Source organism: Lepidochelys olivacea (assembly GCF_965140295.1).
Source record: "Lepidochelys olivacea isolate rLepOli2 genome assembly, chromosome: 1".
NCBI classification, from domain to species: domain Eukaryota; kingdom Metazoa; phylum Chordata; order Testudines; family Cheloniidae; genus Lepidochelys; species Lepidochelys olivacea.
Window position 1 is genome coordinate 350,105,217 of NC_140411.1, and position 134,210 is coordinate 350,239,426.

Sequence of the window (134,210 nt, forward strand, 5' to 3'; positions counted from 1 at the left end):
ACATCCACAGGCAAATCTCTCCCTGCCCCGCATGCCTCAGGTGCCCTCTGTAAACTGGGGGTGATGAAATGTCCCGCCCCCAGAGAGGGGCTTGGGGCTTCACTCAGGATGGCGACGCGCTTTGGGATCTTCCCCTGGAAGATGGTACAAGTCGGGCCGAGGGTTACTGGGGCGGCCCCAGTTGTGACTTTGCTCCTGCTTCTTAAAGCCTGAAACTTCCACTCCACCACTGAGAGAGACACAGAAGGAAAGAACTAGCAATGGTTTGTGTAGGTCCTACCAAAACCCCACCCAGGAGCTCCCCCTCCTGGCTTCACAAGGGTGCTGGTGTGGCAGAGGCTGCTCCCCGGGTGCCGCTGAAGAGCCGGGGCCGCCCCGCGAGCCAGGAGCCCAGCGGAGTCCCGGCGGGTTTACTCCTCCTTGCCCGCTGCGGGGGGACCTGTGCAGAGCCTGGCCCCTTCAAGGAGCCGTTCCTGGGGCGCAGGGTCCCCTGAGACCCACAGGTCTGGGGGACAATAACTTCTGCAAAAGATGGCCCAGCCCTGCCCCCACAAAGGATCTCAGGAAACCTCAGGGGGAACTGCGTGGTGTTTCTCTCCCCACCCCCGCTGGTAGTTCTGGGGGCGGGGGGTGGGGCCCGGGGCCCGCGCTGTGTTTGCAAATGCCCGGTTTTACTCAAATCTTCTTCCACGTTTCCTGCTGCTGCTCGAAATGCCGGCAACAGCCCCAGTCCCCCGGGGCTGCCCTGCCTGGCGTCTCCTGGGCCACTCCCACCCTGGGTACAGCTCAGCGTTCACCCCCGCTGGGCCCCCTGGGGCAAACGGCGACAGGTGGTCCCCGCAGGGGGGCTCCATGCTGGGATGGCAACCCCAACGCCCCAAATCTACGGCTTGGCTTCACCTACCTTGTCCTTAGCTGGCCCACCAACACCTTTCATGGCCACCTGCTGCAGGCCCCCAAAGGCCAGTGAGTCCCCGTAGCCAAGAAGCCTCCTGCAGTAGCCATGGGCCATTCTGGAGCCCCAGCAAATTTTGCTAGGGTCAGGGCAAGTTTTGAAGCAAAGCCCCGTCAATCGGGCTCCCCAGGTGGCCATGCTCAGAGGGGGCCCCTGTGTCTGGGCATCAACAGGCACAAGGAAACCTGCCCCCAGGAGCGGGTGCTCTCCCCCAGGGTTGCCCCCTCTGAACCCACTGGACCCGGGCCCTGGATCACCGGAGCTGGGGTCGGGGGGAGAGCGGCACAGGCCCATAATAAGACACTTGGCGCAGGCACTGGGAGACCCCACCTGGGGCTACGGGGCAGCCCGGGCTGGGTGAGCCTAGAGAGAACCCCAGGGTGGGTCCGTGCCCAGCCGCCTCAGGAGATATTCCTGGGGGAGCAGGGGAGGGGGGCGCACGCCCCGGCAGCGGGACTAGACCCACACGGGGGCTATGTGTGCCAAGCTGGGAGCGATTCTACGCAGCAGCTGCTTCGGGCGGGCTCGTCCCACAGCCAGAGACGTAGTCGGCAGGAAACAGACAAACCGGCTTCAACTTCCCTTGGCCTCCCCGGGGGTGAGGTTCAGCTCTTCCGTCCCGCTGCAGCCCGCGGGGGCTGGGCCTGCTCCCTCCTCCCCAGCCTGGACCTAGCCCATGGGCTTGGAGAAGCCAGAGTCAAGTGAGAAAAACAACAGCCGTGCACGACAAGTTCCACCTACGCAGGCCTGCAGGAGCCTGGTCTGGGACCCCGGCCCCAAGCTCCCCGGCAGGACAGAGCCATGCTACAGCCAGGGCGCGCCAAGCTCAGGGGCACCAGGCCCTTCGCAGACGGTCGTGCAGGATCATGGCCCCCTGGCGGGACCGTTCCTGCAGCCCCCCGGGCAGTACCCTCGCCCGGCCGCGGGGCCCTCTGCGTCGCCCTCAGCACCCGCTCCTGCAGCCCCCCGGGCAGTACCCTCGCCCGGCCGCGGGGCCCTCTGCATCACCCTCAGCGCCCGCTCCTGCAGCCCCCCGGGGCAGTACCCTCGCCCGGCTGCGGGGCCCTCTGCGTCGCCCTCAGCGCCCGCTCCTGTAGCCCCCCGGGGCAGTACCCTCGCCCGGCCGCGGGGCTCTCTGCGTCGCCCTCAGCACCCGCTCCTGCAGCCCCCCGGGCAGTACCCTCGCCCGGCCGCGGGGCCCTCTGCGTCGCCCTCAGCGCCCGCTCCTGCAGCCCCCCGGGGCAATACCCTCGCCCAGCCGCGGGGCCCTCTGCGTCGCCCTCAGCGCCCGCTCCTGCAGCCCCCCGGGGCAATACCCTCGCCCGGCCGCGGGGCCCTCTGCGTCGCCCTCAGCGCCCGCTCCTGCAGCCCCCCGGGGCAATACCCTCGCCCGGCCGCGGGGCCCTCTGCGTCGCCCTCAGCGCCCGCTCCTGCAGCCCCCCGGGCAGTACCCTCGCCCGGCCGCGGGGCCCTCTGCGTCGCCCTCAGCACCCGCTCCTGCAGCCCCCCGGGGCAATACCCTCGCCCGGCCGCGGGGCCCTCTGCGTCGCCCTCAGCTCCACGCTGCGATGCGGGGAGCACCCACAAACCAACCCCCACAGCTCCACGCCACTTGACGAGGCCGAGGAGGGGGGAGGAGAAACACCGGTGGAGTTACAGCAGGGATGAGTTTGGCCCGATGAGCCCAGAGCTTCGGGAAGTTGGCCCGGCGGGAGCCCTGGCACTGCAGCTGGTCTGTGTCTGGGCCGGTTTGACTGTATAGGCGGTGGGTCCCATTCAGTACCTGCCCCCAATGCCGAGGGGAGGTCCCCTGGGGAAGGTCAGCACGGGAGGTGCTGGACTGGTGCCAGTTACAGTGCCCAGTGGGGCCGGCACAGGGGACGAGCCCGACGCTGAATAATCCCCAAGCTCCCGCCGGGGCACCGCCAGCCGCGGGTACCTCCTGGCACTCCGGGGGAGCGGCACCCGTCAGGCCCAGACAGTTTTGGAGCATCTCAGGTCTGAATCTCCTGCCAGGCGCCCAGAGCTGTTACCCTGTAGCAAAGCAGAGCTGTCTCCAGGGTCCCGGGTGCGAGTGCCCCCCAGCCTGGCTGATCCGGGGGGCGGGCTCCGCTGACGGCACAAACAGAGGTGTGTCCTGTTCCCAGAGTCTTTGACTTTTCCCACCCCCTGGGAGGCTCAGTCAGCTGGGCTGGCTGTCTCGCCCTGCTGCTACGGGACCCCTCACCGTGGTACCTGGCCTCTTATCCCACCTCCTGCCAGACGGGCTCGAACCCTCTGTTCAGTTAGGGGCAGGGGAGCTCAGCTCCCAATGGGGCGGGGGGTGACGGGGACACTTTGGAACTCCTGCCCCCTCGGCTTGGCCCGACCATCCAGCCCCTCCCTGCTGACTCCAGGCCCCTTGACCCTGGGCGGGGGGCGTCCTGCAGCGGGTGAAGAGCATTATTAGTAGCTGTGTCCATTCTGACCAGCCCTGATCTCTCGCTAATGAGCTTTGAGGACAAAGAGGATTAGGGCTCCAGCAGCTGGAGGGCCGGCGGGGTGGGACACGTCCCCGGGATAAAGGGGGCCAGCGGGGGGTTAGTGGGCGAGCCCGGCGGGGAGGTGAGCAGGTGAACACTCGCCTGGCTCCTGCATGGCCGGTGGAAGAGGGACGGAGCCAGGTCTCGAACCAGCCCCGGGGGGCCACAGGGCACGGGGGGGCTCATGGCGGGAGCTGCAGCGTCTGGACACAGAGGGGTGACCCCGCACAGACCGAAGGGGGCTCTGCTACCGGCCGCACTGGGGTGCACCCCGCGGGGAGAGCGGATCCCAGCAGACACCCCTCCACTGGGGCCCTCAGCCCTTCCCCCACTCCATCCTCCCTGCCCTTGGACCAGCCGCACCCCCATCTCCTCCGGACCCCTCCTTCCAGCCTGCTTCGCCCACGGCGGTGCCCGGCACCCACCTTCCCCTATCCCTGCTGTGTCGGCCCTGCGACCTGGGGTGAGTGGGAGCGGGAGGTGGGCGTGAGTTCGCTGGCCCCGTCTTTGCCCGACAGCGACTGATCCATGGGCAAACTGAGCTCACAAGAGTCAGTCAGCAACACCCCTGAGCCCCTGGCCATGCCGGTGCGGGTAGGACCCCTGAGCCCCCTCTCCCTTGAGCTGCAGGAGAATCTCCGCTAGCAGGATGGGGCCTATGACACGCAGCTACAGGGTTCTGTATCCGACCAGCACAGGTCTGCCAGCTGCCCCAGATGTTCCCCCGAATGGATCCCTTCAGGATCCCAGCCTGCCCCTGATTCCCAGGACATTCCCTGGTCCCGCAGAGATGGGGACACGCTCTGTGTAACTGCTGGGCGCACCAAGCAGGGGTGTCAGGCTCTTCTGCTGCTAAGCTGCCCCCTGCCCCTGCCCCCTGAAGGGGGAGAGAAATGTCCCCAGTGGGTAGTGAGAGGTCCTGATTGTCATATCCCAGCCCCCACCACACCCCACGCATGGTGATCCCAGCCCCCACGACAGCCCCAGCCCCATGCAGGGCAATCCCAGCCCCCACCACGCACGGCGATCCTAGCCCCCACAATGGCCCCAGCCCCACGGAGGGCGATCCCAGCCCCCACGATTGCCCCAGCCCAATGCAGGGTGATCCCAGTCCCCGCCACGCCCCTGGCCCCATGCACATCGACCCCAGCCCCCACCATGTCCCAGTCCCATGCACGGTGATCCCAGCCCCCGCCACACCCGACACACAGCCTTCCCAGGCCCCAGAGGAAGAGCAGCATGATCCCAACTCCGATTCTCCTCCCCTGTGTGATGAAGTGGAGGAGTTTCTTGTTTTTCCTTCTTTCCTATGGGGGATTTTCTTGGTTTTCCTATGGTTTGCATGCAGAGGGGGTGGGACTCAGTTTCCCTAGGTGCTACGGGTTTAACAAGGTGATGGGAGAGGGAGTTTGTTGTTACAGAGGACCGGCGAGGGAACTTGGGACCCCAGCCACTGGCTGGAGAATGGAGACCCCAAAACTGGTGACCTGGTGACCCGGAGCTCAGCTCAGGAGTCCCAGCCGGGTTTGGCCAGTGGGAGGACAATGGGCTGCGAAGAGAGGAGGGGGGCCCAGGCGACTCTGTTTACCTGTCAGAATTCAATGGACAGAGGTGGGGCTTGGGGCCATGATCTCAGATGCCCAGCGGGGAAGCAGGGGGGCTCTGGGCTGGAGGGAGGGAGCAGGCAGAGCCCACCTGGATGCAGGGGAGACTTGGATGTGCTGTGCTGGGGGAGGCCAGGCCTGAGGCCCTGAGAGTTTCCCGTGCTGTGTTCAACGCTCAATAAACCCTCCTGTTTTATGCTGGCTGAGGGTCACTCTGGGCTAGAGAACAGGGGGGTGGAGGCCCCGGGGGTCCAGAGCAAGTGGACTCTCTGAGGGGGCCCACAGCGGGAAACAGGTGTGCTAAGGCTCAGAGAGGTGCGGCTCCAGGAGTTGGAGGGGCTTAACCCCCGAGAGAGAGTGGACCCCCGGGAGAAGGGCTGTCTCACTGAAAGGGGTACCCCCTATGACGGTGCTTCCTGTGGGAGCCAGCGGAGGTCGCTCAATCAGGGTGAACTGGAAACAGAACGGGGCAGACAAACCCCAAAGCTGGGGGATATTCCAATACTTAGATGTACCAAACCAGCTTCTTTCACACCTCACTGGTTACTCAGAAGTCCAAACAAGGAAGTTCCCTTCAAGTGCCCAGCCTCTGGCCTCCCTCCAGACACACACGTCAGATATGATGGCGGTTACTGGAAATCTGATTTCATCATATAAAAGAAAAGGTCCTTCCAACCCCAAAGGAGCAAGCCCCAGACCCAGGTCAAATAATAACTTAGATCTTACCCCAAATTCACAATTACAGCCAATTCTTACTAACTCAACTAACATTTATTAAAAAAGAAAAGAGAGCGTGTTGGTTAAAAGCTCAAGATACATAAATACTTGAGTTCAATTCTTGAGGTCCAGATACAGAGCAGAGATGAGCTCGTAGTTGCCAAAAGTCCTTTTAGAAATAGGCCAGAGGTTAGAGCCCAATGTCCATATTCAGGGTGACTCTGGTCAGTGACTAGGGATCTCCATCCTTATGGCTCAGGGTTTCCCCCTCTTGAACCCAAAGCAGATCTGAGATGAAGAAGGATCCTGTCCCAGGGTTTTTATACATTTCCTGCAACCATTTGGCCTGAGAAAACAATACACTTAACTTTCCTTCTCCCAAACATCCTGGCAATTAGCACAGGGTCATTTATCCATTAAATCGTTCAGACACAGGCTATCCCAACCTTCAAAGACACATACAGACAACAATCCTATTTCACTCAAGTGTCTTCCTAAATGTTAATATTCCTTTTTTGATCTTTGAATCAAAGCCATAGCAATAGACAAGACTCGTTTGCTGACATCACAAGACCTGAGCCAACATCTCCCCTTCTACCGCTAACAATGCCGGCTGCATTTCACAGCTCGGTTCATGTCCAGATCTCCCTAACTTGTCTTTAAAGTTCGGCCCTGTGTCCGGTCAGTCTGTGAGTTAATTAACTCTTTCTGCCCCTGTCACCTTTCAATGAGATATAATAATTTTATTAAGATGATGTTGAAGTAAAAAGAAAACGGTACAGAGTTTAAGCATAGAAGTTTCTGGTTATCAGGGAATAAGGTACAGATTATCAAGGGGTGCGAAATTCGGTTTAGGAGTGGGTGGCGTTATTACACACATAACGTCACACCCCCCATAGACCGCATGGGGCCAAGAGTGGGCACAATCTGTGAGTCCATGACACCCCTCACCACACGCAGCCATTCAGGCCTGGGCAGAGTGGAGAGATCCTGAGTCCTGTCTGTGCCCATGTGCCAAGCTCATGGCACGACTCCGTGCGAGGCGGTCAGCTCAGAAGGTTTCTATGACACCACGCCGGGTGCTTTCCGGGGCTCCCACCAAGGCCTGTCATTGAAGGGGTCCCAACGGGTTACCCTGGCCTCAGTGCAACATGGACTCTTTGCCAGGCTGCCTGCGGGGCACCGCGTGGATACAGCACGCAGGGCCAGAGCTGAGCGGGCCAGCAGTGGACTGGGCTGAGCAAACAGCTAAACAGAGAGCTGAGAATTGAGGCATATGGGCTTGCACGAGAGCCAAGCCGCCGGCTCCTTCTCAGCTCTCCGCTCCACCAGCCAAGCCAGGGCCGGCAGTCAGGGCACCTCGACACCCCATCGTCCGAGGTCTGATGGTTTCTCAGGAGTCACCGAAGTTGCCAGGTGGCTCGACACCATGCTGAGCACAGCTGCAGAGGGGAGACCATCCTCCAGAGCAAATCAGCTCCCACAACGGGCCTCAGTTTCCCCCGAGACCTTTCAGAGGTTTGTGGATACCTGCGGCATCACTCACGTCACAGCCAGCACCCTGTTCCCCCCAGTAAGGGTGAACCAGAACATGCAGAAAAGTTAATCAAACCCCTTCAGATTCTCCTCTGGACCCCCTGTCCCGGAGCCATCCCACCTGCCAGGAGACATTGGATCCAGGTCTGTTGGTGGGAGGGGAGTCCAGGCCCACTACCCAGGTAGACCCTGGGGGACCTGACTGCCAGGGGAGTCCAGGCCCACTACCCAGGTAGACCCTGGGGGACCTGACTGCCCGAGATTACAGCAGAAGGAAGATCAACATAAAACCCATCAGAAGAGGTGCCATAGGGTGGGGGATCCCGAATCACATCTGGGGGCAAGATTCTCAAGAAAGGGGGACAAAGCAGGGATGTGCCGGGACCCCTCGATCCTGCTGTTAGGGGGCCAGTGGGATCCACCCATCAGAACAGGTCCTATCTTGTAGCAAATACACCCTGATCGCTACCCCAGACTGACTCTGTGGGCAAGCCCCAGCCTGTTTCCTTCAGACCCCGCCAGGAGATACCCAGCCAGAGCCAGGTGCCGCCTGCATTCCCGGAGGGTTATGTCAGAGGCGAGAGGTTCAGGCAAGCTCCCCGCCCTCTGTAGGGCAGCTTGGCTTTGCTCTGCTGTTTCACAGCTGCTGAAGGCTGTGGCTTCGTGCAGAGTTCGGATCGAGGTCTCAGTCCTGGGGCCTTCGGTGGGAAGGGTTAGTGCGGCCACTCGGGGGCACAATCGAGCCAGGCAGGAAGGGTTAGAGTGGCAGGCACGCCTGGGTTCGGGCTCGGGGAGGGGCGGAGAGTGGGTTGGGGACGTGAGGCATTTATATCCAGCTCTGGGCGGGAATTGGGGTCTAGTGGCTAGAGCAGAGGTGCTGACCCTGATACATTCTCCCAATGTCCTGCCACTGTTAATAATTTACACCTTATTTCCTGTCTGAATTTGCCTAGCTTCAGCGTCCAGCCATGGGATCGCCTTAGACCTTCCTCTGTTAGGCTGCAGAGCCCATTCATAGATACTCACAGACTGGGGTCAAGCCACCCTGGCCCTTCTCTTGGTTCAGCTAACAAGATATGGAGCTGCCTGTCCTGTAGCGAGGCCCCGAGAGCTTCAACCACTTTGCAAAGCTTCATTCGTCATCCCAGCCCCGCTGGGCAGCAGCCAAGGATTGCTGCCAACTGGCTGGTGTACATGTGCCCTACTGCCCTCGAGTGGCTGCAATCAGAACAGCTCAGCTGTGTCCCAAGCCCTATACTGCTTATGGAGATTCTCCTTTAGCTCAGTAGCAGGGGCTCTGGAACGGGAGAACACCAAGCTCTACCCCCCACTGTCCTCATGCAGCTCTGCGAGGCCCAGCTGGGCAGCACAGTGACCACCATCGCTTTGTTACAGCTTTGCTAGCCCCATTGTATAGGTGGGGAAACTGAGTCACAGACCAGCTTAGCACCTGCCCTCCAGCCCCCTGTTCTCACCATGGGATCAGAGTGTCTTTTGCACTGCTGGAGTGACTTTTGAGGGCTGGGGCGGGGCACGGGGGGAGGGGTATTAGCCACAGAGAACTCAATAGTGGGGTGCAGTGACTACTGACCACCCCTCAATCTGTATCTCTATGCCGTGGCTATTTCACTCAAGTGTCTTCCCACACTACCAGAGGCTCGTTCACCTGCATGTCTACCAATGTGATCTATGCCATCATGTGCCAGCAATGCCCCTCTGCCATGTACATTGGCCAAAACAGACAGTCTCTACGTAAAAGAATAAATGGACACAAATCAGACGTCAAGAACTGTAACATTCAAAAACCATCCGGAGAACACTTCAATCTCCCTGGTCACTCGATTACAGACCTCAAAGTGGCAATTCTTCAACAAAAAAACTTCAGAAACAGACTCCAACGAGAGACTGCTGAATTGGAATTAATTTGCAAACTGGATACAATTAACTTAGGCTGAATAGAGACTGGGAGTGGATGGGTCATTACACAAAGTAAAACTATTTTCCCATGTTTATTCCCCCCCACCCCACCCCCCACTCTTCCTCACACATTCTTGTCAACTGCTGGAAATGGCCCACCTTGATTATCGCTACAAAAGGTCCCCACCCCCACCCCCCTCTCCTGCTGGTAATAGCTCACCTGACCTGATCTCTCTCGTTACAGTGTGTACGGTAATACCCATTGTTTTATGTTCTCTGTGTATATATATATATATCTTCCTACTGTATTTTCCACTGAATGCATCCGATGAAGTGAGCTGTAGCTCACGAAAGCTCATGCTCAAATAAATTTGTTAGTCTCTAAGGTGCCAACAAGTCCTCCTGTTCTTTTTGCGGATACAGACGAACACGGCTGCTACCCTGAAACCTATTCCTAAATGTTAATACTCCTGTTTTGATCTTTGACTCAAAGCCATAGTATAGACAAGACTCGTTTGCTGACATCCCAAGCCCTGAGCACACAGCTCCCCTTCTCTCTCTCACAATGCCCCGCATGTCACAGCGCTGTTTGTGATGAAGTGGGACTGTTCTTAATGTTTCCTCCGAATATTGTGGGGGTGCCTCAGTTTCCCCTATGTCGTTCTTAAGTATCTAGGTGGTGGGGTAAGGGTGTATGATCATTGCAGAGCCCTAGAGGGCAGGTGTGTACAGGGGTCTGGACACAGAGAATGGCCAACCCCCTGTTTCCTGGCCACTGATGGCCTGGCCCTTCCGCCCTGCAAGGTGAGAGCTAAAGGGTTGGAGAACAAAGGGATCAGGTGACCTCCTGGCCCGGGAAAGGGACAAAGCCCAGGGGAGGAGAGGCTGTAGGGAGTTTCAGTTTGGGGCTGGCTGGGACATGGAGTGAAGGGCAGACTTGGTTGTCTGGCTCACTGCCCCCCCCAAAAAATGGACCCAGCTGAGGGGTCCTGTTCTCTGCACCTGCAAGCTCTGTGTTAGACCATGTTCCTGTCGTCTAATAAACTTCTGTTTTACTGGCTGGCTGAGAGTCCCGTCTGACTGCGGAGTTGGGGGGCAGGACCCTCTGGCTTCCCCAGGACCCCGCCTGAGCGGACTCGCTGGGGGAAGCGCACGGAGGGGCAGAGGATGCTGAATGCTCCGAGGTCAGACCCAGGAAGGTGGAAGCCGGGGGAGCTGTGTGTCCTGAAGACAGGCTGCTCACAGAAAGGCGACTGCCCCAGAGTCCTGCCTGGCTTCATGGGGAGCAGTTCCAGAGCATCGCCCAGGGACTCCATGACACTGTTCATTTCCAGATCTGCCAAGCCAGTCAGGTCAGGCTGGAGGTAATTAACTCTTTCCGGCCCTGTCACCTTTCAATGGGACATTAATAATTTTATTAAGATGATGTTGAAGTAAAAAGAAAACGGTACAGAGTTTAAGCATAGAAGTTTCTGGTTATCAGGGAATAAGGTACAGATTATCAAGGGGTGCGAAATTCGGTGTAGGAGTGGGTGGCGTAAGGGATACATCATCTGCAATCTCCCCGATTGGGGGTAAAAGTTTAGCGGGTCAAAGTACAGACATTGAGCTATGGGGGTGTGTTGTCCACATCATGGCTATGTTCAGGTGTGGAGTATAATGAGTGGATAGGATGATGAGGATGGATCTACCCTCATTTGGTGGGCTTTAATGTTCCGTGAGTTTATGGTTCCAGTTCATATGGTCCAATGGGAAAGTCTCTCGGTCCCTTTCCCGTAGTGGATGCAGGATGTTGTACCGACTCATAGTACACTCAGGACCTCACACAGGGCACGGTGGGCAAAGGTTATTGACTCTCTGCAGAGACCCAGGTGTGACTGACACCACCTGCCTGGGCCCTGGGCCCCGGGCCCCGTGGAGAGTCCGAGAAGACAGTGGCCACTCCAAGGGAACATTTGGCCCCTGGCAACTAACGCCTGTGGAGCCCTTCCCCCCCCCCCAGGAAGCCAGTGGGGTGCGACCAGCTGGGGACCAAGGGGCTGGAAGGAGGAGACGCTCCTGGCCTGGGACTAAGGCAGGCTCAGGGGGCTCGGGGCCGAGCCAGGGGGCAACTGCCCGTTCTCTTGGCTAACCAAGGGCTTTCCAGGCGGTGTCCAGACATCTAATAACCCGACTGCCTGTCCCCGCTGGCTGAGTCCCAGCAGGCGCGGGGGGGGGGGGTGTCCTCCCCGGGTGTCCAAGCCAGGAGGACTCGCTGCAGGGAGCTCCCGGGGGACGCAGGGGGGCTGGGGGCGCCGAGGATGGGACCCAGGAGGCGGTGAAGCCAGGGGAGCGTGTGCCCCTGCGGGGACTGGCGACTGAAGGGGTCCGGGGCCTGTCCCAGAGCACCGGGCTGGGGATCCCTGACACCCCATCTCACACCCAGAACCGAAGCAGGGAAGCCAGGGGTCAGATTTTCAAAAGAGCCGGCGCTTGGCCCGCAGGGTTCTGGACCCTGCCCGGGCAGGCTCGGGCCCTCAGCCCGGGGCTGGGCTGAGTCGGAGCCCGGTGCGGTGCCGCGTTCCGGGCCCAGCTGTCCCCGGCCCCCTCTGGGGGCGAGACACCCCCTTTGCCCAGCTCTGAGCGGGTCCCTTCCGCGCTGCCTCTCGCCCGGCTCCGCTCCGGGTTTTCGCTCCGGCCCCCAGAGGGTCCCGGCGCCGGCCCCCTTCCCCGCAAGGGGATCCCGCCGCTGCATTGCACCGAGGGGCGCACGGAGTCCGGAGCGCGCCCGGCTGCTGCTCCCCCCGCCGCCGCCCCGCCAGCTCCGCTCCCCCGCGGGCCGCCCCGGCTGTGCCCCCAGAGGGGACGGGCGCGGTCCCCGGCACCTCCGGCTCCGGGCCAAGGCAGAGCCCGGCTGCGCTGCGGGGTGTGGCGCGGGGCCCCCCATCCCCGTGCGCCCTGCGCCTTGGCCGGTGCTGCGGCCTGGCTCTGCCCCGGGGGCTCCCCGAGCTAAACTGTACAGGGCGGGACCCCCGGCCCCGATCCGGCCGCCCTTCTCCCCGCGCTCCGTGCGCCTGGCCCCGGGCGCTCGGCCCATGGCGCGGCTGCCCCTGGCCCTTTGGCTCGGGCTGGCGGCGCTGTCCCTGCAGGCCCCGCCGGGCGGCGAGCCGGGCCCCGAGCTGCCCCCGCTCCACTACGGCGACAACGGTGAGTGAGCCCCGCTCCGACGGCCGGGCCGAGGGGACCCACGTGCCCCGCCCGGCTCCGCGCAGATTCCTTCCCGGCGTCGGGAATCCCCTGCCCCGCGGCGGCCCCAGCCCTGGCCCCGCCGGCGAGGCGCGGAGCCCCCCTGCTCCATGGGGGCCCCCTGGGCTCGGGCTTCCGCTGCTGGAGCGGGCCCGGGGCCAGGCACAGCCTGGGTTGCTGGACCTGCCCGGAGGGTTCTCGGTTTGGGGGGCCCAGGGCTGGCCTTGGGGGCACCTAGGGGGGTTCCCTGTTGGAGGGCCTGGGGCTGGCACTGGAATGGAGTTGGCACTGGCCCAGGAGGGGATGAGCCACCCCTGGGCGCTGCGTGTTTCCTTGGGGCGCCCGGCAGCACTTTGGGCCTAGTCACGGTTCTTCTTCCCCTTGGGGTCAGGCTGGGCCCCTTCTTTCCCCCCCTCCACGTGCTGGTTTGGTGTGGGGACGGGGCAGGGAGAGGGGTGACATGAACCAGGGCCGAGAGCCCCAGGGCCTGCCGCCTGTCCTGGGCTGGATTCCCAGGTGATGATTCTCCTGGGGCCTGTTCACTCCAGAGGGCCTGCAGGCTGGGCCCCCGGCGTCCGGGTGCCCCCGGCGATATGTGGCTGAGAATGCGGGCACTCTCTGCAGCTGGGCCTCCCACGCCCTCCCGGGGTCATCTCCAGATGTTCCTAACTCTGGGATCTCACCAGATGTGGGGTCACTAAAGATACAAGGGCCAAACCCAGCTGTGGTGGGAGTGGTAGAATCCCTGTCTCTGACACCGGGATCCAGCTGGCCCGTTCCCTTTATCGTACTAAAGGAGGCCTGTCTCTCTGGCCCCCTTGTTGATCTGGGTCAGTTTCAGCCAGTTTCTTAAGAACTCTTCATTCCAGCCCAACAGGGAGGTGACCCCCACCCCATCCTGCCCTGCAACCATAGCCCGTTTCCCATGCTGGGGAACCACGCAACGGATAAGGGGAAACCGAGGCACACTCAGGCATCGTAAAAATATTCCAGAAAATTCCCACTGTATCACGTTTCTTCCAACTGGAGCAGGGTCACTTTAACCAGTGGCCTGGGGAAGTTTGGCCCCACCGGTGCCCCAGCGTCTCTCCCGGCCCCAGGGGTCTCACAGCACCTGGCTCACCAGGTCCGGCCTCTTCCGTGGCACATGAGGAGCTGCTGTGTGGCCCTGCCCTCCCAGACCCTTTGGGTTTGAAACGGGGCTGGGGTCCTGCTACTGCCTCGTCCCCCTCGTCTGCAGGGAGCGAGGAGGGCCATGAATCCACCTTCCTCCGAGTCTCCACCCCACCAATGTCTCCCCATTAACCTTCTGCTCCCTCTGGGGGTCAGATGGGTCTGAGCCCAGGTGGGTCCAAGAGGACATGGGTACTGATACCGGGAGTGGGAGCCCGTCTGTCCCCACCCTCTGTGCCCCCGAGGCTGGGTGGATGCTTCCCTCCAAAGGATCAGCCCTAGCTGGACACTCCCCTGCCCTGGGCAAACCCTGTGCCATCCAGCCTGGGGCAGCCTGCCCGCTGATGGCCTGATTCCCTACAGGTGTTGCACCCCCAGTCCTGGTGATCCCGCGGTGGGGGTCTGCCGGGCCGGCTGCTCACCCCACTTTGGGTTTACCCGAGTCCCACTCCTGGGGCCCCTCCGCTGGTTCCTGGGCCCAGCACCCAGCTTGGTGTGCCTGGTACTGCCTAGGGAAGGCAGAGAGAGACTGGGGCAGAAACGGGGGGGGTTCTCCAAGAGTCTGTATGAAGTTGGGGTGCAGCCCCCACCCTGTGGCGCCGGGACATGCCCTTTTGGGGGGAACGCCCCCAAACCAGTAGACGCACCCCCTGCTGGCTCATATGCTCTGGCAGAACCAGGAGTGTTGCATGCAGGAGAAAACACTCCTTGCAGGCATCGCAGCGCCCCCTACAGACAGGCTGCACCGCGGCGCCCATCCACGCCGCCCTGCTCTGCCTGCTCCTTGGCGCTGGTTGGTAACCGCCCGGGGTGGGGTGCGGGCGTCATGTGTGTCACAGCCCCTCCCCTCTGGGGTTTGGGATCAGCCCGCTTGGGAGCCAGGAGGGTGCCATGGGGAGCCCCACAGGAAACCGAAATGAGGGGGGCTGTCAGGAGGGGAATTTCCCCGCCCCTCAGCTCCATCCAGGCAGGCGTGGGGCAGAGCCCCTGCCCGGCGTATCAGGGAATGCTGCCGGCCTGCCATGGGCCGCACTGCCCATGGGCCTGTGGCAGCAGCCCGGGCAGAGCCGAGGACACCAAAGGCCATGAAGCCGCGCCAGCTGCCCCATCAGCCAGGGCTTGGGGTGCAGCCCGCGGGGCTGCAGCTTCCCGCTCGCAAAGCCTGGGCGGGCTCGGCCCGGTCTCCCCGCGCTGCCAGAGCAGGATGGAGCCGCCCGGAGCCGGCGACCGCTCCCTGCCCCGTGGGGCCGCGTGGCGGAGGGGAGCTGGTGGCAGCCGTCTGGGGCATGTGGGCAGCGAGGCCTCGGCTCTGGGCACCTCGTGTGGCTGACGCTGTCGCTGGCCTCGGCACCGGGGGGAAGGCAACTGGGACCGAGCTGTGGAGGGGGCCGTGTGGCGAACGCGGCTGGGCAGCAGGGGGCTGCAGGCCGGAGGCCCAGGCTGAGAGAGGTTGGGGTGCGGGGACCCCCTGTACGAGGAGCAGGAGACCAGGCCTGGCGCCTGGGGGCGGCACTCGAGAGGGGCTGAACGGCTGCATGGCTCAGGCTGCCCATAGCCACTACCCGGTCTCTAGAGCCGCAGGCCTGGCAGGAGGAGATGGACGTGCTGCGGGGGATCCTGCCGCTGGTGCCCCCGGGCACAGACCCCGCTGGGCTGGGGGGGCTGAGTGAATCCCAGTGAGATCCAAGGTCTCTCTCTCTCTCTGCCTCTCCTCCCCTTGCCCCCCAGGCAGCCCCCCCGATTCCCTCTGCCCCCCTCCACCTTCTTCAGCAGGGCTCCCATGCACCAGGCTCCTGCCGGCTGCATGTGAACACAGCCCCTGGCTGGGCCGTGGGCCAGTACCTGGCATGCCATCCGCAGCACAGCTGCACAGAGCTGTCAGGGACAGCCGGGGAGAATCCTCAGGCGACCCCCCGGCTATCCACCCCCCAGCCCATGACGGTCTGTGCCCAGGGCACCAGCACCAGGATCCACCCCCCAGCCCAGTGGGATCTGTGCTCAGGGGCACCAGCACCAGGATCCAGATCCCCAGGCTTTTAGAGCTGCAGGTTCCAGACCCCCCCAAGTCCCGCGCTGGGGTGAGGGGATGGGGCAGGGGGTGGCTCTTCCTTCCCATTTCTTCCACTTCTCGGCTCCCACTGGGTCTCTGTGCACAGGGCCAGTGGCCCATGGCTGGCTGGGGGCAAGTTTCGTGTGGGTCCCCAGCTCCCCTTTGCTCAGGGTCAGGATCGGGGGCCCCTTGGGGTTCGGCATCGGTCCAGCCAGGGACTCAGCATGAAAGTGGGGACCGGGGGGTCCCAGCAGAGATCCCCGCGTCCCGCCTGGGATGACGGCTCTGCAGACGGAGATGGAGCGGGGGAGAACCCGGGGGGCGGGAGAGATGCGCGTTGCTAAATCCCCCCCCCGACCCCTGCTTGCTTCGCAGTCATTGACCTGCTGGAGGCGCTGAACGTCACCCGCTCCGTCCAGGGCGTCAGCAGGGCCCCGGGCCCCGAGCCGGGCGCCCCGGCCTGGAAGTTCCGCCAGCGGGTGCCCCACCTGACGCTGCCCTGGGACTACGCCGTCTACCTGCTGGCCAGCTCGCAGGGCGCCCTGGGCTTCCACTTCGTGGCCAGGCAGAGCCAGGGCTCGGCGGGCACGCTCATCTCCCTGGTGTCGCCGGCTGCTGCCGCGCGGGACGGGCGCCCGCTGCTGCAGCTGGCATCCAGCACCCGCGCCAACCAGCTGCGTCTGGACTACCGCGCCGGGCCCGGCATGGAGCCCGCCTCGCTGCTCTTCCCCGGCGGCAGCCCCTTCGCCCGGGGCCGCTGGGCCCGGCTGGCCCTCGACCTGCAGCCCCACCGCCTGGCGCTCTTCGTGGACTGCCGCCCGGCCGTGCTCCTGGAGAGGGGTGGCCTGCGGGACGCGCTCAGCCTGCTGCTGCCCCTTGACCTGCAGATCACCTTCGCCAGCCTGCCCGGGGACCCCGCCAGCAAGTTCCTGGTGAGCCCTGCGCCCACAGGCAGCTGCCCCCTGCCTGCCCCGGCTCCGGACCCGGGCAGCCCTCCGTGGGGCTCTGCCAGTGTCCTCCCCAAGCTAGGGCCTAGCAGCAGCGGGAGGGTCCCGTCCCCCCCACTGCCTTCTCCCCCCTAAGCTCAGGACTGTCTCCCTTCCCAGCTCTGCCAGGGCCCTTTACTCCCGAACCGCAGCCTGCTGCCATCCCAGCCCTGGGGGTCCCCCATACACAGCTCTGCCAGGGCCCCTCACTCCCGAACCGCAGCCCCCTTCCATCCCAGCCCTGGGGGTCCCCCATACACAGCTCTGCCAGGGCTCCTCACTCCTGAACCGCAGCCTGCTGCCATCCCGGCCCTGGGGGTCCCCCATACACAGCTCTGCCAGGGCCCCTCACTCCCGAACCGCAGCCCCCTTCCATCCCAGCCCTGGGGGTCCCCCATACACAGCTCTGCCAGGGCTCCTCACTCCTGAACCGCAGCCTGCTGCCATCCCGGCCCTGGGGGTCCCCCATACACAGTTCTGCCAGGGCCCCTCACTCCCGAACCGCAGCCCCCTTCCATCCCAGCCCTGGGGGTCCCCCATACACAGCTCTGCCGGGGCCCCTCACTCCCGAACCGCAGCCCGCTGCCATCCCAGCCCTGGGTGCCCCCCATACACAGCTCTGCCGGTGCCCCTCAGTGCCGACCTGCAGCCCCCTGCTATCCCCACCCTGGGCTTCCACCCCACAGCCCTGCCGGTGCCCCTCCCTCCCAACCCGCAGCCCCCTACTACCCCAGCTCTGAGCACCCCACACAGCAGCCGAGAGACACACGTGCACACCCCAGTTTCGTGGGTGCAGTGACGTTGGGCTCTCGCCCCTGGTGCTGGCGGGCGACCCGGAGCCTGACAGGCTTCGCTCTCGCTGCAGGGTTATTGGCAGACGGCTGAGATCTCCCCCAGCGGATTCCCACGCCGGCCGTGGCATTGTGAGAACCTGGCAGGTAGGAGCCAGCCACGGCCATGGGGCTGGGATGGGGCTGGGATGGGGCTGGGATGGGGGGTGCATCTCCAGACCACCCCGCACATCCAGCTCCACCCCGAGCTGGGTGGGGTCCCACAAGGGAGAGATCTGAATAAATCAGCATTGCCCCTGCTTAGCAGAGTGCCAGGCACCGCAGAATCCTGCTTCCCCCTCCTCCTCCTGTGGGGCGCTTGGCAGGTCTTGGGGGGGGACACGTGGGGAAGCTGAGAATGGGGGGCGATTAGGGTGAGGAAGGGGACTTGCCCCTGGGTTGGGACAGAGCCGGGCAGACCCGGCGCTCTCCTCTGGGAATCCTGGATCGGCCGGTCACCGGGGCTGGGGCCTGGCCATGTGATGGCCCCCCAAGCCCTTCCCCGGGGGCCTGGCTGCTCCGGGCCCTTGGACCCTTCCCCCCCACTCTAATCACTAGAGCCCACTCCCCTCTCAGAGCTGGGGATAGAACCCAGAAATCCTGGCTCCCAGCCCCCCTGCTCTAACCACTAGACCCCACTCCGCTCCCAGAGCTGGGATAGATCCAGGTCTCTGTTCTCAGCGTTGCAGCTGCAGTCAGTCCTGGCCCTGTCCCCCGGCCTTTCCTCCCCCCACCAACCCCCTCCCTGGGCTCCTCTCCTCTCCCGCCCCCCCGTCTCTCCCCACTGGCCTCAATTCCGGCCCTGGCAGCCATAACAACAGCTGCCCCCGCGGCTGCCCCCGGCCTCATCCGCTAACGAGCAGGGCCTCGGGCAGCCTCCAGCGCTAATTGCTGGGGCTGGCTCCGCTCCACCGCCCCCATTGAGGCTGGGGGGATGGGCCCTCAGCTGCGCCGGGTGCAGGCTCCTGGCCACCGCATGTGGGCTAACCCCCCACCGGCGCCCCCCTCCCTGGGCAGTCAGTCTGGGATGGAATCGGGCCCCCAGCCATAGATGCAGGCTTGAGGCCAGCCCCCAGGAGCCGGAGGACAAGGAGGATCTGGGGAGATACAGCGGGTGGGGAGCGGAGAGTTTGGGACCTGGCTGGATGTGGGACAGACGGGCAGGGCCCGGCTCTGAACGCTGCCCCTCAGGCACTGCCCATGTGCTCAAGTCCCCGGGCCAGGCAGCCGCGTAGTGCTCCAGGCGCCGGGGGACCCTGGGCAGCTCCCCATCCTCCCCTGCCCCCTCTGGTCTGCAGCACATCCCCCCTCCCCCATATGAGCCCAGCAAGGTGCAGAGACCAGCCTGGAACCAGCTATCGGCCGGGCACATGGGGCCAAGCTGTGCTCGCCGTGGCCGGTGCCAGTTCGGGGCTGGCCAACCGGCTGCCCTTGGCACTGGCTGCTGGGCCAGGGGGAATCAGCTGTTTCCTCTGGCTACGCTCTGGGTGCTGGGCCCACCCTCGGCTCGGCTGGCTGGCGCTGGGTGCAGGGTGGGATTCGGTGCCCCAGGTTGATGGGCATGAGTGTGCATAACACATGTGAGCTGAGCATGGATGGGGTATATCGGGGGGAGGGGCCCCCATGTATCAAACTCCCCGCCGCAGCATGGAGGTGAGGTGGGCTTGGCCGGCTGAGGTGTCTGGGGAAGGTCTCTGTACCGTCTCCCGGCCTGTCCCCGCTGCAGTCACCAAAGGCCCCGTGGATATTGCCCGCCCTGGCCAGGGCTTTGCCCAGCTTCCTGGCAGGTGCAGGTCCTGGCTCCCAGACAACAGGCCTCCTTTGGAAGGGGAATCCCCACTATTAGCAGTCTTGAGCTCATGACACACATCAAGGCAGCTCTGCATCTGTCCAGCAGAGGGCGGCGCTGTGCACCAGCCATCTAACTGGCACCCTGGTGGCTGCTGGGAACTGGCTTTGAGATGTCTTGGGGGGGGGGCGAGTAGGGGAGGGGTTACCCAGGGGAGCAGCAAGGGCTGGGGTACATGGGGTTCCCATTTATCCCTTCCCCCCTCCCCACTGCTCCAGGTACCCCCAGGATCCCAGGGGCTGGAGTCATTGGGCTCCAGAGCAGGTGCCGGGGGTGCGCAGTGCCAGGCCATCAACGGAGCCAGGGGAGAAGTGGCACCAGTTGGGGGGTGGTTCGCAGAGTTCCCTGGGACTCAGGCTTCCCCCCAGCTTTTCCCCCCCTCGTATCCAGCCCCCAGGCATCCATGGGTAGCACAAGATCCCCGTTCCCACGGGGACGGGCACATGCCAGCCCTGGCGGGATTGGAACCAGCGCTGCGGAACCATCTCCCCCGTTCACGCCCTGCCTGCGGTGTGTTGCAGACCCCTTCCCCGTGCCGTACACCCTGGCGGAGGAGGGGTACCTGGCCGAGCCCCCCTTTGATCAAGGATCCCCCCTAGCCCCGGAGCCGCCGGCCCTCGCCGACATCCGCAACTACCAGCAGCAGCCCGGCGAGCCTGAGTTCCCCCTGGGGCTGGCGCGGCCCCACCCGGACGCCCTGGAGGACAGAATGCAGCGGCTGGAGGAGCTGGTGGATGGATTTGGGGCCATGCTGGACATGGTCAAAGCGCAGGTAGGACCCGGGGACGCGGCCCAGCGGGAGGCAAAGCTCTGGGGAAAAGGCACTCCGGAGAGCGGGCAGTTCCTCCGAGACAATAAGGGGCCACTGCAGACTGCCCCCGTGGGAAGGAGCCGGGCCGGGGAGCTGCTAACGGCCGGCACCAGGAAGGCTGACGGGTTTCACCCATGGTTTGTTTCACTAAGGCAGTAAATGGTGAGCGGATACTTCACACGGGTCATATGAACCACCGGGGCAAGGAATGCCGGCCCCGACAGGCCAGGCCCAGGGGAAAGCTCGTCTAGAGAGGTGAGATGTGTTCAAGTCGGTAGGGCCTGATGAAATTCACCCTCTGATGCTTAACGAAGTAGCTGAAGCCATCCCAGACCCGGTAGCGATTATCTTTGAGACCTGGCCACCGGGTGAGGGACCAGAGGGCGAGAGAGGGCAGACGCAGCACCTTTCTTGAGAAAAGGGATCAAACAGGACTTGGGGGATTAGAGACCCCTCAGCCTGGAAGCTAGGGAAGGATCGGCTTGTGAGCACATAGGGGAGAGCAGGGACAGCCAGCATGGATTGCCTCGACCAAAGCATGCCAAAGCAACCTAATTGCCTTCTGGGACGGGGTTGCTGGCCGAGTGGGCGCGATTGGGGGGTGGGGGAGAAGCTGTAGGTCTGATGTAGCTTGATTTTTAATAAGGCTTTGGACACGGTCCCGTGTGACATTCCCTCGAGAGATGTGGTCGCAATGAAATTACTATAGGATGGGCGTGAAACTCATTAAAAGACGGTTCTCTGAGAGTCGTTACCCAGGTTCACTGGCCAGTGGGGCGGCCGTGTCTGGTGGGGTCCCGCAAGGGTCAGGGCTGGGTCCAGGACGAGTCAATACTTGGATTACTGACTTGGTTCCCGGCGTGGAGAATACGCTGCTAAAGGTTGCAAGTGACACCCGGCTGGGGGGGTTGCCAGCCCTTGGCGGGGTGGGGTTAGAATTCAGCGTGAGCTGGGCAAACGGGGGAATTGGTCTGAATTCAACACGCTGAGATTCAATACAGACGGAGGCAGGAGAAATCAAAGGCAAAGCTGCAAACCGGGGAGCGGCCGGCGAGGGGGTGGCGCTGGTGAAAAGGAGCTGGGGGCTACAGCAGATTGGACGTTGAGTGTGGGTCAGCCGTGTCTGGCAGGTGTGAAGAAGGCTACGCTCCTTCTGGGGCGCATTTAGAAAACCTGACCTCGGAGGAGAGGTTAAAAAACGGGACCTGCTTAGTTTTGAGAGAAGGCGACTGAGGGGGGACCTGAGAACAGTCTTCACATCTCACGGGTTGTTCTCCAGAGGACGGGGATCCGGTTTTCTCCGCAGAAGGCAGGACAGGCAGGAATGGGCATAATCCGCAGCAGGGCCCGTTTTGGTTGGATAGGAGGGGAAACGTTATTGCTCTCAGGGTCGATCAGCTTTGGACCAGGCTTCCGGGGGATCATGGGATCCCTGACACTGAGGGGTCTGGCAGGGCTGGTCCAGGTCCATATGGTCCTGCCTCAGCGCAGGGGTCTGTACGTGACGTCTCAAGGTCCCTTCCAGCCCTGATTCTATGAGACTCAGCCCCCTTCCGGCTCCCAGTCAGGAATAGTCCTGGTTCCCAGCCCCCTGCTCTGACCACTGGACCCCACTCCCCTCCCAGAGCCAGGGATAGAACCCAGGAGTCCTGCCCCACCTCTCACCCACTAGACACCACTGCTCCCCCAGAGCTGGGATAGAACCCAGGAGTCCTGCCCCCCTGCTCTAACCGCTGGACCCCACTGCCCTCCCAGAGATGGGATAGAACCCAGGAGTCCTGGCTCCCAGGACCCCCCCGCCCACTAGACCCCCAGCCCATGCTCACGGCTCGCCCGCTGTCTCCTGCAGAACTGGGAGCTGCTGGCCCGCGTGAAGTCCCTGGAGCGCTGTGAGTGCCGGAGGCCGGCGTGCGTGTGGGAGGGGACGCGGCACGAGGACGGAGCCACCTGGGACAAGGACGCCTGCACCGCCTGCACCTGCCTGCAGGGGGAGGTGCGGTGCTCGGCGCGCCAGGACCGGCCCCAGTGCCTCGGTGAGCAGGGGTCCGGGGCCCTGGCTCCTGTAGGGGGCGCTGTGCCATTCAGCCATCACGGCCATGCCGAGGGCTGGCCTGGCTGCCGGTGCTCCGGGGGCATCGTGCCCAGCCTGCCCTCTGCTGCGCGGGGCAGGGCTGGGTGCGGCTGTGCCAGGCGCTGAGCTCTCACCCCAGCGTCTGGCTGGCACCGACCTTTGCCCCTCTGCTGCCGTCAGGGCAGCTCAGCCGTCTGCGGCTCTCGTCCCTCTGCCTGAGCGACTGCCGCGGGGTAACAGCTCTCGTACTGCTGGTGGGGGGAGCTCCCCCTTCAGCGCCAGTGGGCACGCGGCTGCCGGGGCGGGGCACACAGGGAGGAGGGCGCGGGGCTGCCCGGGGCGGGGCACACAGGGAGAAGGGCACGCGGCTGCCGGGGCGGGGCACACGGGGAGGAGGGCGCGGGGCTGCCGGGGCGGGGCACACGGGGAGGAGGGCGCGGGGCTGCCCGGGGCGGGGCACACGGGGAGGAGGGCACGCGGCTGCCGGGGCGGGGCACACGGGGAGAAGGGCACGCGGCTGCCGGGGCGGGGCACACGGGGAGGAGGGCGTGGGGCTGCTGGGGAGGGGCACGCGGGGAGGAGGGCGCGGGGCTGGCCGGGGAGGAGGGCGCGGGGCTGCCGGGGAGGGGCACACGGGGAGGAGGGCGTGGGGCTGCTGGGGCGGGGCACACGGGGAGGAGGGCGCGGGGCTGCCCGGGGCGGGGCACGCGGGGAGGAGGGCGCGGGGCTGCCGGGGAGGGGCACGCGGGGAGGAGGGCGCGGGGCTGCCGGGGAGGGGCACGCGGGGAGGAGGGCGCGGGGCTGCCGGGGAGGGGCACAGGGGGAGGAGGGCGCGGGGCTGCCGGGGCGGGGCACAGGGGGAGGAGGGCGCGGGGCTGCCCGGGGCGGGGCACGCGGGGAGGAGGGCGCGGGGCTGCCCGGGGCGGGGCACGCGGGGAGGAGGGCGCGGGGCTGCCCGGGGCGGGGCACGCGGGGAGGAGGGCGCGGGGCTGGCCGGGGCGGGGCACGCGGGGAGGAGGGCGCGGGGCTGGCCGGGGCGGGGCTCACGGGGAGGAGGGCGCGGGGCTGCCCGGGGAGGGGCACAGGGGGAGGAGGGCGCGGGGCTGCCCGGGGCGGGGCACGCGGGGAGGAGGGCGCGGGGCTGCCCGGGGCGGGGCACGCGGGGAGGAGGGCGCGGGGCTGCCCGGGGCGGGGCACGCGGGGAGGAGGGCGCGGGGCTGGCCGGGGCGGGGCACGCGGGGAGGAGGGCGCGGGGCTGGCCGGGGCGGGGCACGCGGGGAGGAGGGCGCGGGGCTGGCCGGGGCGGGGCTCACGGGGAGGAGGGCGCGGGGCTGCCCGGGGAGGGGCACAGGGGGAGGAGGGCGCGGGGCTGCCGGGGCGGGGCACGCGGGGAGAAGGGCGCGGGGCAGGGCACGCGGGGAGGAGGGCGCGGGGCTGGCCGGGGCGGGGCACGCGGGGAGGAGGGCGCGGGGCTGGCCGGGGCGGGGCACGCGGGGAGGAGGGCGCGGGGCTGGCCGGGGCGGGGCTCACGGGGAGGAGGGCGCGGGGCTGCCCGGGGAGGGGCACAGGGGGAGGAGGGCTCGGGGCTGCCGGGGCGGGGCACGCGGGGAGGTGGCCGGGCCCAGAGATCTGACCAAATGCCGCAGGGAGGGGCACCGGGCTGGCCTGTGGGTGCTGCCACGTCCCTGTGGGTGGTGTGAACGGTCTGGTTTTGTTTTAGAGCCCTGTGCCCCCAGCCTGTGTTCAAATGGGGGCTGTGCCAGGCCTTGAGCACTGAGCCCTCTGGATTCCTCTGCCAGTGCCTGGACCAGGGGCACTTCACCCACACGTACCCCCCAGCGGGCCCACAGCCCTGCTCTGGGCTCCCAGCAGCTTGCCCCGTGCCTCACCCCTCCCGGCCCGCGCTGCCCCCTGCCAGCCTGGAGCCAGACGGCGTTTGGGGAGGGTGAGCTCTCCTGGGCCGTGCCGCTGCATGGGAATGAGGGTCGTGTGCGTGCCTACGTGTCTTCTCTTGGCGTCCTGCGGGCCAGTTCCCTGCCCCCGGGCGCAGGGCTGGTCTGCACTCCTACCGCCCCAGGCAGGGGGTCCTGACGTGGGGGTGGGGAGGTTTGGGGCCGTGGGTTTCAGCCGGGGCAGCGCGGTGCAGTCGGCAGAGGGAGCAGCCGTGGCTGGGGCCTGTGCATCTCCCGGCTCCGGCTCCGTGCCCCCCCCCGGCTGCCCAGTTCACCCACCACCTCCAGCTGCCCCAGGGCGACTCCAACACCATCAGGCGCCCGGTGGGTCAGAAGAGCTGTGGGGCAGTGTCCTGGCGTCCCCGGGGTGCTGCTCTGGGACTGCTCCCGAGGAAGCCAGGCAGGACCCTGGGGGAGTCTCCTCTCCGGGAGCAGCCTGTCTGCAGGACACACAGCTCCCCCGGCTTCCACCTTCCTGGGTCTGACCTCGGAGCCTTCAGCCTCCTCTGCCCTCCGTGTGCTTCCCCCAGTGAGTCCCCCAGGCGGGGTCCTGGGGGGGCCAGAGGGTCCTGCCCCCCGACTCCGCAGTCAGACGGGACTCTCAGCCAGCCAGTGTGACGATGTGACTCAGCAGGGAGGGGGGCGTGTTGACCTGGGAATGTGCCCTGGGGATGGGAGACCTGAGAGCCTGTCACCTGAGCCAGGAGGGGGACGGGGAGGTGACACCTCTGCCCAGGAATGTGGACGGAGGCTGCAGCAGGGAACCTGCTGGGTGGGTTTAGTTTCAGTTTGGGGCTGGGTGGAGGAACACAGGGAACCCCAGGGCTGGGGTCTAAGCTCCCTGCTCCCCCAGAAGGACTTGACTGAGGGGTCCTGGGGGTACCCACAAGCTCTGTTGTGGACTGTGTTCCTGTTGTCCAATAAACCTTCTGTTTTACTGGCTGGCTGAGAGTCTCAGTGGATCCCAGGAAGAGGGGTGCAGCGCCTGGACTCCCCCACACTCCGTGACAGCCAGTAACACAGAAAGTTTATTAGACGACAGGAACATGGTCTAACACAGAGCTTGTAGGTACAGAGAACAGGACCCCTCAGCTGGGTCCATTTTGGGGGGCCGTGAGCCAGACAACCCCGTCTGCACTTCACTCCTCGTCCCCAGCCAGCCCCAAACTGAAACTCCCTCCAGCCCCTCCTCCTCTGGGCTTTGTCCCTTTCCCGGACCAGGAGGGCACCTGATTCCTTTGTTCTCCAACCCTTCAGCTTTCACCTTGCAGGGGGGAAGGGCCCAGGCCATCAGTTGCCAGGAAACAGGGTGTCGGCCATTTTCTGCATCCAGACCCCTGCACACACCTGCCCTCTAGGGCTCTGCAATGATCATACACCCTTACCTCACCACCTAGATACTTAAGACTGCATAGGGGAAACTGAGGCATCCCCACAATATTCAGAGGAAACATTAACAACAGTCCCGCTTCATCACAGGGGGTTGCCGAGGGCTGCTGTGTCCACAGGCTGGAGGTCACGGTTTGAACCCTGCCCCGGTGAGCCCAGCTGGACTGGTGGAGCTCCCGGGGACTACAGGTCCCAGCATGCATTGGTGCCCCATGCCCTGAGCATGGATCAGCTAGCACACCGGTGCATGCAGGGAGCTGGAGTCTCCCTTGGCTGCAGCTCGGCACCTGCCCCGCTCATTCCCCTGGCTGGCTGTGAGGTGGGGCCCTTGCAGGGCTCTGGGCAGGGGCGGGGATCTCCCACCTACCATGCTAATGCTGTGCCCGTGTCCCTCCCAGGCTGCAGCTATGCAGGGCAGCTCTACAGCAACGGGGACGCCTTCGCCAGGGATGCCTGCACCACCTGCCGCTGCCGGGTGAGCGCCCGCAGCCCTGCCAGGCCCCCAGACATGGGCACTGGAGGGGCTGGGCAAACGGACACTGGGGGGGTGGGCACATGGGCACTAGGGGGGCAGGCTCATGGGCATGGGCACCAGGGGGGGCCTGGACATAGACACGGGCACTGGGGGGCTGGGCACACGGACACGGGCACTGGGAGGTGGGGTTGGACACATGGACCCAGGCACTTTGGGGGCTGACACCCCGACGTGGGCTTTGAAGGGAGTTTGGGTGCAGGAGGGGGCTCAGGGCTGGGGCAGGGGGTTGGGGGGCAGAGGGGAAAGCGGGGGGGCGCTGTGCTGGGGGGAGCAGGACAGGGGCTCAGTAGGGGACACTCTCCCTGGCAGTCGGGAAGTGTCTCTCAGGGGCCTGGCCCCCGTGTGGTCCCAGCACTGTTTTGCAGAGCTGGGGATGGACCCCGGAGTCTGGGCCGGCGCTACATCCAGGAGAGTGCCCCTGCCTCCTTTGCTGCCCCTCTTCAGCTCCCGTTGGGGGCCCGATTCTTCGTCCCATCCTGTCCTTGGCACTGGCTGGTCGGGGGCTGCTGCCCTTTGCCCCAGAGGCAGCTGCATTTCAGTGCTGGGGGGGACCCCTGCGGGGACACAAAGTGCCCTGTGGAAATGCCAGAGAGGAAGGAGGCTAATGTGGGTGAAGGGGATCCCAGGCTGAGCCCGCGTGCTTTGGGGTTCAGGGTGCCAGGTGGTCAGCTCTAACCTGCCAGAGTCCACTCCCCTCCCAGAGTCGGGATAGAACCCAGGAGTCCTGGCTCCCAGCCCCGCCTGCTCTAACCCGCCAGAGCCCACTCCCCTCCCAGGGCTGGGATAGAACCCAGGAGTCCTGGCCCCCCCATATGTCTCACTGCCCGAGCGAGTGCAGCAGATGTTGGTGTGTGCCCATGTGGAGGCGTGTGCCCGTGTGGAGCCGTCTCCCTGTGCTGAGGCGTGTGCCGTGTGCCCAGGAGGGGGAAGCCCGCTGCGTGACGGAGCAGTGCCCGCCGCCCGCCTGCCAGCACCCGCTCCCCTCGCAGGGGAAGTGCTGCCCCGAGTGCGTGGGCTGGCTGTACAGCGGGCACCGGCTGAGGGACGGGCAGAGCTACCAGGAGGGGCCCTGCAGCACCCTGCACCTGCAGGGTGAGTCCTGGGCACCAGGAGGGGAAGGGGGGCAAGTGGGTCCCACTGCCTGAGGTTCAAACCCAGAACCACTGCCCCCGGCTCAGGGCTGGGCTAGCAGGGGCTGCGGGGCACCGGCAGAGCTCAGGGGGTGGGGGGATCCCAGGGCTGGGCCGGCAGGGGGCTGCGGGTCAGGGCTGAATAGCAGGGCACAGTAGATTTGGGGAGTTGGGGGTGCCAGTCGCTGGGGCATGGGCTCCTTGTACCTGGGGAGAGGGACTCACAGGGCGCAGCGCCCCCCGCTGGCCATACAGGGCTGATCCCGCAGTCTGGCTGCCCCTGCCAACTGTATTTGCTCCCTGTCAGGCTGGGACCGTGCGGTGCCAGGAGACCGTGTGCCCGGAGCTCTCCTGCCTGGAGCGCGAGACCCTGCCTGGGCAGTGCTGCCCCACCTGTCTGCCAGGTGAGGTGCTGCTGGGGCGGGCACATGGGTCAGGCTGGCTCTGGGGTGCCCCTGTTCCCACCCCTTGGCAGAGGCCCAGTGGCGTGTCCCAAGACCTGCTGTGTCTGCAGGGGAGGGGAGGCAGTGGGCATGGACCCTGGGGTTCGCTGTCCCACCAGGCTGCGTGGGGCGGTGCTGGAGGAGTGCAGCCAGCTCTGGGGGGGACCGTGACGGTGGGAGGGGTCTTTGTTAAAACTAACAATGGGCATTTGTCACATGGCTGCCAGAGCCGGGTACAGGGCAGCACAACCGGGGCACCCGAGCCCAGGTCATCCGAATCCAGGGCAGCCCCTCAGATGCTAAAGGAGTTGGCGGCTGTGATTGCAGAGCCATTGGCCATTATCTTTGAAAACTCGTGGCGAACGGGGGAAGTCCCGGATGACTGGAAAAAGGCTAATGTAGTGCCCATCTTTAAAAAAGGGAAGAAGGAGGATCCTGGGAACTACAGGCCAGTCAGCCTCACCTCAGTCCCTGGAAAAATCATGGAGCAGGTCCTCCAGGAATCAATCCTGAAGCACTTACATGAGAGGAAAGTGATCAGGAACAGTCAGCATGGATTCACCAAGGGCAAGTCATGCCTGACTAATTTAATGATGAGATAACTGTGGATGAGGAGAAAGCAGCGGACGTGTTGTTCCTTGACTTTTGCAAAGCTTTTGACACGGTCTCCCACAGTATTCTTGCCAGCAAGTTAAAGAAGTATGGGTTTGATGAATGGACGATAAGGTGGATAGAAAGCTGGCTAGATTGTCGGGCTCAACAGGTAGTGATCAATGGCTCCATGTCTAGTTGGCAGCCGGTGTCAAGTGGAGTGCCCCAGGGGTCGGTCCTGGGGCCGGTTTTGTTCAATATCTTCATAAATGATCTGGAGGATGGTGTGGATTGCACTCTCAGCAAATTTGCATATGATACTAAACTGGGAGGAGAGGTAGATACGCTGGAGGGCAGGGATAGGATACAGAGGGCCCTAGACAAATTAGAGGATTGGGCCAAAAGAAATCTGATGAGGTTCAATAAGGATAAGTGCAGGGTCCTGCACTTAGGACGGAAGAACCCAATGCACTGCTACAGACTAGGGACCGAATGGCTCGGCAGCAGTTCTGCAGAAAGGACCGAGCGGTTACAGTGGACGAAAAGCTGGATATGAGTCAACAAGAAGGCCAGTGGCATTTGGGGATGTATAAGTAGGATCACTGCCAGCAGATCGGGGGACGTGATTGTTCCCCTCTATTCAACATTGCTGAGGCCTCATCTGGAGGACTGTGTCCAGTTTTGGGCCCCCCACTACAAGAAGGATGTGGAAAAATTGGAAAGAGTCTAGCGGAGGGCAACAAAAATGATTAGGGGACTGAACATATGACTTCTGAGGAGAGGCTGAGGGAGCTGGGATTGTTTAGTCTGTGGAAGAGAAGAATGAGGGGGGATTTGATAGCTGCTTTCAACTACCTGAAAGGTGGATCCAAAGAGGATGGATCTAGACTGTTCTCAGTGGTAGCAGATGACAGAACGAGGAGTAATGGTCTCAAGTTGCAGTGGGGGAGGTTTAGATTGGATATTAGGAAAAGCTTTTTCCCTAGGAGGGTGGTGAAACACTGGAATGCGTTACCTAGGGAGGTGGTAGAATCTCCTTAGAGGTTTTTAAGGTCAGGCTTGACAAAGCCCTGGCTGGGATGATTTAGTTGGGGATTGGTCCTGCTTTGAGCAGGGGGTTGGACTAGATGACCTCCTGAGGTCCCTTCCAACCCTGATACTCTATGATTCTATGGATTCGGGCCAGGAACTTGGATCCAGGACCCCAGGAGCTACGTCTCAGGGACTGCAGAGGAGCCGACATTAAAAGGGGAGAGCCCCCTGCTGAGAGCCCATCCTGCTCCACCCAGCACAACAACCCCCGTTGAGCCCCTGCCCCGCTCCCCCCAGCGCAGCACCTGCTGCCCCACTCACCCCCCAGCACAGCGCCCTGAGCCCCTGGCTCCCTGCAGCCCAGGGAAAGGAGGGTGTCACGGAGTGTGGGGGAGTCCAGGCCCTGCACCCCTCTTCCTGGGATCCACTGAGACTCTCAGCCAGCCAGTAAAACAGAAGGTTTATTGGACAACAGGAACACAGTCCACAACAGAGCTTGTGGGTACCCCCAGGACCCCTCAGTCAAGTCCTTCTGGGGGAGCAGGGAGCTTAGACCCCAGCCCTGGGGTTCCCTGTGTTCCTCTCCCCAGCCCCAAACTGAAACTAACCCCCCCAGCCGGTTCCCTGCTGCAGCCTGTCTTCACATTCCTGGGCAGAGGTGTCACCTCCCCCTCCCCCTCCTGGCTCAGGTGACAGGCTCTCAGGTCTCCCATCCCCAGGGCACATTCCCAGGTCAACACTTCCCCCTCCCTGCTGAGTCACATCGTCACATCTCTCCCCCCTTCGAGACTGAACTGAGCGGGGTCACGCTGACCAGTGACCTGGGGAAGTTCGGGGCCCCCTCTCCGGGACAGCGCATCCGCTATCAGGTTGGCACTTCCCTTCACGTGGACCACGTCCATGTCGTAATCCTGCAGGAGCAGGCTCCATCTCAGGAGCTTGGCGTTGGCTCCTTTCATCTGGTGCAGCCAGGTCAGGGGAGAGTGGTCGGTGTAGACGGTGAAGTGTCGCCTGAAGAGATAGGGCTCTAGTTTCTTGAGGGCCCACACCATGGCCAGGCACTCCTTCTCGATGGCCGTGTAGTGTTGCTCCCGGGGTAGCAACTTCTTGCTCAGGTACACGATGGGGTGTCTCTCCCCCTTTTCATCCTCCTGCATTAACACCGCCCCCAGTCCCGTGTCTGAGGCGTCGGTGAACACCACAAAGGGCTTGTCAAAGTCTGGGTTTGCCAGAACTGGGCCACTGACCAGAGCCTTCTTCAGCGCCCAGAAAGCCACCTGGCACTGCTCGGTCCAGACCACCTTGTCTGGCTTCCCCTTCTTGCATAGCTCCGTGATGGGGGTGGCGATGGCGCTAAAGTGGGGCACAAATCTTCGGTAGTATCCTGCCATCCCAATAAAGGCTTGGACCTGCTTTTTGGTGTGGGGAGCGGGCCAGTCTCTGATCACCTCCACCTTGGCTGGTTCCGGCTTTAGGCGGCCGCTCCCCACCCGATGGCCCAGGTAAGATACTTCCGCCATCCCCACCTTGCACTTCTCCGCTTTTACAGTCAGCCCAGCCCCCTGGAGTCGGTCCAGCACTTGTCTAACCTGGGACACGTGGTCCTCCCAGGTCTGGCTAAAGACACAGATGTCATCAATATACGCCACGGCAAAACTCTCCATCCCCCTCAGGAGCTGATCCACTAGGCGCTGGAAGGTGGCCGGCGCTCCCTTGAGGCCGAAAGGCAGGGTCAGGAACTCATAGAGCCCCAGAGGGGTGATAAAGGCCGATTTCAGTCGGGCATCTGCATCCAGCAGCACTTGCCAGTAGCCCTTTGTAAGGTCCATGGTGGTAAGGTACCGAGCTCCTCCCAGCTTGTCTAGGAGCTCATCCGGCCTGGGCATGGGGTAGGCATCAGATACAGTGATGGCATTGAGCTTCCGATAGTCCACACAGAACCGGACCGACCCGTCCTTTTTGGGGATCCGCACCACCGGCGAGGCCCAAGGGCTGGCAGATGGCTGGATCACCCCCAAAGCCAGCATGTCCCGGACCTCTCTTTCCAGGTCCTGAGCAGTTTTCCCTGTGACTCGGAAGGGGGAGCATCTTATCGGCGGGTTTGACCCTGTCTGCACCCTGTGGACAGTCAGATTAGTGCGTCCAGGCTGGTTGGAAAACAGCTGTCGGTACGGATGCAGCACCTCCCTGACCTCAGCTTGCTGGGCAGGGGTTAGCTGATCCGAGAGGGGAATTGTTTCCAGCGGGGAACCAGCTCTGGTCCCAGGGAATAGATCTACTAAAGGATCATCTCCCTGCTCTTCCCACTGTCCACACACGGCCAACACCACATTCCCCCTGGCATAATATGGCTTCATCATATTCACATGGTACACCCGGCGATGGTGCGCCCGGTTCGACAGCTCCACCACATAGTTTACCTCGTTGAGCTGCTTGACAACCTTGAAAGGGCCCTCCCAGGCGGCCTGTAGTTTGTTCTTTCTCACTGGGATGAGAACCATCACCTGATCCCCAGTGGCGTAGGCACGGGCCCGTGCCGTGCGGTCATACCAGACCTTCTGCTTCCTCTGGGCTCTGGCCAGATTCTCCCTGGCCAGGCCCATGAGTTCAGCCAGTCTCTCTCGGAAGATCAGGACATACTCCACCACTGACTCTCCATCGGGAGTGGCCTTCCCCTCCCACTCGTCTCTCATCAGGTCCAGGGGGCCCCTCACCCTCCTGCCATATAACAGTTCGAAAGGCGAAAATCCGGTAGACTCCTGGGGCACCTCCCTGTACGCGAACAGCAGGTGCGGTAAGTACTTGTCCCAGTCCTGCGGGTGCTGGTTCATAAAGGTTTTCAGCATCATCTTTAGCGTCCCGTTAAACCTCTCCACCAGCCCATTGGACTGGGGGTGATAAGCTGAGGCCCAGTCGTGCCGGACCCCACATTTCTCCCACAAGCACCGGAGCAGGGCCGACATGAAGTTGGAGCCTTGGTCTGTCAAGACTTCCTTGGGGAACCCCACTCGGCTGAAAATGGTCAGGAGCGCATCGGCCACGGTGTCGGCTTCAATGGAAGCTAAGGGCACTGCCTCGGGGTAGCGGGTGGCAAAATCTACCACCACCAGAATGTATTTCTTCCCCGACCGGGTTGTCCTGCTGAGAGGCCCCACGATGTCCATGGCCACCTTCTGGAAAGGCTCCTCTATGATGGGCAAAGGTCTCAAAGCCGCTTTCCCCTTGTCCCGGGCCTTCCCCACCCTCTGACAGGGGTCGCAGGATCAGCAATACTGCCGGACCGTGGTAAAGACCCCGGGCCAGTAAAAGTTCTGTAGCAACCTCTGCCGGGTGCGCCGGATTCCCTGGTGCCCTGCGAGGGGGATGTCATGGGCCAGGGACAGGAGCCTGCGGCGATACTTCTGGGGGACCACCAGCTGCCTCCTGATCCCACAGGACTCTACTTCCCTTGTGGGAGCCCATTCTCGGTACAGGAACCCCTTCTCCCACAGGAACCTCTCCTGGCAGCCTCTCCTCATGGTCCGTACCACACTGAGGTCAGCCAGGTCCCTGAGCTTCCGCAAGGAGGGATCTTTCCTCAACTCGGCCTGGAACTCAGCGGCTGGGGAAGGGATGGGGCCCGGTTCCCTCTCGCTGGCCAGGTCTGAGGCCTCCGCCTCTCTGAGCCGTGCCCCTCGGCGCTCCCTCCCCACCAGGGTAGGGTCCTGCACCTCCGGTGTGATACCCTCCCCGAGATCAGGGCGCAGTGCCCCTCGCCGGCTCTGGCTACGCGTCACAACCAGGGCGGTCTGGGGCTTGCTTGGCCAGTCCTCTAGGTCTCCCCCCATCAAAACTTCAGTGGGCAAATGGTGGTGTACCCCCACATCCTTGGGGCCCTCCTTGGCCCCCCATTTCAGGTGTACCCTTGCCACGGGCACCTTAAATGGGGTCCCGCCCACCCCTGTCAGGGTCAGATAGGTGTTGGGCACCACCCGATCTGGGGCCACCACCTCGGGCCGGGCCAGCGTCACCTCCGCGCCCGTATCCCAGTATCCATTGACCTTCCTTCTTTACTATACGAAAGAATAGTAAATATGGCAGGCGACCAGCTTGGCTTAACGGTGAAATCCTAGCGGATCTTAAACATAAAAAAGAAGCTTACAAGAAGTGGAAGGTTGGACATATGACCAGGGAAGAGTATAAAAATATTGCTCGGGCACGTAGGAATGTTATCAGGAGGGCCAAATCGCACCTGGAGCTGCAGCTAGCTAGAGATGTCAAGAGTAACAAGAAGGGTTTCTTCAGGTATGTTGGCAACAAGAAGAAAGCCAAGGAATGTGTGGGCCCCTTACTGAATGAGGGAGGCAACCTAGTGACAGAGGATGTGGAAAAAGCTAATGTACTCAATGCTTTTTTTGCCTCTGTTTTCACTAACAAGGTCAGCTCCCAGACTGCTGCGCTGGGCATCACAAAATGGGGAAGAGATGGCCAGCCCTCTGTGGAGATAGAGGTGGTTAGGGACTATTTAGAAAAGCTGGACGTGCACAAGTCCATGGGGCCGGACGAGTTGCATCCGAGAGTGCTGAAGGAATTGGCGGCTGTGATTGCAGAGCCACTGGCCATTATCTTTGAAAACTCGTGGCGAACCGGGGAAGTCCCGGATGACTGGAAAAAGGCTAATGTAGTGCCAATCTTTAAAAAAGGGAAGAAGGAAGATCCTGGGAACTACAGGCCAGTCAGCCTCACCTCAGTCCCTGGAAAAATCATGGAGCAGGTCCTCAAAGAATCAATCCTGAAGCACTTGCATGAGAGGAAAGTGATCAGGAACAGCCAGCATGGATTCACCAAGGGAAGGTCATGCCTGACTAATCTAATCGCCTTTTATGATGAGATTACTGGTTCTGTGGATGAAGGGAAAGCAGTGGATGTATTGTTTCTTGACTTTAGCAAAGCTTTTGACACGGTCTCCCATAGTATTCTTGTCAGCAAGTTAAGGAAGTATGGGCTGGATGAATGCACTATAAGGTGGGTAGAAAGCTGGCTAAATTGTCGGGCTCAACGGGTAGTGATCAATGGCTCCATGTCTAGTTGGCAGCCGGTATCAAGTGGAGTGCCCCAAGGGTCGGTCCTGGGGCCGGTTTTATTCAATATCTTCATAAATGATCTGGAGGATGGTGTGGATTGCACACTCAGCAAATTTGCGGATGATACTAAACTGGGAGGAGTGGTAGATACGCTGGAGGGGAGGGATAGGATACAGAAGGACCTAGACCAATTGGAAGATTGGGCCAAAAGGAATCTGATGAGGTTCAATAAGGATAAGTGCAGGGTCCTGCACTTAGGACGGAAGAACCCAATGCACAGCTACAGACTAGGGACCGAATGGCTAGGCAGCAGTTCTGCGGAAAAGGACCTAGGGGTGACAGTGGACGAGAAGCTGGATATGAGTCAGCAGTGTGCCCTTGTTGCCAAGAAGGCCAATGGCATTTTGGAATGTATAAGTAGGGGCATAGCGAGCAGATCGAGAGACGTGATCGTTCCCCTCTATTCGACATTGGTGAGGCCTCATCTGGAGTACTGTGTCCAGTTTTGGGCCCCACACTTCAAGAAGGATGTGGATAAATTGGAGAGAGTCCAGCGAAGGGCAACAAAAATGATTAGGGGACTGGAACACATGAGTTATGAGGAGAGGCTGAGGAAGCTGGGATTGTTTAGCCTGCTGAAGAGAAGAATGAGGGGGGATTTGATAGCTGCTTTCAACTACCTGAAAGGGGGTTCCAAAGAGGATGGCTCTAGACTGTTCTCAATGGTAGCAGATGACAGAACGAGGAGTAATGGTCTCAAGTTGCAGTGGGGGAGGTTTAGATTGGATATTAGGAAAAACTTTTTCACTAAGAGGGTGGTGAAACACTGGAATGCGTTACCTAGGGAGGTGGTAGAATCTCCTTCCTTAGAGGTTTTTAAGGTCAGGCTTGACAAAGCCCTGGCTGGGATGATTTAACTGGGAATTGGTCCTGCTTTGAGCAGGGGGTTGGACTAGATGACCTTCTGGGGTCCCTTCCAACCCTGATATTCTATGATTCTATGATTCTATGATTCCTCCCATCCACCTCCAGGGGAACAAGGCACTCTCTCCGGAGGGACAGCCCCGCGCCCACCCTGTAAACTGAGCACCCTGAGTCCAGAGCCTCCAGCCCTCTGGTGGAGCTGGCCTGGGGTACTCTTCCCTCCGGGGCAGGTGGTAAACTGGCAGCCCCCCTTTCCTGGGTCGTCTGCCCCTCGTCCAGCTGGGTCCCTACCCAGTTAACCCTGGGTAGGTTGGGTCTGCTCAGTTTGTCCCTGAGCCCGGGGCACTGGGACCGTATGTGGCCTCTCTGGCCACAGTGATAGCAGCTCAGGTCACGTTGGTCCCCTCGAGCGGGTCGGAGGGGCCCGACGCCAGGCGTTCCCCTTCGGAGGGGGTTCTCCCTATTTCCCCGCTGGGAGGCCCCATGGTGACTCTCGGGCCTGTTCTTTTGGGGCTCCTCCCGGCTACCCCCTGACCGACTGTTCACAAATTCGTCGGCCAGCTGCCCTGCGTGCTGGGGGTTCTCGAGCTTTTTGTCCACCAGCCACAGCCTCAGGTCGGACGGGCACTGATCATACAGTTGCTCCAGTACGATTAGGTCCAGCAGGTCCTCTTTAGCTCGGGCCCCAGCTGTCCACTTGCGGGCATATCCCTGCATTCGGTTGGCCAGTTGTAGGTAGGTGACCTCAGGCGTTTTACGCTGACTCCGGAACCTTCTCCGGTACATCTCGGGGGTCAGCCCAAACTCACGGAGCAGGGCCTGCTTGAACAGTTCATAGTCCCCTGCCTCCGCCCCTGTCATCCGGCTGTACACCTCCACGGCTTTGGGGTCCAGTAAGGGGGTGAGGAACTGGAGCCTGTCTGCAGGGTCAACCCTGTGCAGCTCACAGGCATTCTCAAAGGCCGTCAGGAAGCTATCTATGTCCTCCCCCTCCTTCCGCTGGGCCAGGAAGCACTTATCAAAGTTCCTTGCAGTCTTGGGTCCCCCCGCACTCACCGCAGCCGCAGCCGGGGCCCCACTGCTCCTCAGCCTGGCCAGCTCCAGTTCATGCTGTCTTTGTTTCTCCTTCTCCTGACGCTCCCTCTCCTTCTCCTGACGCTCATGTTGACGTTGTTTCTCCTTCTCCTCCTGCTCATGTGGACGTTGTTTCTCCTTCTCCTCCTGCTCATGTGGACGTTGTTTCTCCTTCTCCTCCTGCTCATGTTGACGTTGTTTCTCCTCATGTTGACGTTGTTTTTCATGATCCTCCAGCTCCCTCATTTTCATCTCCCTCTCCCATTCCAGCCGCCTCCGCTCCAGGGATGGGGAGCTCCGCCGGGAGGATCCCCTGCTGGGTGCCGGGGTCAGGGTGCCCTCGGTATTCGCTGGGCTTCCCCCAACCCCTCCCCCGGACATAGGTAGGAAGGGTCTCGGGATGTCCTCAGCAGCAGTCTGACCCCTCCCAGCCCGGTCAGGCCCCAGGGCCCACGCTGCGTCCTCCGGGCAGCTTCCCTCAGGGACAGGGATCGGGTCATCCAAGCGATCCCTCTCCTCCAGCTGGGCAATCAGCTGTTCCTTGGTGGACCTCCCGATGCGCAGCCCCCTCTGCCTGCACAGCTCCACCAGGTCGCTCTTCAGGCGTTTAGCGTACATCTCCCTGCTGGCCACTCGCAGGCCGGGCAGCTTCCCACGGTTTCCAGGAAAAGCCCCTCGTGTGCCAGTCCTTCTTGAGGTCACCGACTCTTTGCCAGGGTCGAGCTGCAGACTCCTCCGCCCCTGGGACCGCTCGCTGCAATCCCCCGGGGGACCCTGTTACTGCAAAAGTCTTTTCTCTTTGGTCACACATTCCCAGGGGTTAACCGCCCCCCGAAACCGTCTCTCTCTGAATCTTCAGCACGCCTGGTCCCCGTCAATTCCCCTTCGTTTTACTGCTCCCCAGTCACTTACTGCAGGAAGCGCCGTTCACGGGGTGCAGTAGATCCCACCGCTGCCACCAGTTGTCACGGAGTGTGGGGGAGTCCAGGCCCTGCACCCCTCTTCCTGGGATCCACTGAGACTCTCAGCCAGCCAGTAAAACAGAAGGTTTATTGGACAACAGGAACACAGTCCAAAACAGAGCTTGTGGGTACAACCAGGACCCCTCAATCACGTCCTTCTGGGGGAGGAGGGAGCTTAGACCCCAGCCCTGGGGTTCCCTGTGTTCCTCCACCCAGCCCCAAACTGAAAACTAAACCCACCAGCAGGTTCCCTGCTGCAGCCCCTGTTCACATTCCTGGGCAGAGGTGTCACCTCCCCCTCCCCCTCCTGGCTCAGGTGACAGGCTCTCAGGTCTCCCCTCCCCAGGGCACATTCCCAGGTCAACACTCCCCCCTCCCTGCTGAGTCACACCGTCACAGAGGGGTGTCCATGTGACCCGACCGCTCTCCTGTGCCCAGGCTGTGAGTACGACGGGCAAAGGCACCAGGACGGAGACGTCTTCCTGGCCACATCCAACCCCTGCATGAACTGCTCTTGCCTGGTGAGACCCTGCACTCCAGGGGCAGGGGTTTGTCCAGGGCCCCCACAGGGCAAACCGGGGGGGGGGGGCAGGGCGGGGGTCACAAGGGCTGTGGGTCAGTTCTGAGGGGCACCAGCAGAGCTGGGCGAGGGGAGCCTGGGGCAGGGCTAACGGGGCTGCGGGTTGGGAGTGAGAGGCACTGGCGGAGCTGGGGTCCCCAGGATTTGGGCTCCCCCAGCTCCAGAACAGCCCCTTGGAGGGGCCCCTCTGTGGGCCAGACCCCCAGGGGGTCCCACTCTCCTGTCAGGGCGGCCATGTGGCCTTGCCACCCCGTATCCTGATCCTCTGGGGCTGCAGCGCCAGGCACCGTCCAGGCCACAGCGACCCCCAGGGTCGGGCTCTGCGTCTCTGGCATCCTTAGCCCCCAAGAGAGTCCCCCTCCCCCGTCCAGGTCCCTGGGGTGCCGGGTTTGTAGGGCCAGGATCCCCCCAGGGGACGGGATCCCCCCAGGGGATGGGATGGGGTCGGGATCCCCCCCCAGGGGACGGGATCGGGACAGGACCCCCCAGGGGATGGATTGGGGCGGGAACCCCTGGGAACCCCCAAGGGCTGGGACCCCCCCAGGGGACGGGACCCCCCAGGGGACGGGGTGGGGTCGGACACCGGCTGCGTCTCTCCTGCCCAGGATGGGAACGTCCAGTGCCTCCGACTCGTCTGCCCGCAGCTCCACTGCGCCACCCAGGAGGAGCTGCCCGGGGCCTGCTGCCCCCACTGCCAGGGTGAGCCTGGGGGGGCACTGCTGGGTGAGTGGAGGGAGGGGAGGCAGGGGACAATGTGGGGGAAAGGGGGTGCTGGGGGGGCAGGATCAGGCCCTTTTAACAGGAGACAAGAACCTTCCACTGCAGGAGACGTCCCAGCCCTGCCGGTGCCCCTCACTCCCGACCTGCAGCCCCCTGCTATCCCCATCCTGGGCTCCCACAGCCCCCCGCAGCCCTGCCGGTGCCCCTCACTCCTGACCCGCAGCCCCCTGGTATCCCCATCCTGGGCTCACCCCCCCCCGCCCCGCAGCCCTGCCGGTGACCCACACTCCTGACCCGCAGCCCCCTGGTATCCCCATCCTGGGCTCACCCCCCCCCGCCCCGCAGCCCTGCCGGTGCCCCTCACTCCTGACCCGCAGCCCCCTGGTATCCCCATCCTGGGCTCACCCCCCCCGCCCCGCAGCCCTGCCGGTGCCCCTCACTCCTGACCCACAGCCCCCTGCTATCCCCATCCTGGGCTCCGCCCCCGCAGCTCTGCTGGTGCCCCTCACTCCCGACCTGCAGCCCCCTGCTATCCCCATCCTGGGCTCCCCCAGCCCCCCGCAGCTCTGCTGGTGCCCCTCACTCCCGACCTGCAGCCCCCTGCTATCCCCATCCTGGGCTCCCCCAGCCCCCCGCAGCTCTGCTGGTGCCCCTCACTCCCGACCTGCAGCCCCCTGCTATCCCCATCCTGGGCTCCCCCAGCCCCCCGCAGCCCTGCTGGTGCCCCTCACTCCCGACCTGCAGCCCCCTGCTATCCCCATCCTGGGCTCCCCCCCCACCCCCCGCAGCCCTGCTGGTGCCCCTCACTCCCGACCTGCAGCCCCGCTCTCCCTGCCCCTACTAGCCGTGGCCTGGGCTCAGTGATAGCCGGGGGGCCAGGGGCCCGATTGATGCTGGTTCTCTCCCACCCAGGCTGTGTGGACGGAGCCGCCCAGCGGGCGCACGGTGAGGAGTGGGTGCCGCGCGCAGACCCCTGCCAGAGCTGCCGCTGCTTGGTAAGGCCACGCCCCCCCCCGTGTCGCTGGGCAGGGCCTGGGGGCCCCCATCCCCACTGGCCCCAGGCCTGAGGGCACCCCCTGCCGGTGCTCCCCGCTGCCCAGGGCAGAGCTCTATTCCCAGGCTCCGCCCCCAGCCCAGCCCAGACTCCGCCCCGCCCCGCCCGTTATTTGGCTGGACCCTTTCCAGGGGGGCCCTGGGTCTGTCTGGGGGTCTGGGTGGGGTGGGAACGCCCTGGGATGGGAGCTGCTGGCCTGTGAGTGGCCCCCGGAGGCCCTGACATCTCTGGCTTCAAGACTAAGCTCGTTAAGTTTGTGGAGGGGATGGTACGATGGGCAAGTCACTGATCTTCGACTACTAGCGTAGACGTGCCCAATGGCCTGTGGTGGGGTGCCAGATGGGGTGGGATCTGGGTTACGACGGCGAATCCTTTCCTGGGGGTCTGGCTGGGGAGTCTTGCCCACGTGCTCAGGGATCAGCTGATGGCCATATTTGGGGTCGGGAAGGCATTTTCCTCCAGGGCAGACGGGCAGCGGCCCTGGGGGTTTTCGCCTTCCCCTGCAGCGTGGGGCGCGGGATTCTCTGCACCCCGAAGTCTTTAAACCCCGAGTTGAGGACTGGGACAGCTCAGACGTGGGTCCGGGGTCTGTGACAGGAGGGGGCGGGTGAGGTTCCATGGCCTGCGATGTGCAGGACGTCGGACGAGACGATCCTAATGGTCCCTTAAAATCTGTGAGTCTATGACCCCCCCCGCCCCCCCCACAGGAGGGCCGCGCCGTGTGCAGGAAGAGGCAATGTGCCAGGCTGTGCCGCCACCCTGCCAGCCCCCGGCCGGGCACCTGCTGCCCCGTCTGCGACGGTGAGTGAGGGGCTTCTCGCGGGGGGTGGGGGCTGTGCTCCCTGGGGTCGGGGGGGGGCGGGGCGGGGTCGATGGGGAAGTGGGTCTGGGCCCCCCTCGTTGCTGGATGGCTGGTCTTATTGGGCCCAGGCCAGGTAATGCCAGGGTCAGTGCCCCCCTCCCAACCCTGGGGCGCGGGCTCCGTGGTCCCTGCATGGGGCCTGCCAGTGAGGGGCCCAGCTGGTGCCAGGCGGGACGGGGGGTGAGGTGGGCACTGGGCTGAGGCCCAGAAAACTTATTGCATGCTCTGGCTGTGCGGCTGGCCCAGTGCCCTCGGGAGGAGGCCCCCTGGGTGCCAGTCCCACCCTGCCAGGGGGCTGGTGCTGGGCTGGGGGCTGCGGCTGTGTCCGGGGGTGGGGAACTGGGGGGGGCGCCCTCAGGATGCATTGCCTTCTCTCCCTGCAGGCTGCTCGTTGGATGGCCGGGAGTTTGCCAGCGGGGAGCCGGTGCCCAGCGGGGAGCCCTGCACCCAGTGTGCCTGCACGGTGCGTGCTCCAGACGGGGGCAGCCTGGCACTGCCCGTCTGCACACCAGAGGGGCTGGGGCCTGCCTCCCCCAGGCACCCCCGGGGAGGGGCTGGCCGGTGTCCCGGCGTCCCCGGGGCGATGCTCTGGGGCTGCTCCCTACGACCCAGCCAGGACTCTGGGGAAGCCTCCTCTGGGGAGCAGCCTGTCTGCAGGGCAAGAAGTTTCCCCAGCTTCCCCCTTCCTGGGCCTGACCCCGGGGCATTCAGTCTCCTCTGCCCCACTGTGCGCTTCCCGCAGCAAGTCCGGGCCCCAGGGGCAGCCAGAGGGCCCTGCCCCCCAACCCCGCAGTCAGCCGGGTTATTAGTCGACGGGAACATGGCGCAGGGCAAAGCCAGGGCTCTGGTCCTCCCCTTGCGCCCCAAGCCAGCCGAGACTCACTCGCTTCCAGCCCCCCGGCCCCTGCCCTGCCCGTTGCTCCTCCTCCGGCCTTTGTCTCACTTCCCGGGCCAAGCCCCCTCCTGGGTCTCCAGTTAGGAAGAGGCGGCCAGAGCATCCCTGCAGGCAGCTGAAGCAACCCCCGCAAAGGTCACACACCCTTATTCCCACCACCTAGACACTGGTGCGACACACGGGGAAACTGAGGCACGCCCAGCATTCATGCAAAACAGTAAGACTCACATACAACATAACAAGGGAAAATCCCCACTTTGTACATCGGGGGCCCCAGAGGGCTGGGGGCCCCTGCTGCTCCGTTGGGTCGGGGGCTGGGCCGGGGCTGGCAGGGGCTCCTGGGTGGCAGGGCTGGGAGGGTCTCAAGGCAGCATATGGGGCTGGGCCCTGGGGCTCCCCCAGACCAGGGCGGGTGGGGGGGCAGGCTGGGGCAGCGACTGCTAAAGTGGGGGGCACATGTGTCGTGCAGAGAGGGAATGTGTTGTGCAAACCCACCGCCTGCCCGCCTGCCCCCTGCCCGGAGCCCGTCCTGAGACCCGGCGAGTGCTGCCCGCGGTGAGTGGGGCTGGGGGGGGGCGCTGCCCACCGTGAGTGGGGCTGGGGGGGGCACTGCTCACGGTGACTGGGGCGGGGGGCTGGTAAGGGGGAACACTGCTTGGAGCGAATGGGGGGCCGGGGCAGGTAGCCAGGGGGAGGGGAGGGGGAGGGGAGTTCAGGGGGCCTGTTTGCAGCGGGGGGCTGGGGGGCGCCCGTGGCGTCGCTGCCCTACGGCCGCGATGCCAGGGGCCGGGTGCCCTGGCTGCACCCCCACCGCCCGCCTCGCCCTAGGTGCCAGGACTGCCTCTACGATGCCCAGCCCTTCCCGGACGGCGCCACCTTCACCCCCCCACAGCAGCCCTGCTTGAGCTGCCGCTGCCAGGTGAGCCGGGCACAGGGGCAGGTGCCCGTGGGGTTAGCGCCCCCGGGAGCCCTCTCCATGGGCCATGCAGACGGCACAGCCCCTGCCCAAGGGATGCCAGTGCCCCGGGTGGGCCGCTGGCCTGGCAGCCTCACCACGAGCAGCCCCTGCTCTTGCCCCGCTCTCCCCATGCTGCAGAGCACCGGAGGCCTGGCAGTGCCAGGCCTGCCCTGGCCAGGGCCGGCAGCAGGCGGGGCAGCAAGCACGGGCTGCGGGGGGGCCGGGGCACGGGCTGCGGGGGGGGCGGGGCACGGGCTGCGGGGGGGCCGGGGCACGGGCTGCGGGGGGGGCCGGGCGGCTGGGCATGGGGCTGTGCCATGCTGGCGGAGGCTCTGTGCCAGCGGGCGGGAGCGGGGGCCCCTCGCCGATGCCCGCTTATGCTCTGGCTCGTGCCCGCAGGCCGGGGAGGTGTCGTGTGAGCGCCTGGAGAAGAGCTGCCCACCCGTGCCCTGCAGCCACCCTGGCACCGCCCAGGGCCAGTGCTGCCCAGCCTGCCATGGTGAGTAGCTGGCGGGGCGAGGGGAGGGCTGGGGGGAGGGACCAGCAAGGGGCCTCCGGAGCTGCTGGCCCCACGGAGAGCCCCTAGCCCTGGCAGCAGGGCATGGGGGCGGGAGGGTGCCCCCAGGGCCTCCAGCAGAGCCAGCTCCTCCCCTGCATCCCCTGGCACAGGGCCTGGCGCCACGGGGCACAAGAACCCCCCAGGTTACGGGCTGGGCCGGCCTCCAGCGTTGCCCAAGCAGGTCTGGGCGTCCCTCCTGCTGGGTTCTGGGCAGGGCTGGTGCTTCCCTGTGCCCGTCCCGCTCGGCTGCGCTGGGAGGGGGGCCCATGGGGCCCGACCCATCCAGACCCTGCCAGACCCCCCCGGGCCACTGGGCGGTCAGAGCCAGGACTCTGAGCAGGTGGGGGGAGTTTGAGGAGCTGGGGTCTCTGAAAGGGGGGGTCTCCGGGGTCTCTGAGCAGGGTGGGGGGCGGTAGAGGCTCTCTGGGGGCGCTGGGGTCTCTGAGCCGGCCTGGGGGTTTCCGGGGGTTCAGCTGGCGGCTGGGGCTGGCAGGCTGCCCCCCGTGCGGGGCTGTTCACCCCTCTCTCTCCGCGGGCAGCGTGTGAGTACGAGGGGCGCCCCTACCGCCACGGAGAGACCTTCACGCCCCCGGGCCGCGGGCCCTGCATGCAGTGCGTCTGTGCGGTGAGTGACCCGGGGGACTCCTGGGACGGTCACAGGTGGTTTCGGGGGGCCGGGGGGGCTCACCGCCACGTAACCAGCCCCTTCCTGTGCCCAGGGGTGCCCAGCCATGTGGGCACAGGGAGAAGGGGACGTGGGTCCCTGGCACCGAGCTAGGGCAGAGCAACGGAGGCCTGGGGGGTTGCTGGGCTGGGGGCGGGGGGCACTGGGGCGGGGCAGCCCCGCCGAGGGGTGCCAGGGCTGGGCTGTGCGGGGACACCGGCGTGCCCGGGTCTGTGCCCGCCCATCACTGACACCGGCTCTCTCCCGCAGGCTGGGCACGTGCAGTGCCAGGAAGAGAGGTGCCCCCCCCTGTCCTGCGCCCAGCCCGTCCGGGACCCCCAGCGCTGCTGCCCCCTCTGCAAAGGTTGAGTAACGCCCGGTTCTGGGCCAGCCCCGGCCCGACGGCGCCCGCGTGCGGCACCGATGCCCTCTGCGCGGGCCGGGGACGTCGCCGGGGCGGGGCGCTGGGTGCTGCTGGCCCGTGGGCATTGACTGGGCTCGCCAGCCCTGGGGCAGCCCCCGGCTGGGTGGGGAAGGCTGCTCGCTCCCTGAGAACAGACCCGCCCCACACCTGAGAGCAGGGCCCGGAGCTGGGGGCTGGGAGGGCAGGGCCCCGGGCGGGGGAGCTGGGGGCTGGGAGGGCAGGGCCCGGGGGGGGAGCTGGGGGGCTGGGAGGGCAGGGCCCCGGGCGGGGGAGCTGGGGGGCTGGGAGGGCAGGGCCCAGGGGGGGAGCTGGGGGGCTGGGAGGGCTCAGGGGAAGGAGGGGTGAGCGGTCTGGGGGTCCCCAGGGGCTGTGGCAGGGAGGCCCCCCCTCACGGCCTGCATCCCCCAGTGTGTGTGCTGGCCGAGGAGGAGTTCGAGGAGGGGGCGCAGTGGAAGCCGGACGGGGACCCCTGCACGACCTGCACCTGCCTCGCCGGAGAGCCCATCTGCGGGGCCCTGCCGTGCCCGCCCCTCGCCTGCCAGCACCCCGCCCGGCTGAGCGGTGAGTGCCCCCCCCGACCCACCCCCACACACTGCCCCCTGCTCCCGCCCCTCGCCTGCCAGCACCCCGCCTGGCCGAGCGGTGAGTGCCCCTCCCCCCCTGACCCCCCCCACACACTGCCCCCTGCTCCCGCCCCTCGCCTGCCAGACCCCGCCCGGCCGAGCGGTGAATGCCCCTCCCCCCCTGACCCCCCCCCCACACTGCCCCCTGCTCCCGCCCCTCGCCTGCCAGCACCCCGCCCGGCCGAGCAGTGAGTGCCCCTCCCCCCCGACCCCCCCCCCACACTGCCCCCTGCTCCCGCCCCTCGCCTGCCAGCACCCCATCCGGCTGAGCGGTCAGTGCCCCTCCCCCCCGACTCCCCCCCACACAGTGCCCCCTGCTCCCGCCCCTCGCCTGCCAGCACCCCGCCCGGCCGAGCGGTGAGTGCCCCTCCCCCCCGACCCCCCCACACACTGCCCCCTGCTCCCGCCCCTCGCCTGCCAGCACCCCATCCGGCTGAGCGGTCAGTGCCCCTCCCCCCCGACTCCCCCCCACACAGTGCCCCCTGCTCCCGCCCCTCGCCTGCCAGCACCCCGCCCGGCTGAGCGGTGAGTGCCCTCCCCCGACCCCCCCCACACTGCCCCCTGCTCCCGCCCCTCGCCTGCCAGCACCCCACCCGGCTGAGCGGTGAGTGCCCCTCCCCCCCGGCCCCCCCCCACACTGCCCCCTGCTCCCGCCCCTCGCCTGCCAGCACCCCGCCCGGCCGAACAGTGAGTGCCCCTCCCCCCCGACCCCCCCACACACTGCCCCCTGCTCCCGCCCCTCGCCTGCCAGCACCCCGCCCGGCCGAGCAGTGAGTGCCCCTCCCCCCCTGACCACCCCCCCACACTGCCCCCCTGCTCCCGCCCTCCTGAGCGGTGAGTTCCCTTCCCCGCACTGCCCCTCCCCCACTGCCCCCATCCCTCACTTCCCCCCACTCCACCCAGCTCAATTGTGGGTGCCCACCTGGCCCCACCCCCTCCGTTCTGTGGTCCCCCCCGGCCCTGGCTCCGCACCCCTGAGCTCCGGGGCTCTGCGTGGCACCGGGCCCATGGCAGACACCAGGCGCCGTGGGTCCATCCAGCGGGGGCAGCCCGTAGGGCCGGCCGGGCACCGGGAGTGACCCCTCAGTGCCTCCTGCTGGCCCAGGCCCCGCCTGCCGTGGGGCTGGGCCGTAGGGCGGGTGGCCCCGGGCCGATCGGGGCGCCCCGCTGTGCTAACCCGCCTGCTGTCTCCTCGGCCAGGGGACTGCTGCCCGACCTGTGCCCAGTGCTCCTACAACCAGCACCTCTACGCCAACGGGCAGGCCTTCGCCCACCCGCACAGCCCCTGCCAGCGCTGCCAGTGTTTGGTGAGGGGGCCGGCCCGCGGGGCACCGCGGCGGGCGGCCAACCGGGGCCTCTGTGCCCCCGGAGCCGCCCCTCCCCGCTGGGGGGCAGTGGGGACGCCCTCCCCGGTTGCCAGGGTTGTGGTGCCGGACCTCCCAGTCCTCTAGGGTCGGGGGCAGAGCAGGGTGGGGGTGGGCCCGGAGGCCCCGCGGGGTGGGTCGGGGGGGGGCTGGGCGCGCAGGCCTTGGGGGGATCCGGGGTCGGGGGCAGAGCAGGGTGGGGGTGGGCCCGGAGGCCCCGCGGGGTGGGTCGAGGGGGGGGCTGGGCGCGCAGGCCCTGGGGGGATCCGGGGTCGGGGGCAGAGCAGGGTGGGGGTGGGCCCGGAGGCCCCGTGGGGTGGGTCGGGGGGGGCTGGGCGCGCAGGCCCTGGGGGGATCCGGGGTCGGGGGCAGAGCAGGGTGGGGGTGGGCCCGGAGGCCCCGCGGGGTGGGTCGGGGGGGGGCTGGGCGCGCGGGCCCTGCGGGGATCCGGGGTCGGAGGCAGAGCAGGGTGGGGGTGGGCCCGGAGGCCCCGCGGGGTGGGTCGGGGGGGGGCTGAGCGCGCGGGCCCTGCGGGGATCCGGGGTCGGGGGCAGAGCAGGGTGGGGGTGGGCCCGGAGGCCCCGCGGGGTGGGTCGGGGGCGGGGCTGGGCGCGCAGGCCCTGCGGGGATCCGGGGTCGGAGGCAGAGCAGGGTGGGGGTGGGCCCGGAGGCCCCGCGGGGTGGGTCGGGGGGGGGCTGAGCGCGCAGGCCCTGCGGGGATCCGGGGTCGGGGGCAGAGCAGGGTGGGGGTGGGCCCGGAGGCACAACGGGGTGGGTCGGGGGGGGGCTGGGAGCGCAGGCCCTGCGGGGGGTCGGGGGCAGAGCAGGGTGGGGGTGGGCCCGGAGGCCCCGCGGGGTGGGTCGGGGGGGGGCTGGGCGCGCAGGCCCTGGGGGGATCCGGGGTCGGGGGCAGAGCAGGGTGGGGGTGGGCCCGGAGGCCCCGTGGGGTGGGTCGGGGGGGGTGCTGGGCGCGCAGGCCCTGGGGGGATCCGGGGTCGAGGGCAGAGCAGGGTGGGGGTGGGCCCGGAGGCCCCGTGGGGTGGGTCGGGGGGGCTCTCGGGAGCGGCCGGTGACCTGCCCCCTGCCCGCAGGACGGGACCGTGCAGTGCTCGCCCGTCGCCTGCCCCCCGCCCAGCTGCCCCCGCCCGGAGAGCCAGCCTGGCCAGTGCTGCCCCACATGTCGGGGTGAGTGTGCCGCTGAGGGGCTGGGCGCCCCTGGGTTCCCCACCGAGCTCTGCCGGTGAGGCCCTGCCCCAAACTGAGCCCCCCCGCCCCGCCTCCCCATATCCCCCCATGGGACTCGGCTGCCCCTTGCAGAGGCAGTGAGTGGCCCCCAGAGGCACTGTGACCCCGGGGCGCTGCCCTGGGGCAGACGTGCGATGCCCCCGATGCCCCCGTCCATCGCCCGACCGGCCAAGCGGACCTGGGGGGAGGGGCCCGGGGCTGGCGGCCCCCTCGGGGCTCCCTGGGGGCACGGGGGGCAGGGGCACCTCCGCAGGGGCTGCAAACGGGGTGGGCTGGGGTGAGGGAGCCAACCCTGGGGGGCTGGGCCTGAGGCCCCGTCACACTGAGCAGCTGGCTGATCCCAGCCGGGGGGAGAGGGGGCACAGGGCAGGGCTAGGGGGCAGGACAGGTTAGGCTGGGGGGCAGGGCTGGGGGGCAGGATGCGAGGGAGGGCATAGGGCAGGGCTGGGGGGCAGGATGGGAGGGAGGGCCTAGGGCGGGAGGCAGGACAGGGTGGGGGTCGGTGGTCGCTGACATCTGCCCCCCCCCAGGCTGCAGCGTGGAGGGGGGCGCGGTGGAGGCGGGCGAGCGGTTCCCCAGCCCGCGGGACCCCTGCCAGCTCTGCGTCTGCACCCACGGGATCGTCAGCTGCTCGGCGCGGGATTGCCCTGGTGCCCTGTGCGCCCACCCGCTGCCCGGCTCCTGCTGCCCGAACAACTGCAATGGTGACCCCCGACCCCTGCCCACGGGGGCCACGAGCCGGTCCCCCTCCCCCCTGCCCGTGCCCGGTCTCCCACTCCCCCTCCCCCCTGCCCATGCCCGGTCTCCCACTACCCCGACCCCTGCCCGCGGGGGCCACGAGCCGGTCCCCCTGCCCCCTGCCCGTGCCCGGTCTCCCACTACCCCGACCCCCTGCCCACGGGGGCCACGAGCCGGTCCCCCTCCCCCGTGCCCGTGCCCAGTCTCCCACTACCCCGACCCCCTGCCCACGGGGGCCACGAGCCGGTCCCCCTCCCCCGTGCCCGTGCCCAGTCTCCCACTACCCCGACCCCCTGCCCACGGGGGCCACGAGCCGGTCCCCCTCCCCCCTGCCCGTGCCCAGTCTCCCACTACCCTGACCCCCTGCCCACGGGGGCCACGAGCCGGTCCCCCTCCCCCCTGCCCGTGCCCAGTCTCCCACTACCCTGACCCCCTGCCCACGGGGGCCACGAGCCGGTCCCCCTCCCCCCTGCCCGTGCCCAGTCTCCCACTACCCCGACCCTCTGCCTGTGGGGGCCACAGGCCAGTCCCCCCAACCCCGATCCCCCGACCACGGGGGACCCCACTGGGCTAGTTTCCCCAGCCCCAGTGGACACGGCTCTGCGGGGCTGGGGGCGGATCGGGCGCTGCTGCACTGGGCCCCGACCCACTGGACGGGGCCTGGGCGGCACCTCAGGGGCCCTCGCTGTCTGCCCCATCCTCCCAGCATGCATTGCAGAGGCGGGGTCCCCTCGGTTAGCCCCCCCGTGTCCCCTCTCCGTCTGCCCTAGGCTGCAGCTACGGGGGGAAAGAGTACCCCAACGGAGCCGAGTTCCCGCACCCCACGGACCACTGCAAGCAATGCCACTGCCTCGTAAGTGCCGGGGGGCGAGCGGGGCCCCGGGCCCGAGGGTGGTTCAGCGTGGCCTACTGGACACCTGGGTCCCAGCCCGGGCTCTGCTGCTGCCTTGCTGGGGGAAGCTGGGCCGGTTGCGTCCCGTTAGCCCATGGCAGGGGGAGCGATCGTGCAGCCAGCGCCCCCGCCGGCCCTGCTCTGCCTGCTCCCCGCGTTACAAGTGGGGAAACTGAGGCACAGAGCAGGCAAGCACTGGCAGAGCTGAGACTAGAGCCCAGGGCTCCAGTCCAATGGCTGAGCCACTGCCCCCGAGGGAGGGACCCATTTAACCCCGTCCCGGCCACAGCGAGGGGCCGGGGCGTCGCAGTGGACGGTGGTTTTCACGCTGTGCTGGGTGGGGGCTGGGTGGGGTTGAGGGCGGGGCTGGAGGGCGGAGGCTGGGGGCACAGTCTGGGGCGGGGGTCACGGGATGGGTGGGATGCTGAGCTGGGGCACAGGGTGGGGTGGGGGCTGGGAGGCAGGACTCCTGGGTTCTCTCCCCGGCAGTGCCCGGCTGGCTCTGACCTGCCTCTCCCCCCTGCAGAACGGCCATGTGCACTGTCTGTTGCGACGCTGCCCGCCCCTGCCCTGCGTGGAGCCCTTCCTGGTGCCCGGCGGGTGCTGTCCCCAGTGCCCAGGTAGGCCGGCGCGCGGGGCAGTGGTCTGGGGGGGTCACGGCCCCTTCGCAGCTGCCCCCCATCTGTCTGGGGGCCGGGGGGGGGGGCTGGGAGGCACCATGGGGCTGTTTGCTGGCAGGGCCGAGCTGAGCCCAGCCCATCTGGGCTCCCGGGAGGTGCCCCCCAGCACTGACCCCACAAGCTAAACCCTCTGCCGCCTTGAAACCCGCCCCTGCCATGGCCAAGGGCAGGGAGCGCCTGGGGGAGTCGGGCGCTCTGTCCCCGGCGCCCCCCTCAACCGCCCCTGTCTCCTCCCAGAGCCCCCGGCGGGCTGCCTCTCCGCGGGCGTCTCCTACCAGCCCATGCAGCGATTCTACGACCCCTCGGACGCCTGCCGCCTCTGCATCTGTGCCAACGGGACCGTCACCTGCCAGCACCAGCCTTGCGCCCCCGCCCTCTGCGCCCACCCCCTGCGGCGGGACTGCTGCCACTCCTGTGACGGTACCCCCCAACCCCCTGAGCCCCCCACTGGGCCTCACTGGGCTCCCCGGTCCCGCTGAGCCCCCCACTGGGCATCCCGCGGGCCACACTGGGCTCCCCGGTCCCGCTGAGCCCCCCACTGGGCACCCCGCGGGCCTCACTGGGCCCCCCGGTCCCGCTGAGCCCCCTACTGGGCACCCTGCGGGCCACACTGGGCTCCCCGGTCCCGCTGAGCCCCGCACTGGGCACCCCGCGGGCCACACTGGGCCTCCTGGTCCCGCTGAGCCCCCTACTGGGCACCCCGCGGGCCACACTGGGCTCCCCGGTCCCGCTGAGCCCCGCACTGGGCACCCCGCGGGCCACACTGGGCCTCCCGGTCCCGCTGAGCCCCCCACTGGGCACCCCGCGGGCCACACTGGGCCTCCCGGTCCCGCTGAGCCCCCCACTGGGCACCCCGCGGGCCACACTGGGCTCCCCGGTCCCGCTGAGCCCCGCACTGGGCACCCCGCGGGCCACACTCGGCCTCCCGGTCCCGCTGAGCCCCCCACTGGGCACCCCGCGGGCTACACTGGGCCCCCCAGTCCCGCTGAGCCCCCCACTGGGCACCCCGCGGGCCTCACTGGGCCTCCTGAGGCCCCTGATGGACTCCCGAGCCCCTATGTTCTGCACCCACCCCCTGCTGCCGCTCTTGTGATGGTACCCCCTTTTGGGTCCCCAGAACCCCCTCCCTGGGCCTCCCCAGCCCCCCTCGGCCCCTCGAATCCCACCTGGGTCCACTAAGCATTCCCCCCCAGTACTCCTGGGCTTTGCACGTACCCTCACAGCAGGGCTGCTGCCATTTCTGTGACGATACCCCTTGGGCCCCCCAGCCCCCCGCTGGGTCCCCTGAAACCACCCAGTGACCTGGGCCCCCAAACTCCCCGCTGCACCCCCAGCCCCTGTGCTCTGCTCCCCCCTGCAGCAGGAACACTTCCCCCCAGCCCCCGGCTCTGCTCCTGCCCCACTCTTGTGCCCAGTGCCATCACCCGCTCTGCCCCCAGGCTGCCTGTACCAGGGGAAGGAGCTGCCCAACGGGGAGCAGTTCCCGGACCCCGCGGAGCCGTGCCACGTCTGCACCTGCTGGGAGGGCAGCGTCTCCTGCCAGCCCAGGGCCTGCCCGCTGCTCCAGTGCCCCTTCCCTGCCCGGGGGCCGTGCTGCCAGGTCTGCGAAGGTGGGTTGGGCATGGGGTGCAGGCGCAGGCCGGGCTGGGCTAGCCCAGGGGGCTGCTGGGCTCCACCAGTTGGGGCGCCAGGGTTGGGGGGTGGGTCAGCCCATGGGGGGTGTCTTGGGCCCTGGCCTCCTCTGCAGTGCCTGGCACTGGGCTCACTCTGTCCGGCCCCCACAGGCTGCGAGTACTTGGGCGAGGGTTACCTCGATGGCCAGGAGTTCCCGGACCCCCAGGACGCCTGCGGCCGCTGTGACTGCCTCCACGGCTTCGTCACCTGCACCAAAACGCCCTGCGACCCGCCAGGCTGCCGCCACCCCGCCAGCCCCCCAGGCCGGTGCTGCCCCGTGTGCCAGGGTAAGTGGGGCTCAGGGGAGGGTGGGCACCGCGTGGCATGGCCACTCTCCGCCACCACCAGGCATGGCTGGGGAACCTCAGGCCTTGTTAAAGTGAAGGGGTATGGCCAGTGCCCCCCAGCCCCGCTGGTGCCCCTCATCCCTGACCCACAGCCCCCTGCTAGCCCAGCCCTGGGCTCCCCCTGGTGCCCCTCAATCTCAATCTGCAGCCCCCTGCTGTCCTAGCTCTGCCCCTCCCAGCCCCACTGGTGCCCCTGACCCACAGCTCCCTGCTAGCCCAACCCAGCTCTGTCCCTCCCCAACCCCACTGGTGCCCCTCACACCCGACCTGCAGCCCCCTTCTAGCCCAGCTCTGGGCAGAACCAGGGGGCAGGGTGGAGCCAATCGATGGCTCCAGCATTTCTGTTCCTCATGGGCACCGCAGGCAGGCCTGGGCGGGTACCGATGGGCTGAGCTGGTTTGGCCATTCCCAGTGCCCATGACAGGCCCAGGTGCCAGGGGAGGGGAGGGTGGTCCAGTGGTTAGGGCGCTCGCGTGGGGAGGAGGAGGCAGGTTTTGCTGCCAACGCCCTGCTTGACCCTGGGCAGGTTCTGGGCCTCAACCTCCGTCTGGCCTGGCCAGCGTGATGCCAGCCCAGCCTGCCCCACCCGGAGCGGAGCCTGAGGCCATGCCAGCCTGGCCTGGCCCCCGGAGTGGTGGCTGTGGCGAGAGCCACAGGCGAGAGGCCACCCAGGCCTGGTCTGGGGGCGTTGCTGGCTCCACGGCGGGACGGTGCTGGGCGTGGGGCTGGGCGCAGGATCGGGGCCAGATCTCCCAAGTGCTGGAGGGGGCTTGGGATTGGCGGGTGCTGGAGGGGGGACACCTGGGATGTGGGGGGCTGGTTCTCCCCTGCTCTCAATGTCTTTCCTCCCCTCTGGTGCCAGGCTGCCACTTCCAGGGCCAGGACCTCGCGGACGGAGAGACCTTCCCGGCCCCCGGCGGGCGCTGCGAGCAGTGTCGCTGCCTGGTACGTGCCCGGGGGGGCATGGCCGGCCCTGTGGGGAGAGGGCTGGGCACAGCCCCAGGGGGCACAGGGAGCCGAGCTGGCACAGGGCTGGGGTTGTGCCAGGGGGATGGAGCCCAAGGGGAGTGGGGGCGCTGGGGGGCTCAGCATGGCTGGGGGCCTGCCCTGCTCACCCCCGTTCCCTGCCCTCTTGCAGCGGGGAGAGGTGTCCTGCGGGCCCCTGCCCTGCCCTGGGGTGACGTGTCCCCACCCGGCCGTGGGCCCCTGCGACTGCCCCGTGTGCGACGGCTGCAGCTTCCATGGGCGAGCGTGCAGCAACGGGGAGCGCTTCCCCGACCCTCACGACGCCTGCCAGCTCTGCTCCTGCCTGGTGAGTGTCCACCCCCGAAAAGCAGCCAGCTCTGGGGAGGGGCCCCGCTGCAAACAGCACCCCACGGTGCTGGGGACGGGGGTCACAGTCCTGGGGCCAGCTGCCTCTGCAGGGGACACCCCGGGGCCTGGCCCGGGACAGCGGGCAGGGCCTGGGCCAGGAGCCAGCAGGCCGGGAACAGCTGCAGATGGGGAGAACCGTGGGCTTAGCTAAAGCAGTTTCTCCCACGGGACCGTGCCCAGTCGTGCCGCCCTGGGGCCAGCGCTGAGTGCCAGGGGAGGTGCCCCTGCAGATCTAGCCCCCCCCCCCCCGCAGATTTCCCAGTGCTGGCCTGGCCCTGCCTCCGGGCACCGCGGGGGCTGGCGGCCCCAGGGACGGGGTGCAGGCTCTTGGGGGGGCTTTCGGTCCCTTGCCTGCCCAGGGCAGGAGCCCGGCCAGGTGTGATGCCAGCGGCTCTTGCCCCGCAGGATGGCAGCGTGACGTGTGTGCCCGCGCCGTGCTCCCCCGCCCCCTGCCGGAACCCGGTCGCCCTGCCCGGCCAATGCTGCCCACAGTGCTCCGATGCCTGCCGCTACCAGGGCCACCTCTACGAGAGCGGGGCCCCCTTCCGCCCCCCGGGGGGGGACCCCTGCTCCACTTGCACCTGCCTGGTGAGTGAGCCGGCCCGCAGTGCCCCCCGGCTCCGCCCGAGCCCCCCAACCTCCACCCCCTTCCCCCTCTGACCCCCACCCTGCTCCGCCCAGGTCCCCCCGACCCCCACCCCCTTCCCCCTCTGACCCCCTCTGCTCCCTTCCCCCTCTGACCCCCACCGTGCTGGGCCCAGGTCCCCCCGACTCCACCCCCTTCCCCCTCTGACCCCCACCCTGCTCCGCCCGAGCCCCCCGACCTCCACCCCCTTTCCCCTCTGACCCCCACCCTGCTCCGCCCGAGCCCCCCGACCTCCACCCTCTTCCCCCTCTGACCCCCACCGTGCTGGGGCCAGGTCCCCCCGACCTCCACCCCCTTCCCGCTCTGATGGCTTCCCTTCCTTCCAGGGTGGAGGGGGCGTATCCCAAGCCAGGGGTCCCCCCACACTGACGGCTTTGCCTTTCCCCTCTCAGGGCGGGGACGTGCTCTGCGTGATGGCCCCGTGCCCCCCGCTGACGTGCACCCATCAGGTGATAGAGCCCGGGGACTGCTGCCCCCGCTGCAAAGGTACGACCCACCCTGGCCGCTGCCCGCCCAATATCCCCCAGGGGACAGAGGGCCTATCCCTTTAAGAGAGGCGGGCCATCTACATAACTCCGCCCCAAACAAGTGGTCCATGTCAGTCAATAGTGACTCATTAGCATGTGGGGTCTGTGACCTCTGTTGGTCTATATTGGGCCGATAGTGCCCCCCCGAGTCAGGCAGCTGCAGGCTGTGGCCTAGCGTAGTGGGCACCCACGGGTCCATATCGACCTGTATGATGGACCGTGCAGAGAGCACAGGCATGACATTGGTGTGAGTCTGACCCGCTGCTCTCCCGCAGGCTGCATGTACGATGGGCAGGAGCACGCCGATGGCACCAGCTGGTTCTCCTCCCCCTGCGTGTCCTGCCTGTGCACCCACGGCATCGCCACCTGCGCCCAGATCCGCTGCCTCGGCTCCTGCCTCCAGCCTGTCCAGGTGCCCGGGGAATGCTGCCCACTGTGCGCAGGTACGAGGGCGGGTGCGGCTCTGCCAGGCCCACACGGGGGCGGGGAAGGGAGCGGGCACAGGGGGCTCAGAGGTGGGCAGCTGCTGCAGAAGAGGGCACGGGGCTGAGCCGTAGGGTTGTAGGGTCAAAGGCTGGACGGGACTGTCTGACCCCCCCAGCCTGGCACAGGCCAGAGAACTGCCCCTGTTACCCCCGTATCGAGCCCAGAGACCTGCGACCCAAGCGCCTCCCAGACAGGCCCCGGGGGCCGGAGCTCCGACGGGAGTGTCCGGCCGTGCACCCGTTAGTGTCTGAGGGACGTCCTCACGCCCGGTGGCCCTGTGTGTGCCCAAGGATCACAGCCTGGCACTGGACGTGTGGAGTCGCTTATCGACTGCGAGCCCTGGATCCCACCCAGCGTCTCTGCTCTGCGGGGGACAGGCCCCTGCTCTGTGCACCTGTGTCCCTCGGTCCTGCATGGGGGACTTTGCATTCGGCTGCACTGAACCCTTTTGGTTGAATGGGCCCAGCATGCCAGGCAAGGCAGATGGCACCATGGGACGGCCCCTCCTCAGCATTATTTACCTCCCCGCCCCCAGGCTTTGCGTCGGCTGCAGGTGTTATCAACAGTGATTCTACATTTACTGTTTCTATGACTAGTGGCTGATCTGGGAGCCAGGACTCCTGGGTTCTTCCGCGGCTCTGGGAGGGGAGTGGGGTTTCGTGGTTAGAGTGGGCAGGGCTGGGAGCCAGGACTCCTGGGTTTGTCCCCGGCTCTGGGAGAGGAATGGGGACTCCCCCCACTGCCCTGACAGGTTTCTCCCCAGATTGCATGTTCGAGGGCCAGCCGTACAGCCCCGGGGAGAGCTTCCAGCCGTCACTGGACCCCTGTGAGATCTGCACCTGTGAGGTAAGGGGACAGGGAGCAAACACTGCTCCCCCTCCTCCCAGGCGGCGGGCTGGGGACACCCCCAGGCCTCCCACACTGTGCACTCGTCCTGGGGCTGCCGCAGCTTTGGGGGTCTGCTCTCCCATCTGGAGTCTTGTGGGAGACTCATCAGGGAGGGGGGCTATTCTGACCCCTGCCCCTGGATTGGCAGGGTGTAACAATGCTGGATCTGGCGGGACCCAACGGAGAGTGTCAATTCAGGACAAATTGCTGAAAACAGGGCAGTTACAGTCCCAGGCTGGGGTTTTTCCACCTGTAAGGCACCAAACCAGCCAGACAGAGAGGACTTCGGTCTCACCCACTGGCTGACCACAAGTCACACAAGCAATTCCCTCAGACACTCCAGTTCCCCAGTATCACCACCAGGCCACTGGTTATGGGACAAATGGTTATGAAAACCAAGACCCCAGTGAAAGAAAAAGGAAAACGGTTCTCCTGATCCCAAAGGACCCAAACCCCAGACCCAGGTTAATATACAAATCAGATCTTACCCACAAATCTCGCTGTTGCCAATCCTTTAGAATCTAAAATCTAAAGGTTTATTCATAAAAGGAAAAAGATACAGACGAGAGCTAGAATCAGTGAGATAGAATCAATGACAGCCAGTGATGGCCAAGTTCTTGGTTCAGGCTTGTGGCAGTGATGGAATAAACGGCAGGTTCAAATCCAGTCTCTGGAGAACATCCCCAGCTGGGAGGGGTCGTTCAGTCCTTGGTTCAGAGCTTCAGTTTGTAGCAAGGTCCCTCCAGAGGCAGGAAGCAGGACTGAAGACCACGTGGAGATGAGGCATCAGCCTTTTATAGTCTCCTCCAGGTGGCAGGTCCCCTCTTTGTTCGTACTGTGGAAAATTACAGCAAAATGGAGTTTGGAGTCATATGGGCAGGTCCCTGCGTGCCTGGCTGAGTCGCAAGGTGTATCCGCCTTCTCTCAGTGGCTCAGGTGTGTCGCTGATGGTCCTTCATGGGCCATCCGGCCGGCTAGGCAGAGCTGACACCAACGTGTCCGGGGTGTCCCCCAGAAGCAGAGCACAAGTTTGAGCTGCAGACAGTAGAGAGCCAATACTTATAACTTTACATACAACAACGATTCACACATGCAGACAGCGTAATCCTACCCAGCCAATCACAGCCTTGTCTGAGACACCCCACGTGACCTCCTTTGTACCAGATTTGGTGCCACTTTAGGACCTTGGTTGCACCAATGATCTGTACGGTCCCAGATTCTGTCAATAACGTGACACAGGGTCTGTGCTGTGAGGGGTCGGGGGGACGGGGCAGTAACCAGCCTGGCCTCTGCCTTTCGTTCCAGCGGCTGGCGGTCGGGGGGCCTCATGTGCACTGCTACCGCAGGCAGTGCCCCAGCCTGGTCGGCTGCCCCAGGAGCCAGATCCAGCCGCCCGGGCCACAGCACTGCTGCCCCACCTGTGCCCGTGAGTACCCTGCGGGCACACGCCAGGGCTGCTCAGCCAGGGCCTGGCACGGGGCGGCCATTGCTCTGGAATGCCCTGTGCCTACCCCACACACCCCACAGTGCCCCCTGCTGGGCAAGGCCGGGCTGGAGTCTCCAGGAACTCCCCCCACGGCCAGTGCCCGCACCTCACTCCCCACAGCACCCCCTGCTGGGCAAGGCCGGGCTGGAGTCTCCAGAAACTCCCCCCCCCGGCCAGTGCCCGCACCTCACTCCCCACAGCGCCCCCTGCTGGGCAAGGCCGGGCTGGAGTCTCCAGGAACTCCCCCCACGGCCAGTGCCCGCACCTCACTCCCCACAGTGCCCCCTGCTGGGCAAGGCCGGGCTGGAGTCTCCAGGAACTCCCCCCACGGCCAGTGCCCGCACCTCACTCCCCACAGTGCCCCCTGCTGGGCAAGGCCGGGCTGGAGTCTCCAGGAACTCCCCCCACGGCCAGTGCCCGCACCTCACTCCCCACAGCTCCCCCTGCTGGGCAAGGCCGGGCTGGAGTCTCCAGGAACTCCCCCCACGGCCAGTGCCCGCACCTCACTCCCCACAGCACCCCCTGCTGGGCAAGGCCGGTGCTGAAGTCGCTGCGAGTGCCCCCACGGCCAGTTCTCCCACTGCGCTCCCCACAGCAGCCCCTGCTGGGCCAGACCGGGGCTAGAGCAGCTGGGAGCTCCCCCATGGCCAGCGCCCGCTCCCCATAGTGCCCCCTTCCAGGCAAGGCCGGAGCTGGGCTGTTTCACTGGTCAGTCCGTTCCCGTCACACAGGTGTCTGGCCCTGGCTCCCCCCGGCAGGGCGGGGTGGGGCTGTCCCTTGTGCCTTGGCCCCTCTCCCCGCCCCTCACCCCACTGCCTTTGTGGCTTGCAGAGGCCTTGAGTAACTGCACGGCCGAGCTGGCCGGGAACGAGCTCCAGGCGGCTGGCGACCCGTGTTACACCTGCCAGTGCAAGGTACGAGCCCCGGGGCCGGCTCTGTCCCTCCGCTGGGCCTGCCGGGCTGAGCTGAGCCTGACCCCGCTGCGCGATCAGACCCCCATGCCGGCGCCTGCTCCAGGGGAGTGCGGACGCCTCCTGCCCTCAGCCCTTCGCGTCCCAAGATTGCGCCCCCGGGCCGTGCCGTGCAGCCCCCTCTGTGGTGGGGCGGGGCAGCCGTGGAACGGCGCAGTCATTCCGGGAAGGAAGAGTCTCGTCTCTGACGCACACGGCGCCTTGGGGTGTGCCCACGGCCTGCCCCCCATGGCCCACGTTTAAGGTCACCCCCACCACCGCCCTGGGGCATCGGGCCAGCGCAGAGTGCAGGGGAGAGCGCCCCCTGCTGGGCCCCTGCCCCATTCCTTGCAGCACAGCGCCCCCTAGTGCCGCACTGGCAGGCACTGACGCCGGGCGCTGACTGCCAGGGGAGAGCCCCCCCTGCTGAGCCCCCGCCCCGCTCCCTGCAGCACCCTGGGCCTCCCTTGGAGGTCTCCCATCCAAAGAGTGACCAGGGCCAGCCCCGCGTGGTGTGAAGTGGGGCCAGAGCCCAGCAGGGAGAAGTGGGGAGTCCATGACCCTTGATTTTCAGGGTGCCCCCCATAGTGGGAAGGCTCCAGCTCTCCCTCCAGTGACCCTCTAGGGGCTGGCCCCTCGGAGCCATGGAGAGCACGCTGGGTGTGGCCTGTCCGCCCCATGGCTCCCCTGCTGGACCCCTCTCCGGGCCCCCCAGGTTCCTCTCATCCCATTAGCAGCAGGCCTGTCCGAGAGAGAATCGTGAGGGGCGCCCAGCTCCGGGCACTGGCCTCCATACCCACAGCTGACCCTGGTGTGTGTGTGGGGGAGGGGGGGGCGTGCCACCGCCCCGTCCCATGTGTCTGTGCCCAAGTCGCGGCCCCGTCCCATGGGTCTCTGTGCGCCCATGTTGCCATCCCGGGTTGCCCCCTGTGCCCTGGCTGCATCCCGGCCCCCGCTCTTCTCATTGCAGGATCTCACCTGGGTGTGCGTGCACCAGGGCTGCCCGCTGCTCAGCTGCCCTCCCGCCGAGCAGTTCACCCCCCAGGGCGCCTGCTGCCCCGTCTGTGACGGTGACGTATGGCCAGCGCCTGCTCGCACCCGGAGGCCTCGCCGAGGGGCCCCTTGGAGCACGCTTCATTGTGGGGGGGAGGGGGAGCGGCATGGCACCAAGAAGCGGGGGGCTGGGATCTGGGGATCCCTGCGTTCCAGGCAGCAAGTCCCCCCCTACCCAGCTGGGCACGGAGCCCTGTGGCTGGGGTGCTCGGAGCTGGCCACGCACAGAGGCCACAGGGCAGTTGTCCCTTCAGTGGCAGCAGAGGCCAAGCGGGCAAGGGGGACCCCGAGGCGGTGACGCTGGGTTAGCTTCCCCCAGGTCTGTCTGTCTGTCAAGCACCCGTCCCTGCAGACAGACAGCACAGTGCTAGATCAGAGCTAATAACTCTGAAGCCTAGTGATGGCAAACTGCCGGTCAGCACAGGGCTGACTGTGTGAGAATCCCCCCCGTCCCATCATGTGGCCCCCCCAGGAACTGTCTTGCGCCATCAGTGGCATTGCTGGTCACAGGGCGGCTGTCTGCCCACGCAGTTCCCAGCGCCCATCCCCATAGGTCTGGGGCAGCGGCTGACCCCCCACCCTCCCTTGCAGAGTGCGTGACAGAGGCTGGAGAGCGCCGGGTGCCGGACGGTGAGAGCTGGGTGGAGAGCGAGGACGACTGTGTCAGCTGCACCTGTCATGTAAGCCCCAGCGGGGGCAGCCCCCACCCCAGTCTGGCGCTGTGCCCTGGGGCATCCCCTCCCCCACACCTGGTGTGTCTGTGCCCTGGGGGCTCCGTTCCCACCCCCAGCCTGGCGTGACTGTGTCCCTACCCCTCTCCCTCCAGCCAGCGCTTCCCAAACAACTGGCGATTCCCCAGGCGCCGGGCAGGGAGGGGCTTCGCCTGGGGCCCCACAGCAGGGCCTGGAGGGGAACCCAGGAGTCCGGGCTCTGTGGCAGGGATCCCTGGACAGGCCATATGGCACCTTGCTTGGGCTGCCCCCTCCCGGGCCAGCGGGCGCGGGGTACGGAACAGGGGGGCGGGGGGCAGGCCCACCTGTGTGCCAACGAGGCCAAGGGCTGCATTTGGGGGGCAGAGGGCAGGGCTCTCCGTGTGGAAAGGATGGAGCAGTCCCCCTGCGCCAGGCGTGCCCTGTGCAGACTGGCTACCGGTGCCCTCTGTGCCTGGGGCTGCCCGGCTGGGGGGAGAGGGGCGGAGGGCTGTCGGGTGGAGCCGGGCTCCCACTCCTCTCCGTTGTCTCTGCCACGCAGCGCGGCCACGTGGAGTGCCACGTCACGGCGTGCGAGCCCGTCGAGTGCCAGGGCAGCCTGCGGAGGGTGCGGATGCCCGGCTCCTGCTGCTACGAGTGCCAAGGTAGGCGCTGCTCCTGGCGGGCTGGCCGGGTGCAGGGCCCACGCCACAGGAGGGGAGGGGTGGCAGGCCAGTGACTCTGCAATGGCAGGCTCCCTAGGGGCGTGCTGCTCCCCCGGGCGGGTGCCCAGTACGGTGCCAGCCCCTCGCTGACAGATCCTGGAAGGTGGCACGGAAGAGGTTAAAGGGGCTGCACACAGATGGTGCCAGTCTGCGCGGGGCAAACTTCACAGCCTGTGCGGTGAGGCTGATCAGTGTCAGCCCTCCGTCCCAGGTGGGGAAACTGAGGCACCGAGCAGGGGAAGGGGGCCCTCTGCACGCTGCACAGAGACCAGTGCTGGGAGTAAGACCCAGGAGTCCTGGCTCCCCTGATTCTCCCTGCTCGAATCACCAGCCACGCTGCCTTCCGCCTTCCCGCACCGTCTGGCAGGCGGCACACCGGCCCCGCGCTGGGTGGGGCCAGACCTGGCGCCCCTGCCTGCGCCATGCCAGTCCTGCCACCTTGCCAGGACCCGGCGCCTGCCCCCAGGCCGCTGTCTTCTGGGCCTGGGGGATCCCCACAATGCTGGCTCCATCCTCTGCCCTCAGACCCAGAGGGCTCCTGCTCCTACCAGGGCCAGCGGTACCCGGCCAGCGAGCGCTGGCAGGTGGACACCTGTACGACCTGCACCTGCGTCTCCGGGGAGGTGCACTGCCAGATCCAGCCCTGCCCCCCGGCCGCCTGCGCCGCGGTGAGTGGGGGCTCAGCTAGGCCCCTGCCCTCCCTCTCCCCGCTGGTCGAGCTCCTTGGCTGAGCCATGGGGGGGCAGGTCAGGGGCCCCCCTGAGGACTTGACTTGGCCACTGGGGGGGGTGAGTACTGTCCCATTGCCAGGATCCATTGCGCCCACCCCGTTACCCTGGGAGGTGTCCCATAGCCATGCGGGGGGGGATGGCAGCCAGCGCCGGGCGTTACAGGGTGGGAAGGGTGGAAGCCGGGAGGGGGATGGGAGAGGGGCAGCCAGCCGTGGGCATTACGGGGGCAGAGGCTGGCATCCGCATCCCCGTAACGGCCCCTGTGTGCCCAGGATGAGACACCTGCCCTGGCGCCAGGCACCTGCTGCCCTCGCTGCCTGCCCCGCCCCGCCACCTGCCTGGCCTTCGGCGACCCACACTACCGCACCTTCGACGGACGCACCCTGCACTTCCAGGGCACCTGCACCTACGTCCTGGCCCAGGACTGCCAGCGGGAGGACTTCAGGTGAGAGGGGGCGCAGCAGACATGGGCAGCAGCCCCAGGGAGGGGAGCCTGGGGGGAAGGGAAAGGCTGCCTAGTAGTGAGAGCAGGGGGCTGGGGGCCAGAACTCCTGGGTTCTATCCCAGCTCTGGGAGGGGAGTGGGATCTAGTGGGTTAGAGCAGGGGGCTGGGGGCCAGGACTCCTGGGTTCTATCCCAGCTCTGGGAGGGGAGTGGGATCTAGTGGGTTAGAGCAGGGGGCTGGGGCCCAGGACTCCTGGGTTCTATCCCAGCTCTGGGAGGGGAGTGGGATCTAGTGGGTTAGAGCAGGGGGCTGGGGTCCAGGACTCCTGGGTTCTATCCCAGCTCTGGGAGGGGAGTGGGATCTAGTGGGTTAGAGCAGGGGGCTGGGGGCCAGGACTCCTGGGTTCTATCCCAGCTCTGGGAGGGGAGTGGGATCTAGTGGGTTAGAGCAGGGGGCTGGGGGCCAGGACTCCTGGGTTCTATCCCAGCTCTGGGAGGGAAGTGGGGGCTAGTGGTTGGCAGTTTGGAGCCCGGACTCCTGGGTTCTGTTCCCAGCTTTGTCCCTAGCCCACCGAGGAAAGCCCTCCCCACACACACAAACCCTGTGCCCGTCTCCTGCCCGCAGCATCCACGTGACCAACGACGACCGGGGGCGCCCGGGTGTGGCCTGGACCAAGGAGGTGACGGTGCGAGTCGGGGACACCGTGGTGCAGCTGCTGCAGGACTGGCTGGTCAGGGTGAGACGGGCGACAGTGCCAGGCTGGACGCCCACTGCACCCCGAGCCTCTGCCCATGGCGGAGCCGGGTCTGGAGCCTGCACTGGGCAGGGCCCTGGTGCGGTTATGGGAGGTCACCTGGAGGCAGGAGGGAACCAGGCTGCACAGGTGGGACCCCGGTGTCCTCCGGTGCCCGCTGAACCCCTGCCCTTCCCTCCCAGGTGGACGGCCAGGTGGTGACCTTGCCCTTCCTCAAGGAGCCCCACCTCTACGTCGAGCGCCAAACCAACACCGTCCTGCTCAACACCAACATCGGGGTGAAGGTAACCGCCGGGCATGGGGGTCCTCTGCCCTGCCGCTGCCCGCTGGGGTGCCGCCCCCAGGCCTCCGATCCAGGCTGCGCCAGCGGGAGGGCATTGTCACGCAGGTGATCCAGCCCGGGGCCTGGCAGGCAGAGCAGCACCTGTGACCGGCGGCTGGCTGGGCCCTGTGCCCCGCGTTCGGGGGGTGCTGCCCATCTCCCCTCTCCCCCCAGGTCCTGTGGAGCGGGCGCTCGCAGCTGGAGGTCAGCGTGCCCGGCACCTACAAGGGGCACATGTGCGGCCTGTGTGGCAACTTCAACGGCCACCCGCAGGACGACACCCGCCTGCGCTCGGGGCAGCTGGCCCGCTCCGAGGCCGCCTTCGGCAACAGCTGGAGGGTGAGCGGGGGCCGCCCCAGGGACAGCAAGCCAGGTCCTCCGGCTGCCCACAGCCCAGCCCCCTTCCCCACCATAACTCCCCCCCGCCCGGCTCCCTTCTCCACCATCACGCCCCCCAGCCGGCTCCCTTCCCCCTCGGTATCCCTCTGGGGTGCCCATCATGACCCCCGAGTGCCCTGGAGTGAGGGCTGCGACCCCCAACTAGGGGGAATTGTATGCGGAAGGGAGACAGCCATGGGGAGGAGGTAGCCAGGACATGGGCAGCCCCCCTTGCCCTACTCCCTGCAGCGCCCCCCAGTGCCACACCAGGGCATTAGGGCCAGCACTGACTGCCAGGGGAGAACGCCCCCTGTTGAACCCCCCCCTTACTGCAGGACAGCACGCCCTAGCACCGCCATAGGGCGCTGGCCCCCCAGCCCCTGCCCTCCCTCCCTCCCTGCAGCCCCCGGGCTCTGCTGGGTCTCCAGGCTGGGTGGGTGCTGGGGGCGATCCCCCCTCCCCGCGCTGACGGCGTCTCTGGGGCAGGTGCTGAGCGGTAACGGCACGGGCGGGCCCTGTGCCGACGGGCGGGATGTGGATCCCTGCAAGGAGGCCGGCTACCGCGCCCGCAAGGAGGCCAACGCCCGCTGCAAGGTGCTGAAGTCGGGGGCGTTCAAGCCCTGCCACCCCCTGGTGCCCCCGGAGCCCTTTTTCGCCGCCTGCGTCTACGACCTGTGTGGGGCCGGGGCCGGGGCCGGGGCCGAGCCCTGCCTGTGCGACGCGCTGGAGGCCTACGCCGCCCTGTGCCGCCGGGCCGGCTTGGCATTGAGCTGGCGCTCCCCCACGCTCTGTGGTGAGGGGGGGCGGGGGCCAGGGCTTCCCACTCCTCCCACCCGGACCCTCGCAGCCCCAGGCCCGGCCGTGACCCCCACCGGTCGGGGGGCGGGCCCTGGGCTGGCTCAGATCGGGGTAGGGGGGGAGCCCCGGGGAGGGGGAAGGTCCCGGGCTGGCTCAGATCAGTGGGGGGAGTCCCTGGGGGGCAGGTTCTGGGCTGGCTCAGATTGGGGGGGGCAGGACCTGGGGGGGGCAGGCCCTGTGCTGGCTCAGATTGGGGGGGAGCCCTGCAGGGGGGCAGGCCCTATGCTAGCCCAGATGCAGGGGTGCAGAAGGGGCAGGTGGTGGGCACAGCCCCAACCCCCTGGGGAGATTCAGGCTGGCCCCATGGCCACAGGGGCAGTTCTGGCTTCTCACCCTCGGGGCTGAGCCTGGGCTGATGGGGGAGGCAGGTCCCAGGACTGCCTCTTCCCCCCCCGAGCCCTGGCACTGACCCCTCCATCTCCCTCCAGCCGTCGGCTGCCCCAAGGACCAGGGCTACGTGTTCGACGAGTGCGGCCCGCCCTGCCCCAAGACGTGTTACAACAAGGATGCACCGCTGGGGGCCATCGAGTCTCGCTGCTTCACGCCCTGCGTGCCCGGGTGCCAGTGCCCTGCCGGGCTGGTCGAGCACGAGGCCCACTGTGTCCTGCCTGAGGCCTGTCCCCGGGTCATCTACGACAGCCTCTGAGCCCTGGGACGCCCGCGTCCTCCGCCATGGCCCCGGGGCCGGCCACGCTGCCTCCCACAGCCCCTGGGACGCCCGCGTCCTCAACCATGGCCCCGGGGCCGGCCACGCTCCCTCCCACAGCCCCTGGGACGCCCGCGTCCTCCGCCATGGCCCCGGGGCCGGCCACGCTGCCTCCCACAGCCCCTGGGTCGCCCGCGTCCTCCGCCATGGCCCCGGGGCCAGCCACGCTCCCTCCCACAGCCCCTGGGTCGCCCGCGTCCTCCGCCATGGCCCCGGGGCCGGCCACGCTCCCTCCCACAGCCCCTGGGACGCCCGCGTCCTCTGCCATGGCCCCGGGGCCGGCCACGCTCCCTCCCACAGCCCCTGGGACGCCCGCGTCCTCCGCCATGGCCCCGGGGCCGGCCACGCTGCCTCCCACAGCCCCTGGGACGCCCGCGTCCTCCGCCATGGCCCCGGGGCCGGCCACGCTGCCTCCCACAGCCCCTGGGACGCCCGCGTCCTCCGCCATGGCCCCGGGGCCAGCCACGCTCCCTCCCACAGCCCCTGGGACGCCCACTGTAACGATGCTGGTTCTGGCAGGATCCAACTGAGAGTGCCAGTTCAGGACACATTGCTGAAAACAGGGCAGTTACAGCCCAAGGCTGGGATTTCTGTGCACCCCACTGGCTAACCACAAGTCACACAAGCAATTCCCTCAGACACTTCAGTTTCCCAGTATCACCACCAGGGCCACTCGTTATGGGGACGACTGGTTATGAAAACCAATATCCCAGTAGCAGAAAAACAGTTCTCTCGATCCCAAAGGACCAAGCCCCAGACCCAGGTCAATATACAAGTCAGATCTTACCCACAAATCACACTGTTGCCAATCCTCTAGCATCTAAAATCTAAAGGTTTATTCATAAAAGGAAAAGATACAGATGAGAGCTAGAATCGGTGAAATGGAATCAATGACATCCAGTGATGGCCAAGTTCTTGGTTCAGGCTTGCAGCAGTGATGGAATAAACGACTGGTTCAAATCCAGTCTCTGGAGAACGTCCCCAGCTGGGAGGGGTCGTTCAGTCCTTGGTTCAGAGCTTCCGTGTAGCCAAGTCCCTCCAGAGGGCAGAAGCAGGATTGAAGACCAGGTGGAGGAGCTGCCGCAGCTTTTCTCAGTCTCCTGCCAGGTGGTCTCTGCTTTCCTTGTCCCAGAGACAAGCTGCCCCTCACACGGCCTGGAAAACCCTCAGAGGTCTGTCCATAGGCAGGTCCCTGCGTACCTGGCTGAGTCGCAAGGTGTATCTGCCTTCTCTCAGTGGGTCAGGTGTGTCGCTGATGGTCCTTCATGAGCCAGCCGGCCGGCTAGGCAGAGCTGACACCAACGTGTCTGGGGGTGTCCCCCAGAAGCATAGAACAAGTTTGAACTACAGACAGTAGAGAGCCAATATTCATAATTTCAACTACAAAAACAATACACACAAGCAGACAGCAGAATCATAACCAGCAAACCCCAACCTTGTCTTAGACACCTCATTTGACCCCCTTTATACAAGATTTGGTGCCACTTCAGGACAGTTGCAATGATGATCTATACGGTCCCAGTTCACGCCAGTAACCTCACACCTGCGTCCTCCGCCATGGCCCCGGGGCTGGCCACACTCCCAGTTGGTGCCCCAGATATGACCCCTGCAGCACCCATGGGGGACCCACAGGGAGCCTGGCAGCTCCAATACTCCTCCCCCACCCACAGGGAGGAGGCAAGGGTCTGCCACCCCCTTGTCCCCACTTTTTCCCCTTGGATCCCCCCAGGTTGCCCCAGCCAGGGCATGCAGCCATGGGGGTGCAGGGAGGGGCAGGGTGCCAGGCTGGCCGTGGCTCCCACACGCCCAGCTGCAATGGCTTGAGGACCATTTCCTGAACACCAGCCCCGGCAGCACAGAGTGGGGAGAACGGACGCCTGGGTTCTATCCCCAGTACCCCCTAGGTCTCGGAGTCCCATCCATGCCCTTAGCATCAAGTCCTGCAGGCCCCCTGGGGGTAACGGTGCCCTGGCACTAGTATTGCTGGGCACACAGGCTGGCATGGAGCCCCCCCCCCGGTCTGGATCCACCCCTGTCCGTACTCCGCCCTGCCCAGCACCCAGTGGCATCGTCAGCCAGCAGGTGCCATCAGCCAGTCACACGGGGTGCTGTGTCCTGGCACAGATGGGCTGGCCAGTCCCCCTGGCCTTGGGGAAAGATGCCAGGTGCAGATTGTGCCACCCCTGTGCCCCTTTGGCTGGACAGGGGCAAGGGTATTTATCAGTGTGGTGGGGCTAGGCCAGACCTCACCCCCTATGCCCACAGCAATAAACGTGGTAACCATGGGCAAGCGTCTGGTCCTTGGGCAGCGGCCTCTGGCCAGTGGGGGCCTGTGGCCCATCACCCGGGCATCTGCTGCTCAGGCAGCCCTGCGACGTTGCCCACGACCCAGTGTGGCCCGTGGAGTCAGGGCCGCAACCAGCCCAGCCCCTCCTGTGCCTGGCTCGCCCCATGGGGCCCAGTTGCACCAGCTGTGGGGGCAGTTAAGTGGCAGGGTTCAGCTGGCTCAGAGTCCCTGGGTAGCCCTGCCCAGGAGCCTGCCAGGGGTGCATTGGCAGCAGTGGCTCCCCACTGCCCACCTGGCCCCCAAGGCTTGGGGTGCAGCTCCCTGGCCAGGTGCCAGCGATGCCCATCTGTATCGCGGCAGGTGCTCTCTGTGGGCAGAAATCCCCCCCACCCCCGCAGTACTCTGGGCACCTGGGGCCATGTCTTCCCAGGTGCCCTCCAGATCCTCACCAGGAGCCAGCGTGTCGTCCCCCAGGGCACTCGGCCCTGCCCTGCCCACGCCCCTGGCCCTGCTGCTGTGGAATCACTAGTGCTGCCCGCGAGCTGCATGTCTCCGGATGCCGCCTGGCGCCCTGCGGAGCTCCCTCTCCCTGGGGTGGGGGCTGGTCACTGGCTCTGTGACCTCCCCCCATTTCTCTCCATCCCCCCCCGGGTTCCATTGATGCTTTGGGGGGAGGCTGCCTGCAGCTGGCACAGACGGAGCCCAGCCCCTCGGAGCAACGCTGCCGTCAGCCCAGTGCCCCGTGATGGCAAAGGAGAGTCCACCGGGGGGGGGGGGGGGGGGACGGGACGACTGATCTCACCTGAGCCTCCCGCAGTGTGGGCCACCGGGAGCCGAGCTGGAGCCAGGACTCCTGGGTTCTCTGCTCAGCTCTGGGAGGGCAGTGGGGCTGGCTGCTGCTATAGACCTGCTCAGGATTGTTGTTCCTACACCACCCCCCCACCTCCCCGGAGGGTCCTTGACAAAATACCCTGAGGGTCGGGTTGCGGGGGGGGGGTGGTTCCCTTCATCCCCCCAGCCCTATGGGCCATTCTGCCCCAGGGACAGGCACCAGCCAGAAGCTCAGCCAGGGACCCAAAGCCCTGGAGCCAGGGGGCAGTGGCCGTGTGCCAGGAGGCAGGGGGAGAGCCGTGCCAGGCTCAGAGCCCAGTGCCAAGACCCCCTGGCAGGTGCCCAGCTGTGCCCATTGCAGTGGATCAGACAGGCCATCACAGCACCCAGCCCGAGACACTCACCGGGTGGCCACGTCCTGCCCCAGGGCCTGGCACCCCCCAGCACCACAGGCTGCAAACTGGGGTGGGGCACCTCTTTGCCAGGATAGGGGCAGGAGGGCACCTGCCCCAAAGAGCGTAGCCATGGGCAGGGGAGGGAGATGGGCCCCCTTGCCCAACCCCCACACTGCAGCTCAGATGTCCCGAACCTGACACCTGGTGCCCCTGCATAATTGAGGAGCTGCCAGCAGCCAGGGAGCCGGGCGCCTGACACAGCCACCACCAGGTACGATTCCCCCCACACACATACACGGGGCACCAGCTGCCCCCCGGCATGGTGCAGAGGCTGGGGTGATGGGCACAGGACAGCGTGGCAGGGCCCTGCATCTGCTCAGGGCTGATTCCTTGGCTGCCCCTTGTGAGCATCTGCAGGCTGGGGACATGGGCACTGCCCACTTGGGGGGCATCCTTAGCCCATTGCCAGCCCGGGCCAGCTCCCAGCCTTGGCACACTGCGGACCCTCCCTGGGTCGGTCCGGCCCCTCCCAACCTACCCGTCTGTGGGATGCCCAGCCACCCCCTCCAGGCTTCGAGCCCCCGGGGGCCATGGTGCCGGGGGGACCCCATCACCGGGGCCAGTAGTGCCAGACATGGGGGGGAGTCCTGGGGCCTGGCGCAGGGGAGCTGTGGGGGGTGCCCTGGGGTAGGTGCATGGGGGGGGGCAGGTCCTGGCTCCAAGCCGTAGGGGAGCTGATCACCACCTCCTCCGCAGGCCACCAGCTGCCTGAGATGGACCCATTGCCCCAGGAGGCCCCGAGCCTGTGGGAGCTGTGTGGGCTCCACCCGCAGGGGGCCCAGAGGCCAGGGGCCACGCACCAGGTGAGACGGGCCCCACACAGCCTCTCTGGGCAGCTGCCACGTGGGGGGGGGCTGGTGACCCCCTCGCCCCCAGGGGCCAGACCACAGCCCCATTGCCAGCTTGGTGGGACAGGGCTGGGGACACCCCGGGGTGCTGCGCTGGCAGGAAGCCTTGCAGGGGCTGGACCCGGTTGGGTCAGGAGGGTCCAGTGTGGGGCAGCTTGGCCCATGGCTCCTGTGGGGGGTGGGCAGGTGCTGAGGGCAGCTGGCATGAGCTGGGCACATGGGCTATGAATGCCAGAGAGATGGTGTGAGCTGGACAGCACCCTGCAACCTTCTCCCCTGCCCTCCAGCTCCGCCAGGGCCCCTCAGTCCTGACCCGCAGCCCCCTGTTACCCCAGCCCCCTCCCCACTCAGTCCCCCTGGGGCTGACCCTGCCTTCCAGTGCCCAGTTTGCACATTGCTGTGATGCCCCCCTCCCGGTGCCCCCCTGTGCTCTCCTGCAGCAGCTGCTGGGGAGCAGGCTGGGGCTGCTGGCACCGTCCCCACCCCTCTGAGCCCTTCTCCCCCCAGGGCTGTGGGGCTGGGCCCCAGGGAAGCTTCTGCACCGAGATGCTGCTGGAGACGCTGCTGGCGGCTGGATGGTGGCACCACCTACTGGCACAGGTGCGCTGGGCTGGGTCAGACCCTGCGGAGTGGGGCAGGGATCTAGGCAGGGCTGTGGCCCATGGGGCAGCCAGACCCCGGGGAAGGGGCAGCCCCTGGCTCTCTAGTGCCCCCCTGTGGCAGGCTGAGGAGCTGCTGTGCCCCGCCATGCCCAGAGGGGGGCAGCGTCCGTCACTGTGTGACCTGTCCAGGTCCTAGCCAGCGCCTGCCCCACCAGTGGCTGGGGGGAAGTGCCCCCAGCACAGGGCCCACCCTGTGTGGCAGAGGGGCCAAGGCCTGGGGTCCCTTAGCCCTGAGGGTCCATGCCAGGGCCCAGCCGTGTTCGCCCCCTGGCTCCGGCCCTGCGCTCGCTCGGTGGCTCCCAGAGCTGAGCTGTAGCATCTCTTCCCCCTCCCCTCTGCCCCATCTGCCTCCTGCCCCCCTGCGCTCCTCCTGGCTCCGCTCCCCAGAGACTCCCCAGCCGTCAGCCTCCTGCCCCCCTGCGCTCCTCCTGGCTCCGCTCCCCAGAGACTCCCCAGCCGTCTGCCTCCTGCCCCCCTGCGCTCCTCCTGGCTCCGCTCCCCAGAGACTCCCCAGCTGTCTGCCTCCTGCCCCCCTGCGCTCCTCCTGGCTCCGCTCCCCAGAGACTCCCCAGCTGTCTGCCTCCTGCCCCCCTGCGCTCCTCCTGGCTCCGCTCCCCAGAGACTCCCCAGCTGTCTGCCTCCTGCCCCCCTGCGCTCCTCCTGGCTCCGCTCCCCAGCCGTCTGCCTCCTGCCCCCCTGCGCTCCTCCTGGCTCCGCTCCCCAGAGACTCCCCAGCCGTCTGCCTCCTGCCCCCCTGCGATCCTCCCCCGCCCGCTCGGCTCCCCGGCTCCGCAGCATCTCCCCACCTATCTGCTCCTGTCCCCCGGCGCTCCTCCCCCGCCCTGGTCCCCAGATCTGCAGCATCTCCCCACCTGTCTGCCCCCTGGTGCAGACACCCCCCGGGCCCATCTGCAGCTGATGTGGCCCTTGGATCCGGGCTGGCACAACCCCTTGGCCTCATCTACTCCGGGGCCCCACATGCCCCCCCCCAGATTGCCCAGCTTGGCACAGGGGTGAGGGGGAGCGAGTGTTGATGTGACCTGGGGCAGAGCCCATCACTCCCCAGGCTGGGATAACAGCTCACTACTGCTGATGGCTGGCACTGAGCCAGCAAGCCGTGGGGAGGGGGAGGGGGCCTTTGACTTCAGCCTTGTCCCTCGTTCCCCACCCACACCCCCTGCCCTGCAGCTTTACTGGGACTTCCAGCTGCTGGACTCCGACGGCGACGGCCGCCTGCCCCCCCGCGACGCGGAGCTGCTGCTCCGGGAGGTGCCGGGAATGGGCGCCAGCGGGCCAGCCTGGCACAGCTTCCTGCAGGAGCACAGGCATGGCCTGGCCTGGCGAGACATAGAGGTACCCAAGCAACTGCCCAAAGACCAAGGCTGTGGGGAAGGGGAGTCTAGTCTCTAGTCCAGTCAGCCTCACTTCAGTCCCTGGAAAAATCATGGAGCAGGTCCTCAAAGAATCAATCCTGAAGCACTTGCATGAGAGGAAAGTGATCAGGAACAGCCAGCATGGATTCACCAAGGGAAGGTCATGCCTGACTAATCTAATCGCCTTTTATGATGAGATTACTGGTTCTGTGGATGAAGGGAAAGCAGTGGATGTATTGTTTCTTGACTTTAGCAAAGCTTTTGACATGGTCTCCCACAGTATTCTTGTCAGCAAGTTAAGGAAGTATGGGCTGGATGAATGCACTATAAGGTGGGTAGAAAGCTGGCTAGATTGTCGGGCTCAACGGGTAGTGATCAATGGCTCCATGTCTAGGTGGCAGCCGGTATCAAGTGGAGTGCCCCAGGGGTCGGTCCTGGGGCCGGTTTTATTCAATATCTTCATAAATGATCTGGAGGATGGTGTGGATTGCACTCTCAGCAAATTTGCGGATGATACTAAACTGGGAGGAGTGGTAGATACGCTGGAGGGGAGGGATAGGATACAGAAAGACCTAGACAAATTGGAGGATTGGGCCAAAAGAAATCTGATGAGGTTCAATAAGGATAAGTGCAGGGTCCTGCACTTAGGATGGAAGAATCCAATGCACCGCTACAGACTAGGGACCGAATGGCTAGGCAGCAGTTCTGTGGAAAAGGACCTAGGGGTGACAGTGGACGAGAAGCTGGATATGAGTCAGCAGTGTGCCCTTGTTGCCAAGAAGGCCAATGGCATTTTGGGATGTATAAGTAGGGGCATAGCCAGCAGATCGAGGGACGTGATTGTTCCCCTCTATTCGACATTGGTGAGGCCTCATCTGGAGTACTGTGTCCAGTTTTGGGCCCCACACTTCAAGAAGGATGTGGATAAATTGGAGAGAGTCCAGCGAAGGGCAACAAAAATGATTAGGGGACTGGAACACATGAGTTATGAGGAGAGGCTGAGGGAGCTGGGATTGTTTAGCCTGCAGAAGAGAAGAATGAGGGGGGATTTGATAGCTGCTTTCAACTACCTGAAAGGGGGTTCCAAAGAGGATGGCTCTAGACTGTTCTCAGTGGTAGCAGATGACAGAACGAGGAGTAATGGTCTCAAGTTGCAGTGGGGGAGGTTTAGGTTGGATATTAGGAAAAACTTTTTCACTAAGAGGGTGGTGAAACACTGGAATGCGTTACCTAGGGAGGTGGTGGAATCTCCTTCCTTAGAGGTTTTTAAGGTCAGGCTTGACAAAGCCCTGGCTGGGATGATTTAACTGAGAATTGGTCCTGCTTCGAGCAGGGGGTTGGACTAGATGACCTTCTGGGGTCCCTTCCAACCCTGATATTCTATGATTCTACGATTCTATGATAGTGGGCAGAGCACAGAGGTGGGGGGGGGCTGGGAGCCAGGACTCCTGGGTTCTATCCCCAGTTCTGGGAAGGGGGGTGTAACGATGCTGCCTCTGGTGGGACCCAACCTAGAGTATCAATTCAGGACAAATTGCTTAGAGCAGGGTGTGACGAAGTGGGAATGTTCTTAATGTTGTCTCTGAATACTGTGTGGGTGCCTCAGTTTCCCCTAGGTATTTCTTAAGTATCTAGGTGGTGGGATAAGAGGGTGTGATTGTTGCAGAGCCCTAGAGGGCCAGTGTGATGGTGTCTGACAGAGAATGGCCGACACCCTGTCTCCTGGCCACTGACGGCCTGGGCCTCTCCTCTGCAAAGGTGCCAACTGAAGGGGTTGGAGAACAAAGAGACCAGGTGGCCTCCTGGCCTGGGAAAGAGACAAACAGAGGCCAGAGGAGGGGTGGGAGAGTTTCAGTTGGGAGCTGGCTGGGGAAATGGAGGGAGGCCCAGATGGGGCTCTGGCCTCCCTGCCCCCCAAGATGGACCTGACTGAGGGTCCTCTTCTCTGTACCTACAAGCTCTGTGTTAGACAGTGTTCCTGTCGTCTAATAAACCTTCTGTTTTACTGGCTGGCTGAGAGTCACGTCTGACTGTGGAGTTGGGGGGCAGGACCCTCTGGCTTCCCCAGGACCCCGCCTGTGCGGACTCTGTCCTGGCGTCCCTGGGTGATGCTCTGGGACTGCTCCCGACGAAGCCAGGCAGGACCCTGGGGGAGCCTCCTCTCCGGGAGCAGCCTGTCTGCAGGACACACAGCTCCCCCGGCTTCCACCTTCCTGGGTCTGACCTTGGAGCATTCAGCCTCCTCTGCCCTCCATGCGCTTCCCCCAGCGAGTCCGCTCAGGCGGGGTCCTGGAGGGGCCAGAGGGTCCTGCTCCCCCTGACTCCTCAGTCAGACGGGACTCTCAGCCAGCCAGGAAAATGGAGGTTTATTAGATGACAGAGACATGGTCTAACACAGAGCTTGTAGGTACAGAGAACAGGACCCCTCAGCTGGGTCCATTTTGGGGGGCCGTGAGCCAGACAACCACGTCTGCACTTCACTCCATGTCCCCAGCCAGCCCCAAACTGAAAACTCTCTCCAGCCCCTCCTCCTCTGGGCTTTGTCCCTTTCCTGGGCCAGGAGGGCACCTGATTCCTTTGTTCTCCCACCCTTTAGCTCTCACCTTGCAGGGGGGAAGGGCCCAGGCCATCAGCTGCCAGGAAAGAGGGTGTCGGCCATTCTCTGTGTCCAGACCCCTGTACATACGTGCCTGCTAGGGCTCTGCAATGATCATACACCCTTAGCCCACCACCTAGATACTTAAGAACTGCATAGGGGAAACTGAGGCACCACCACAATATTCAGAGGAAACATTAAGAACAGTCCCGCTTCATCACATCTCTGCCCCCTTCAAGACCGAACTGAGTGGGGTCATTTTAGCTGGAGACCTGGGGAAGTTCAAAGCCACCAACGTTCCCATGGATGCCCCAGCATCTCTCCCGTTCCTTGGTGGGAGTTACACCAGGCCCTTCCAGTTTCATGCCCTCCCTTAGGTCGGGGTTGGTCGATAGCACTCACATGCCGCATGGGGGAAGGTTTATGCGGCCCGTGCCCTTTGGTCACCCCAAAACCCCCAGGGGTCAAACTGGGATCGGGTCTTCTCCCAGAGCTCCAGTCTGGAGGGCTGCAATTCGGGCTCTCTTGGTTAAGAGCCCCCATCTTGACCTAGGCCACATACTGTTCACTTACAGAACTAGCATGGAGACATCCCTTTCTCCACAACCTTGTCTCCCCAACAAGCTGGCCAAACACAGCCACTTGGTTAGAGAACTGTTCAACTTTCTTAACAGCTCTCACTCCATCTGAGACCTTCTCAGAGCTATCCACACTGGATCTTTCGACAGGAAAGTCAGTGGATCCATTCACAACAGAACATTTCTGGCTGTTAGGAACTGAAACTTTCTTGGTTAATGACAGGTTTCAGAGTAACAGCCGTGTTAGTTTGTATTCGCAAAAAGAAAAGGAGTACTTGTGGCACCTTAGAGACTAACCAATTTATTTGAGCATGAGCTTTCGTGAGCTACAGCTCACTTCATCGGATGCATCCTGTGGAAACTGCAGAAGACATTATATACACACAGAGAATATGAAACAATACCTCCTCCCACCCCACTGTCCTGCTGGTAATAGCTTATCTAAAGTGATCATCAGGTTGGGCCATTTCCAGCACAAATCCAGGTTTTCTCACCCTCCACCCCCCTACACACAAACTCACTCTCCTGCTGGTGATAGCCCATCCAAAGTGACAACTCTTTACACAATGTGCATGATAATCAAGTTGGGCCATTTCCTGCACAAATCCAGGTTCTCTCATCCCCTCACCCCCCTCCCAAAAACCACACACACACTGATGATCACTTTAGATAAGCTATTACCAGCAGGACAGTGGGGTGGGAGGAGGTATTGTTTCATGGTCTCTGTGTGTATATAATGTCTTCTGCAGTTTCCACTGCATGCATCCGATGAAGTGAGCTGTAGCTCACGAAAGCTCATGCTCAAATAAATTGCTTAGTCTCTAAGGTGCCACAAGTCCTCCTTTTCTTTCTTGGTTAAATCACTTTCACACCCTTCAGTTGCTGTAAACTGCTTGCAAAGACTCCATGAGGATTCCTTTCTCCAGGGGCTTTTCTATGCAACAGTTCACCCCTCACAGAAATTCTGCCCTTACCCTCTTCACCTAGGGCTTGCTCTAGAGGAACACTTTCCTGAGCAACAACAGACTCTTTCTGGGTCTCCCTCACATCCAGAATCACCTCTGGCCCATCCAGAGGATTCCTACACAATCCCCTTTCAGGCAAACTTACAGACTTCCTAGATAAAAGGTCAGAAGCATTCTCCTTCCCTTTGCCACACACAAGTTCAGGAATCTTTTCCTTCTTGCTACAGGTTTCCACACGCTCAGTAGGTAACACAATCAAATCCTCTTTCTGCTCTCCTTGTGCCCTGGCTAGGATCTCACCCTGATCAGACAGAGTTGCGACACCCTTTCCCAGCCACACACTAGCAACGGGCAAAATACAAGCACCAGAATTGTCTGGTCTCTGGGGTTTTGCATAGACACTAACTGGATGCGACCTAGGTACAGGGCCATTCTCCTGAGCAGACACAAACTTAGGGCCCTTCCCTTCCTGGGCTTTAGCTGAATCCCGAACCAGCTCTGAGACAACTGCACGACCCTCAACCATCACAGGCTGAATGGCCCCTTCTGTCTGCTCCACAGACAAAGAAGAGCCGGACACACTTTCTCCTTTCCCAGACACCCAGCTTGGGATCTCTTTCCCCTTGGCCCAGCACACAAGGCTGGTCACAGACAACTGCTTGGAGATCAGGGTAGCTCCCTCCACAGGCAAGTCAACACCCCTGACAGACACAGGCATGTTTCCTTCCCTGTCACAATTCTCCACCCAGCTGACAGGTAAGGTCCAGGGACTCTCATCTTCCACTCTCCTCGCCTTCCCACCCTGCTGACTGGACACAGCCATCAGATCACAAGGCTGCCTAGGCTCATCCAGACTTTCCTTACCAAGCACCTTGCCACTCCCCACAGATCCCCTGCCCTGCCTGTGCGTCCCCCCGCTCAACTGGGGTCTCAGCTCCCCCCATGCTCAGCGCTGCCCTTGCTGTCCCAGTGGGGGTAGGCAGCGAGCTCCCTGCTTTCCTCACTGCATCAGAGCCAGCCTGAGCCCCCTCTCCGGTGTGCAGGGGGGCAGGGAGCATCTCTCGGTCCCACCCAGCCCCAGGGGTCTGCTCACAGGCATGCAGGTAGCCCGAGCCTAGCCGCTCCTCCCCGCTGCCAGCCAAGTCATCTGCCTTTTCACTGACCATTTCCCCTTCCGCCGATTGGTTCCCTGGATTCAAAGGACTCATGGAGCAGCTGGAGAGGCCTAGGGGACCTCCCAGGGGTGAGTGGGGATAGACCCTGGGGGGCCAGTTCCTCAGGGAGCCTCGTTACTAAATTGTTCATCCTGGTTAAGGGGGGTGTGTGGACGCCACCTCACTGCCTTTGAGCAGGCTGGAGATTTGAACCAGGGGAACTCTGCAGAAAAGCCCCAGTATCTAGCTGGGTCCCAAGACCATAGACGGGTCAGCCAGATAGGTGGGGAGGTGGACAGGCTTCCACTCCTGACCCCAACCTATATGTGTGCGTGGAGTTTCCTGGGCTCAGGCCCCTCGGACCCCCAGTGGGAGCGGAAGGTGATGGTCAATGGGGAGACATTCCTGGGGTGGCGAGACCCTGGGACACAGAGAACTGTTGTCAGGCCCTGGGTGGTGCAGCCCCCCCAGATGCTGCAGGGCTGAGAGACCTGGGTAAAGGTGCCAGGGACGAAGCCCCTCACCCTGCCTATGGCCCAGATCCCTGTGCAGACACAGGAGGGGTGGGGCTGGCTGGACGTTGGGGTTCTCCAGGATATCAGCTGTGAGACCCTGTTGTGGGGTGACTGTGTCTCTTTGGGACAGGATCCAGGCCCGGCTCCTGTAACAGACAAGGGTTTGAATTTGAATCCAGGGAACCAATTGGCAGAGAGGGAAATGGTCAGTGAAAATGCAGATGACCTGGCTGGGGGGAGGAGCTGCTAGGCTTGGGCTACCTGCCTGCCTGTAACCAGGGCCCGAGTGGGACAGAGAGATGCTCCCCACCCCCTGCACACCGGAGAGGGGCTCACGCTGGCTCTGATGCTGTGACCAAAGCAGCGAGCTCGCTGCCTGCCCCCACTGAGACAGCAAGGGCAGCGCTGAGCATGGGGGGAGCTGAGACCCCAGCTGAGCAGGGGGACCCACAGGCAGGGCAGGATGGCTGCCAACCAGGTTTGCCTAGTCCAGAGGTGCTGCTGGGAAGTGATCCCATGGCAGGGAGGAGGTGACCCAGGACAGGGCTCAGCGGGGCTGTGACCCCAGGCCCAGCCCGCAGGAGGGAGCAGGTCCCACTCCCTCCCAAACCAGCTGAATCCCAGACTGAGCTGCAGAAGGATCCCTCCTTGGAGGAGCTGAGGGAACGTGCTGGCCGCAGGCTGCAAACCCCCTTGGGGAAGGCTGCAGGGACAGATTCCCGTGGGAGAAGGGATTCCTGTACCGGGAATGGGCTCCCCCAGGGAATGTAGAACTGTGGGGGATCAGGAAGCAGCTGGGGGTGCCCCAGAAGTATCACCCCAGGCTATTGTACCTGGCCCACCATGTCCCTCTCTCGGGACACCAGGGGATCCAGCACCCCAGGAATGTCTTCCCATTGACCACCACCTTCTGCTCCCACTGGGGGTTCAAGGGACCTGACCCCAGGAGACTCCACACAGACATATAGGCCGGGGCCAGGAGTGGGAGCCTGTCCACCACCCCACGCATCTGGCTGACGGAGTCTACGGCCTTGGGACCCAGCAAGGGAGCTAGACACCGGGGCTTTTCCGCAGGGTCCCCCTGCTTCATATCTCCAGCCTGCTCAAAGGCAGTGAGGTGGGCATCCACATCCCCCCCTCCTTAACCAGGGTGAGCAATTTAGTAACGAGGCTCCCTGAAGAACTGGCACCCGGGGGTCTATCCCCACTCACCCCTGGGAGGTCCCCTAGGCCTCTCCGCTCCCCCACCGCCAGTTCATGCTGCTTCTGCAGCTCCTGCAGCTCTTTCTCAGGCTCTCGCTGTCTCTCAGGGTCCTCTCCAACCCCTTCAGTTGGCACCTTTGCAGAGGAGAGGCCCAGGCCGTCAGTGGCCAGGAGACAGGGTGTCGGCCATTCTCTGTCAGACACCATCACACTGGCCCTCTAGGGCTCTGCAACAATCACACCCTCTTATCCCACCACCTAGATACTTAAGAAATACCTAGGGGAAACTGAGGCACCCAGTATTCAGAGAAAACATTAAGAACATTCCCACTTTGTCACAAAGGGCAGTCACAGCCCCAAGCAGGTGGTTCTCCACCTCTAAGGCACCAAACCAGCCAGACAGAGAGGACTTTGGTCTCACCCCACTGGCTAACCACAAGTCACACAAACAATTCCCTTCGACACTCCAGTTCCCCAGTATCACCACCAGGGCCACTCATTATGGGGACAAATGGTTATGAAAACCAACACCCCAGTGAAAGAAAAACGGTTCTCTCCATCCCAAAGGACGAAGCTCCAGACCCAGGTTAATATACAAGTCAGATCTTACCCACAAATCTCGTGGTTGCCAATCCTTTAGAATCTAAAATCTAAAGGTTTATTCATAAAAGGAAAAGATACAGATGAGAGCTAGAATCGGTGAAATGGAATCAATCACATCCAGTGATGGCCAAGTTCTTGGTTCAGGCTTGTGGCAGTGATGGAATAAACGGCAGGTTCAAATCCAGTCTCTGGAGAAAGTCCCCAGCTGGGAGGGGTCGTTCAGTCCTTGGTTCAGAGCTTCAGTGTAGCCAAGTCCCTCCAGAGGGCAGAAGCAGGATTGAAGACCAGGTGGAGGAGCTGCCGCAGCTTTTCTCAGTCTCTTGCCAGGTGGTCTCTGCTTTCCTTGTCCCAGAGACAAGCTGCCCCTCACATGGCCTGGAAAACCCTCAGCGGTCTGTCCATAGGCAGGTCCCTGCGTACCTGGCTGAGTCGCAAGGTGTATCTGCCTTCTCTCAGTGGGTCAGGTGTGTCGCTGATGGGCCTTCATGGGCCAGCCGGCCAGCTAGGCAGAGCTGACACCAACGTGTCCGGGGGTGTCCCCCAGAAGCATAGAACAAGTTTGAACTACAGACAGTAGAGAGCCAATATTCATAATTTCAACTACAAAAACAATACACGCAAGCAGACAGCAGAATCATAACCAGCAAACCCCAACCTTGTCTTAGACACCTTATTTGACCCCCTTTATAGAAGATTTGGTGCCACTACAGGACCTTGGATGCAACGATGATCTCTACGGTCCCAGTTCATGTCAATAACGTCACGGGGTCTACTCGGTAGAGCAGGGGCCGGGGAGCTGGGACTCCTAGGACTCCTGGGTTCTATTCTCTGCTCTGCTGGTAGCTGTGAGTCTGCCAGTGTCCCGGCCTCACTCACTGTCCCTTGTGCCAGGCGTTCAGCTGCTCTCTGGGGAGGGGTGGCAGAGGGCAGCAATGGAGCTAGGGCGGGGGGGCACTGTACCCTGGGGCCCTGCCAGCTGGACTGATTGCAGGAGCAGGCTGGGGGGGGGGAGTGGACGCAGGGCTGGGGGGGGCTGGCACTGCCTGCATGGGAGCAGGCGGGTCCAGGGCTGCCCTGGCACTGACCCACCCGTGTGTCTCCTGTCCCCAAGGCCTGGCTCTCTGCAGACCGCCAGCCACACCCAGGGCACGCCTGGGCCCCTGGGCAGGGACGCCGAGTGGAGCCGGGGACATGCTGCCCCAGCGGGACGGTAAGGAGCGGGCACTCCCAGGGGGCCGAGGGACAGTGCATTGCCAGCGTGTGCCAGGCCTGCCCCCGGGGCAATCACGACCCCCCCTCCCCTGAACTGGCATTCAGCCTTACTAGCTGGGCCACTGGGTCATGGGTCCTTGTCCCACAGCTGCCAGCCCCCCATAACTCCCCTCCCTGGGCCATGGACTGCCCTGGCAGGTGCTCTAAGGCAGGGTAGCTTGGGCTCTGGGGCCCGTTTACCCTGGCCGTGATGCCCAGGGGGCACCGGGGACGCCTGGCCTCCAGACTGAGACTCCCACACACTCACTGCATGCCTGGTCTGCTGACAGCCAGGATCCAAGCCAGCTGGGTGCTGATGGGACACTCTGTGCCTTGTGGGGGCTCATCCCTGGAGAACGCCCCCCCCCAGGCTCTGCCCTATCTGTGCCCCCTGCCAGATACTCACTGGTCGCCCTCCCTCCCTGCAGGGTGCGGGCACCGAGGACAGCAGCCTCCTGTGCCCCTGGGCAATGCACCGGCCCTGGCAGCTCCTGGATGGGTAAGTCTGACTCCCCGCCCTGGCACTGCTGCCCTCCCCTCGCCCATGTCTGACAGTGCAGCCCCCCCAGGACCTGAGCCATGTACAGCAAGGGGGCGCAGCCAGTGCTAAGCCAGGAGACAACAGGGTGGGGGGGGACGGGCATTGCCGACCTGCTCCTGCCCCATTGTAACCCGAGCAGTGCCATGGCGGGACACAGCTGAGGGGTCCGGGGTGAAGCCCCACCACCCCCTTCCCCTCCCCCAGCACACGGCAGGGCCCAGCACCGCCTGTGGGAAGCCGGGCCCCGGACACTGGCACCAAGCCAGGGCCCAGAGGAACCCACAATGGGGCAGGAGCCAGGCCAGACGGGCCCCATCCAGGGCAGAGGGTGGGACATGGGGCCAGACGGGCCCCATCCAGGGCAGAGGGTGGGACATGGGGCCAGATGGACCCCATCCAGGGCAGAGGGTGGGACATGGGGCCAGACGGGCCCCATCCAGGACAGAGGGTGGGACATGGGGCCAGACGGGCCCAATCCAGGGCAGAGGGTGGGACTTGGGGCCAGACGGGCCCGATCCATCTGGGGAAGCAGTCATGCAGGGGGGCGCGGTCATGGAGCCCCAGAGCTGGGGGTGACTCCTGGCCTTGCTGTAATGTTGCCTCTTCTCTGACTGACGCTCGGGGGCTGGCTCTCTCTCACTACCCCCCAGGATCAGGCCCCATGGCTCTGCTACAACCCCACTAAGGGCAAGTGGTGGGCACCTGGCTGGGACACCCTCAGCAGCACCAGGCAGGCCCGAGAGCCTGGAGACGTCCCCGTCCCCCATTCCTCAGTTTCCCCCCGTGTGGCTGTGCTGTGAGGTGTCCCAGACCCCAGGGGCAGGCCGCGAGGGCATGGGGCTGGGTGTGAGTGCTCCCTGCGGGCGCAGGCCAGGCGGGACAGAGGACCTAACCCTGACCCCTCCGCGGGAAGGTTCTGGGACTCGGCGCCCTTCCAGGTGGTGTCGCGGCACGAGGCGCTGGCCGGGCGCAGGCTGGTGGCGGGGCGGCGAGCAGTGCCTAGCTGGACGAGCGGGGCAGAGGCTCTGTGGAGCAGAGCTGCCCAGGTAGGAGCCGGGCGGGGGGACAGCCACAGCCCGAAGGTCCACACCCCCCTTCCTACCGCCCACCCCGCCACCGTGCCTGCCCTGGGCCCTGTCTTGCTGTCAGAGGCTCTCCTGGGTTTGGGTGGGTCCCCCCTTACTGCTCTGCCTGGCACCGTGCCCCGGGCAGGGCAGCCCCGCTGGGCCCACTCAGCCCCCACTTGTCTTCCCATGGTGGGCACTCCTGGGTGGGTGTGGGTGAGGGGGTGCGGGGCACGGCCGGGGAGGGGCTGGGGGGCACGGTGAGGGGGTGCGGGGCACGGCCGGGGGAGGGGCTGGGGGGGCACGGTGAGGGGGTGTGGGGCACGGCCAGGGAAGGGGCTGGGGGGCACGGTGAGGGGGTGTGGGGCACGGCCGGGGGAGGGGCTGGGGGGCACGGTGAGGGGGTGTGGGGCACGGCTGGGGGAGGGGCTGGGGGGGCACGGTCAGCAGGCGCAGTGGCGTGGGGCACGGCCAAGGGAGGTGGTGGCTCCAGGGAGCTAGCAATATCTGGTGCCAGGGTGGCTGCCAGGCCTGGGACCCGGGTTGCTCCCGCACCTCCTGGTTCTTGCTCCGTCCTCAGGTGTGAGCTCGGCCCAGCTCCCCGGGCTGGCCTGGCCCTGAGGAATCGCCTTGGTGCCAGGCTCTGCCGCTGGGCCGTTGGCCTGGCTGAGCACCTGGATGTGGCGTGGCCCGGGTGGGGCAGGACCGGCAGCTTGCACGGCCACGGGGCTCCGGGCAGCCTGTGCCGGGCACCTCACAGCCACGTGCTGTGCGGGGCGGGTCTTGGGCACAGTGCGGTGCCATGGGGGGCGGGGGGGAGGGACTGGGCACAGCATGGAGGGCGGGGGGGGAAGTGGTCGCGGAGCCTGTGGCTGATCCCGCTGCCCCTGTGCCGTGGCCCGGCGTGCCCAGAGAAGGGGGGTCAGATCTGGTGGCACCAGGCGCCGGCTGATCGCGACAGAGGGTCCCAGGGGCGCTGGCGCACTCTGGGACTTCCTTCCCCGGAGCCAGGGCCGGGACATGGGCTGGCTCACTGCCCCCCGCCCCCCCCCACGCTTGGCCGTCTCCTGCCCCGACGGGTACAGCCCCTCAGCAGCTACTGGGGGCAGCGAGGCCATGGGGGGTGGGGGGGCGAGTGCCCAGACGAACCTGTGCAGTTATACCTGTGGGGGGCACCGTGCCCTCTCTGGTCAGCAGCCCAGCTGTGGCCCCTGCCTCGTTTCCGGGGGTGGGGGTTCAAGCCTCCAGAGGTGCCCACCCAGGTGGACCCAGCTGGCTTCGGGCAGGTGACTCGGGACAGCACCAGGGAGCAGAACCCAGGTGCCCATCGGCCCCGACCACTGGCCCTGCCGTGGGACGCAGGTCCCAGCACCTGTCTGGCTCACACCCAGCTCGCACGGGCACCCCTGCTCCGGGCCACACCCGTGCTAGGCACCATAAGGGCAGCCACGAGGGGGTGCTGTGTCCAGCCTAGCCTCCACCCACGGGCTGCCCCCTGCTGGTCCCAAACCCCTCCCTCATGCTGCTCTGGGGCAGGGCTCCCCATGGCTGAGCGGGTGGAGGGGGGGTCGTGGGGCCCCAGCAGCCCCAGGCACGGCAATGGGTTTATCATCGGGCCGCCACAGGGTTCGGGGTCCATATAGGGTCTATAATGTCTGGCTGTGTCTCGTCTAAGCCCCAGGAGATGCCGTGCAGTGAGCCAGGGGCCCTTCGTGCCTGGGAGCTGCTGCAGAGAGAAACAGGGGCCCGGCAGCCCCACGAGCAGAGGTCGCCGGAGGCCCCGGGACCCCCCCAGAGGGAACAGTGGCTCCTCCTGGCCCCAAACGTGCTTCAGCGGCAGGGAACTCCACAGCCGGCACCAGAGGCCCAGGAACGGGGGGAGCTGGAAACCCGGCAGCCGCAGGGGTCTCCACCAACGGCCCAGCGGGGGCTACAGAAAGCGCCGGGGGCCCAGCCGCTCCAGGGAGCTCCGCAGACAGAGCGGGCGGCTCTTGAGCCCCAAGATCCACAGGCCCTCGAGGCCCAGGACCAGGGGGAGTCCAGGGCCCAGAAGCCCCAGGGGCGCCCACACGGGGAGCAGGTGCCCCTTCCGGTGCAGTGGACCCCACAAGGGGACCCAGCGGCTCTTGAGCCCCCTGAACAGAGGGAGCCACTGGTCCTTCAGCCCCAGCAGCTGGACCCCCCTGAACCCCCACAAAGGGAGCTGGGGCCCCATCAGGCTCAGGGGGTGCTGCAAAGGGACAAGACTCCACTGGGGCTGTTGGGGGCCCTGGAGCCCCAGGGGTCCCTGGGGAGGGACCTCGCAGCCTTTCAGGCCCAGGAGCCGTGGCAAAGGGAGCCGGAGGCTGGCCAGCCCCAGGACCTTCGCGCTGGCCTGGGACCGATGGGGCTGCGAACCCCTGAGCCTGCCCAGAGGCAGCTGGAGACCCGGCAGGCCCCAGGGAGGCCGCAAAGGGAGCCAGGAGCTCCTGAGTCCCTGGGGGTCCCTCAGCTTCAGGAGGTTCTGCGGAGGGAGCCCCAAGGACAGCAGGCACTGCATGCCTGTCGGCTCTGGGGGGCTCCACAGTCAGAACTTAGTGCTCCACAGCTCCAGTGGGAGCCCCAGGCCCCTGCACCCCAGGAAGTGAGGGGCCCCCCAGAACCCCTTCAGCCTCAGGGATCTCTGCAGAGTGACCTGGAGCTTCTGCAGGGGGAGCAAGGAAGGCCCCAGGAAGGGAGGGAGCCAGTGGGCCCCGTGCACCAGGACCCAAAGGGGGCAGAGCCCCCTCTGCCCTGGGACACTCCCCAGAGCGAGCCAGAGCCTTGGGGGACCCAGGGGGCTCAGCTGCCGGAGCCATGGGGGTCTCAGCTGAAGGAGCCCTCAGGAGCCCCTCAGCCCCAGGGAGCTTTGCTGAGGGACCCCCCCTGGGTTCATCCCCAGGGACTGAGGGAGCTGAGACCAGCCCCAGTTCTGGGGCCAGGGAGCATCCAGGCCCAGGGGATGCTGCACGGGGAGGAGCTTCCAGCCCCTCGGCTCCAGCCAGCGCTGCCAGGGGAGGCCACCCCGCTGGAGCTGGGGCCGCTCTGGGCCCAGGGGCACCTGCAGGGGGACCCCAAAGTGAACCAGCCTCGGGAGCTGGGGGGGCCACGGATCCCACAGCTCCACAAAACTCCACTGGGGCCACTCCAGCCCCGGGAAAGTCCAGAGCTCCAGGAGCTGAAAGGAGAAGAGGCTCCCCAGGTCCCTCAGCTCAAGGGATGGGGGCCAGGGGCCTGTCAGCCCCAGGGAGCACTGCTGAGGGAGGCTCTTGGGCCCCGGGAACTTGGGGGTCCCCAGGTTCTTCTGCCCCAGGCACTGATAGGACCAGAGGTGGCCCAGCCTTGGAGAGCTCTGCTACTGGAGGTGGAGCCTGCTCAGCACCGGGAGCAAGAGGCCCTGGAGCCCCTGGAGCCCCAGAAGCCAGAGACTGAGGAGCCCCAGGTGTCCCTGCAGCGGGAGCTGGAGACTGAGGAGCCCCAGGTGTCCCTGCAGCGGGAGCTGGAGACTGAGGAGCCTCGGGAGTCCCTGCAGTGGGAGGCAGAGACTGAGGAGCCCCGGGTGTCCCTGCAACAAGAGCCAGAGTCTGAGGAGCCTCGGGTATCCCTGCAGCCAGAGCCGGAGGCCCTGGAGCCCCGAGTGTCCCTGCAGCGGGAGTTGGAGGCTCTGGAGCCCCAGGTGTCCCTGCAGCCGGAGCCGGAGGCCCTGGAGCCCCGAGTGTCCCTGCAGCCGGAGCCGGAGGCCCTGGAGCCCCGAGTGTCCCTGCAGCCGGAGCCGGAGACTGAGGAGCCCTGGGTGTCCCTGCAGCCGGAGCCGGAGGCCCTGGAGCCCCGAGTGTCCCTGCAGCGGGAGTTGGAGGCTCTGGAGCCCCAGGTGTCCCTGCAGCCGGAGCCGGAGACTAAGGAGCCCTGGATGTCCCTGCAGCTGGCTGGGGAGGTGCTGCCGGCCCAGGGTGCTGTCCAGTGGGGGCGGCAGGCCCATCAGCTCCTAGAGCCAGCGGAAGCCACTGGGCCTTCCCCACCCAGCCCTGGGCATCCAGGCCAGAGCCCTGGGGAGGCCCTGGAGTGGGATCAGGCAGTCCTCGGTACTGGAGGCTGTGGGGCGAGCCCTGGCTGGGCGGACCAGCACAGCAAGCGTGGAGAACAAGCCATGGGGCCATGCTGGGTAAGGAGGGGCAGTGGGGAGGGAAGCCCTGAGGCAGGGGATGGAGGTGGGGCCCATGGTGCAGAGGGGGTGTCGGCCTGTGCCATGGGCTGGGGGCTCCCATGCCTGGTGGGGGAGGGGGCGTGACCAGTGCCATGGGACGGGGGGGCCCCATGCCCGGGGGCAGGGGTTGGTGGCTGGGGTGGGAAAGCTGCTCAGGGATCTGGTGTTCCCCAAAGCGCCGCAGCCCTGCAGCCCCCTGCCTGGAGCCCCCCAACCCGAAGGGAGGAGACCAGCTCCCAAGCAGCTCACGCAAGGAGCGCCGAGTGCGGGAAGCTGCCACCGGAGCCTGCCCTGGAGACAAGAGGGGTACACATGCCCCCCCCCCCCAGCTTGGGCACTGCCAGCTGGGAGGGGTTTGGCCCAGCCCCCAGGGAGCCAATTTGGCCCAGCCCCCAGGGAGCTGCGCTGAGCTCAGGGCGGGCTGGGTCCAGGTGCCCCCCCCAAGCCGACCCTGGCATGGGCCCATCCTATGCCCGCTAGCCGCGTCCCAGCCCCATAGAGTCACAGCTGGACCATGGCTTGGTGCCGGCCCGAGTGCCCATCTTCCCTGGCCCAGGCACTGCGGGGTTAGCGTGGTGCCCGTCACGGTGCCGTCTGCACCGACCCATGGGCCAGGATGGGGCCCTTGTGCGGTGGGGGTGCTGCGGCCTGGGAAACCCAGGGGCTTGGGGGGTGGGCCGCGCTCAGGGGTCACCCGCTGCGGGGAGAGGCACATGTAGGGGGAGGGGTGTCTCGCTCAGCTGCCCGGCCCCCTGGCACCCCCGTCCCTCACGCTTCTGGTGCCATTGCAGCCCGGCCTACCCGCCCCATGCGGCCAGCTGCGGGGCAGCCCCCTGCGCCGGGAGAAGGCCTTTATCCGCCCCTCCCGGAGGGAGCAGCAGGAGGCCGTGCGCAGGCTGGCGGAGCTGCAGCTGGGGAGGGGGCACAAGTACCCGCGTGACAAGGAGCGGCAGCTGCTGCGGGTGAGGCGGGGGGGCTGCCCGGACTCGCCCCCCACACGGGCCCTGCTGTGGGGGGAAGGGGTTGTCCTGCCCAGGGCGCCCCCAGGGGCGAGGCTGGGGAGTGTCACCGTTCTGGGCCCGGCCCCTGCGGTGTGGGGACCAGAGTGCCCGCCTAAGTGCCCCAGGGCCCGGGTGCCCCCTGGCGCTGCCCGGGAGGTGGGACGGGATCCTTGGGGCAAAGATCGGGCCAGGCAGGGGGTGCAACTCCGGGGCAGGCTGGCACCCCACGGGGCGCTGCACCCTCTGCCCTGGCCTGTGCGGAGCTGGGGGGTGGCTGGGTCCCACTCTGGGCACTCTCTCCAGCCCCGTGGAGGCTCTGTTCCCCTGCCCTGGCAGTGCCAGGCCCCCGGAGCTCCCCGGGCAGGGCTGGCACAGCTGCTCTGTGCACCTGGAGAAGGGGCCACTCCTTGCCCAGCTGCCCCCTCCCCGGGCTCTCTCAGGTTCGGGTTCAAGCCCCCACCCCGTCTCCCCCCAGTTCCAGGAGCGACTGTCCATCGCCAGGCACAGGTCGGTGGAGAATCTTCTGGGGAGACCCCAGCCCGCTGCGGAGCCTCAGCTGCAGGCAAGGGCCCTTCTGCTGCCCAAGGGGGGGGTCCAGCCTGGTGTGGGGTGGCGATCACCCCAGAGGGTGGGGGGTGGGATCCAGCCCAGTGTGGGGCTGGGGGGAGATGATCACCCCGGGGGGGGGGGGGAAGGGAGCCAGCCCAGCATGGGGGCAGTAGGAAGCAGTTGCCCCAAGGGGGATGGGGGGGTGGGATCCAGCCCAGCGTGGGGGCAATAGGAGGGCCGGGGGGAGGCAGTGGCCCTGGGGGTCAGGGCACAGATGCACCAGCAGTGGCAGATGGCAAGACCCTGTTGGCATCTCCCTAGATGGGGCGGGGGGCTGCCTGGGGCTCAGGGAGGTGGCCTGTCCCCCTGCCCCGCTCTCTCTGGGGCACCGCTCTTCCACGCTCGAGGCTCTTGGCCGGCCAGGCCAGAAGTCCCCAGGCGGCTGGCTGTGCCCCGGGGGCAGGCTGGGTGGGGCAGCGTTGGCTCAGCCTGGCCCGTCCCCCTGGCAGGAGGCCCGGGCACAGCAGAGGGTGGCGCTGAAGCAGCACCTGGAGCAGGTGAAGTGGGCGCGGACGCGTGGCATGCAGGCCAGGGGCCACAGGCAGGTGCCCGCGGGGAGCGGCATGGCTGGGGGGGCGGGGGGGCAGAGGAGCAGTCCTGCAGCATGGGGCCGGGGAGCCGCTGGGGTGCCCTGGAGTCTCGTCTCTCGCTCCAGCCCACTGGCTGCTCCGAAGCAGGGCTGGGGTCCCTGCCATTCCCTCACCCGCCCCCCCGCATCGCTGCCTGGGGGCAGGGCTGGCCTGGGCAGGAGGGGGTCGGAGGGGAGTGCGGCTTGCGGGAGGGGGTCGAGCAGAGCAGCAGGGCGTGTGGGGCCAAGACCCCCAGCTCTGGCCTGGGCCATCCCACCCCTGTGCTGGCTGTCCTGCCTGCCTCCCCCCAGGCTCATTCTGGCCCCAGGGTGCCCCCCCCTCGCTTGCCCCAACTCTGGCCCAGACTGTCCAGTCACAACCCCACCATTACCCTGCTCCCCCAGGGCTGGCCGCCCCTCTCCTGTGCGGCCCCAGGGCTGGCCGCCCGTCCCCCGTGCTGGCCCAGGGCTGGCAGCCCCTCCCCCGTACTGGCCCACGCTGACCCATGCTGGTCTCTCCACAGGAACACGCTGAGTTTCCAGGAGCTCTTGGAGCCGCTGGTGCCACCGGGTGAGGAAGGCAGCGACCTGAGCCCGGCTGGGAAGGCCTGAATATGGGTGGGCATGCAGGGATGGGCGGCCCCCTCCCCTCGCTCCCAGCCCGGCATTGCCCAGCCGTCAGGGGGCCGCCAGCACACAGCCTGTGATGAAGTGGGGGATTTGCGTAACGTGTTGTATGAATAGTTTGTGTGCCTCAGTTTCTCCATGTGTGCCTCAGTTTCTCCATGTGTGCAGCATGATTAACTAGGTGGGGGGGACTCAGGTGTGAGCATCTCGGGGCTGCCTGGTTAGACGTTGTGACCGATTTTGCCGGAAAGACAACAAAGGACGGAGGAGGGGCAACTGGGCATGACTGGGGGTGGGGGGTGGGCTGTTGGCCGCAGGACACTCTCCAGGTTTGGGACTCGGGGGACAGTCCAGGGCTCTGGCCCCCACAGATGGACTTTGCTGAAGGTTCCTGCTTTCTGTGCTAACAAGCTCTGTTCTCCGCTGTGTTCCCGACCACTAATAAACCTCTTGTGTCCCACGCTGGCTGAGTCCCTGCTGGCTGCGGCGTTGGGGTACGTGGCCCCATTGGGGGTGTGTGAGGTTTCCCCAGGTGTCCCAGCCAGGGGGACTCACTGTGGGGAGCATGGATGGGGGGGGCTGAACGCTCTGAGGTCAGACCCAGGAGACGCTGTACCCAAGGGGGATTGCCCTGGTGAGAGCGCGCCCTGAGGGGTGTCACACTGCCCCCAGGGTCCTGTCGGGCCCGCCCTGAGAGCGGGGCTGGAGCCCTGAGCGCCTAGGGAGTCCAGGGAGCCGGAGCCACCCCACAGCCTGCTGCCCAGCCACCCCGGGCTTTGACTGAGGTGGGGCAGACACCACAGCCAGCTGTGTGCAGGGCTGGCCCCATCCTTCTTGGCTCCCCCCATGCTCACCATGGCTCGGAGCTGTGGGGCTGGAGATCCCGGAGCGTGGGGGGTGCTGTGGGGCTGGAGATCCTGGAGCGTGGGGGGGGGGCGTTGTGGGGCTGGGGCACAGGGAAGGACAGGAGCCGCAGCTCAGGGGCCATTCCCAGGGGCTGGAGAGGAGGCTCAGGGGTGCTGTGGGGCTCAGGCCCTCCTTCCCCCCATGGTGGCTCTCTGGGGGGTCCCCACCAAGAGGGCGAGGGACTGCCGGTGAGGACAGTGGGCAGCCACCAGAGATCCCCAGTGGATGGAGACACTGGCTAGGCAGGGGAGCCCCCTGGCGCTGCCAGGGGCCTTGGAGAGGAGCCCGCAGGACTGTGCAATGGCTCTGCCCACGTGCGGCCCAGCCTGGCACAGCCTACAATAAAGTCACCCACCCTTCACCTTGGCACGGCCCCGGGGCTGTTACCATGAAGGACGTGCCAGGCCCTGCTGGTTGCCTGTGCCCACCCTGAACTCGCCGCAGGGCTTGGTGCCCAGCCTGACCCTCACCGGCTGCCACTCCCAGAGCCTTGACCCTGCTTGGAGGGGCCCTGGCAGCCACAGGCTGGGCACTGGCCAGACGGGGTCAGGCTCTGCCAGATCCGGGAGCCAGGCCCAGCTGCCTTGGCATGCCGCTTTGCACAGAGGCGGTTAAAGGGGAGGCCCCCGGGCCCTACATTTGGTTAGTGCCCGGCCGGGTGGGTGAAGGATGCACAGAGTCAGCAGGGCAGCACCAGGCGGTCGTGTTAGGAGAGCCCAGCGTCCCAAGCAGCCAGCGTGATCCAGGGGTGGGGGGACTGGCCCAGTCCCAGGCCCAGAGCCCCATGGCAGGGGAGGGGGGTCGGGCTCTCACAAGGCCACATCGCGTGGGTCCAGCAGCGAGAAGACCCCATTCTTGCGGAAGAAGCTCTCGATGCGGCACTTGGGCGACGGGGGCACGTAGACGTTGACTTTCCCTGGGCAGAGACACAAGGGAAGGGCGGTGAGCTGGGGGGACAATGATCTGGGGGGTGACAGACCAGAACCCCAGACCCCCCCCCACCCCCTAGTTGACTCATTGCCAACCTTCCCCCCCGGCAGCACTGGGCTCCCACGATCTTGCTTGGTGAGTGTCCCCTGTCACAGGGGTGACCCCAGAGCGCCCCCACTGCATGCCCAGCGAGCCAAGAGGGGACCCTGGCTTTAACCCCAAGCCCTGGCACACACCCCCCGGGCAGAGCCGCTCGCTGGGCTATTAGCCGGCAGCTGATGCTCCAGTTGGCAAGGGTGAAGGGCTGGGGCATGAGGCCACCGTGGGCAGAGGAGTTGGCTTGGTGGTCAGCTGGGGAAGCTGTTGGGCCAGTCTGGCTGGGAGACCTCCCACCCCCGGGAGGCGGGCCCAGAGCATGTGAAGGCTGAGGGGACATGGTGACTGTCATCGCAGTTCCAGAGCCCACGTGGCACCTGGCTGCAGCTGCAAAATGCTGAGAGCCTGGTGGGCTTTGCTCGGGGGGTTGTCACAGCTGGTGCTGGGCCGCAGGTCAGGCCCCCTCAGCACTAGAGCCTCCTGGCCAAGAACCACGGCCCTGCCTCTTGAGCCAGAGGGGAATCTCCATCACACCCCAGCACTATAGGGCCTATGACACACAGCAGACGAGATCTCATCCCATCCAGCAGAGGGCAGGGCTGCCCCCACCCCCAGGTCATTAGCACAAACCCAACCTGTGCCAGCCAGGTGCCCCGACACCGTGGGGGAAGGGGCTGGGGAACCCCCGGCCCACAGCGCCGGCCGCAAGAGATTTGCTGTACGCAAACGAGCTCAGGCCGGCTGTGCTGATTGGCCCAGCCCGCCGCGAGGTCACAGCCGGCGGCATGGAGCCGTTCCGGAGGCACTGCCCCGAGGGGAGAGCGCCACCCCGCCGAACCCCCCCCCCGCCAATGCAGCCCCGGGCTATGGGGCGAGACGGCCCTGCGGGCACAGGCGGGAGGCGGGGGCAGGGCTCACCCATCTGCCAGCCGTAGAGGAAGTTGGTGGTGACGGGGGTGTAGTACTTCTCCTCGGGCCCGCGGGCCGTGCGGAGCCGCAGGTACCGCCGCCGGCCCTCGCCGTCCTGGGAGATGCCCTGGTACAGCAGCTTCCGCACCTCCGGCGCCACGGGCTTCATCTCCCCCTCCGGGATGCCCGGGGCGGCCCCGGCGGGCGCCTGGGGCAGCCGCTGGGCCTGGGCCACGGGCGCCGGAGACCGGAGGGCGGGCAGCTTGAGCGGCTCCCGGGCGGCCCGGCGCCGCTGCTCCTGCTTGGCCTTGACGGGCGCCCCGAAACGCTGGCGCCAGCGGAAGCGGAGCCGCAGCTCCTGGAGGTACTGCTCCTTCCAGAACTCCTGCTGCAGCGTGTCCATGCTCAGCGGGCGCGCCATGCTGGCTCCCCCCGGCCGCCCTGCGCTCAGACGCCCGCCCCCGCCCCGAGAGAGCTGCGGGGGCCCCCCTGCGGCAAGGCTGAGCTGCGCCCCGAGGGCCTCCTGCACCGGGTACCCTGTGGGCACAAGTCCGGGGCTCGGGTCCCGTCCCGGCTGGTACCATTGTCAGCTGTGTTGCCATGGCAGCCGCATCACACCCCTGAGCTCACAGAGGCCGGGGGCAAGGGGCTGCCTGGCACGGACCCGGCTGCTGCCCTGCTCCGGGGCCCAGCAATGGCTCCAGGGCAGGGACGTCTGAATCTCACCCGGAGCAGCCCCCCAGCGGTGCCCTCCATCAGCAGCGGCTGCCCGCGGCCCCTGCCGGCCAGCCCAGGGGGCACTGAGCCTGGGCATCGCGCTCACATGCTGGCTGCCCCCGTGGCACCTCGGTGAGTGGGGGGGGGGGGGGAGACCAGCTGCCCCAAGGATCAGATGGGCCAAGGCTGTACTGGTGCTGATGGGAAAGGGGGGGATGCTCTGGGAGTCACCCCCCCCCCCCCGGTGACATTATGAGTGTAATATAACGTCTCATTGAAAGGTGACAGGGCCAGAAAGAGTTAATTACCTCCCAGCCTGACCCAGGGCCAGACCCCACCCCAAACCGCCCCCCCCCCGGGATCCCACCCCCTATCCAATCCCTCTGCTCCCAGTCCCCTGACTGCCCAGACCCTTATCCACCCCTCCCCGACAGCCCCCCAGGAACTCCCACGCCTTATCCAACCCTCCTGTGCCCCGACCACCCCAGAACCTCCACCCCATCCAACCGCTCCCTGTCCCCTGACTCCCCCCCGGGCCCCTTGCCCAACCCCCCCATGGCCGCCCCCTTACCATGCCCCTCAGAGCGGCAGGACAGCGGTGGAGGGGCAGGAGCTCAAGGGCCGGGCAGGATGGTCCTGTGGGCCGGATGTGGCCCACGGGCCATAGTTTGCCCACCGCTGGGTTAATGGATAAATGACCCTGTGCTAATTGCCAGGATGTTTGGGAGAAGGAAAGTTAAGCGTATTGTTTTCTCATGCCAAGAGGCTGCAGGAAATGTATAAAAACCTTGGGACAGGATCCTTCTTCATCTCAGATCTGCTTTGGGTTCAGGAGGGGGAAACCCTGAGCCATAAGGATGGAGATCCCCAGTCACTGACCGGAGTCACCCTGAATATGGACATTGGGGTATAGCCTCTGGCCTATTTCTAAAAGGACTTTTGGCAACTACGAGCTCATCTCTGCTCTGTATCTGGACCTCAAGAAATTGAACCCAAGTCTGTCTGTATCTTGATCTTTCAACCAACTCTCTCTTTTCTTTTTAAATACCTTTTAGTTGACTTAATAAGAATTGGCTGTAAGCGTGTATTTTGGGTAAGATCTAAGTTATTATTTGATCTGGGTCTGGGGCGTGCTCCTTCGGGATCGAGAGAACCTTCTTCTGTCACTGGGGTGTTGGTTTCCATAACCATTCGCCCCCATAACGTGCGGCGCTGGTGGGGACATTGGTGTGTCCGAGGGAATTGCTTGTGTGACTTGTGGTTAGCCAGTGGGGTGAGACCGAAGTCGGGCCGGCTTGGCGCCTTAGTAATAAAGGACACTGAGCTCTGGGCTGTGACTGCCCTGCTCTAAGCCATTGGTCCTGAACTGATACTCTCTGTTGTGTCCCCCATGAGCTCTGCAGTGGCCTGGTACAAAGCCCAGCCCCTTCCCAGGGGCTGCGAGCTCCTGCCGCTCTGAGGGGCATGGTAAGGGGGTGGCAGTGGGGGGGTTGGGCAGGGGGCCCTGGGGGGCAGTCAGGAGACAGGGAGCAGTTGGATAGGGTGGAGGTTCTGGGGTGGTCGGGGCACAGGGGGGGTTGGATAAGGCGTGGGAGTCCCTGGGGGGCTGTCGGGGAGGGGTGGATAAGGGTCAGGGCAGTCAGGGGACTGGGAGTGGGGGGGGGAGAGGCTACAAGCCCCAATGGATTAAACCTGGGCCCGTACTTCGGGCTGTTAGAATACCCCCCGCCCCCCCAAGGACTTGCAGAGGGATCCAGAGCAGATGGCACCCGCCAGCAGATGCCAGCTCCAGGGGGCAGGTGCTGTGCTTGGGGTGGGCGCTAGCAGCCCAGACTCCTGGGTTCCCAGCTCTGCCAGACTGACCTTGGGAGGGTCAGTGCCTGGCTGCAGGTATTTGGGGCCAGGATCCAAGGTTCTGCTGGGGGCAGCCTGAGGCTGGAAGGAAGCAAGCTCTGCAGAGGGTCCCCCAAAGGCACTGCCAGCTAGGCAGGGGGCAGATCAGTGGCATACAGGAAGCTTAGGCCACCCTCAGAGGGAGCAGCACGGGGTGATGCAGTTCAGATAGCAGCTGGATAGGGGGGCTCTTGCCCCACTAGGAGGGGTCACCCACCTGGGGTGCCCCTCAGGCTCATAGACTGGGCACAGCCCCTAACCTGAATGCCCCACAGGATGGGCAGTGAATGGGGTGGGGAGGGGGCAGCTGGGAGCCAGAGCAGACAGGCTCCCCGGCCCCTGGTTCCCCAGGGCTCAGAGGCCGTCTCTGGCTCTTGACACACAAGCTCAAATCATGTCCCCCAGAGCAGCACATGCCCCAGGCTGGCACCTCGGGGGCTGGGGAAGGCTCTGTGTTGACAAACTCTGGGACAGGGCTGCCAGCACCAGGCCGTGGAACTGGCGAGGCCCCAACACCCCTAGAGCCTGGCTGGTGGGCAATGCCCCAGGGCAGAGCATGCCCCCTAGAGAGCACCTGGGCTCCGCTCGGCCTGCCCAGGGAGTGAGGAGCAGGGGGGCATCATCACTGCACCCTCAGCTGGCCCTGGAATGGGGGTGGGCTGCTGGGCTTCCCTAGCAGGACCCGCCTGAGGGCAGACCCAGAGACCCCCCCCCTTGTGATCATCTCCCTGACCCCAGCCCAGAGCCCAGCCCAGCTCGCTGTATAAACCATGCCACCCCCAGCCCTGCTGAGCTGTGCCAATGGTTAATTCATTGGCCCTGAGCCAGTCCCCCTGGGCCGCGCTGGCCCCAGCTCAGTGCCCTCCTGGCTCATCTGCCCAGGCCGCTCTAGCGCCCCCCTGCCACGCAGGCACCCTGTAACACCGACCGTGGAAGCTCCTGGCCGGCTCCCAGCACCCCGGGCATAGTGGCCTGGCTAAAGAGTCCCTCCCCGGCTCTCCCTCCGCTCTGCAGCAGCAGCCGGCCCACACGGCTCAGCACTTCCACCGCCCCAGCCCTGCCGGCAGCAGCAGGGTCCCCCTGGGTCTGTCACGCTCTGTGCAGAGCCAGGTCTGGGCAGGGGACAGCGAGCTGCCCCCAGGCAGGAGGGCAGGCCCAGAACCAGGCTGGGAGCGGCCCCAGCCGGCTGGAGCTGTCCCATGCGGGCAGGGAGCTGGCACAGGCCAGCTCCTCCCCTCAGGACTCTGCCCAGCATTGCAGCCAGCTGGGACATGGTGAAACTGAACCCGGGAGGCAGGAAGCAGCCAGGGCAGGGAGAGGAGCAGCCACCAAGGGAGGGAGAGGGAGAGGGAGAGCCCGGGGGCAAGGAGACAGCAGCACCCATATTCAGCGGCCCCTCCTCCCGTTCAGGAGCAGCAGATTCACCAGCCACTGGCACTCCCCACCCAGCGCCTGCGTTCATGAACTAGCTGGTGCCACCGGCAGGGCCAGGCTGGAAGGGCAGAGGGCATCACCCGCTGGTCAGCTACCGGCCCAGCCGCGGCTCCGCAGCCGGTTTCCCTGGGGCCGTGGCTCCGCAGCGCGGTCAGCAGGGGTGCAGGTCGCTGCACATCCCTTCGCCCGCCTAGGTCAGGGCCAGGAGCCAGGCCAGCCTGGATGCCGCCCGCCTAGGTCAGGGCCACCAGGCCTCGGGCTGGTGCTGAGGACAAGGCAGCTGCTGGCTCCTCACAGCCGCATGCGGGTGAGTCGCAGCCACTTCCCCTTTCGGGGTCATGGGACGGGCTCATAAGCAGCCCCCCCGCCGGGGACAAGCCAGCGCCTGCCTGGGGAGGAGGTTTGCTGGCAGAGCGTCACTGGGAGCGAAGGCTGGTGACTGCCGAGAGCCGCCAGCCTCCCCGCAGCCCCCGCCACGGGCAGGTGCAGGAGAGGGGGCAGGTGTGTGTGTGTGTGGGGGGAGGTCAGGATTGCGCGCACACCCCCATCTCCACTGCGGGCAAGTGACCGGCCTAACCAGGGAGCTCCCGGCAGGCGGGAGAATGCCAGTGCAGCGAACCGGGAGCTGGGTTGGGACTGGCCCCATCCGGCAGGAGCTGTCCCGGACAGGCAGGGAGCTCAGCACAGGCCAGCTCCTCAGCCTGGCTCGGTTTTAACCCCTCGCCCTCCAGCTGAGCTCCCTCCCTGCTGGTGCTCTGCCCACACCGGGGCCTTTGGGGCGCACCCCGGCTCGGGAGGGCGTCTGCCCCAGCACAGAGCACAGGAATCGGGGGTAAGGGAGGGGGGGCTCCTCTGCTTTAATGTAACAGCTCAACCGTCACAGGAACATACACGAGGCGGATCCGCCGGCAGCACACGGAGGGACAGGGGGAGCCGGGGCTCTGGGAAACGGGAGGGGTGCGGCCGAGCCAGGGGCATGGGCCAGCTCTGGCACCCACCTTGCTGCTGCCCCCCCATGCCAACTGGCACACAGCCCCTGCCCCCAGCACACAGGGGCTCGGGGAGGGTTCGGGGGCAGCAGCATGGATTGGGTGCATTTGGCCCTCAGCCCCACAGCTGGTGGGAGGCCCCTGGAGCCCCAGAGGGGGTCAGAGGAGCAGGGTGGGGAGGACAGCCACGTAGGCCCAACACGCCCCCCCCTCCCCCCCCGGGGAGCCAGTCTGGGCCCGGACGCCCCAGCACAGGGGGCTGCAGCAATTCAGCCCTGGGGAGGGGCAGATGCTGTTCCGTGCCCCCGAAAAACGGCAGGAGGAGCCGCTCCCCCGGGGCTCAGCTGGGGCCCGCTGGGGCGACCGGGCCCGAGGCCGGAGGGAGGGAGGGAGCCGGCCGGGGCCCGGGGCCGGCAAGGCAGGGCAGTGCAGCCCCTAGCGCAGGTCCTCGGCGGTGAACATGCCCCTGGCGCGGCGCAGGATGGAGTCCTTGGCGGCGTCGTAGGGGTGCTCCTTGGAGGGGATCTCCAGCACGGCGGGCAGCGAGCGGGTGTGCGCGTCCAGCACGTGCCGGATCAGCTCCGCGATGAACTGGTTGATCAGGATGATGCCGATGTCCTCGCGGCTCAGGAAGCTCCTGGGGGGGGGAAGCGGGAATGGGGGGGGCTGCACCAGGGGGAACTGACACCCCCCCCGAGCCAGCATCTGCCCCCCCAAACCATCACCTGCAGACCCCCCAGGGAACCTGCAAAGCAAAGCCGGACTCCTGGGTCCCTCGCAGCTCCAGGGTCAGCTCCCCGCACCCCCTGGCTGCCCCCCCTCCGCGCCCCGGTGGTCCCGCCCGGCTGCCCCCCCCGCGCCCCGGTGGTCCCGCCCGGCTTCCCCCCCCCCCGCGCCCCGGTGGTCGCGCCCCGGTGGTCCCGCCCGGCTCCCCCCCCCGCGCCCCGGTGGTCCCGCCCGGCTGCCCCCCCCTCCGCGCCCCGGTGGTCCCGCCCGGCTGCCCCCCCCTCCGCGCCCCGGTGGTCCCGCCCGGCTCCCCTCCCCCCGCGCCCCGGTGGTCCCGCCCGGCTCCCCTCCCCCCGCGCCCCGGTGGTCCCGCCCGGCTCCCCCCCCCCCCGCGCCCCGGTGGTCCCGCCCGGCTCCCCTCCCCCCCCCGCGCCCCGGTGGTCCCGCCCGGCTCCCTTCCCCCCCCCGCGCCCCGGTGGTCCCGCCCGGCTCCCTTCCCCCCCCCGCGCCCCGGTGGTCCCGCCCGGCTCCCCCCCCCCGCGCCCCGGTGGTCCCGCCCGGCTCCCCCCCCCCGCGCCCCGGTGGTCCCGGCCGCGCACCGGAAGGTCTCCTCGATCTCGGTCAGGCTCGTGTCCTTCTCCACCACCAGGAAGTTGGGCTTGCGGTGCTTGTTGAGCTCGCCCACCCCGCCCAGCAGGAAGCCCGTCACCGTGTCCTCGTCCCCCATCACCGCGATCAGCTTCCCCCGCCCGGCCATGGCTCGACTCCGCCGCCGCTCGCCGCCGGCCCCGGAGACCCTCGGCGCGCACGGCGCAGGCGCGGCCGGCCCCTGCAGCACCCGCCTGCGCGTGCGCGGCTGGCTCCCCCGCCCCCCGCCATTCGGAGCATGCGCATCTCGCGCCGACCGCTGGGAGGCTGGCGGAGCGGTTCCACGCGTGCGCGGGCGCTGCCTGCGGCCTCCTGCGCCTGTGCGCTGTGACCCCCCCCCCCGAGCTCGGAGAGAACCCAGGAGTCCTGCCCCCTCCCCCACTCTACCCCCCCAGACCATGTGACGAAGTGGGAATTGTTTGTAGCATTTCTTCTGGCGCTTGGCCGTGCCTCAGTTTCCCGGGTGTGCGGCTTTGTTCCCAAGCGGGGCAGGGCCGGGAGGACTCACCGGGGTGGCCCCAGCTGGCTGGGCCCTGGGCCCTGGGCCTGGGCATGCCCCCGGTGCCCCCGGAGCGCCGAACCCCCCGCCCGGCCGCAGGGCCGGAGCTGCGGGAACAGGGCCCGGGGGGCAGGGGTGGGTGGATTCGGACCATGGACTGAGGGAGCCTGACCCCGGGGCTCCCTGCGGCCTGGCCTGGCTGGGCTCTGGGCTGCCCGAGGCCTCCTGGGCGGGGCGCCCGCTACTGCCTACACCCACCTGTGCTGCCAGCCGGGGCCGCGGTGCCGCAGATGCCGGGCGCGGGGCCAGTCCCCAGAGGCCCTGCACGGCTCCCCCGCGGTGGGACGCCCTGAGCAGAGCTCATGGGGTGGGGGGAGCCTGGGGGGCTGCAGGCCCAGCCTCAGGGCACACTGAGACGGCGGGGATTAGCCTGGAGGCCGTGAGCCCCCTTGGGAGTCTGCCCCACTGAAGGGCTCCTCCCAGAGACTGAGTCAAAACTGGGGACACAGCGCTGACCATGTGGGTCCATGACAGACCCCCCTCCCCTCCCAGAGCTGGGAGAGAACCCAGGAGTCCTGGCTGCCAGTCCCCCTGCTCTAACCACTTGACCCCACTCCCCTCCCAGAGCCAGGGATAGAACCCAGGAGTCCTGGCTCCAGCCCCCTGCTCTGACCCGTCCGCTCCCAGAGCTCGTGTAGGGCCAGGCCCTCGTGCGCCATGGTGCGAGGGGTGTTGATTTGTGGGTGCTCAGCCGCCCTGGGGAACGTTTGCAGAGGCTCCTTTGTTCGCTGCCGAGCCAGGGCCTGGTTCTGGACCCCACGGCGTCATTCTCCTCTGGGCGGCCCGACTGGCAAACCCCCGGGCAGAGCACTGCCTGGGAGTCTGGCGCACCCGCCCTACCCGGGGTGGCAGCCACTCCGGCAGCACGTGAGCGGGAGGCGGGAACCCTGGGCCTGCACTGATGGCATCACGCTACGGAGCCACCTGCCAGCAGGCCAGGGCCAGCTCAGGGAGCCCAGCTCAACCCCCAGCCGCTATGCGTGACCCTAGCCTCGGGGGGGGGGGGCGGGTCAGAGGCACCTGGCTCTTCCCTCCCCCCCCTCGCCAGCTGGGCCACACTGCACTGAACTGTGCCAGCCACGGGGCAACCACCAGGCTGTTCCCCAGCTCCTGGGGGGAGTGGGGGTCACCAGCTCTGGCTCCACAGGGCGGGGGACCCAGCTAATCCAGAGTAGCCCAGACCATAATTTGGGTTCTGGGTAGCCTGGTCCTGTGTTTAGGGCCCATGCCCAGCCCCCACATTAGGGGGCACCATGGGGGGTCGGCTGCTGGCCCCATCTAGGGGGATCCACCCCCAGCAAGCTCCAGGAGCAAGGCACCACTTTTTGGCCCTGACCAGTGTCTGTTGCACCCGCTGTTTGTGCCACAGTCTCTCGGCCTTCCCGATCTAAACCGGGACCCCCTGGCAAGGCACGGCTGCCCCATCCTTGGGGGGCTCAGTGCAGCTGGCAGCAGGGGCAGGAGTCGCCAAGCTGTGACGAAGTGGGACTGTTCCTAATGTTTCCTCTGAATACTGTCAGGGTGCCTCAGTTTCCCCTAGGCATTACTTAAGTCTCTAGGTGGTGGGATAAGGGGGGGTAATTGTTGCAGAGCACAGGGCCAGGGTACATAAATGGCCGACACTCTGTCTCCTGGCACCTGATGGCCTGGGCCCTTCCCCCCTGCAAGGTGAGAACTGAAGGGTTGGAGAACAAAGGAATCAGGTGACCACCTGGCCCGGGACAGGGACAAAGCCCAGAGGAGGAGGGGCTGGAGGGAGTTTCAGTTTGGGGCTGGCTGGGGTGAGGAGTGAAGTGCAGACGGGGTTGTCTGGCTCACGGCCCCCCAAAATGGACCCAGCTGAGGGGTCCTGTTCTCTGTACCTACAAGCTCTGTGTTAGACCACGTTCCTGTCGTCTAATAAACCTTCTGTGTTACTGGCTGGCTGAGAGTCCCGTCTGACTGCGGAGTCGGGGGGCAGGACCCTCTGGCTTCCCCAGGACCCCGCCTGGGGGACTCGCTGGGGGAAGCACACGGAGGGCAGAGGAGGCTGAAGGCTCCGAGGTCAGACCCAGGAAGGTGGAAGCCGGGGGAGCTGTGTGTCCTGCAGACAGGCTGCTCCCGGAGAGGAGGCTCCCCCAGAGTCCTGCCTGGCTTCCTCGGGAGCAGTCCCAGAGCAGCACCCCGGGCCGCCGGGACACCGGCCAGCCCCACTCATGGAGAATCGGGGGGGGGGGGGCAGGGAAGGGAGGGGATGAACCAGCCGGAGGCTAACATTACACAGGAGGGGGCCAGCCGCTCCGTCTGCCCTTCAGCTCCCCCCAGCTCAGTGGGTGCCAGAGCATGCGGGGCCCGGCTGGGTGGGTAAGACTTGGCACAGGGCTGGGAATGCCTGGCCCTGGGGAGCAACGGCCCCAGGCCACGGAGGCAGCCCTGCTACTGGGAGCGGCTGGGGCGGGGGCCTATCCTGTCGCCCCATCCTGGCCCCACGGCGCAGGACACACAGGCAGCAGCACAGAGCACCTTAGCAAGTCACTTTATTTCCCTGGCAGGTGGCCGGCCCCGGCGCTCGGCAGAGAACGAAGCCGGGAGCGCCAGGGGCTCCCCTCGCCCGTACACACCCAGAGGCACTCACAGACCACGCACCGGGGCCGGGCACCCGGGTGGGGGTATTTTTAGGGTGTGGTTTTTTTCAAAAAGCATCAGAAGCCAGACAGCGAGTCGGCCACTGAGCAGCTCAGGGAGGCAGTGGGCAGCGCCAGAGGCCAAGGAGGGGCAGAAGGGCACAGCAGGCACTGGCCAAGGGCAGGGGATGACCAGACACCTACCAGGCCCCCAGCACCCTTGGGAGCTCCCCACTTCCCCAGGGCTTGGCTCTCCCAGCTGTGTGCATGGGGCCAGTGGGCTCCGGCCTGGTGGGTATCACAGCCCACTTGGTTTTCCCCTCCCTGGCACCGGCTCCACGGCCTGCTGCTCTGGGCTCGCGGAGCGGACCCCAGACACTTCCTGCCCACTGGCCTAGCCCCTCTCAGCACCTGTGAAGCAGGGGCCCCTCAATCTCCCCCTGAGCTGGGCTGGCATGTCCCTTGGTGGCACCCTCCAACCAGCCCCTCCCAGGCACCTCCCTCGGTCCTCAGGGCTGAGCCTCTCGCTCAGAGCGGGGAGAGGAGCCCTAGGGTGCACACTGACCTCTCCCTCCCCCACCACCACAGCAGCTCACCCATTGCTCATGTACAACCGGGAGCCCCAACCCTGGAAAGCAGCTTCCTGCCCCTGGCCCTTTTCCTGCTCAAACCTAGCCTGTCTACAACCTCATCTGCCCTGTCATGCCCTGGGCCATGCTCTCTGCCAGTCTGTGCCCAGCCATGCCCTGCACCCATCTACATCCCAGCCATGCCCTCCTCCCCATCTGTGCCTGGTCTGCACCCCAGCCATGCCCTCCACCCCTTTTGTGCCCTAGCTGTGCCCAACTGTGCCCAGTCTGCACCCTGACCATGCCCTCTGCCCTGCCTGTGTCCGCTCTGCACCCTAGCCATGCCCTCTGCCCTGCCTGTGCCCGCTCTGCACCCTAGCCATGCCCTCTGCCCTGCTTGTGCCCACTCTGCACCCTAGCCGTGCCCTCTGCCCTGCCTGTGCCCGCTCTGTGCCCTGGCCATGTCCTCTGCCCCTCCAGCTAGGCTAGTACTGGAGGAAAGCGAGAGAGGAAGTGATGAAAAACCACTATAAAAAGTTCCTCTCTTCCTTTCACCCAGTTCAATGCCCCTAACAGGGCCCCGCAGAGAAGTATTGTGGGCAGCTGGCTGGTGCCCCTGCAGAGAAGCATTGTGGGCAGCTGGAGGGCAGCCTCGCAGAGGAGCATTGTGGGCAGCTGGCGGGTGCCGTTGGACAAGAACAGTCCTTGGTGCCGGGCAGGACAGTGGAGTCCGTGGCTGATGGCTCTTCACCCGTGGACGGGACGGAGTTCGTGGGGCACCGGCCGGGGAAGGTGGGGGAAGCGTGTGTGTGTGTGTGTGTGTGAGTGAGTGTGAGAGAGAGAGGAGGGGAAGGGGGTGGGCGCCTCGCCGTGCCCAGGGGAGGCGCCGCAGCTCCCGGCGCTGGCTCCTGGCTAGGGCACGGTGACCTGGTAGGGGCTGCCCGGCACGCCCTCGTCGCCCCATTTGAGGATGAGGACGTAGTCCCCCTTCTCCTTGACAGTGTAGGTGACGTTATACACCCGGTTGCCCATGTGCTTGACGTACACCTCCTCGCACGGCGTCTTGGGGCCGTGCACACCGACCATCAGCATGTTGGTGCCTGGGGGGGCAGAGAGCGCAGCTGGGGGTGAGGAGGAGAGCGTGTCCCGGGGGGGCGGGCTCAGCTTGGGCCAGGTCCCTGCAGAGCACAGTGCCCCGAGCACCAGAAACCCCATGGAAGCCGGGCAGCCACAGCGATGGAGGTAGGGCCCACGTCCTCCCCCCATATGCCCGCCCACCGTCCCCCCCAGCTCTCGGGGGCTCACGCTGACCCTCAGCGGTGCCCAAGGAGACCTGGTTGCTGAGTTACCTCCTGTGCCCCATAGAGCTCACCCCACATTAGCGCCCCTCCCCCAGCCATGTGACCCACTAATCCTGCCCCCTGCTGGACAGGCTCATCCCCTCCCCACTAAGCCCCATCCCTCTCCACCAGGTCCACCCCTGGAGGCCAGAACCTGCCCTTCCCACTAGACCCCGCCCCATGAGGCCAGGCCCCGCCCCCTCCCATACCAGCCTTGCTGCAGTCCACGGTAAAGGTGTTCTTCTGGCCCACGAAGGCCTTGGTGAGCCCGGGCCCCCGGGCCACCACCTTGCTGGCGTCGGAGGAGAACTTGGGCATGGAGCTGAAGCTGCTGCCCACGGAGGACGAGGACTTGGTGACCGTCTCCACCAGGACAGTGGACGTCTCGTGGAGGCTGTGGCCGCCGGAGAGACGTGGCCCTGGAGAGGGGCAGGGGGACACGTAACCAACCACCCCCACCCACGCGGTGACCCTCTTCTGGCCTGCAGCCTCCAGCCAGCCAGCCCCTGCTGCCTGAGCCCCACACCCACCTTTCACGCCCTCCAGCCCGACCAGGATCCTCCCCTGCACCCCAGCGGAGGGCATGGCTGGGACCCTGCCCCACCAACCATGCGTGGCCAGGCTCCGCCCCCCTCCCCATGCGTGGCCAGGCTCCACCCCCCTCCCCATGCATGGCCGTACCTGTGACCTTGGCTTTGAAGGGGCTGCCCACGATGTGCTGGGGGCCGCCATACTTGATGGAGATGAGGTAGCTGCCGGGCGCCATGGGCGTGTAGGTGACTCGGTGGCCCTCGGGGCACTCCTGGCAGTCCAGCTTCACCTTGGAGGGGCCGTCGATGGTGACGGCCAGGGCGCCCGAGCCAGCGTTCACGGTGTTAACGAAGAACTCCGAGGACACGCCTGGGACGGGACAGGGGTTAGGGCGCAGCGGGGGCAGGGCCTGCCGGACCCAGACCCCGGGTGCCAGGAGCAGGGACCCTCCGCAATGGAGGGGCAGGGGGCTGCAGTGCCAGAAGCTACGCGGAGCCGGGGACAGTGAGGGCCGTGGGTGCCCACAAGGGGGAGATACCAACCTCCGAGGGTTACACCTCTGGGTGTTGGGAGAGAGACGGGCACAGTCCCCCAAGTGCCAGCACATGTGGGGGCAGCCCAGGGCAGAGTGCCCCCTTCCCCAACCCACCCCACTGCCCGCTGGATCTCCTTGGCAGGCTCCCATCCAGGCTCGGGGACTGGCTCCAGCGCCTGGATCCCCTCCCTCGAGTGGCGCCAGGCCAGGCACAAGGGCACCAGCCGGTGCCACGTCCTTCCCCCCTGCGGAGAGCAGCCGGCGGCAGGGTTGGGAGCGGGCCGCGCGCCCCTACCTGTGATGCCGCCCTCCAGGCCTGGGCCGTACGCCGAGACGAGGCCCGGGTCCCCAGCCTGGCTCTGCTCCCCAACGCGGATCTTGAAGGGGCTGCCCGGGATGTGGCGCCCGTTGAACTTGACGTCGATAGAGTGCACGCCATTCTCGCGCGGGATGAACCGGATGGTGGATTTATCTGGGGGGAGAGCAGGGCTTAGAGAGCCCGGCCCGGCCCCTCACCAGCACCCGCCTGGCCCGGAAGACACACCGAGCCTCGGTGGGTCCGAGAAACCCGCCCAGCCCCTCGCCGGCACCCGTCCAGCCCACCCAAGGCTCAGGGGGTGTGAGGAACCCGCCTAGCGGCTCTGAGGAACCCGTCCGGCCTGGCACAGGCTGCCAAGGCTGCTCACTGGGGTCCAGCTAAGACGGCGCCACCCTCAGGCCAGTGACTGGCTCTGCATCTTCTGAGTCTCCAGGCCCCCGTGGGGCAAAACCGCTCCCGGCCCAGAGGCTTGGTGCAATCGCCCATCTGGCCAGCCCCGGGCACCTCCTCCTGCCCATGGCCCGAACCTCGCGCCTGCCCTGAGCCCGGCCGCCCTCACCGCTGTCCAGCTCCGAGATGTAGCACTCCTCCACCATGCCCGAGGGCGTGTGCACCTTGGCGTCGATCACGCCCCGCGCCCCGTTGAGCTGCACCGCGAAGGACGCTGGCTGGTTGACCTTTAACCCCGTCTCCTGCAATGGCAAAGGGGGGTGACGCCGAGGCCGGGGCGATGCTGGGAGTGGCAGGGGCCGGTTCCCGGGGGGAGGCCAGTGGAGCCTTGGGTTAACCCAGGGTGGGACCATCACCCCCCAGCACAGAGGGGGGCAGGGGGAGACCCACAGCAGTGGGCACGTCAAAGCCCTGCCCCCTGCTAAATCTGCCCCCCCCGGACCAGATGGGCACATGGTCGCGGTTCTGGGGTCTTCCCAGGCTGCAGGGACCATGGCCCCAATGCAATCCCCCCATCTGCTGCGGGATATGCAGGGGGCTGCGGGTTGGGACTGAGGGGCCCTGGCGGGGGGGGCGGGGTGGGGGGGCTGAGGGTCAGGATTGAGGGGTATCGGCAGAGCTGGGAGGGGGACTTCAGGGCTGGGCTATCAGGGGGCTGCGAGTTGGGACTGAGCAGCCCTGGTGGGACCGTGGCTCGCATCCCTCTGGTGCCAACACTGTGCACTGGCCCCTGGCACCGAGCGCCCGCCCCCCCGCCAGGCTGGCCACGTGGTACCTGGAGGCTGGTCACCGTCAGCCTGCGGGCGTCGTCGGAGAGGGAGGCCACCGGCACCACGAAGGGGCTGTCGGGGACATGCTCCTCGTTGAACTTAATGGACACCTCGTAGTCCCCTGGGGAGCAGAGCCAGCGGGACGGGTCAGGCTCAGGCCCGGCAGCCCGGGGCACCGGCGCAGCTCTAAAGGCCAGGCTGCCGACCTGTGCCGGGTCCCATGGGCCCAGGGCTGGCGCCATGACGGGAGCAGGGATTGGGTGCTGGCCCCAGGGCCACCGAGTCCCTGGGGGCTGAGTCCTGCAGCTCCCAGGCCAGGCAGTTGGCCCCAGAGGACCCAGAGAGCCGGCCAGGCTGGGTTCAAGGGGCCCCGCAGGTGGTGGGGGTCTGGGGGTAGAAAGGGGCAGCCTGATCTGGTGGGGGAAGGACTCCTTTGTCCCCCAAAGCTGCCAGATTGGGAGCAGGAGGCTGGGGGTGTGGGATGGCTGTGGGGACGTGCAGGGCCCTCCATGCTGGTGGGGGGACGCCTGGGAGCAATGTGCAGAGGACGGAGCCCAGGGATTGCCTGCCTCTGCACCGCCGGCCGCCCCACAGCGGGACAAGAGGGGTCTGACCCACGGGTGGCAGCAGCCCAGGCTATGGAGGACAGCCAGGCAGACGGGGGGCAGACGGGGGGTTGGTGGGGGGCTGGCGGGGCAGTGAGGAACCAGGGCCCGGCCCCCCGCACCCACCTGGCTCCTGCACGATGTAGGAGACGCCGCAGGAGCCGTCCTTCCGGTCCTCGAAGGCGATCTCGGCCTTGCTGGGCCCCTCGATGGCGATGGAGAGGCCCCCGGCGCCCGCCTCCCGCGTCCAGATGCTGAACTCGGCTGGGGGCAGAGCGCGCCGTCAGGGGTGGGTCCTGGGCCCAGCACACCCTACACTCCAGCTCCCCTGGGGCCCCAGCTGCCCCCCCAACGTCCCAGCCGCCCCCAAATGCCCGAGCTGCCCCCATCCCAATGCCCAAGCCCCTTCTAAATGCCCGAGCCGCCCCCATCCCAATGCCTAAGCCCCCCCAAATGCCTGAGCCGCCCCCATCCCAATGCCCAAGCCCTCCAATCTCTCCCCCCACCCCCAATGCCCCATGCTCCCCTCCAGCCCTGCGGGCTCTGGTGCCCACCTGGCGCAGTGCCCACCCCCTACCTGGCACTCCAGCGACGCCCCTCTCCAGGCCAGTGCCCCCAGCCCGCACCTTGTGGGCGCCCCCCTCGCCCATGGGCCCCACGGTGAACTGGAAGGGGCTGCCAGGCACGTGTTGCCCGCGGTACTTGACGTGGACGGTGTGGGCGCCCATCTCCTGGGGCACGAAGCGCACGCTGTAGGCGCTGTCCTCGCCCTCGATGATCTCCGCGTCGGCCGTCTGCCCCGACGGGCTGGTCACCTGGGCCGTCATGGTCGGGGCGCCCGCCTCGCCTGGGCAATGAGAGACGGGCGGGGCCGTCAATCAATCACAGCCCTGCGGCCCTCCCCCTGCCGCCAGCACTGCCATGCAGCCACCTCTGGGGCGGGGCACCACCTGTCTGGCATCCGCAGACTTGACCACCCGCACGGCCCCTGCGGGCACAGGCTCTGCCTGCCACACTCGGGGGGTGCTGAGCCACAAGCTGGCTGGCAGCTGCGGCACCCGCCCCAGGGCAGTTTGGGACAGGAAGGAAGGAGGGTCCTGGGCTGAATGGGCAGGGAGTGGGCATGGAGACACCTGCCCTGGGATCTGGGCAGGGTACTGGGGCTAACGCCCCCGAGGGGCAAAGAGCCAGGGGTAACAACGGCCAGAGATGGGGCCAGCAGCAGAGCGCCCCCTAGTGCCACCCTGGGGCATCGGGGCCAGCACTGCCTGTGAGGGGAGAGCACCCCCGGCAGCACAGCGCCCCCTAGTGCCTCGTGGCTCGCACACCCGGAGGCGTGGAAGACACCGACACGTTTGCGTGGGACGCGCCTGCAAACCCGATGCGCCCATGAGACCCCCAGCGCTGCCCCATCCTTTCTGCCTGCCCTGGCAGAGCCAGGGACAAGCTCCGGCTGCCCTGTGCATGACGGGGGGGGCAGCCGCCTCCCCCAGTGCCCCCCAAGGGCAGGACGCCCCCCCACAGCTGCCATGCTGCTGCCCATGGATAAGGCACACATGTGCCCCCCGCCCCGTGCCGGGCACGCACCCTCCTGGGGCCGGGCGATGCTGCCGAAGGACCCGAGGCTCTCGCGGCCCAGGAAGTCGCCGAAGACGTTGTGGAAGGGGGCCCCGCCGACCTGCGTGGACTCCTCCACCCGCACCTCCCGCGTGGTCTCGCCGCCCCGCGTCTTGCTGATCTCGGTGCGCTCCGTGCGCGTGTACGTATGGCTGCTGCGCGTGAAGGTCCGCGTGAGCCGCTCCTGTGCCGACACCATCTGGAACCAGTTCCCTGCGCCACGCCGGGGGGAGGGCATCAGGGGGGGGCGCTGGGCCCCCGCCCGTCTCCCGCCCGCCCCCCGCAGTGCCTGCTCCTCCCCAGAGCCAGCGAAGGGCCCTCCCCGTCATCTCCACCCCGGCCCCGAGCCCACCGAGGGCTGCGAAAGGCTCCCAGTCCTGGCCCCCCATCCACAGGGCTCAGCCTTCCTGCCAGGGGCCCAGGCGGGGCAGGCAGCCCCCCCCCCCCCCGACCCACATCAGTGTTCCCTCCTGCCCGGCTGCATAGGGCACAGGGCTGGGGGCCCCGGGCCAGGCCCTCGGAGCAGAGCCGCCCCCCGTTTCCCCCCCAGGCTGTACCTGGGATCTTGAGGTTGAGATCGCAGGTGCTGCCGATGCTGGCGATGGAGGGTGCCTGGCGCCGGCGCGTGATGCTCTCCTTCATGCGCCCCTCGCCCGTCACCTTCACCGTGAAGGGGCTCCCTGTGCACGGACATGCCAGTCAGCCGCGCCCCCTGGGCTGAGGGGAAACCGAGGCACGGAAACGGCTTCCCCAATGCCCAGGAGCCACCTGGGTTGCTTCTCTGCCTTCAGGAGCAGAGCTGGGGATAGAACCCAGGAGTCCTGGCTCCCAGCCCTTCCCCCCACTCTAGCTGCTCCACTGAACCACATTCCCCTTGGCAGGCCACCGTCCCCGGTGGCCAGTCTCAGCCAGCCTGGCTGTGCCCCGGCCATGCCCCCCGCACCTGGCACGTGCTTGTCGGCGAACTTGATGTTGATGATGTAGTTGCCGGGCTCGGTGGGGCAGTAGGTCACCTTGCAGGTGCCGTCCTCCACGTCCTCGCAGTTAATGTCCACCTTGCTGGGCCCCTCGATGGACAGGCCCAGCCCGCCATAGCCTGGGGACGAGTGAGCGTGAGCATCAGAGGCACAGTGCCAGCCGGAGCCCCCCACAGGGCACACTGCCCGTCAGCACAGCGCCTGGGACCCCCACAGAGCCAGCCAGAGCCCCCAACCGGGCACACTGCCCATCAGCACAACGCCTGGGACCCCCACAGCGCCAGCCGGAGCCCCCCACAGGGCACACTGCCCATCAGCACAGCGCCTGGGACCCCCACAGCGCCAGCCGGAGCCCCCCACAGGGCACGCTGCCCGTCGGCACAGCACCTGGGACCCCCACAGCACCAGCCGGAGCCCCCCCACAGGGCAAGCTGCCCGTCAGCACAGCGCCTGGGACCCCCACAGCACCAGCCAGAACCCCCCCACAGGGCACGCTGCCCGTCAGCACAGCGCCTGGGACCCCCACAGCACCAGCTGGAGCCCCCCACAGGGCACACTGCCCGTCAGCACAGCGCCTGGGACCCCCAGAGCGCCAGCCAGAGCCCCCGACCAGGCACGCTGCCTGGGATCCCCACAGCACAGTGCCTGGGATCCCCACAGCACCAGCAGGAGCCCCCCCCTGCACTGGGCATGTGGGGGTGTGCCCCACACTTCGTTCCCAAGGGCTCAGCCCCAGCTAGACCTAATCGCCAGAGCCCCTCCTTGTCAGGGGGAATGGGGTTCCCCATCCTTCCCCTGGGGTCAATTCCAGGCTGGATCCATGCCCCCCAACTCTGGTCAGGACGTCCCCCAGATCCCAGCCCTGTTGGGAACCCCCCCGCCACTCCCCAGCATGAGCCTCACCTGCGGTGCGGGTGTCCACGATGAACTCAGACACCTCGAAGGTGTGCCCCTCCACCAGCCCCTTGCCCCACACCTTCACCTTGCTGGCGTCGCCGATCTCCGACTGCCCCACCAGGATCTTGAAGGGGCTGTTGGAGACGTGCTTCCCGCTCTTCCGCACACTCACCACGTGCTCCCCCACCTCCTTGGGGGTGAATGAGATGCCTGGGGGAGACAGGCAGGTCAGTGCCCGCGGGCGATGGGAACTGCTGCTCAGAGCCACGGGCCCAGCCGGCCTCAGTGCTCCCTCCCCTGCCGCCCACGCCAGAGCCACAGGCCCAGTGCTCCCTCCCCTGCCGCCCACGCCAGAGCCATGGGCCCAGCCGGCCTGGTGCCCCCTCCCCCGCCGCCCACGCCAGAGCCACGGGCCCAGCCGGCCCGGTGCCCCCTCCCCCACTGCCCACGCCAGAGCCACGGGCCCAGCAGGCCTAGTGCCCCCTCCCCATGCCAGAGCCACGGGCCCCACTGGTCCGGTGCTCCCTCCCCCGCTGCCCACGCCAGAGCCACGGGCCCCACTGGCCCGGTGCTCCCTCCCCTGCCGCCCGCGCCAGAGCCATGGGCCCAGCAGGCCCGGTATCCCCTCCCCCGCCACCCACGCCAGAGCCACGGGCCCAGCAGGCCCAGTACCCCCTCCCATGCCGGCCCAGTGCCCCCTCCCCCGCCGCCCATGCCGGAGCCATGGGCCCCGCCGGCCCTGGTGCCCCCTCCCGTGCCAGCCCAGTGCCCCCGTCCCCGGGGCTGTACCGATGTGGCGGTTGGGCAGCCTCTTGAGCAGGCAGGGCTCCTCGTGGCCGGAGGGTGCCCGGATGGAGGCCGTCAGCAGGCTCAGGTCACTCTCGCTGATCTTGAGCGACACATCGGTGGAGGTGCCCACGTTGAGCTGGGACGTCCGCATGGAGTCGTCCCCTGTCATAAATACAAAGGAACGCTAACCACCTTTAAATCCCTCCTGGCCAGAGGCAAAGCCTCTCACCTGTGAAGCTAAAGGTAACCTCGCCGGCCTCTGACCACAATGACCAATGAGGGGACAAGATACTTTCAAAGCAGGAGGGGTGCAGGGAGGGGACAAAGCCTCTCTCCCTCTCTGTCTGTGTGATGCTTTTGCCGGGGACAGAACAGGAATGGAGTCTTAGAATTTAGTCAGTAATCTAGCTAGAGATGCGTTAGATTATGATTTCTTTAAATGGCTGAGAAAAGAGCTGTGCTGAATAGAATAACTATTCCTGTCTGTGTGTCTTTTTGTAACTTAAGGTTTTGCCTAGAGCGATTCTCTATGTTTTCAATCTAATTACCCTGTAAGGTATCTACCATCCTGATTTTACAGAGGTGATTCCTTTACTTCTATTAAAATTCTTCTTTTAAGAAACTGAATGCTTTTTCATTGTTCTTAAGATCCAAGGGTTTGGGACTGTGGTCACCTATGCAAACTGGTGAGGATTGTTATCAAGCCTTCCCCAGGAAAGGGGGTGTAGGGTTTGGGGAGGATTTTGGGGGGAAAGACTTTTCCAAGCGGGCTCCTTCCCTGTTATATATTGATTAGACGCTTGGTGGTGGCAGCAATAAAGTCCAAGGGCAAAAGGTGAAATAGTTTGTACCGTGGGGAAGTTTTAACCTAAGCTGGTAAGAATAAGCTTAGGGGGTTTTCGTGCAGGTCCCCACATCTGTACCCTAGAGTTCAGAGTGGGCAGGGAACCTTGACAACCCCAGATGGCGGGAGAGGGGGTTGTTACTGGGGGGCACAGCCCGGGGTGGGGGGAGGGTTTGGGGGTGCAGCTGGGCCACAGGGAGGGGCCTGTTGCAGGGGGAAGGGGCCGGGCAGGGGCAGGCAGGGGTCCTGGGGGCTGGGTGGGGGTCCGTTGGGGTGGCGAGGGCTCCGGGGCCTGGGTGAGGGCAGGTGGGGGTCCGTCTGGGTGGTGGGGGCCGCAGGGGCTCGGTGGAGGCCCAGTGGGCTGGCGGGGGCCCTGGTGGCTGAGTGGGGGTCCATCAGGTGTAGGTGGGGGTCTGTCGGGGTAGTGGGGGCTCCAGGGGCTCGGTGAGGGCCCGGCGGAGTGGTGGTGGCTCCGGGGGCTGGTTGGGGGCAGGCGGGGGCCCCGGTGGCTGAGTGGGGGTCCATCAGGTGTAGGTGGGGGTCTGTCGGGGTAGTGGGGGCTCCAGGGGCTCGGTGAGGGCCCGGCGGAGTGGTGGTGGCTCCGGGGGCTGGTTGGGGGCAGGCGGGGGCCCCGGTGGCTGAGTGGGGGTCCATCAGGTGTAGGTGGGGGTCTGTCGGGGTAGTGGGGGCTCCAGGGGCTTGGTGAGGGCCCGGCGGAGTGGTGGTGGCTCCGGGGGCTGGTTGGGGCCCGGCGGGGGGGCTCACCGGTGATCTTGGCGGTGAAGGGGCTCCCCGGGACGTGCTGCTCGTCGAAGCGGACGATGACGCTGTAGTCGCCGGGTGCGGTGGGCAGATAGGACACGGTGCAGGTCCCGTCCTTGTTGTCTTTGCAAGTGATCTCGGCCTTGGACGGGCCCTCCACGGCCAGCGACAGCCCCCCTGGGGAGCCGGCCGTCAGGGGTGCCGCAACCATGGCCCCCCGCCCTTCCCCTGCCTGCCCCCTGCCCTGCCCTTCCCCCCAGCCTGCCCTGCCCATCCTCCCCCACCCTTCCCCTGCCTGCCCCCTGCCCTACCCTTCCCCCCACACCAGCCCCCCATCCTCCCGTCAACCTTCCCCTGCCAGCTCCCCAGCCCTGCCCCACCCCTCCTTTCCCTGCCCCCAGCCGCCCCCCCGGTACCTTCGCCGGCGCCCTTGGTGACGATGGTGAAGGTGGCCGGCCTGTTGACCATGCCGTGGCTCAGGCCGGGCCCATAGGCGCTGACGTGGCGGGGGTGGATGGCGTCCACGTAGAACTGTAGGGGGCTCCCTGGGGAAGGGGAGGCAGGGGCACTGTGACTGGGGGCTGGTGGGGTGTGTGGGGTGGTCCTGGGGGGCAGGGGCACCCTGATAGGGGGCTCATGGGACACTGGGGGTCCTGTGGGGCAGGGAGGAGTGGGGGCTTGCAGAGAGATTCTGGGGGGCATGGCCCCAGGGGCTGGGCCAGGCTCAGAGCCCCCCAGCTTGGCGCAGCCTGGAGGGAGAGGCTGGCACTGAGCCCTGGGGACCCCAGGGGCAGGGGGTCCCATGGGGAGAAGGCTCGAGAGAGCCCTAGGGCCCCCCGCCTACAAGGCCTGGGCTCTCAGGGGCCATGGGGGGCCGGCTCCTCAGAACCAGGCTGGCGCTAGGGGGTGCTGGGTCTGCGGAGGGGGCAGAGCCTGGGGGCTGGGGAGGAAGGGGCCATGGCACCAAGGTGTGGGGGATCATCTGGGGGCTGAGGGGGTGGCCCCAGGGCTCTCTGGGGCCTTCTCCCCATGGGACCCCCTGGGCCTGGGGCCTGGCATACAGGGCAAGGCCCTGTCGGGAGCATCCCATCCTGGCAACAAGGGGAAGGGATGAGGGCGGGGTACTCCCATCACCCCCATGGGGAGCTGCGGGTGGGCCGGTCCCGGGTGTTCCCCAACCCCCCCAGGAGCCGTGGCCGGGTGGGTCCCGGGGCCCCCCAGCTGTGGGCGGCCGGTCGCTCACCGGGGATGTGGTTGCCATCGTATTTGATGTCCATCTCGTGCAGCCCCTTCTCCACAGGTGCGAACCTCACGGTCACCGTCCCGTCCTTGTTATCCGTGATGCTGGGCCGGGCCGTCTTCCCCGAGGGCATGCGCACCTCGCCTGGGGGGAGGGAACGGGGGGGACACCGTCACCGGGCTCCCTCCGCCTGCCCGGGTACTGCCCCATGCCTCCCACACTGCTCCACTCCCCGCGAGCTCTCCCCCTGGTCCGCCCCCCCAGGTCTCCCACCCCCACACCCGCTCTGCTCCTGAGCTCTCCCCCGTTACTACCCCCCTGAACTCTCCCAGCCGTACCCCCTCCCTCCAACCCCCCAGCTCTCCCACCCCCTCATCTCTCCCACCCCCACACCCGCTCTGCTCCTGAGCTCTCCCCCGTTACTACCCCCCTGAACTCTCCCAGCCGTACCCCCTCCCTCCAACCCCCCAGCTCTCCCACACCCTCATCTCTCCCACCCCCACACCCGCTCTGCTCCTGAGCTCTCCCCCGTTACTACCCCCCTGAACTCTCCCAGCCGTACCCCCTCCCTCCAACCCCCCAGCTCTCCCACACCCTCATCTCTCCCACCCCCACACCTGCTCTGCTCCTGAGCTCTCCCACCCCGACCCACCCCCAACCTCCTCTCCCACCCACTTGCTCCAATCTCCCCCCGCAGTGCCGTCCCGCCCTGCCTGGTGCTGTGGAACTGGGTTGGAGGCCCCACGCCGCCCACCCCAGGCTGGTGCCCCGCCCACAGGGCCCCTGTGGTGCGGTGCCAGGCTCCCCCCGCCCGTACCGGTGATCTCCCCTTTCTGCACGGTGAGGGGGATGACGAGGTTGAAGGGCCGCAGCATGGAGTCCAGGCTCTCGGCGGGCGCAACGGGCTGGTCCGTGGCCTGGCGGGGTGGAGGGAGGGGGCAGAAAGAGAGAGCATTGGCAAGGCAGGCAGGGTGCCCGAGGCGGAGCAGGACAGGAGCAGAGAGCGACAGGCCCAGGGCCCCGCACGGGCCCATGGGAGACAGAGCTGCAAGAGAAGGGGGGTGTGGGGGTGCGGGGACCTGGCGAAGGTACCCCAGATGGTTGGAGCTCATTGTGGGGGGGGAAATCACTGCACCCAGAGCTTTGGGGGGGCCCTCATCCCGTGGCACCAAAACCCTCTCAAGGGAGACAGGCGGGGGTCCCCCCGGGTCTGCGACTGCCCCCAAGCCTGCCTGGAGCCGGGGCCTGTGCCAGCTGGGTTTGAGACAGACAGTGCCGCTGGCTCCGCATGGCCACGGCACACCAAGCACCGGGGGGATTCGCCCCGGGCAGATGCCCGGGCACCTACAAGGGAGGGTAACGACGGAGGCTGGTGGGTGCCCTGCCGAGGGCGAGGGGGGCCCAAGCGAGCCCAGGGCTCAGAACCAAGAAGCGTCCTGGGCAGAGATGGGGGAGAGGCAGCAGGATAGGGCAGAGAGAGGCAGCGGGGCCGAGGGGGGCTCCTGATACCCAGCACGCCGGGTAGCCGCCAGCCTGGTGCGGAGAGAAGGGCTGGTGCAACTGGAGCGAGTCGCACGGCTCTTCGACGTGGGGGATGGTCTCGCACGCCTGGCGGGAGGCAAGGAACAGATTAACGCAGGCGGCCATGCCGGGCTCCATGGCTCGTAGCCACGCTCCTGGGGGGTGCCCTGCAGGATCCCTCAGACCAGGCACAGGAATCGCTCGCCCGGCACTGAAATGCAGCCACCTCTGGGGTGGGATGCAGCAGCTGGCAAACAGCCCCGCAGCAATAGTGTCCAGCGAGGAAGGGGCCCCGCAGCTAAGGCGGGGCTCCCCTGCAGCACCCTGGCTGGGGGACCTGTAACACCCAGTGCCCCAACACGCTGCACGATGGCAGCTCGGCGCCCCCTAGTGCTACCCTGCGGTACTGACAAGGGACCTACACCCCCTCCTGAGCCCCAGCACAGCGCCCCCTAGTGCCGCACTGGGGCCAGCACTGACAAGGGGAGCACACTGAGCTCCCCCCCTCCTCCCTCCCAGCACAGCGCCCCCTAGTGCCACATTGCGGTCAGCGCTGACCCCAACGGTCCCAGCGGGACCTCCAATCCCCGGGTTTCCCAGCCAGTCTCCCCGCCCACGGCCGGCCCAGCCCCACCCCGCCGAGCTCGCTCGCCCCCAGACCCACCAGCACGTGGAAGGGGCTGTTGGGGATGAGCTCGCCCCCGAAGCGGATGGTGATGACGTATTTGCCCGGCTCGGGTGCCGTGTAGTAGATGTCGAAGGTGCCGTCGTGGTTCTCCACCACGTCCACGTCCAGCTCGGCCCCGTCCGGCGTGGACACCTTGCACGTCACCTTCCCCTTGCCTGCCGCCTTGGCATCCACCGTGATCACCGTCTCCTCCCCGATCTGGATGGTGGGGCCCAGGCAGGCGCCTGCGGGGTGGAGGGATGTGGTCGGCGGGGGGGGGGGGGGCAGGTGCCAGGGCCGTGCCCATAAGCAGGGATGGCATCTGGCCCTGCCGCTCCACCCACCCAGCTGAAGGGAGCTGAGCATGGCCGGGGTGTTGTAGGGGCTCTGGCCAGCCACTGGGGGGAGCTGTGATCCCTGCCCTCAGCCAGGGGTTCAAATCCCACCCCAGGCAGCCCACGCCCTAGGAGTCGGGCTCAGAGCAGCCACCAGAGGCCCTGGCTTCTGGCTGCTTTGCCCTGCTTAGCCTGGCTGTGCCCCGGGTCCTCCCCATGGCTCACAATGGCCAGAGCCTCCCTCAGCCACAGAGAGCAGGACTTACCCAGTCCATGGCCCCCAATGGACACTGCGAAGAGAGGGAGGGAAAACTTGTGAGAACAGGGCCAGCCACAGAGCTGGGGCATGGGGCTTCGGGTCGGGAGTGAGGGGCAGAGGCCAGAGGTCATGTGGGGCGGGGGACTGGAGGCTGTGTGGGGCAGGAGGGGGGCTGGAAGCCACAGAGGCTGCATGGGGTGGAGGCCACGTGGGGCGGGGGTCAGAGGCTGCATGGGAGTATGAGGCAGAGTTTGTGGGCCACAGGGGACAGGAGTCCGCATGGGGCAGAGTCTGGGGGCTGCTTGGGGTGGGGGCTGGAGGGCACGTGGGGCAGAGTTCGGGGGGGTCACAGGGGGCAGGGGCCGGAGGACACATGGGGCAGAGTCCGGGGGCTGCATCAGGAGGGGCTGGAGGACGCGTGGGCCAGAGGGCGCATGGGGCAGAGGGCCTGTGGGGCAGAGCCCAGGGGCTGCATCAGGCAGGGGCCGGAGAACGTGTGGGGCAGAGTCTGGGGGCCGCGTGGGGCTGGACCCACCTGTGACCAGGCACTTGCTGGCGTCGCCGCTGGGCTGGGCCAGGGTGCGGAAGGGCGAGAAGGGGATCTCGTCGCCCCCATACTTGATGGTGATGGTGTAGCGCCCCGTCAGGTCGGGCACGTAGGACACCGTGTAGGTGCCGTCCCCGTTGTCCCGGATGTTGGCCTTCTTGGGCTTGCCCTCGGGATCCTGGCCAGGCACAGACGGGTCACAGCCGCTCGGCCGCCCCAGCTCCCCAGCCCAGGGCAGCGGGCAGAGCCTGGCCTGGGGGCCCTCCCTTCCACCCCCTAGGGGGCTAGTGCCCCCATCACAGCCATAAGCCCCCCAGCCCAGTACCCCCCGTCACAGCCATGGGCCCCCACAGCCCAGTACCCCCCCATCACAGCCATGGGCCCCCACAGCCTGGCACCCTGCCATCAGAGCCCTGGGCCCCCCTAGCCCAGTACCACCCCAACAGAGCCCTGGGCCCCCCAGCCTGGTACCCCAAATCACAACACCATGGGCCCCCCAGCCTGGTACCCCGCCATGAGAGCCCTGAGCCCCCCAGCCCGGTACCACCCCAACAGAACCCTGGGCCCCCCAGCCTGGTACCCCACAATCACAACACCATGGGCCCCCCAGCCTGGTTGCAGAGCACCCCCATCAGAGCCTTGGGCCCCGGCTCCCAGCGCCTGGTTGCAGAGCACCCCGGAGCCTTGCCAGCACTCACCAGGATCTGCACAGTGAGCAACCCCTCGCCGGCGTCACGCGCGTCGATGGTGAACTCCACGGGCAGGCTGGCGGGGATGCCCGCGGCACTGAGGCCTGGCCCGCTGGCCCGCACCTTGCTGGCATCGTGAGCCGGCAGCGCCTTGATCTTGAACGGGCTGGAGGTGGAGAGGCCGGAGTCAGAGCTGAGTCAGGCCAGCTGGACGTGACTGAGGCTGGGCTGGTGGAAACTGGTTTGGGACTCGGGGGGAGGGCCCAGGGCTCTGGTCCCCCCAAGCTGGACTTTGCTGTAACTTCCTGCTTTCTGGGCTAACCAGCTCTGTTCCCGACCACTAATAACCCTCCTGTGTCCCACGCTGGCTGAGTCCCTGCGGGCTGCGGAGTGGGGGTGCAGGGCCACTTTGGGGGTGTGCGAGGCTGCCCCAGGTGTCCCAGCCAAGTGGACTCACGGGGTGAGCCAGCGGCTGAATGCTCCAAGGTCAGACCCAGGAAGCGTTGAAGCCGAGGAGGCTCCTTGCCCTGCGGGGAGATGCTGCACCAGAGTCCTGCCCGGCTCCATCCCCAGCGGGGCAGGAGCCCCGAGCCTGGGACTCCGGGAGGGTTAGGACTCAATCTGACCTTACTCCGGAGCCTGCCCCAGCCCCCTGCCTCCGGCCGGCTATTTGTCCAGCCAGGCCCGCGGGCTCCAGGAGCCATTGTACTTCGGCCTTGTGCTCCCCCCCGGCGGCACAAGCCCCCTCCCCCACACTAGCCCCTCCACCAGGCTCACCTGCGCGGCACCTCCTGGTCGGCGTACTTGACGGCCACGGTGTAGGGCCCGTCGCTGGCCGGGGTGTAGTTCACCTTGTGGGTGCCGTCCCCGTTGTCCCGCACGTCCACCGGCTCGGCCAGGCCTGCGGCAGAGGGGCACAGCCCAGCGGGCTCAGTGCGGGCACCAGGGGAGCCCCCCCAATGGGTACCGCCCTGCTCAGAGCCCCGCGGGGGGGGGGGGGAATGAGGGGGGATGGGTAGCAGGGGCTGCCCCAAGCCCCCTCTCCCCATGAGCCACCCCTTCCGCCAAGCCATCCCATCCCCCACCCCCACCCCAAGCTGACCCATCCCCCGCCCCTTATGAGCCACCCCATTCCCCACCCCATGAGTTATCCCAACCCCCTACAAGCCATCCCCAGGGGGTTTGATGCCCCATTCCCACCCTGCGCCCAGCCCTGTCATGCCCAGCCTGGCACTGCCCAGCCGTGGTGGGGGGAGCCCAGGGGTCTGCTCCAGGTACCTGAGGGCCCGAGGACCGTCACCTCCAGGGGCGCCAGCCCGGCCTTGCTACAGTCAACGGTGAAGGTCTGGGGGACGCGGGCCCGGACGCCAGCCCCCAGCCCAGGACCCGAGCACTTCACCTTGCTGGGATCCACCACGTCCTTCACGGGCACTCGGAAGGGGCTCCCTGTGGGGAAAGGGGTGGTCACCAACCGGGGGGCAGCTGGACCCCAGCCCCCAGGGCAAGGCAGGGAGCCTGGCCTGCACTGACTTCAGGGGGACTTCACACCCGGATCGGGAACAAACCCCACGCCCCAGGGGCCGCCAGCCTGGCCGGGAACCACCACACCAGCCGGCCCGGCGCCCCCCGGCCCCGGACCAGAGCCGCGGGCCCAGCCGGCCCGGCGCCCCCCGGCCCCGGACCAGAGCCGCGGGCCCAGCCGGCCCGGCGCCCCCCGGCCCCGGACCAGAGCCGCGGGCCCAGACGGCCCGGCGCCCCCCGGCCCCGGACCAGAGCCGCGGGCCCAGACGGCCCGGCGCCCCCCGGCCCCGGACCAGAGCCGCGGGCCCAGCCGGCCCGGCGCCCCCCGGCCCCGGACCAGAGCCGCGGGCCCAGCCGGCCCGGCGCCCCCCGGCCCCGGACCAGAGCCGCGGGCCCACCCGGCCCGGTGCCTCCCGGCCCACCCTGACACACCCTTGGCCAGCTCCTACCAAGCCACCCTGCAGCACCCTGGCCTGAGGCGCACGTGGCAGGACGAGGAGGTGACCCCAGCCTCCCAGCCCAGCTGGCTGTGACCCCATCCCCCAGCCCTGTGACCCCCGCCCAGCCTGTCCGTGGCCCCTGGCTGCGGCTCCTACCTGGGATGGGGCGCCCCCCGAAGGTGATGTTGACATCGTAGTCGCCGGCCGTGAAGGGGATGTACTCCACGCTGCAGCTGCCGTCCTTGTTGTCCTTGCAGGACATCTTGGCCTCCGAGGGCCCCTCGATGGCCAGGCCCAGCCCGCCGGTGCCAGCACCCCTGCCAGGAGAGCCCGGGGCCGGTCAGAGCCCCCGCTGACCACCCGGGAAGTCCAGCTCCGCCTCGGCCATGGGCCAGAGCAGAGGCGTGGGAGGGTGGGGGGAGGGCATCTGGGGCCTGGCCCCGCAGTGCACCGCTCCTAGGTCAGGGGGCTGAAGAGGGGCTCTGGCCAGGAGCAGCTGATGCCAAAGGCAGCATAGGGGGTGACCTGCCCCAGGGAGCCCCCTCCTTGCTGCCAGCCCTCAGTTATCTCCGGTGAGGCTGCTCTGAGCCAGGAGGGTCCCATTCGCCCCAGGCATGGCACATGCTTGCTAGAATCTTGCTCAGCTCTTGGCCTCTTGTGGCAGGGAGTTCCACAGGCCAATCGCAGTGGATGCATTTAGTAAGCGTCTGTCCTGGCCCTGTGCTGTTACCCAGAGTCCCCAGCCAGACCTTCCAGAGCCAGGCCACGTGGCCGGCCAGCAGTGCCAGGACAGGGTTTTCCTTCCCGCAGGGCCGTGCCCGTCCCCCCTCAGGGCTTTCACACCACGGAAGCCGCCCACCTCACGGGGCAGGGAGTGGTGTGGGAATGGGACCCAGAGAGCCACTCGCCAACATCCATCCCCCACCCCGGCCCGGGCCATGACCGCGGCGGCTCCGTGGTCTCCCCCTCTCCCCAGCAGATCCCGGCGGGACAGGGGCCGGTACCTGGTCTCCACGGTGAAGCGGTTGGACTTGTTCACCAGCCCCCCCTCCAGGCCGGGGCCATAGGCGCGCACACGGCTGGGCTCGCAGCCCTCGGTGACGGCCACGCGGAACGGGCTCTTGGGTACTGGCACCTCGTCATACGTCACCTCCACCCGGTGCAGGCCTGGTGTGCCAGACGGGGCGGGGAGGGGTCAGGAGCTGCCTCTGCTCCCCCCCAACTGCCCCTGCCCCCCAACAGCTCCTATTCGCCCAGTTCCACAAAGGGGTCAGGAAGCTCCCTCCCCAATGCCTGCAATGCCAACTGTGGGGCAGGGAGCCATGATAACCTTCTGTCCCCAAGGGGCGCTGCACCCCCAGACCCCACTGGGATTTTGGAGCTGGGGGAAGGGGGGGGCCTGGTCTCTGCTCCCCATCACGAGAAACCAGGCCAGGTTTGACATGGGTTCTTTCCCCTCCAGCCCAGGCAGCCCCATGGGGTATAGAGGCCCCTGGGACACCCCTCCCCAAGCTGAGCTGGAACCTGTCCCACCCCCACCCCAGTGAAATCCTCCTTCAGGAAGCCCCGAATCCCAAATCCACCACCCCCACCCCCACCAGGGTTGGGCTGTGGACCCAGCTCCCAGGCGACAGGTGCACCTGGAGTCCCCCGCCCTGGCCGGAGCACGCCAAGGTCTCTAACAATAGCCACAGACTCAGGGCAGCTGGCAGGGCCTGGGCACCAGAACGCCCCCCACTTGCCCGGCCCAGGGCACCTGCTCCCTACGGTCCGGCGATAAATCATCCCCCGGCTCGGCCACGGCGTCCCAGCCTTCCCAACTCGGACACTGATTTATAGCGTGACCTCAGCCAGTCGGTGCACCTCTCTGTGTGCCTCAGTTTCCCCCTCTATGCTGGGGATAATTACCCTGACCCTGGGCCTATATGGTGCTGTCTGAATGTCAGGGCTACTACACGTTGCGGGCAGGGATAGCCTAGCCCAGGGCTGGAGCTGTGGGTGGCCCTGACTGGGGGGGCAGGGCTCCTTACCCTCCTCGTAGGCCGTGTACTGGACGCGGTAGGTCCCGTCGCCGTTGTCTGTGAGGTAGGTTTCTGTCTTGGCACCCGAGGGGTTAATGACGCGTGCCTTGATGTGGCTGCCGCCCGTCTTGGTGAGCGAGCGGGCGTCCACGGTGAACTCGGTGGTAACCTCGCGAAGGACACCTGGCGGAGCGAGCGAGCGGGCGGTGAGTGCCAGTCTGCGGGCGCTGCTGCCCCCCAGAGAGAGCCGCACCGGCCTATCAGCGCGCCGGAGCCCGGGCTGTGCCAATCAGCTGCCAGAATCTTGGCTGAGGTGGTACCCGGCAGGACGTTTGGTGGAACCCCCTTCCCTGGCAATGGGCCCCGGGGGGCCCCCATCCCACCCCCGGAGCCAGGCAGAGCTGCACAGGGCCAGGGAAAGGACCCCATTCAGGAGGGAGCCGGTCGGCCTGGCCACACCCAAAGAGCAGAGATGGGGGGTGGGTAGGGGGACATACGGGATGGGGGCATGGGGACAGAGGGGGAGAGATGTGGGGGGGGGGACGGATGGAGGGGCAGATAGAGAGAGAGACAGGTGTGTACAGGGACAGCTAGAGGGATAGACAGAGAGAGGGTGTGTGGGGGATAGATAGATAGATAGATAGATAGATAGATAGATAGATAGATAGATAGATAGATGTGTACAGGGATGGGCAGACAGACAGACAGACGGGGGTGTCGGGGGATAGCTAGGGAGACAGACAGACGGGGGTGTTTGGGGAGACAGACAGACAGGTAGATAGATAGGGGATGTCGGGATAAATAGACAGACAGATTTAGACAGACAGGTAGACAGGGGGTGTCTGGGGACAGCCAGCGGGGCCCTCACCTCGTGGCTCCACGCCGGGCCCGAAGACCTTGACGGCGCTGGTGTCGACGGCGGGCTGGACGTTGACGCGGGCGGGGAACTTGGGCACGGCGTGCCCGCCGTACTTGATGGTGATGGTGTAGGTGCCGGGGAAGGCGGGGCTGTAGGTGATGGTGTAGGTGCCGTCGCGGTTGTTCTGGATCACCACCTCGGCCTTGACCCCCGCCTCGGAGACGATCTCGATGGTGAGCGCGGCCTCGCCCGCCTTGGAGCAGTCCACCAGGAAGGTGGCGGTCTCACCCACCGTGCCGCGCTCCAGCCCCGGCCCGCTGGCCGTCACCTTGCTGGGGTCGAAGAGCGGCTGGATGTTGGCCTTGAAGGGCGAGCCGGGGATGTGGGACTCGGCAAAGAGGATGTTGATGGAGTACTCGCCCGGCTCCGTCGGCAGGTAGGACACGGAGCACGACCCGTCCCCGTTGTCCTGGCACTCGATCTTGGCCTCGCAGGGGCCCTCCACCGTCAGGCCCAGCCCGCCAGTGCCCGCACCCTTGGTGTCGATGGCAAAGGGGGCCGGCTTGCCCACGAAGCCGCCTTCCAGGCCCGGCCCGTAGGCGCACACCTGAAATGGGAGCGGGCGCACATCAGCGGGGCAGGAACGGCCCTGGGGGCAGCTGCCAGTGATGTCTTCTCTCCCCTCTGGCCATGGGAGGAGACGCGAAGGCTGCCCGCTCCCGGTCGGGGTTACGTCTCCCTACATGGCATGGGGGGTACCCCAGCCTGGCTGGGCAGTGGCAGACCCTGCCCCCCAAAAAGTGATCCCAGATCCAGCCCCAGGGAGCAGGCTGGGAGGGACCCCATCGGGCCCAGCCCTCCCTGCCAGCCCTGGAGCCTGGGACACTGCCTGGCATCTCCTTAGCCGGGTCGCACCCTCCTGTGTCCTGCAATGCCTGCTCTCTGCCTGGCACCAGAGCACCGGGGGGTCAATTCCTCACTGTCATCGCTCCGGTCTGCGAGAGCTGGGAGCGCAGCCCCCTGGTGTGGAGAGGGGAGCTGGGGGGCACCGCAAAGACGCCCCGGAGCAGACCGGGTGGGCGGGGGAGCCGGGGGGAGCCTGAGGAGCTGGGTGTGAAGGAACTCCACCCGTGGCATGCTACCAGGGCGACAGGAGATGGTGCCCGGCCTGCAGGCAGCCCCCACCGCTCACCTTGGACGGGTCCGGAGGCATCACCCCCTCGACGGAGAAGGGGCTGCCCAGCACGGGGTGCCCATCGTAGGCCACGTCCACCTTGTAGGGCCCCTCCTCGGGGGGCATGTACTTGACGGTGTGGATGTCGTTGCTAGTGCCCGTCTCCACCTTGCAGGGGATGGGCCGGCGGGAGGGCGAGGTGATCTTCACGTCCACCTGGCCCTGCCCTCCGGCACCACGTGTGTTCACCGCGAACTCCTGGTCCCTGCCCACGTCCACCTCTGCAGTGCGAGATCAGGGCAATGGAGCTGCGCCCACAGTGTCAGCCCCTCGCCCGACACACCCCACCATGCCAGCCCCTCGCCCGCCGTGTCCCACAGTGCGAGCACCTCTCCCACCGAGCCCCATGGTGTCCCCCCTTGGCACCCCACCATGCCAGCCCCTCGCCTGCTGTGCCCCACAGTGCGAGCACCTCTCCCACCGAGCCCCATGGTGCCCCCCTTGGCACCCCACCATGCCAGCCCCTCACCTGCTGTGCCCCACAGTGACACCCCTTTGCCCACCACACCCCACCATGCTAGCCCCTCGCCCGCCGTGCCCAACAGTGCGAGCACCTCTCCCACCGAGCCCCATGGTGCCCCCCCTTGGCACCCCACCATGCCAGCCCCTCGCCTGCTGTGCCCCACAGTGCGAGCACCTCTCCCACCGAGCCCCATGGCGCCCCCCCTTGGCACCCCACCATGCCAGCCCCTCGCCTGCTGTGCCCCACAGTGCGAGCACCTCTCCCACCGAGCCCCATGGTGCCCCCCCTTGGCACCCCACCATGCCAGCCCCTCGCCTGCTGTGCCCCACAGTGACACCCCTTTGCCCACCACACCCCACGGTGCCAGCCCCTCGCCCGCCATGCCCCACAGTGCCACCCACCCACTTGCCTGCCACACATCGCAGTGCCACCTCCATCTCCACCCACTCCTCCTGCACTCCATTGAACCATCACCCTGGCATTTTCCAGCCCCTCCAGCCCATCCCCCGGGTCTCTGGGCGCGGCCCTGCCCCCACTCACTGTTGTTGAGTCCCTGCACTTTGACCTTGCTGAGATCCAGGGGAGGCGCCACGCTGACGGTGAAGGGGCTCTTGGGCACGGGGTCCCCCCCGTACGTCACCGTCACAGCCAGATTGCCCTGCGCGGGGAGAGCAACCGAGTCAGGGAACGGACGGGGGGTGATGCCCGGCAGGGAGCCGCAAAGCCCAGCTGTGGGTGTGCAGGGGGGAGAGGGGGACGATCTCTGGTTGCTGGGCGTGTGGGGAACGATGCTCGGCTGGGGATGGGGTGGGGTGTGTGCGATGCCTGGCTTCTGCATGTGCGGGGAGGGTGATGCCCGGCTGTAGTAGGGGGCGATGCCCGTCTAGGTGTGTGTGTGCAGGGGGGATGATGCCCAGCTCTCGTAGGGGGACGGTGTCTGGCTCGTGCAGGCGTGTGGGCGTGATGCCCGGCCCTGGAAACTGGCTGGTGTGTGGGCGGGGAAGGGCGATGCCCAGCCCTGGAAGGGGGCGATGCCCGGCTGGCGCGCGCCCCGGCCCCTCACCTGCTGGACGGCGGTGTACTTGACGGTGTAGGAGTAGTCGTGGTTATCGATGATCTCGAAGTCCCGCACGGCTGGGCCCTTGGCCGCCCCAGCGAACTGCACGTCCAGCTTGGCCTTGCCGGCGCCCTTGGTGAACACGGTGAAGTGGGTGGGTTTCCCGACCTCCACTCCTGGTGAAAGGGGATCGAGGCGCCGGGTCAGCATCCTGCCAGCCCAGCTTCCCCCGGGCGCCCTGCACCCACCTGCCACACAGCGCCCCCTGGTGCCATGCAAGGCATCGGGGCTGGCACTGACTGCCTGGGAGAGTGCCCCCCGCCGAGCCCCTGCCCCGCTCCCCCCCACACAGTGCCCCCCGCCGAGCCCCGCCCTGCTCCACCCTGTCCCTGCAAGCACCCCAAGTTCTCTTCAGAGGTCTCCCATCCGGGTGCTGTGCAGGCCCCATACTGCTCAGGGGGGACTGCCAGCCTGGGGGGGGCCCATCCCCTGACCCGGGGGGTGGGGGCACTGCAGCCTCCTAGCCCACGGACACCCCCTCACCTGTCCTGCTGAGCCCGGGCCCCTCAGCCTTCACCTTGCTGGCGTCGTGGGACGGGTCCACCTTGATGCGGAAGGGGCTGGTGGGGATTTCCTGGGGGGCACAGGAAAGAGAGGGGTGAGAGAAGTCCTGCTGGCTGGAACCTGAGGCTGGGGGGCCAGGATCCCATGGAGGGCCAGACAGGGGGAGACCCTCCTGCTTCTCCTCCTGGAGCCCCCCGCCTACCCGGCAATCGCCCAGCCGGCTCCAACATGCTTCCCCCTCTGGGGTGGAACACGGCAGCTGGGCGGGTGGGCTGGATCCACCAGTGGGGATGTGAATTTGCAGCCATGGGTCCCAGAGCTGCCCCGGCCAGGCCCCTCCAGCAGCACAGACGCCCCCAGGCATGGGGTCTGCGCTGGCCACAGGGCTCCCATCACTCTCCCCCAGGGGCCTCCTCCTTAGCCTGGGACAGCAGCACGCCCAGCCCAGCCCAGCCCAGCCCCCACCCCCGCCGGCTCAGGGGGGCAGCCAATGGCAGGTCCCTCCCAGTATCCCCAGTGCCAGGGTGAGAGGTCACAGGGAGCCCCCTACAGAGCCCCTTGAGATGCCCCCCCAAGGAGGGGGCACCTGGGGAAAACGGTGGCTTTGACGCTGGTCTGAGCCCCCCTGAGATGAGATGGCCCCATGCGCCATTCCTCTGCCCTGGGCCCAGCATCAGTCCCAACCCGGCTGGCGAAGAGCACCACAATGGTGTAATACCTGGTGCCAGGCCATACCCAGCTGGCAAAGAGCACCATTATGGCGAAATGCCTGGCACCAGTCCATACCTGGTTGGGAAAGAGCACCATGATGGTGTAATGCCCGGCACCAGTCCATACCTGGTTGGCGAAGAGCACCATGATGGTGTAATGCCCGGCGCCAGTCCATACCTGGTTGGCGAAGAGCACCATGATGGTGTAACGCCCGGCGCCTGGTGGCGTGTACTTCACTGTGAATGTGTCGTTGTCATTCTTGATGATGTCAAATTCGATGTCAGCCTCCACTGGTCCCACCACGCCTGGGGCGCACTTGATCCCAATGCTCACATCCCCTGCAACAAAAGCCGAGGCAGCCCCCATCACCGGGGAGCTAGCCAAGCCGCTGCGGGGGCTGGCACGCAGGGCGCTGGTCATGGGGGGCTGGACTGGCTGAGCCCCAGGGGCAGGGGGGCTGGCACACAGTGGGGGCCGGGTAACAGGGGGGGACTTGCTTTCTAGCCCTGGGTAAGGGCGGGGAGGCTGGAGGACACAAGCAGCCCCCATCACCCCCTAGGCCTGCCCCGAGAGACCCTTTGAGGCCAAGGGGCAGCTTGCTCTTCATGCCCCATGTAGCCTGCGGACCCGCAGCCAAGCTGGCCAGTCCAGGCCCCACAAACATGGTGGCGTTTGCAATAGTGGTGTGCCCATCCCACTAGAGATCGGGCTGAGACCCATCACGCTCGCTACACACGTGGGCCCCTGAAAGCTATCAGACGGCAGCCCTGACAGCGGTGCCCTGAGCACAGCTAGAGTCCCATGGGGCCGCGCACCACCCAGCAGAGGGCATGGAGAAGCAGGGACGCCCCACAGCCCCTCGGCCAGCCCTACCTTGCCCGGCCTCGCTGCAGTCCACAGTGAAGTAGGTGGGTTCGTTGGCTTTGAGCCCCGTTTTCTCCACGCCGGGGCCGTACACCTTCACCTTCTCCGGGTGGCTGCCCTCACCCACGGTCACCTGCCGGGAGCAACGCACCGTGTCCATGGGCCCTGGCTAGCCGCGGGGCCCAGCCCCCCGCCCCACACCCACAGGGGGTCGCTCCATCCTTGGCGGGCTGGGCAGGACGCCAGGGCCAGCTCCTTTGGGACAACGCCGGGAAGGGGATGTTTCCAAGCCAAGTGGAGGGCTGGGATCCCCCTGAATCAGGAGCCCCCTCAGCGCCCTGCCATTGCCTCGTCGCTCCTCTGGGAGCTTGGCGGGGTGCCTAGCCGGCGGGCACCGGTGCCCACTCAGTCCCCCACCGGAGGGCCAGCAAGAGGCAGGGTCACTCACCCGGAAGGGGCTCTTGGGGATGTTCACCCCGCCCCAGGAGATGATGATGGTGTGTTTGATGGGCTTGGTGGGCACGTAGACGCAGTGGAAGGTGTTGTCACCGTTGTCCTTGATCTTGATGTCAATGGGGAAGCCCTCAGCATCCTGTGGGCACAACTGGGAGCTCAGTCGCAAGGCGGGCACCAGAGGGCAAAGGTCACCCCCGCCCCAGGCTGTGTGCGGGCCAGAGAGAGCCACCCCTCCTGCTCCCTGGAGGATCCTCCAGTTCCCCCTGTGGAACCTGGTACTGCATAGGACGGGGCTTTGGCTCGTACCCCACTAGTGCCACGTGCTCCGGGGGATTCCTCACTTTGGACTGGATTTATAGCCGGTCTAACTCAGATCAGATCATGGGCCCATCTGGCCCGGTCTCCCGCCTGCCTGCTGCTTCGCGCCGTGGGCCCATCTGGCCCGGTCTCCCGCCTGCCTGCTGCTTCGCGCCGTGGGCCCATCTGGCCCGGTCTCCCGCCTGCCTGCTGCTTCGCGCCGTGGGCCCATCTGGCCCGGTCTCCCGCCTGCCTGCTGCTTCGCGCCGTGGGCCCATCTGGCCCGGTCTCCCGCCTGCCTGCTGCTTCGCGCCGTGGGCCCATCTGGCCCGGTCTCCCGCCTGCCTGCTGCTTCGCGCCGTGGGCCCATCTGGCCCGGTCTCCCGCCTGCCTGCTGCTTCGCGCCGTGGGCCCATCTGGCCCGGTCTCCCGCCTGCCTGCTGCTTCGCGCCGTGGGCCCATCTGGCCCGGTCTCCCGCCTGCCTGCTGCTTCGCGCCGTGGGCCCATCTGGCCCGGTCTCCCGCCTGCCTGCTGCTTCGCGCCGTGGGCCCATCTGGCCCGGTCTCCCGCCTGCCTGCTGCTTCGCGCCGTGGGCCCATCTGGCCCGGTATCCCGCCTGCCTGCTGCTTCGCGCCGTGGGCCCATCTGGCCCGGTATCCCGCCTGCCTGCTGCTTCGCGCCAGGGGCCCATCTGGCCCGGTATCCCGCCTGCCTGCTGCTTCGCGCCAGGGGCCCATCTGGCCCGGTATCCCGCCTGCCTGCTGCTTCGCGCCGTGGGCCCAACTGATTTTACAGTAAAGATTTTACTATTTCATAGTAAAAATCACAAATGAATCAAACTGTCCCATAGACTCTGCCTGGAGAGAAATTCCAGGCTGCAATAAGCAGAGTACAGCAGTGGGGATGTATTACCGACCGCCTGACCAGGGTGGTGCAGTGACTGTGAAATGCTCGGGAGATTAGAGAAGCTATAAAAATAGAAAACTCAGTAATAACGGGGGATTTCAACTATCCCCATAGTGACTGGGTCCACGTCACCTCAGGACGGGATGCAGAGATAAAGTCCCGGACGCTTTCGAGGACGGCTTCTTGGAGCAGCTTCACGAGAGGAGAAGCAACTCTGGATTTAGTGCTGAGTGGAGCCCAGGATCAGGCCCCAGAGGGGACTATAGCTGAACTGCGTGGTAATAGCACCAACGGACATCCCGGGGCAAGGAGATCCCACCCCTCCCGAGGGAGCCCAGTCCAGGGCTTCACCACCCTCCTCGTGAAAAAGTGTTTCCTAACGTCCAACCTAGACCTCCCCCACTGCAACCTGAGACCATTGCTCCTCGTTCTGTCATCTGCCGCCACTGAGACCAGCCCTGACCCTGGACCCATCTAGCCCCGTCTCCTAGCCTCCAACAGCAGCCGATGCCGGCAGGGAAATGCCCCCAGTGTACCCCAGAAGCAGGAACCTGCCCTCTGGGTAATGCTTGGGTCCTCAGCAGAGATTGGCCCTTGGGGCACTGCCCCGGATGCCCTGCCAGGGCTGGCCCCAGCAAGGTACCCTGCGCTGAGACCCTCACTGGGGCCCCTCCTACCTGGGCATAGATCTTGAGCTCGGCTTTCCCTGCTCCCCGCGCGTCGATGGTGAACTCCGCCGGCTTGTCCACGATGCAGCCGGTGGGCTCCAGGCCGGGCCCGAAGGCCTTCACCTGCCGCGGGAGAGCGGGACCTCAGCCAGGCAGCCCGCCAGGAACGCACGACTGGGCGGGGTGCGCCGTGCCCTGCGTGGGCCGGGCAACAGCTCCCTGCCCCAAAGGGACCCCCCAGGGGAGAGGGGACCCCAGCCTCCCACCACCGAATGCCAGCGCTGCGGGGAGAGAGCCTGTCCCTGCCAGGGTGCATGGGGGGCTGGGACCCCTGGGAACGGGGCTGGGACCCCCCCAAACTCATTTCACCCAGGCCCCAATGCAACTATTGGATGGCAATGATCTTTACTCTGTGCTGAGACAGCGCCCCCTAGAGGGGAAAAGCCCTGTACCCCATTCCTGACCCCACTGGGCCAGCCAGTCCCCTGCCCTGGAGCCAGATCAGAACCAGCGCCCCCTGGAGGAGAAAGGCCCTATGCCCCATTTCCCGCCCCACTGAGAGAGCCACCCAGCCCCCCCGCCCCCAAGAGGATCTGTCCTCAGTTTCCCTAGTTAATTTTAGACTCATCCATCTGGCCAAAGTTTTATAAAATTCCTTCTGTGTCTGTCTCCTGAGACCCACCCCGAGCTGGGCTCCTGGGGGAGGGGACCCCCATGCCTGAGGAGGCAGGGGGAGAGGGGATGAGCCGGAGTGGGGGAGCAGACAGGCGGCAGAAAGGTTGGACTGCAGCTGATGGGTCATAGGCCCTGTACTGCACAGAGCTAATGGAGAGTCTCCTGCAGCTCAAGTGGCAGGGGCAGGGGCTAGGGAGGCCAGAAAGGGCCGGGGCGGCCGTACCTTCTCTGGGAAGTACTCGTTGGTGGCCGGCTTGATGTGTGCGATGAAGGGGCTGTCCTTGATGTCCTCGTCATCGCAGATGACATGCACGGCGTATTCCCCGGGCTCCGTGGGCCAGTAGCGCACGTCGCACGACCCGTCCCCCTTGTCGTCGCACTCGATCTTCGCCTGCGACGGGCCCTCGATGGAGAAGCCTGCGGGGGAGCCGGGGGCCAGCATCAGCGGCTGGGCCAGGGCCCCCCTCCCGCCCCGCAGCCGCCGACCCCCACCCAGCCCACGAGGCCCCGGGACGATGGCAAAGGCTGCCCAAGCCCACCAAAGGGGGGATGCTCAGCAAATTCCTTCCACGCACCCCGCTCCCCCTGAGCCCTTGCCCCCTCCCCCCCGGACCCCGCCGCCCGCTCCCCCAGATCCCCTCCTCCCCCTGGGGCCCTGCTCCCCCAGATCCCCTCCTCCCCCCGGGGCCCCGCTCCCCGCTCCCCCAGACCCCTCGCCCCCCCTGGTCCTGTCACCCACTCCCCCCATATCCCTCCCTTCTTCCCCCCGGGCCCCGCCGTCTGCTCCCCGAGATCCCTTCCTTCTCCCGGGGCTTTGCCGCCACCTCCCCCAGATCCCTCCCTTCCCTCAGGTCTCCATCTCCTGCTCCCCCAGATCCCTTCCACCCCCGAGGGCCCCACTGCCCACTCCTCCAGGTCCCTCCCTGCCGCCCACCGCCCGCCCTCTTACCCAGGGTCCCCACTTCGGTGCCAATCGCCTCCACCACGAAGTCGGCTGATTTGCCCACCACGCCAGTCTCCAGGCCTGGGCCCCAGGCCCTGACTTTCTGGGTGCCCGGCTCCGGAGCCACCTGCACCTCGAAGGGGCTGCGAAGGAGACAGAGGGTCAAAGCCAGGGGACCCCGGGCGGCCAGGCTGCTGCTCTGCGCCCGGGACACCACTAGTGTAACGAGCGTGACAGGGCTCAGCCACTCCCCGGCTCGAGAGCGCAGAACGACCCTGGGCAGGAATCTGCAGGCAGTGCCGCCAGGGCGCTCCGAGCTCCCCCTCCCCCTCCCCCTCCCACGCACGCGCGCATGCAAGGCTCCGGCACTTGTCCAGACACGGCTCCAGCCCCAAGCGCCACGCGCCAGGCCGGTCCCTTACCTGCGGGGGATGCTATAGCCACCCCAGGAGATGGCCACCACGTATTTGCCAGGCACCATGGGGTAGTAGTCACATTCGTACACCCCCTCGCCAGCCTCCCGCACCTTCACCGGCTCCTCCGTGCCTTCTGCAGAGAGAGGGGCAAGGCGGTGAGAGCCGAACCAGGCCGGGGAGCACCCCGCCCGGCCTGGGCAGTGCACGCAGCGGGACTGCTGCCCAGCCACCGCGTCCGTTGCCAGTAGGGCAGAACCTCGCGCCTTCCGCTCCAGACACACTGCGCTACAGAGCCGGCCAGTGTGCCATGCTCTGTCCAGCAGGGGGCAGCAGTGACACTCACCCCCCCCACCCCCGCTCGACACGTGGCTCAGTTTCCCCAGCACTCTGACCCAGGTGCTGCTCTGCCCCGGCTGAGGACAGGCTGACAGAGAGAGACGGATCTTTCCAGTGATGCTCCAGGGCACTGGCCCTCGCCTCCCACCCGAGCCCCACACAGCTTCCCCTCCTGCCCAGCACTCACTCGGCCCCTTCACCACGACCTTGAGCTTGCCACTGCCAGCGCCCTTGGTGTAGACCTTGAAATCAGCCACCTCCTTGACTCGCACGCCCTTGGGCTGGAGGCCACGGCCCGTGGCCCGGCAGGCATTGGGGTTGCAGGCTGTGGGGATAGAGAAGAGAGAGCTTAGAGGGGAGGTGCCCCGGCTGCCACCCGCCTGCTCCTCACCCAGGTCACCCAGCTGGCTTGCTGGCCTGGGCCTGGGGGCTGCACTGGGCCCGAGGCTGGGAAGCAGCTTGCCCTCTGCGTGGCATGTGCGGTGGACCAGCATCCGGCCATGTCACTTGGAAGATCTCACATCCCGGGTGGCCTAGACCCCCTGCAGCCAGGGCACCCAGGTGTCTGTGCCCAGGCCAGGCAGCCTGTAGGCCCACAGCAGGGGCTGGAGAAGGATTAAACACACACACACAGCCTGCAAAGGGCAAGGGGCTGTCTCACAAGGGGGCAGACAGACCTAGCCTGGAGGGGGAGGACGGGGGGGGGGAGTGGGGAGACGCTATTGACATAATCTGGGACCCTATAGATCATCATTGCAACCAAGGTCCTGAAGTGGCACCAAATCTTCTATAAAGGGGGTCAAATAAGGTGTCTAAGACAAGGTTAGGATTTGCTGATTATGATTATGCTCTCTATATGTGTGAATCGTTGTTGTATGTAAAGTTATAAGTATTGGCTCTCTACTGTCTGTAGTTCAAACTTGTGCTCTGCTTCTGGGTGACACCCCAGACAAGCTGGTGTCAGCTCTGCCTAGCCGGCCGGATGGCCCATGAAGGACCATCAGCGACACACCTGACCCACTGAGAGAAGGCAGATACACCTTGCGACTCAACCAGGCACGCAGGGACCTGCCTATGGACAGACCGCTGAGGGTTTTCCAGGCCATGTGAGGGGCAGCTTGTCTCTGGGACAAGGAAAGCAGAGACCACCTGGCAAGAGACTATAAAAAGCTGCGGCAGCTCCTCCACCTGGTCTTCAATCCTGCTTCTGCCCTCTGGAGGGACTTGGCTACACTGAAGCTCTGAACCAAGGACTGAACGACCCCTCCCAGCTGGGGACGTTCTCCAGAGACTGGATTTGAACCTGCCGTTTATTCCATCACTGCCACAAGCCTGAACTAAGAACTTGGCCATCACTGGATGTCATTGATTCCATTTCACCAATTCTAGCTCTCATCTGTATCTTTTTTCCTTTTATGAATAAACCTTTAGATTTTAGATTCTAAAGGACTGGCAACAGCGAGATTTGTGGGTAAGATCTGACTTGTATATTAACCTGGGTCTGGGGCTTGGTCCTTTGGGATCGAGAGAACCGTTTTCCTTTCAGTGGGGTGTGGTTTTCATAACCATTCGCCCCCATAACGGGTGGCACTGGTGGGGATACTGGGAAACTGGAGTGTCGAAGGGAATTGCTTGTGTGACTTATGGTTAGCCAGCAGGGTAAAACCAAAGTCCTCTCCATCTGGCTGGTTTGGTTTGCCTTAGAGGAGGAAAAACCCCAGCCTGGGGCTGTAACTGCCCTGCTTGAAGCAATTTGTCCTGAATTGACACTCTCCGTTGGGTCCCACCAGAACCAGCAGCGTTACAGTCCGAGTCTGTCCATAGGCAGCTCCCTGCACACCTGGCTGAGTCGCAAGGCGTGTCTGCCTTCTCTCAATGGGTCAATTGTAAAAGTGCCACAGGATTCTTTACCACTTTTACAGATCCAGACTAACACAGCGACCCCTCTGATACTTTATTCATACAAGCTCTGGCAAATGTGTGGAACCCAATTAACATAGTCAATGTAGATATTAATGTTGTCCATAGTATAGGAATCTTGGCAGTTAGTCGTGAAAGCAATATGGTAGTGTGCCTCAGTTTCCCTTTTCATACAGCACATTAGGTCTGGAATGTCTTTTCCCCAGGGAAAAGTTTCAAGCCTGTTTACAGGCACTAACTGTGAAACATCCGTATTACAAGGCCTTTTTAACATAAAGTGTGTTTTTATGTATCACTCTGAGCAGGTTTAAGGGTTTTTCATAAGATTAGGCACATTGTACATTTTTACAGTTCTTGTTAATAGCAACACATTAGTTCAAAAATTACCATGAGCAATAATAACAAATTCATTGCAAGTGTCCATCTACAGTCAGAAGACGGGGAGTGGCTGGGTCATTACACATACTGAATCTATTTCCCTAAGTTAAGTATCCTCACACCTTCTTGTCAACTGTCTAAATGGGCCACCTTGATTATCACTACAGAAGTTTTTTTCTCCTGCTGATAATAGCTCTTCTTAACTAATTAGCCTCT

The 134,210-nt window shown here is 66.1% G+C and overlaps 5 protein-coding genes across 22 annotated transcripts in view; 2 read left to right on the forward strand and 3 right to left on the reverse strand.

Moving 5' to 3' along the window:
• Window positions 1–11,955: 11,955 nt before the first annotated feature.
• On the forward strand, window positions 11,956–66,923 carry KCP (kielin cysteine rich BMP regulator). 15 transcript variants are annotated; one of them, XM_084637966.1, is made up of 44 exons: window positions 11,956–12,437; window positions 16,075–16,631; window positions 17,551–17,623; window positions 19,886–20,136; window positions 22,025–22,208; window positions 25,986–26,062; window positions 27,560–27,656; window positions 37,780–37,862; window positions 38,527–38,644; window positions 39,554–39,636; window positions 40,403–40,496; window positions 40,941–41,020; window positions 41,922–42,007; window positions 42,281–42,371; window positions 42,810–42,909; window positions 43,509–43,594; window positions 43,904–43,997; window positions 44,466–44,618; window positions 45,881–45,987; window positions 47,136–47,229; window positions 47,820–47,993; window positions 48,798–48,880; window positions 49,446–49,539; window positions 49,837–50,019; window positions 51,039–51,209; window positions 51,384–51,560; window positions 52,483–52,565; window positions 52,759–52,932; window positions 53,400–53,582; window positions 54,033–54,126; window positions 54,443–54,610; window positions 55,405–55,499; window positions 56,847–56,967; window positions 57,859–57,941; window positions 58,948–59,047; window positions 59,622–59,710; window positions 60,282–60,384; window positions 60,970–61,112; window positions 61,448–61,620; window positions 62,245–62,356; window positions 62,557–62,658; window positions 62,871–63,035; window positions 63,561–63,668; window positions 64,361–66,923. In XM_084637966.1, exons 1-44 carry the CDS (start codon window positions 12,326–12,328, stop codon window positions 65,246–65,248), a joined length of 6,486 nt encoding a protein of 2,161 aa, XP_084494092.1. In that variant the 5' UTR covers window positions 11,956–12,325; the 3' UTR covers window positions 65,249–66,923. The 15 variants fall into 15 exon arrangements, with proteins under 15 accessions (XP_084494092.1, XP_084494099.1, XP_084494100.1 ...); XM_084637973.1 differs by having other exon boundaries at window positions 55,417–55,499; XM_084637974.1 differs by having other exon boundaries at window positions 38,527–38,620.
• Window positions 66,924–68,918: 1,995 nt separating this feature from the next.
• Window positions 68,919–88,909, forward strand: LOC311524873 (uncharacterized protein). Its single transcript, XM_084636474.1, has 10 exons — window positions 68,919–69,014; window positions 69,567–69,659; window positions 70,910–71,074; window positions 79,820–79,918; window positions 80,388–80,458; window positions 81,414–81,546; window positions 83,240–85,744; window positions 86,578–86,748; window positions 87,263–87,349; window positions 88,489–88,909. The coding sequence occupies exons 1-10, from the start codon at window positions 68,925–68,927 to the stop codon at window positions 88,537–88,539; spliced, it is 3,465 nt and encodes a 1,154-aa protein (XP_084492600.1). The 5' UTR covers window positions 68,919–68,924; the 3' UTR covers window positions 88,540–88,909.
• Window positions 88,910–90,197: 1,288 nt separating this feature from the next.
• Window positions 90,198–91,859, reverse strand: SPMIP1 (sperm microtubule inner protein 1). Its single transcript, XM_084617447.1, has 2 exons — window positions 91,442–91,859; window positions 90,198–90,413 (listed from the first exon to the last, which is right to left on the reverse strand). The coding sequence occupies exons 1-2, from the start codon at window positions 91,851–91,853 to the stop codon at window positions 90,307–90,309; spliced, it is 519 nt and encodes a 172-aa protein (XP_084473573.1). The 5' UTR covers window positions 91,854–91,859; the 3' UTR covers window positions 90,198–90,306.
• Window positions 91,860–96,309: 4,450 nt separating this feature from the next.
• ATP6V1F (ATPase H+ transporting V1 subunit F) lies at window positions 96,310–98,021 on the reverse strand. Its single transcript, XM_084622377.1, has 2 exons — window positions 97,791–98,021; window positions 96,310–97,102 (listed from the first exon to the last, which is right to left on the reverse strand). Exons 1-2 carry the CDS (start codon window positions 97,946–97,948, stop codon window positions 96,901–96,903), a joined length of 360 nt encoding a protein of 119 aa, XP_084478503.1. The 5' UTR covers window positions 97,949–98,021; the 3' UTR covers window positions 96,310–96,900.
• A 2,876-nt stretch (window positions 98,022–100,897) lies between these two features.
• Window positions 100,898–134,210, reverse strand: part of FLNC (filamin C) — a 58,457-nt gene continuing 25,144 nt past the window's right edge. Inside the window, exons 9-48 of one of the 4 annotated variants that reach the window (XM_084648317.1) lie at window positions 131,884–132,021; window positions 131,367–131,493; window positions 130,951–131,087; window positions 130,225–130,418; window positions 129,336–129,449; window positions 127,447–127,590; window positions 127,008–127,131; window positions 126,312–126,472; window positions 125,403–125,493; window positions 124,866–125,035; window positions 124,343–124,460; window positions 123,298–123,560; window positions 122,115–122,712; window positions 121,256–121,429; window positions 120,230–120,392; window positions 119,382–119,542; window positions 118,543–118,710; window positions 118,042–118,165; window positions 117,274–117,430; window positions 116,564–116,753; window positions 116,036–116,059; window positions 115,432–115,679; window positions 114,756–114,854; window positions 114,064–114,163; window positions 113,250–113,390; window positions 112,423–112,551; window positions 112,010–112,183; window positions 110,401–110,562; window positions 109,618–109,821; window positions 108,681–108,833; window positions 108,295–108,417; window positions 107,708–107,950; window positions 106,698–106,967; window positions 106,247–106,384; window positions 105,521–105,636; window positions 104,855–104,987; window positions 104,272–104,448; window positions 103,592–103,810; window positions 103,120–103,329; window positions 100,898–102,670 (exon numbers count right to left, since the gene is read on the reverse strand). In XM_084648317.1, coding sequence (XP_084504443.1) covers window positions 102,483–102,670; window positions 103,120–103,329; window positions 103,592–103,810; window positions 104,272–104,448; window positions 104,855–104,987; window positions 105,521–105,636; window positions 106,247–106,384; window positions 106,698–106,967; window positions 107,708–107,950; window positions 108,295–108,417; window positions 108,681–108,833; window positions 109,618–109,821; window positions 110,401–110,562; window positions 112,010–112,183; window positions 112,423–112,551; window positions 113,250–113,390; window positions 114,064–114,163; window positions 114,756–114,854; window positions 115,432–115,679; window positions 116,036–116,059; window positions 116,564–116,753; window positions 117,274–117,430; window positions 118,042–118,165; window positions 118,543–118,710; window positions 119,382–119,542; window positions 120,230–120,392; window positions 121,256–121,429; window positions 122,115–122,712; window positions 123,298–123,560; window positions 124,343–124,460; window positions 124,866–125,035; window positions 125,403–125,493; window positions 126,312–126,472; window positions 127,008–127,131; window positions 127,447–127,590; window positions 129,336–129,449; window positions 130,225–130,418; window positions 130,951–131,087; window positions 131,367–131,493; window positions 131,884–132,021 — 6,767 coding nt within the window. In that variant the 3' untranslated portion in view covers window positions 100,898–102,482. The remainder of the gene's footprint in view (window positions 102,671–103,119; window positions 103,330–103,591; window positions 103,811–104,271; window positions 104,449–104,854; window positions 104,988–105,520; window positions 105,637–106,246; window positions 106,385–106,697; window positions 106,968–107,707; window positions 107,951–108,294; window positions 108,418–108,680; window positions 108,834–109,617; window positions 109,822–110,400; window positions 110,563–112,009; window positions 112,184–112,422; window positions 112,552–113,249; window positions 113,391–114,063; window positions 114,164–114,755; window positions 114,855–115,431; window positions 115,680–116,035; window positions 116,060–116,563; window positions 116,754–117,273; window positions 117,431–118,041; window positions 118,166–118,542; window positions 118,711–119,381; window positions 119,543–120,229; window positions 120,393–121,255; window positions 121,430–122,114; window positions 122,713–123,297; window positions 123,561–124,342; window positions 124,461–124,865; window positions 125,036–125,402; window positions 125,494–126,311; window positions 126,473–127,007; window positions 127,132–127,446; window positions 127,591–129,335; window positions 129,450–130,224; window positions 130,419–130,950; window positions 131,088–131,366; window positions 131,494–131,883; window positions 132,022–134,210) is intronic. The other 3 variants (XM_084648318.1, XM_084648319.1, XM_084648320.1) reach the window with 3 other exon arrangements.

Bases quoted from the DNA above. Each gene is read 5' to 3' on its own strand.
- KCP (XM_084637966.1), top strand. From the start codon at position 12,326: ATGGCGCGGCTGCCCCTGGCCCTTTGGCTCGGGCTGGCGGCGCTGTCC. The intron at 16,632-17,550 runs GTGAGCCCTGCG...CTCTCGCTGCAG, and splicing joins ACCCCGCCAGCAAGTTCCTG to GGTTATTGGCAGACGGCTGA. The intron at 54,611-55,404 runs GTACGAGGGCGG...CTGCCCTGACAG, and splicing joins ATGCTGCCCACTGTGCGCAG to GTTTCTCCCCAGATTGCATG.
- LOC311524873 (XM_084636474.1), top strand. From the start codon at position 68,925: ATGGACCCATTGCCCCAGGAGGCCCCGAGCCTGTGGGAGCTGTGTGGG. The intron at 69,015-69,566 runs GTGAGACGGGCC...TTCTCCCCCCAG, and splicing joins GGCCAGGGGCCACGCACCAG to GGCTGTGGGGCTGGGCCCCA. The intron at 86,749-87,262 runs GTGAGGCGGGGG...GTCTCCCCCCAG, and splicing joins AGGAGCGGCAGCTGCTGCGG to TTCCAGGAGCGACTGTCCAT.
- SPMIP1 (XM_084617447.1), bottom strand. From the start codon at position 91,853: ATGGCGCGCCCGCTGAGCATGGACACGCTGCAGCAGGAGTTCTGGAAG. The intron at 90,414-91,441 runs GTGAGCCCTGCC...GTCTCTGCCCAG, and splicing joins CCTCTACGGCTGGCAGATGG to GGAAAGTCAACGTCTACGTG.
- ATP6V1F (XM_084622377.1), bottom strand. From the start codon at position 97,948: ATGGCCGGGCGGGGGAAGCTGATCGCGGTGATGGGGGACGAGGACACG. The intron at 97,103-97,790 runs GTGCGCGGCCGG...TCCCCCCCCCAG, and splicing joins GAGATCGAGGAGACCTTCCG to GAGCTTCCTGAGCCGCGAGG.